This window comes from Schistocerca serialis, chromosome 6, assembly GCF_023864345.2.
Source record: "Schistocerca serialis cubense isolate TAMUIC-IGC-003099 chromosome 6, iqSchSeri2.2, whole genome shotgun sequence".
Lineage (NCBI taxonomy): Eukaryota > Metazoa > Arthropoda > Insecta > Orthoptera > Acrididae > Schistocerca > Schistocerca serialis.
The window spans coordinates 720,170,242-720,314,420 of NC_064643.1; positions in this window are offsets into that span (position 1 = coordinate 720,170,242).

Below are 144,179 nucleotides of genomic sequence, written 5' to 3' on the forward strand. Positions count from 1 at the left end.
AGCCTCCCTACCCCTCCTTCCCTGGCCCAACGCCCCACACACCGTGATGCTTGGGATAGCATCTGCGTCGTGGGTGAATGCGCTCAGGAATAGGCAGCTCACCAGCTCTATGCTGTAGATGTGTACGTCCATCAACTGCATAAAGGCAAAAACCTATTCTCAACACTGAAGACAATAGAGACCATCTACTCTCCAGTCAAGTCTTTCACGACACCACGCATAGTATCATTGGTAGCCTGGTCGGAGGCACACATGAACTTATTCCTGTTGCAACCAGATTGTTCTCAGTGATCCCTGATAAAACAGCAGGTGTAACGTGGGCCAGATCTCGTCTCTGGATGATGATCGATCGATCATTGCTGCTCGCACGATACGTCTATCTTGACACGCTTCTGTATTACGTGGACGTCCAGAATCAGGTCTACAGGTGCGGATATACTTCAGAGACCATGTTGAAAACAGCAACACACCATTGAAACATTGTGTGCAGCATGTGCAGCAATCCATCGATACGTCTATCCAACCCCATACAGGTCCACGATTCGGTCCCTTCAGATGCTTGAAGATATTCGACAAGTCATGTACTTGTCGGTGGGGCATGTCACTGCCCTAGAACGAATGTTGCAAACCGTTTTCACCTCTCAACTCTGCATAGTTACAGCCTCCAGAGCCGAAACAGAGGTGGTATGGAGAGGCCTCTGGAGTACCATCTCGTCTCCATTGACCGTCACAAATGAATCATCAGCAATACAGACCCCCAGTATGCATATATCATACTTTGTTGTTACTGGACACAGCCCTCTATGGTGTATTTTGTTTCCAGCAGTGTGTTTAACGAGAGTGCTACAAGTACTTGATTGACAACATCAGATGGACTTTCTAGTGTCGACCCCGTTGGAGGGTGGTGACGTCAGAAGTAGACTTGTGACGGTGGTCATTAGGACTCTCCTTCCACAAAGGTGTGGGTTGTTTGGTGGGAGCAAATCCGTCATTTTGAACCAGCTGATTTATTTCTTAAGTTCAGCATATTGTCCAATCCTCACGTCCAGCAGGCAGGATGGGGTCCTCAGTGCTAATGCATTGTCTTATCCTCATTTAACATCTGTGTGGTTTAGAATGACCCAAGTGGGGAACAACCTAGGAAGGTAGCCATTCACAGCTGGAAGTGGAGCTGCTTCAGTTGCTGGCGCTGCAGACCGTCAGGACTGCGCCACGTGCAAGTTAAGTTGAAGAGTTGTCCCAGCAGCAGCTGGTGATGGAAGCGATGGCATCTAGGAAGCATGCTTCTACTTCTGGCTTTCTGCATCTAGTGATGGTAAATGCTACATGGGTCGGTGGCGCATCAGAGCTGATGCTGCACTTTGTGGTAGATGATACTGAAGAATGATGGGTGATGATGACTGCACCAGTGGACAGCAGCATCAAATGATGCTTCTCCAGGCTACACAGCAGTAGCTCCACCTTTTGCTGGCTTGGAGGCCAGTACTTACATGCAGCACAGTCAGGAATGTTGACATGCTGATGCCTCGGATATCAAGTAGTTCCCCTGTCGCAATGCTGCAGGAGTGTCTTGGTTTTCGGTAGCATCACTGGTTTGTGATTGGTTGGAGGTGCCAACGTACCAATTTAGCAAGGTCGATCGTGATGACGAAATGCAGCACCAGCCGATTACTGCAATCGGCGAGGATATGGCACCGATTGCTTGCGCTGGACAGTGCCTCTGCACTTGATTTGTATTAAGTACCATAAAACCAAGAACCGGTTGTCTAGGAAATTACAGTTACCGCTGGCAAAATAGTTTTTGTATGTCCATCCTTTTAGCAGGAGTCCTCTGGGACGACGGTTGTTTACTATTGTGACAAAATAAAACACCTACAGCCGTCCTTATGATTTTGTTTTACTTTGTTGCAACCAGTTTCAAAGCTTCACTGCGTCATCTTCAGGCTGTTGTTGATAAGATCCCTATATATGTATAACATCAGTTGCCAGCATTACTGGATACGCAGATGATCTGAAACTTAGGCGTCAGTACTTCAACCATCAACTGCAAGCCTGAAGATGACGCAGTGAAGCGTTGGATCTGGTTGCAACAAAGTAAAATAAAATCATAAAGATGGCTGTAGATGTTGTTTTTTGTCACAAATGGCGAAATAGTGTCGATACTTCGTCCGAACACAAAGGGATGTTCTCCATGTAGTCACGTATTTAACAGTTAAAATGGATTTGAAAGATAAATGATCTCTTTACACATCGTTTATGTTCATTGACTTGTTTCCTTCGTGGAATGGAAGTATGGTGTGGATGTACTTTACATGTATTTGTCTTCAGTACTGAGTTAATTAACAACGCAATGAGACATCTATTTGAGGCAGGCGCTACAAACATGTTATTCTTCTAAATCGCGATTTGGTACATTATTTGCATATACGTTGTAGATCAAGTTAGTGATTTTATATCTGCTTTTGTAATAATAAACCAGTATACAGTAAAACAGCATTAATCCGACAGTCAAGCACAAATCATACAGAATAAATTTTGGCAAAAGCAATCTAAGCAACAAGTTAGCGTTTCTGCAATGTTCAGAGGGCTCAGAAGAAAACTTCAGCTAACCATCAGCAGATACATATCTGTTCGAAATATATCATGCTCTCGACGACTTCAGACGTCTGTACTGTTCCTAAAGAGAATGACTCTAATTATACTGCACGAAATTCTTGGTAACAATTTTTTTTTATTAATTACGTTGTTCTTGATCTTTCCAAGTCAATGGTGCTTATTTTATTTCGTAACTGTTGTACCAAATATTATTTATGTACACAGAATTTTTCCGAACTTTAGACTCTTAAACTGATTATATACAGCATTACGGTATTCGGCTTCTAATTCAATTTTCTTTTTACAGTGAAGTAACACACACTTATGATATTTTACATTGTAATCTTTCTTGTTATTTTTAATAATAAACAGTTACTTGTTTTTATACGTTAGAACCATAGGTTTTGAATATACAACATTTTTAAACCAGGTTTTTAAAAATGACCTTGATAATCCGGAATATTCGATAATACGGCACTGACAGGTCTCCAAGCATGCTGCATTATGGAAGCCCCACTATATATTGCATACTGGTAACATAATCATAAGTAAAAACGACGTAATTGAAAGCAGTAGGTATTGTTAATCAAACTAATTAAGGCGCTCCAAAAACTCAGAAACAGAATAGAATCAGTAGTGAAGCAAGTACTGATTCAGTTTCACTTATATATAAGTCTCGTATCTGAAAGAGGATGCTTGTGGTATTGACACGTAAGAAATAATTCAACATCACCAGATTGTAAATCAGTTACATTTTATGATATTTACTTTATGATATTGTCTTTTGTAATTATTAGTGTTTTTTGGATATATGAACAGACCAAGGGTAGTATGTTCAGATTTTTAAATTTTGGTCTACAGAAGTCTCCGTATATAACTAATTTCATTACTCTGACAATCTTTTTCTGTAGTGTAATAGTTTTGCTGCAAAATATGTAGTTCCTCCAACAGATAATTCCATACGTCAATAATGTTTGGACACTGCCAAGGTTCATTACCATCACTCTCTAAAGACGTCTCGTTATCATCATAGATTTCGTCTTAAATATTTAACTGTTACATCAGTATTCGGTCAGAGAGGTGATCGTCTGTGGCAGGTGATACAGACCACAAGCAAACAACTGTATCAGATGCCACTGACCATGAGCGCTATGACTGAATACCGGTCTATCAAGTAAACATTTTTACATGCAGCAAATGCTGTACAACGAGGTGTTTTTTAATAGACACTTACAAGCTGTGGAGCACCAAGCATACTAGATTTTCACGTAATTGGTAGCAGAGATGCACGGCTTGAATTTCGTAAGTGGATGGTTGCATTGTGTGTGAGTACATTTAGCTTTTTATTTAGATTATTGAGGTGCATATCCAGTTTCACAGTTAGTTAATATCTTAAAATTTTGTGTCACTTTTTGTCCACACAGTTTTCCCATCAAAGCTAAAACTCGATATTGTAGGTTTCAGTTTCAGTGTTGTGTGGAAAGTGACTGCCACGGTTTTTTCAGAAATTATAATACACATGTGAGTGCTGAACCACTGTGTTAAAACCCGCGCTTTGCGCTGGCTTGCGATGGTGGCCTCTGCTCTACCCAGTTGCCCGGCAGTCGGGTTCACAACACACGACTAGTTGCGGCTGATGATGGGCAGCTGATATCCCGAAATTGGTCATGACATCAAAAAATAAGTCCTACGACTGAAGCGGCGATTTTCATGTCTGTTAGATGATCAATTTCGGATGTTTCCCAGGAGAATTGTTTGTTGTTCCTGTGTAATTTACTAAAAAAAAGTGGAATGTGATGTGTTTCTATATCTTCTAATTTTATTTGAGTGATTTGTTAATGATCATGTAGATGAGAACTGATCCACCTGTTTCATCGGTCTCGAATTCCATAATTATTTAGTATCTGTAGCAAAATATCGTCATAAATTACATAAAAAGTTCTGCGGGGATCGTGAAATCAGAAAATAAGACAAAAAAGTATTTTTTTCAGATTAAGGAACCCATAGTAGAAGCGAATTAAAGCAGCTGTATGGCGGCCTTAGACTAGGAGCTGAGTGTTCACCTTATATGTATATTTTCCTGTTTTATAAAAAGTGTAAAATGTAACAGACAATGTAAATTCCAAAAACACCGATACAGTTCCATGTACATTTTTTCACAGTGCCTGATAGCACGAGTACAACAACTGCATTTTATGCTAGTGGACAGAATAAATACAAACATCCAAGTTCGGCTGTCTATTCTTATTACATCGTTTTTAATCATTATAATGAAGAATGATGAATATATGAATACATAAGGAAGGCCATAGTTTGGAGGCACCTACAGCGGAGTCACACATTTATGTGACGTATTCAGATGTCTGCTTAGATAAAGGTAAACATTATCATAAATGAAGGAAAACGGCGCTATTAATTTTACAATGTAGTTACTTGAAATGTAAGGCAGTGGTTTGAATTAAAGCAGTCACATGACCGAGCAGATGGCTTAAACGGGCGGTGAAAACTGTCTGAACATCGATATCGGGGCCAAAAGCAGATGCGGAGGAAACCACAAGACGTTAACACCATAGAATCCAAGAAGAAAGCCAAACCAAAGCCTCCACCAATAATGTCAGTAGTTTTTTTTAACGTCTAAAAACCTCTTTGTTCAATGAGCAATAAGTGTGACTTTGTCTATATTCTAAACAAAAATTTTCGACAAAAGTGATCCCCGAGCAGACCAACGTACTGCCCGTTCATGGTAACTGGATGCACTCAGAGGGACTGTTGATGATATTCCCTCTCTAGGAAAAGTCTCATGTATTGTAACTGAAGTTTGCATCACTATATCACACAATTGGTTCCTGTTAAATAGGAACTGTCTGAAGCCAATAACAAGAAAAAATTATACCAGGAAATAAAATTTTAACTCTGAAAAGAAGATTATGGAGGACATACTAGTAGTAGTACTGGGGATGAAGGGACTGACACAAGAATGAAACAATAATGAAGGACACCATCAAAGCATCAGAAAGCCTGATGGCAGAAACCGTATGAGTGAATGAAAGGAAGTAATTCACTAACTGCATACACGTTAAGCCCCTATCAACTAAAATAACTCTTTGGTACTTGTCTGCGCTCAATTTCGTACAACGTGTAACACATGGAGCGCTCCTGTGTTCGGTTCTGTGTAATTCACGGCTACACACAGCAAATAGGCGATGTACGCTTTTGGGTGATCCCGATTGTCATTCTGCTGAGCTGATGGAAGCGGGGCTTGGAGGTGGGGTGTTGCGTTGTGGTCCGCAGCGTTGCATTGTTCGCCAGGACAAGCTGGTGCGCTGTTCGCAGTCAGAACATACAATAGCAGTGTGTGTGTGTGTGTGTGTGTGTGTGTGTGTGTGTGTGTGTTTTGCCTCGCCACACAAAACTCTGTGAGCTCACTAGTGGGGCGCCCACACAGCGGAATGGGCTCGCCCGAGATGCTATGCTATATCGCTACGGGCCGTGCCGCGTAGTGACAGACTACAAGCTGCCTTAGCCGCTGACAATCGTACTGGTGCCCGTTTCACTTTAACACCCCTTATCAAACGAAGGATATCCTCTGAGAACATGAACTGTGGTAAGACAAATTTGGCCGAAAGCCAGCAGGATTCCGTGAATTTAGAGATTCTTGTGGGTAATGAAGGGCGTTTTCTGTTTTGATTGCAGTATCTATGGACTGGAATTTCTTATGTTCTACATCTACATCTACATGATTACTCTGCAATTCACATTTAAGTGCTTGGCAGAGGGTTCATCGAACCACAATCATACCATATCTCTACCATTCCACTCCCGAACAGCGCGCGGGAAAAACGAACACCTAAACGTTTCTGTTCGGTTTTGATTTCTCTTATTTTACTTTGATGATCATTCCTACCTATGTAGGTTGGGCTCCGCAAAATATTTTGGCATTCGGAAGAGAAAGTTGGTGACTGAAATTTCGTAAATAGATCTCGCCGCGACGAAAAACTTCTTTGGTTTAATGACTTCCGTCACAACTCGCGTATCTTATCTGCCACACTCTCTCCCCTATTACGTGATAATACAAAACGAGCTGCCCTTTTTTGCACCCTTTCGATGTCCTCCGTCAATCCCACCTGGTAAGGATCCCACACCGCGCAGCAATATTGTAACAGAGGACGAACGAGTGTAGTGTAAGCTGTCTCTTTAGTGAACTTGTTGCATCTTCTAAGTGTCCTGACAATGAAACGCAACCTTTGGCTTGCCTTCCCCACAATATTATCTATGTGGTCTTTCCAACTGAAGTTGTTCGTAATTTTAACACCCAGGTACTTAGTTGAATTGACAGCCTTGCGAATTGTACTATTTATCAAGTAATCGAATTCCAACGGATTTATTTTGAAACTCGTGTGGATCACCTGACACTTTTCGTTATTTAGCGTCAACTGCCACCTGCCACACCATACAGCAATCTTTTCTAAATCGCTTTGCAACTGATACTGGTCTTCGGATGACCTTACTAGACGGTAAATTACAGCTTCATGTGCGAACAACCTAAGAGAACTGCTCAAATTGCCACCCAGGTCATTTATATAGATCAGGAACAGCAGAGGTCCCAGGACGGTTCCCTGGGGAACACCTGATATCACTTCAGTTTTACTATTTCTTCTATTGCCTTTTCCAACATAATTTTATTTCTTTCAGTTGCGTAAGTGTTTGTTCCTGTAGAAATTGGCCTTTCCCAAAGTTCTGAACTCCAGTAAAAGGACCGAGTGAAGTGGTGGAGTGATTAGCACAATCGACTCGCATTCGGGAGGACGGTTGTTCAAACCTGCGTCCGGCCATCTTGACTTAAGTTTTCCGTGATTTCCCCAAATCACTTCAGGCAAATACCGGGGTGGTTCCTGCGAAAGGTCACCTCCAGTAAAGTGCTTAACGAGATAGTTATGCTCTGAGGACTTGTTTCACCAGAAACTGTCTAGTTCTGGAGCCCTGAAAAGAAAAGGTAGCGCAACGGGAGTTCTCTCCGTTTTGCTCTTCGAACTCTTCGTCTCTTACTGTGGTGAAGTTGCCCGGCAGCGCATCGCTATTACTGAATATGTATGGGAACTGGATGTACTATCTGATATTGGATGCCCCAGGGAACTGTGTCAGAACGCAAAGCTCGGCTTCTCGTTGCCATATTTGAAGGTGTAGAACTCGAAATTACTATAAAAAATATAGAATAAGATTGAAAAAAAGGACTCCTCTATTTTCGTTTTCGCTTTTCATTATTTTTAAGGTTTTTCTGTTGTTGTACACAATAAAATCACTAAACTTCAGAAAATACTCTTTTTTCCTAATACTATGTGGTAATAGTACGAACAGGTTTCCTGAACTGGCAGCTCGTGAAAGAGCAACATACACCTGACCGAGCGAAAAACGCTTTGATCGTAACTCAATCCTAAAGTACGAGGAGCATTTGGAAAGGAACGTCCGATTGGTCGCGAAATGGAAACCCCAGCGAAAATCAAAAAAGTTTTATTTGCAACAGTCGGCTACACCTTCCAGCTACTTCTCTGCATAATCGCGGCTCTGACTTAAACATTTGTCTTAGTGTGGTACGAAATTTACAATAGCCGGGTCATAGAAGACAGCCGCCTGTGCTTTCCGCCAGTTCTCTACGGTGGTCTACAGCTCGTTGTCTGCGCCAAAATGTTCTCCTCATAGTTAGTGGTTCATGTAAGACTCTCAGGGTGTCATTTACGGGCTGAATTGTGGGTGTTCAAACACTCCCCATCGAATACGCTGCAGGAGCATCTTCATTACTGCTGCAGAGTGTGTCTGAGAATTGTCATGACGAAGGGAATGCATGACAATTACGTTACACAGGTTGCATGCCCCTCCTCAGGACTTCAAACTTGGCGGGAGACATTATTTTCAATACATCTGTACGTGCTCACTGTACGCTTACAACGGAAAAGAAAAACGTGACGCTATCGAAAGCCGTACTACAGACACTGCTCAACACATTTGTGCAAAGCTTCGGCGAATTTTCACTGATGACTGGGTGTTGTGTGCTGTCCTTAGGTTAGTTAGGTTCAAGTAGTTCTAAGTTCTAGAGCACTGATGACCATAGATGTTAAGTCCCATAGTGCTCAGAGCCATTTTCACTGTGATTTTTCGTGCCCGATCGGACCTTACTTTCCAAATAGCCCAGTTTGAGTGTTTGACCTTGAGACTTGCTTATAGTTGTTAAAAATGACATGAGAAATCGTTTAAAAAGAGTCGGTAAATCCTTTTGGATCACTGGTATACGTCATATGAGAGCGTCCTCTCCAGTTGCTGAACCTGTGTGGATGGTTTCTTCAGAGAGATTAGGTCTCAGGGGATTAATTGTCAAATTCGTACGACTATAAAATATGGAAGGGCTAAGATTACGTATTATTTCCACAGGAATGCCAGTTTTATGCCTCAAACTGGATGCCGTGAAGCCAGCTGGATTCAGTAATTTTAGAGATTGATATGGATACCGAACGGAATTTTCAGTGGTGACTGCAGCATCGATTGATTTTCCTGTTGTCTGTTCCAAAGTAATATTTGTTTGTTTCAGTTGCATAAGTGTTTCATGGTGTAATAATGGGTCTTTCATAAAACCAATAGTATGGTTTCTGTAAAGGATCATTGACATTAGGATACAATTTAGAAATTTAAGATCAGTTGTTGGCATAATGTTATCAAGTTTCTCTTCGATAGATATATAACCAAGCTCATGTGGTACTGTTCCATTTCCAACACTGAGCAGTGTTAGCTGGAATTGAATATCACCACCTTCAAGGTGCACACTCATGTAAGTTCTTAAACTCAAATTAATGACAGACATCCTTATAGGTGATGATTCAAGACAGGCTATGATCATGTCAGTCGTTCTTCCTTTAAGTATGATTGTCAAAGTTTGCCTAAAATCACCAGCAACACACAAATGTTAAGCCACCCGTCAATTTACCAGACGATGAAGATCTCTGAGAGTACGATCGATAGATACATGAGCTCGATATGACATTTTTACAAGTGCCTCCAGAAGCATCTAAAAATATTTTGTCTTAGACTGTGTGCATTTCATGTGATAGAGATGATAGTCCTATGCTCTTCACTGATCTTGGACTAACTTCATAAGGTTGGTCCTGATGTATTCTTGAAGCTCATCAGTGCTTTATTAATTTCTGAACATGATTCATAGGGGTTTCGATTAGATTATGTTGGTCATCACGTAGTGGCGCTTGTATTCCGGAACCACATAAATACATTTCCCTGAGCCTTATAAATTTTTCTTCAGTTTAAATAAGGTCGTTATTAAAAATATCTTGTAAATAATTAATACTGTCATCATTATTGTGACTTATAGCGTCATAAATGAAAGCCTCACTGAAATACGAGTATGTTTTAAATTCTCATAGCGCAGTCGGTCGAGGTGGACGACAAAAGACTAAAATGAGGGCGAATAAATCTCTCTAATTTGACAGAGTCTGCGAAGTTTCCGCATCTGCTAGAGTATCATTCTCCACAATATTTAATATACTGCAATCTGTTTGGAACGCTGGATAAACAACCCCATCAACAGTCTTCAGATTATTAGAAGATGTGGATCCGCGAACATGATACGCACAAGTAGATGCGTAAATGGAAACATTCACTTTGATATTGATGAACTGTATAAATTCTATGGAGAGCTGCATCTTTCTTAATTCCAGGAAAACCTTCATCATCTAAGATTTGTTTTCTCCAACAAGAGATCTGATTATTGCTCTAAGAATGACAGTTAGGAACCCCAGAACGCAATGGATTCTTATTAAAATCGTCTCTTTAACAGATATCAGGAAAAGGCATAATAGTAGTTTGTCGTTGATTTTGCACAACACCAAGAATGTCTTCCTCAGTAAAATAGTTACTTTCCAGATAAATGTCTAAGCATACTAAGCGTACCACAGTAGGAAATCGTTCATGAAATTTAAAGTCAAACAAAGGCTAATTGCTTCAGAGGTACACATATAACGAACATTTACACAATTGGTTATCCCATCTATACCATTTGGAACAGAAAACTTTGTTCATTCAGGATCCTTATTAATACTTTTGCAATTATATTTAACAGATTGGATGGAATTGCAGAATTCCACATTTATACATGCATTAGGACTTCACAGTAAATATAAACTGTACGGAACAATCGACATGTTATCAACATCCATTTTAACCCCACGTACATTTGATGTAGCAGTATGCCCTCCATCTTCCTCCGAGGGGTGCTGTAGATCATGATGAACCATGATGCTCTGTTCCTCGTCTCACCTGATTATCTCGACGTTGCGGAATAATATATTTGGATCTTTATCTTCGGCTACCAATAATACAGCAACTTTCTTTACAACTGGAGCATTACAACGACCTTTTCCTTGAATTACGTGTATCCACAGGATATGTGGTGTGTAATTGAAAAAATGTCGTGATGATCTCTCCATTGTCAGAAGCTTGTGGGATAATCCTCCATTCAAGTCCTCGGGAGGGGACTGCCAAGGGGGTGGGACCATGAGAAAAAGATGGAATAACCAACGTCTCCGGGCGTGGAATACCAGAAGTTTGAACGTGGCATTAAAACCAGAAAACCTGAAAAGGGAGATACCATGGCTTAATCTAGATGTAACTGGAGTCAGTGAAAAATGGAAAGGAGATAATGATTTCTGATCAGTGGAATATAGGGTAATATCAACATCAGTGGAAAATGGTGTAGCGAGAGTAGGATTAGTTATGAATAGGTATGTAGGGCATAGAGTGAGCTGCTTCGAACAGTTTAGTGATGGCGTTGTCATCAACAGAATCGACAGCAAACCAATTCCGAAGACAATAGTTCTGTTATACATGCGAACCTCTAAAGCAGAACATGAACAGGTAAGGTATTTGAGGATGTAAGAGATAAAGTATTTGAGAATACTGAGCTGGTACCTGAGTATGTAAAGGGAACTGAAAATGTAATCATCATGGGGGCTTGAAACGCTGTTCTAGAGAAAGGAATATGGGCAAGGGTTATGGTAGCAGAAATGAGCGAGGAAAAAAACTAATGGAGTTCTGCAATAAATTTCGCCTAGCAACAGTGAATGCCCTGTTAGAGAACCACAAAAGTAGAAGGTACACTTGTTATTGCCGGCAAACGCGGGAAGATCCCAGTTTGACTACATCATGGACTGCCAGATATTGCGAAACGAGATATTTTGGTGTAAGGCATACTCAGATGCCACTTCAGTAACGATGAGGAGTAGAGCGAAGTTCAGGGAATCGTACGGAAGAATCAGTGTGGAAGGAAGTGCGATAGTGAAGATCTGAGCAATAATGAGGCTCTTTTGAATTTCGCTAAAGATGTGGATACTCTGGTAAGAAATAACATACTAGCCAATTCAGTTGAAGAGGAGTGAACATCTGTAAGAAGAGCAAACAAACATGTTGGAAAGACAAACATAGGTACTAGGACGGAATTGCAAAGAAACCTTAAGTAAAAGAAGAAACACTTAAATTGATCGACGAAAGATGAATGTACAAAAATGTCCTGGGAAAGACAGGAATACAGCAATATAAATTATTTAGCAAGGAAATAAATTGGAAGTGCAGGAAAGCTAAGGTGAAATGGATGCAGGAAAGACGAGAAGAAATAGAAGAAGAAATGAATGGCGGGAGAATTACTCTTCAATTTCGAATATCGAAAAGTCAAAACAACCTTCTGTGAAACTGAAAACGCAAGGGGGCAACATTAAAAGCGCAGTGGGATCTCCGCTATTAAACGCAGAGTGGACAGCGGATCGGTGAAAAGAGCACACTGGAGACCTCAGCGAGGTTGAGGAACTTCCTGATGGAATGAGAGAAGAAGAAACTGGAATCGACTTGGAAGAGACAGGCGATCCGGTATTAAGGTTCGAATTGATCATTGGGGATAGTGGCAAACATATGTTGATGTGTGGAAAGTATGAGACTAGTGATGCAGTACAAGACTTTTGGAAAAATATCTTTCACACAATTCCGAAGGCAGCAAGGGCGGATAATTTCGAGAACTATCGCCCAAGTTGCTAACGGGAACAGTATACAGAAGACTGGCAAATAAAATTTAGGCTCCGTTATTCACGATTTCTTTACAGTTACCTTCGTTGTACTTGTGTTTGCTTGTCGAACTTCTATTATTTCCCTTTTTATAGTTGCCCATTCCTCTTCATTTGAATTGCCTACTGTGCTAATCATTATTACAGTGTCTACAGCCTTAGAGAGGCTTAGTTCTACAAAATCCTAATTCTTTCAATACAGATTCTTGTGAAAAATTCTCTTAAATTTCAGTCTACTAAATTATGGTCCGAGCCTTTATTTGCTCGTGAATAAGCCGTGCAGTCCAACAGTGTATTGAATATTACTAATTTGTGGCAAAACTCAGTCTTTCTCTTTTCTCATTCCTGCTACCGAACCCATATTCTCCCATAACTCTGTCTTCTATTCCTTCTCCGACCACGCGTTCCAGTTCCACGTGATTATTACATTACCATCTCCATTTGCATATTTCATTTCGTATTCGTCATCGTTGTATACCTTCTCAATCGCTGCATATTTTTGCTTGTGACGTCGGGATGTAGACATACTATTGTTATTGGTTTGCTGTCGATTGTGATTAGAACAATCCTATCACTGAACTGTTCACAGAAATTTGCTTCCTTACCTTCCTATTAGTAACGAATCCTACTCTCGTTGTTCCAGTTTATGCTTCTGTTTATGTTTCCCTACATTCATGCTACTAGAAATCCTTAAATTCTTTCCATTTCACTTCACTGATAGCCACTGTATCAAGAGAGAGCCTTAGCATTTCCCTTTGCAGGATTTCTAGCTTCCTTACAACATTCAGACTTCGCCATGCCACGCTCCGTCTCGTAGTATGTTGCCCTTTCGTTGGTCATTTAATCAATTTTTCATGGTTGCTTCCCTCTTTGAAGTTCCCTGCCTGAGATCCGAATGGAGGACTAATCCGGAATCTTTCGCAGATGGAGAGATCATCATGAATGTTTTCAATTCCTGAGCATATTTACTGTGGATACACTCCGTGTGTCCACAATATAGTGGTTTCCTTTGCTTTCCTCATCCTCATACTCTTGATTATTGCCAAGTCTTCCTCCTTTAGTGGCAGTTTCTCACACTAAGGGCAACAGTTTACCGTGGAAGACTGTGTGCTCCTCCACAACATTAACAAGGCCGGTTGTAACACGAGGTTAACTCCTTATCCCCGATCTTTGGCGACAGTGCCTGATTATTTTTATAAAAAATTTAGGAAGAGGCGGCGTTCTAACTCGGGACCCATGACGTTTTGATTAGTAATCAAACATGCTAACACTTCACTGCTTGTCCGAATTCGTTGCATCTTCTTAGTGTCTTTTGCTTTATCCACACACTGTTCATTTGCACGTTCAGACGAAATATATCTTCTGCATATTTGACCGGACTTCCACAGTTTATGGATTATGCCAGTAGACGCTACTAAATCTGGTACTCTGCAGTTAAGAAACCGTGTACTGTGTTCTCTACCAGCAACAGCAGCTGCAGTGTTTCTCCATTGGAGAATCAGTAGACAAATACCTCATCGGCACACTCAGCACTTTTCAGAACATGCGCCAAGCTTAAACGACGGAGTAGAATTCGCCAACGAATCAAGATCACAATCACAGTTATTACGTAAACTGAAGCACTACGTTACGGCTTCAATGACAACAAATGACAGTCGGTAAACAAGCCCACAGCAAATGGAATGCCAACACGTGAAACAAAAACATACCTCTGTAATAAGCTTTATACCCGCAACTAACAAAAACTGCGTATAAGCTATACTAGCGATCGTGGAAACGGCCGAGAACTTTTAGAAATATTTGTAAACCATATTGCCCCTTTTTGTATTACATATATTTCAAAAATATGCAGCCTGTTCGTATCTGAACGTTTATGAGACCATCGTCTGAAAATGTATACCACATATATTAAAAATTGTGTACCCCATATCTGCTGATCGTTTATTAGAGCGTCGTTTGAAAATGTAAAGTAAGTAGTCCAGAAATTTTCGAGAACTTTTGTGACAATATTTCCCTTTAGTATATAAACATAACCTATGTCTTTCCAAACGTTTATTATACCATAAAATAAAAATTTGAAATATATCGATCAAGAACTTTTCGAGATCTTTGGGAACAAGTTCAACCAAGCACTTCTCTTTGTATATTAGTATAAATTTATGTGCCATACATATATCTGCTGTACAGATCAAGAGTTTTACAATAAAAACTCACTTTGCTCATGTGAAATGCTTGTCTTCTTGTAGTGCGTTCAGTTCTATGGCTGCTTGGATCTTGTCAACCACTTTTCATAAAACTGCCACGGACTATGAAAACATGACAGGACAATGAACTACACGGTGCCGTAGAAACAAGAAGGGATTCAAGGAAATCTTGGGATTTAACTATCAATGCGTCTGCAGGGTCACCATAGCACGAGCCAAGACAAAGCCCAACAACTTTAACATCTACGTCTGCATTTTCTCGTGGGAGCAAGACGGACTATTGTTCGATGAATAGTCAATATTGCGTTAAGTCAATATAAAATTCCTCCTGCATTGTATTTCACATATTTTAGTCCTAATTCGTTAGAGCAGAGTGGGTTGGTGCAGAACTTCTATCTATTCAGCTGCCTATCGCAACAGAATGGGAAATTTATGGGAGAACGTTTCCATCGCCTGATGACCGAGGGAAGCTTCCCGAAAACTTTGATCGGAACCGGGAAATTATGTGCTGCGCACAGGTACGTATAAACATCAAAGAAGAGGGCGGAAAAAGAGACTATGTAGGTGAACGACAATAGGAGCAGAGCGAGCAGCGGTCACAACGTGCTCTTCCCCTCAACCAGTCACAAGTATTTTAATAACGGCACGTGTCGAGGCACAGAGCGTGTGCGCTGACCTTCTGTGCGTCACCTAGAGCAGGCAGCCGCGCCTGCGTTAGCAAAATGCCACCGGCCGTAGGCCCACGGCACGCCGGCTGCCACCCCCGGCCCGTTGCTCCTCCTCCCCCACGTGCCACCGCCGCCGCCACCGCCACCCCCGCCGCCATCTGCGGAGCACCAATTTTCCAGTTGAGGTGGAATGTGGGTCGCACTCCTCCCGCGCGCGATCGATGCACGTGGCCGCTCCGCCGGTATGCCGCGGCACGCCGCGCTACACTCTGCCGACGACCCCCAGGCGCCGGCGATTAGGCCACACGCTCCACAGCCAGGTGTCGCGGGCTGCCGGCACGTGCCGTTGCAGGCGCGTGCTCATAGCTGCGCATCCGGCAGATGGGCGCAACTTACAACCGCTCAGCTATTCGTACTGGTGGGTTCAAATGGTTCAAATGGCTCTAAGCACTATGGGACTTAACATCTCAGGTCATCAGTCCCCTAGAACTTAGAACTACTTAAACCTAACTAACCTAAGGACATCACACACATCCATGCCCGAAGCAGGATTCGAACCTGCGACCGTAGCAGTCGCGCTGTTCCAGACTGACGCGCCTAGAACCGCTCGGCCACACCGGCCGGGCGTACTGGTGGGCAATAAACTTAATGACAAAAGTACCTTTGGCATGATGTCTCAGTGCAAAATAACATAGCTCAGCGAAACCTGCACGGTAATGGAAAGAACTGCTACAGCATATTACAGAAGGTAGGTGAAAGAAGTGGGAAATTAGACGAATATAAATGACAATTTTATTCAGAGACAATACATGGGATAGGTAAAATAATATCAACAGTTGTAGTAATTGGACGGTTGTGTTTCATGGTTAACAACGCAGGTAAGGTACGTGTCGCGCTGGATTGTGCGTGTTCAGTATGGACTAGGCATCATTGCAGATTGTTTACGAGTAGTGCACACTTCGTATTTGCATTCAGAGGCCGATATAGACGAGCATTATAAGACCTGACAGAGTTCGAAAGAGGGCAGACTGCGGGTGCCCGATTAGCTGGAGCATCAGTAATCAAGACAGCCAACTTATTTAATGTTTCAATAGTAACTGTTTCAACAGTCATGACAGCCTACAGAAAATATGGAAAGACTTCATCGTGTAAACGTAATAGTGGGTGCAAATCAAAACTAAATGATAGTGATCGTTGTACGCTAACACGAAACTGTGGCGGATAAACTGACTGCATAAATCAACAGCAATCTTTGAGACTGCGTATCTATCGGCACTGTCCCCCGAGAACTCCATAAAGTGAATATTCATGTACGAGCTGCTGTACCGAAACCATTAGCGACGACATCCAATGCAAAGAAGCGTAAAAAATGTCAGGAGCATTAATCTTAGATGGCTAATCTTGGGAAACACGTCATATGGTCCGACGAGTCAACGTTTTCGTTATTTCCAATATCGGACCGGGTTTCCGTCTGGAGAACGCCAAAGGAAGCCTAAGTCCTGATTGCTTGATTCCTGCTGTTAAGCATGGAGGTGCAAGTGTGATGGTGTGGGCAGCCATATCATAATATTGTGCTGGTCCCATGACTACTCGCAAAAGCCGTGTTACATCCAACGATTATGTGAACATTTTAGGTGATCATGTGCACCCCATGCTTCAAATATTCATCCCCAACAATGATACCATATTTCAGGACGATAACGCACCCATTCACAAAGCCAGGTCCGCGCAATCGTGATATGAGAAGCATGCAACTGAAATGCAGCGTCTTCCGTGGGCGGCACAGTCTCAGATCTTGAACGTTACCGAGCCGTTGTGGGCGGTATTGGAGCCCAGTCTCCGGACCAGATTTCCGCCTCGTTCGTCACTACACAAGTTAGAGGATGTTCTGATAGAAGAGAGGCATAACAGTCCACTGGAGACTGTACAATCACTATATGACAGCATTCCAAGAAGAATCGCAGCTGTATTATGGCAAATCGGGGTCCAACACCTTATTAATAAACCATTCCCAAGCAAGTACAGGTGTTCATATTACAATCCTGGAAATTGAAATAAGAACACCGTGAATTCATTGTCCCAGGAAGGGGAAACTTTATTGACACATTCCTGGGGTCAGATACATCACATGATCACACTGACAGAACCACAGGCACATAGACACAGGCAACAGAGCATGCACAATGTCGGCACTAGTACAGTGTATATCCACCTTTCGCAGCAATGCAGGCTGCTATTCTCCCATGGAGACGATCGTAGAGATGCTGGATGTAGTCCTGTGGAACGGCTTGCCATGCCATTTCCACCTGGCGCCTCAGTTGGACGAGCGTTCGTGCTGGACGTGCAGACCGCGTGAGACGACGCTTCATCCAGTCCCAAACACGCTCAATGGGGGACAGATCCGGAGATCTTGCTGGCCAGGGTAGTTGACTTACACCTTCTAGAGCACGTTGGGTGGCACGGGATACATGCGGACGTGCATTGTCCTGTTGGAACAGCAAGTTCCCTTGCCGGTCTAGGAATGGTAGAACGATGGGTTCGATGACGGTTTGGATGTACCGTGCACTATTCAGTGTCCCCTCGACGATCACCAGTGGTGTACGGCCAGTGTAGGAGATCGCTCCCCACACCACGATGCCGGGTGTTGGCCCTGTGTGCCTCTGTCGTATGCAGTCCTGATTGTGGCGCTCACCTGCACGGCGCCAAACACGCATACGACCATCATTGGCACCAAGGCAGAAGCGACTCTCATCGCTGAAGACGACACGTCTCCATTCGTCCCTCCATTCACGCCTGTCGCGACACCACTGGAGGCGGGCTGCACGATGTTGGGGCGTGAGCGGAAGACGGCCTAACGGTGTGCGGGACCGTAGCCCAGCTTCATGGAGACGGTTGCGAATGGTCCTCGCCGATACCCCAGGAGCAACAGTGCCCCTAATTTGCTGGGAAGTTGCGGTGCGGTCCCCTACGGCACTGCGTAGGATCCTACGGTCTTGGCGTGCATCCGTGCGTCGCTGCGGTCCGGTCCCAGGTCGACGGGCACGTGCACCTTCCGCCGACGACTGGCGACAACATCGATGTACTGTGGAGACCTCACGCCCCACGTGTTGAGCAATTCGGCGGTACGTCCACCCGGCCTCCCGCATGCCCTCTATACGCCCTCGCTCGAAGTCCGTCAACTGCACATACGGTTCACGTCCATGCTGTCGCGGCATGCTACCAGTGTTATAGACTGCGATGGAGCTCCGTATGCCACGGCAAACTGGCTGACACTGACGGCGGCGGTGCACAAATGCTGCGCAGCTAGCGCCATTCGACGGCCAACACCGCGGTTCCTGGTGTGTCCGCTGTGCCGTGCGTGTGATCATTGCTTGTACAGCCCTCTCGCAGTGTCCGGAGCAAGTATGGTGGGTCTGACACACCGGTGTCAATGTGTTCTTTTTTCCATTTCCAGGAGTGTATTTTGCCTATCCCCTGTAGTTACACTGCTGCCACGGTGATTATAATATTCCCCTGGATGTTACAAAAGGCGGGAGTGGGTGTGCGATCACCAGGTACGGCAACGCACGTTCTGCAGCGTTCTCTCAGGCTGGCCACGAGGTTCTTCTGGCAGGGCATTCCAGTCTTCCACCTTTGCGGTTGACAACTGCTGGATGGCCGTTGGTGCATGTGGAGCTGCTGCGGTACGTCTCCCAAACGCATCCCATACTTACTGGATTAAGTCGGAGCAGCAGGGAAGCCAGTATTTTCGCCGTTCGGCAATGTTACTGGGTACAGTGCGTGATCCCGTCTCTCGACATACGAGAGTACCTGCAGCACTGTCAGACATGACCGTTTTAGTGGCTCAGGTGTTTTAGTGTGGGGAGGCCAAAAGTGGAAGGGTGTACCAACTTGAAAATGTTTCAACACCGTACAGCCGCTCAGCATTATCGTGACACTCCTTCCTCGTGTGCGTCTTTCAATCAGAATTACCACTGAGGATATGCGTAATTACTTCTTCGCATATAATTACTACATTATATGTTACAAAGAAAAAGAGTTCCAATGGCGAATTTTGTAGTAACTAAATTTCTAAAAATGAACGAAGCCATCTTCACCAAGATTTACATTCACTGCTCAGGATACGCCTCAAATCGAGAAGAAGGAGTCCAAATGCTTTTCACGTCATTCAATCGCAATACTGCATGTAAACGTGAGTGTGAAGCTAGGAAATAGCGGAACCAAAAACTTACTAACAACTTATGTGTTATGTTTCAAACTTTCATCTTCCTAGAGAAGTCTGGGTACAGCTCAATAGAGTCCATTCTAGGGATAGAATGTGGAAATGCAACATGCATAACTGGGGCTTTTGCACTGACAGTACGTCTGACTGGTGATATTCAGACAATGAGCCACAATGTAAATGATGTTCCTAAAGCTCGTTTTCCTGGTGCTATCAGGGATCCACAGGTACCATCCGACAAGCGCACTCAAATGGATTGAGTGTTGCGACATTCGTGTGGGCCGTTCATGGTGTATATAATGCAAATGGTTTGTATGAAAACAATTTTGTTGTTGTAACTGATGCGTACGATAATACGTGTTAGCGTTAATGAACTCTTAGTTTCTTTTTAGTCCTACTCATGCAGTTGCACTTACAAACTAATTTTTTGTTTTAGAGGCTACGAGTTCTTGTACAAAATTTCTTCCATGGAACACAAGACCTTGTCCATGGGAAATTACTTTAAATTATTTTGCTAACTGTCAGCTATCATACAGTGTACGCTTTCACGGCCGATATTGTCTTCAGTTAAAACTTCCTGGCTGATAGGCCGTGGTCGATGTATAAAACTCTCCCCTGACGTTTCATCTCCGACTGCAGGAGACTTCCTCGTAGAATGTCTCCCGCAGCCGGAGACGAAACGTCAGGATCTTGTTTTATACACTGACCACGGCCTATCAGCCTGGAAGTTTTAAGTGTCAGATATTTTATCAAAAATTTTCTTGCCACGTATTGGACTCTTGTCTCGGCCACTGACAACTATAACAGTGGTCAATGAAGCTCATTTGTTCCCCTAGAGTTTTACCTACGAACATCACTATTCTTCTTGAATTGAGATGGATTATAGATCATGAATTTGGGTAGTGAATAGGTATTGTGACGATGCATTGGTATTGTGATGATTCAAGAAGTACCTACGTGACAAACGCTGGTAATCACCGCATATTATTCTTAATGTTCGTTTCTGTGCAATCAGTACACTATTTCTAAGTAATGAGTTACCCCAGAAAATTACTGACTGTAAGCATTCAAAATATGTCAAAAGGTAGATTCGCTTGTTTTCAAAGCTAGTGACTATACGTAGAACATAAGTAGTTAGCTTAATTGTTTGAGCAACTCAGTATTGTACTTTTTCCAATTCAAGTTCCCATCAATATGTATACCCAAAAGTTTGGAGCATTCTGTCCTGTTTACTGCCTCTTCTTCATGTGCTCCACCAGTTACTGGCATGACTCCACTGAATGCAGAGGATATTCTCAATATTTAGGGAGAGTCCATTTTCAGAGAACGCTTAAGAAAGCGTAACCTATACTGCTGCTTTTTCCCTAATGGAATTTCTTACAACTGAAACAGTGTGATCTCGAATATATGGTGCTGTTGTTTTTGAGTCTTGAGTTCGAATAAAGTTTGCTGCGGCTTTCGACACAAGTCAGTTTCGGTGTAAGGTTCTTCATCTCTACATAGGTACTGCAACCTACAGCAATATTAGAATCTGCTTATTTTATTCATCACTTGGTCTTTCCTTACACTCCCCATCTCCCTCAACGCCCACACATTCACTCTTCCCTCCATGACAAAATCGACGGTCCCTCGTTGCCTCCAGGATGTGTCGTAACAACCGATTACATTCTTCAGTCGAGTTGTGCCATAAATGTCTTCCTATCTCGATTCAGTACTACATCATCAGTTATCCTATCTACCTACCTGATAGTCAGCATTGTTCTGCAACAAGACATTTCAGAAGCTTCTGTTCTTGTCTCATCCGTCAATCGTCCAGATTTCATTTCCGTCCAAGGCTACACTCTAATCAAATACTAACAGGAAATACGTCCTAACATACAAATTGCTATTCCATGGTAAGAGATTTATATTACTCAGAAACGCTTTTCCAGCTATTTACAGTCTACATTTTATGTTCGCTCTACTTCTCTCATCGTCAGCTCGTTTGCTAGTCAAGCAGGTAATAATCGTGTCTCATTGCTTAACCTAATTCCCTTAGAATTCAAATGGTTCAAATGGCTCTGAGCACTATGGGACTTAACATCTGTGGTCATCAGTCCCCTAGAACTTAGAACTACTTAAACCTAACTAACCTAAGGACATCACACACATCCATGCCCAAGGCAAGATTCGAACCTGCGACCGTAGCGGTCACGCGGTTCCAGACTGAAGCGCCTAGAACCGCACGGCCACACCGACCGGCCCTCATAATTGCCTGATTTCATTTGACTCCATTCCAATTCCACAGCGTACCAGTAACAACCCAGGCAAAATGTGGGCGGACGTTGTGTTGGCGGGTTGTTTGAACTGCGCTGCCGAAGTTTCGCTGGGAAGCCCTTACACATGCTCCATTTCCCCACTCTATTTCCATATTTTGGAGTTCTGGAGAAAGACATTCGTGGCCGTCAACTTGTTTCGGAAAAACAGGTTTACTCCTAGGTACAATCGTGTCTCCACAGGCCACAAACGTACTTCTGTGAAGGTTTTGACGGTCTTGTCTCACAAATATATATTTTTTACTAGTGAATATCCCCCTTGGAGAACGGTAAACAGGTGAATATCAATCTTTCTTAGAGTTCTTATTTTCCCAATATTTTTTCGTTTTCTCCCTGAAGGCCTTCTTTCTTCATTCAGTCCACTTTGGTCGGTATGCTCTTGGTTCCATCTCTGGAATAAACTTACACTTATCAATTTTGTTTCTGAGTATCCATGTCTGACGCGTTTGTCACGTCAATTTTTGCTTTTGTCAATTCCTTCTTAACTTCATTTACCCAAGGTATTGTAAGGGATGTAAGTTAGCCTGTTTACAGGTAATCGATCTAGGTGTCCATAGAACTTCATTCGTCTCTTTCCGATGTCATTTTCGATGTTTGATTATTTTTCTGTTGTCTCGATGGTTTGCATCCATTTGTGTGTATCGTGGTCCCAGAATTTTTCTAATAATCTTTCTACCTAATTCCTTAATTTCTTGTAAATCTATATTTTGATTCAATGAGAGTGTTTCACTTGCATATCTGACTGTCGGTGTGATTACTGTGTTGTAGTGTCTGATTTTAGTGCCTTTGACATTCATTTTTTGTTATACAAATTTAAAACAAGTCCGGACGCTCTCTTGATTTTCTGCAGTCTGTTTTTTGTGCTATTTTTTGAACCCCTGTTGGTTCAATAATTTCACCGAGGTACTTAAAGTGATTGATTGTGTTGATTTCACCATAATTTGTTTTAAGTTTCGGAATATCTAGCTTGCAGCATATGAATTCAGTCTTCTCAAAGGAGATTTCCAGGCCAACCTTCTCTGCACATTCTTTGAGGGTCTCAGTTTGTTTCACTGCTGTTTCTTCACTGTCGGTTAGAATCGCCAAATCATCTGCAAACGCTAATTATGGAACGTTCAATTTTCCTTGACCTCTTCCTAGTTCGATAGGCTTCCAAAAGTCTTATTTCCTTAGTTCCATTCCCCATTCTTTCATTACTTTGTCTAAAGCTGTGTTGAATAATAGTGGCGAGATCTCATCTCCTTGCCTTAACCCTCTTTTAACTAAGAATGGTTCCGAAATTTCATCTATGAATTTAATTTTTGATATGATTTCTGACAGTATTTGTTGAATCAGTTTTCGAGTTTTGATGTCTAGTCCGCGTTCTTCTAGAATATTGCATAGGGATTGTCTGTCTATAGAATCGTACGCTTTTTTAAAGTCAACAAATGTTCAGACTATTGGTTTCGATCTGACTGCTTTAATTTTTGAAATAGTTTTAAGATTAAAGATCTGTTCCGGGCACAGTCTATTAGGTCGAAAGCCTTCTTGGTAATCTGAAATTGTATGTTCTAGCTGTTCTTGTGGTCTCTTCAGAAGAGCTCTCACAACTATATTAAGTTTATTTTTGTTCCATCTGCCTCGTTTTCATTTGACTGCGTCTTACTTTTATATCATTCATTTTGTATTCCTGTTTACCTGGCATATCGCAAGAACATCTACCACCCACACGAATTGTTGAATCACGCAGAAGAGCTTGAAGAGTTTGGCTGGTAGCACAGAGACGCACAGCAGTTCGTCGCGACGTCGCAGTCCAGAGGTTACTTCGGCAGCGGGCAGAGTTGGCCCGCCACTTCGGTGACTGCGACGTCACTCCTGGGCGACCCCAGAGCCCCCTCTCTCGGCGAGCGGCCGTTTTTGCCTGTCGCGCCGCCCGATAATTTCCCCAGCGGCCGAATCACGGCCCACTGGAGCCGACCGCAGTAATTATTGTTCGGCCGGCATCCCGTCTCGTCTGGCCCCCGGCAGCGTAATCCCGGCTTACTGTCCGTATCCCGTAAGCCTCACATTCCATTAAAATTAAAGCGTTCTGCCGAGATGGACCAATTTTGCTCTGTGCCGGCGCATTCGAGCTACATTCACAGTTCTGTCAATTTCACGTAATGGCAGATGTAAAAAGGGAACAGGGATCGCTCTCTCGGAGATGTAGTACCTACCACTTTCTTTATCGTTGGTTTTGTGATAATCTGGACATTGCCTTCATTTTACAAGGAGCAGACTGGTTTTTTATTTATTTCATTTATTTACTTACCGTGATATGAGAAGGGCCGTCAGACCCTCTATTATACCTGACGAGAGTTTCTCACATACAGTATGTGTCACATAAAAGTTACCAAAAAAGAAAATTGTGTAATATGACAACTGGTATTAAAATGGCTCGAGTGTCAGAAGTGGTGGTGTGACGAAATTGCACTGACTATAAAGTAACAAAGTTAATACCGGTATCAGGCCCTGCTTGTACTTCTGCAGTTGCAGCCACTAATATATATGTGTGTGAAATCTTATTGGACTTAACTGCTAAGATCATCAGTCCCTAAGCATACACACTACTTAACCTAAATTATCCTAAAGACGAACACACACACCCGTGCCCAAGGGAGGACTCGAACCTGCGCCGGGACCAGCCGCACAGTCCATGATTGCAGCGCCTCAGACCGCTCGGCTAATCCCGCGCCTGCCACTAATAGTGGTAGTAATAATAATAATAGTAATAATAATTCATTTTTCGAACACAACCTACGACCAACTTAGAGACAGAAGAGATGACACTTTCTGCAGGACCTGACCATCATTTTGCAGGACAGTGTTCAAGAACGTATAGTGCAAGCCGTTACTGATTTGTTTGACTGATGGTGATACTAAGTGCTGTACCACCTACTGCACTCCCATGATTTAAGCCCTCGTGAGTTCAACTCGATTTCTAAAGTGAACGAAGCACTTCACGGCATTCGCTTCAGAACTGCTACAAATTCGTCGGGCAATAGACCGCGCCGCTCGATCTGTCAAACCAACTGGCAGTGCTAAGAGTATCCTACGACTTCCACACCGCTGGCAACGGGCTATGCACAATGCTGGTGACTACTTTGAAGGTCAGTAAAACTTTGAAACACGTATCTATTTTGTACGACCTGTAAATAAATAGTTGCCACTATTAAAGTTCCAACCCTCGCAGTTCGCCTTCGATACTTTCTAAGTGCCACTCTATCAACCCAACTACTCACCAGTAAACGTGTTAGCGATGTCTAATGTCAAATGCAATTTTTTTCTAAATAGCTCGACTTACGTATTTGTATTTTGGTTGGAGTTTGTGCATGTGTTGCTGGTTTATACTTACATGTTATTACGTTTCATCTCTCACTCCTCAAGTAAAGGTGCTCGGGGAATTGTTTCCCTAAGTAATCGCCACCTGTTGCCAGTTCATTTGTGTTTCCTTTTTTTAGTATTTTGATATAGTATAGGGCATCGCTTTATAGTTGTTTTATTACAGGGATTTTTCGGTATTTGGAAACTTTGTATAGTCGATCTACGGAAACAGAGAAGAGGTGTGTGTGTGTGTGTGTGTGTGTGTGTGTGTGTGTGCGTTTGTGTTATTTTCCAAAGCGATGTTCTCGTAAGCTACCGGAGGAACCGAGGTTTCTAGCAAGGCTGGCGCGGAAAGCTGTTTGCCAGTGGCAAGCCGGGAACAGGCTCGGAGCATAAACTGCAATTGCCCGCCGTAGCAACGACAAGGCAGCCACTCAGCTCGGGCTCTGGGAAAGCCCTCCCGTGCTTGGCATTCTTCCACCGCTCGGCGCCTCCGCTAAAAACTGCCGGCTGCGACTCAACGACTGAGAAGGCGGCACAGAATTCTGAGCAGACACCGGCCTCAGCTCATGTAATTCCACTTCCAGAGCCAGTGATTTCATTTTTCTATTTAATTTCTGTCGTCGTTAAGCGTATTGCGCCCAAAGACCGTACGAGAGAAGAAAGCGACACCTCATCTTGAAGGCTCTCTCTCTCTCTCTCTCTCTCTCTCTCTCTCTCTCTCTCTCCCCAAGCAGCCTCCAATGTAGCACACTTGAAGATAAGAGGGTGGCCGGAGGGGGTGGGGGGTGCCTCCGTATCTTACCGAAAACATATGTTATATACTGCAGCGATTGAAAGAAACTGTAGTAAACGTTTATCAAAGTGGTTACATAAGCACCGGATCGACCCTGACTACGTTTTTGTACTCCCATGGTTCACTTTCGGGGTGCAGTTTGTAAAGTTGGACAACCTATTACCTATATTTCAATAAATTTTAGCGGTCACAAATATAATCAAAGGCAATAGAGAATTACTTATATTGGTGAGAGGTGGGGGGGAGCAAGAAAGGATGGTGCCTAGTAATGTCCCATTTCGATATTAACATGTTGTTGTTGTTGCTGTTGTTGTTGTTGTTGTGGTCTTCAGTCATGAGACTGGTTTCATGCAGCTCTCCATGCTACTCGATCCTGTGCAAGCTTCTTCGTCTCCCAGTACTTACTGCAACCTACATCCTTCAGAATCTGCATAATGTATTCATCTCTTGGTCCCCCTCTACGATTTTTACCCTCCACGCTGCCCTCCAATGCTAAATTTGTGATCCATTGATGCCTCAGAACATGTCCTACCAACCGGTCCCTTCTTCTTGTCAAGTTGAGCCGCAAACTCCTCTTCTCCCCAATTCTATTCAATACCTCCTCATTACTTACGTGATCTACACATCTGATCTTCAGCATTCTTCTGTAGCACCACATTTCGAAAGCTTCTTTTCTCTTCCTGTGTAAACTACTGATCGTCCATGTTTCACTTCCATACAAATACTTTCAGAAACGACTTCCTGACACTTAAGTCTATACTCGACGTTAACAAATTTCTCTTCTTCAGAAACGCCTTCCTTGCCATTGCCAGTCTACATTTCATATCCTCTCTACTTCGACCATCATCAGTTATTTTGCTCCCCAAATAGCAAAACTCATTTACTACTTTAAGTGTCTCATTTCCTAATCTAAATCCCTCCGCATCACTCGACTTAATTCGACTACATTACATTATCCTCGTTTTGCTTTTGTTGATGTTCATCTCATATCATCCTTTCAAGACACTGTCTACTCTGTTCAACTGCTCTTCCAAGTCCTTTGCTGTCTCTGACAGAATTACAATGTCATCGGCGAACCTCAAAGTTTTTATTTCTTCTCCATGGATTTTAATACCTACTGCGAATATTTCTTTTGTCTCCTTTACTGCTTGCTCAATATACAGTTTGAATAATATCGGGGAGATGCTACAACCCTGTCTCACTCCCTTCCCAACCACTGCTTACCTTTCATGTCCCTCGACTCTTATAACTGCCATCTGGTTTCTGTACAAATTGTAAATATCCTTGTATTTTACCCCTGCCACCTTCAGAATTTGAAAGAGAGTATTCCACTCATCATTGTCAAAAGCTTTCTCTATGTCTACAAATGCTAGAAACGTAAGTTTGCCTTCCTTAATCTTTCTTCTGAGATAAGTCGTAGGGTCAGTATTGACTCACGTGTTCCAACATTTCTACGGAATCCAAATTGATCTTCCCCGAGGTCGGCTTCTACCAGTTTTTCCATTCGTCTGTAAAGAATTCGCCTTAGTATTTTGCAGCTTTGGCTTATTGAACTGATAGTTCGGTAATTTTCACATCTGTCCAACGCCTGCTTTCTTTGGGATTGGAATTATTATATTCTTCTTGAAGTCTGAGTCTATTTCGCCTGTCTCATACTACTTGCTCACTAGATGGTAGAGTTTTGTTTGGCCTGGCTCCCCAAGGCTGTCATTAGTTCTAATGGGATGTTGTCTACGCCCAGGGCCTTATTTCGACTTAGGTCTTTCAGTGCTGCAAATAAATCTACTAATGCAAATAACATTAGTAGACTTATTTCAATAAAACAGATCGACAATGCTTAACTCTGTATTTAGAACAAGTGTGGCAAGCGATGGGCGACATACAAACAGTAAAGTTCTTCGCTATAGACAAAGTCCAAACAGACAACGAATATGGATGACTAATGACTGTTCTCGTAGCACTCTCTGCTAGGCCGTGCTAGTACTCTGCGAATTCTGTCCACTAACGTGAGCCGAGTCTGGCAGTAGCAGCGCTTATATTCACTTCGGCTAGATGCCGCTCCTATCGTGGTGACGTCCTGGTCAGCGCGCTATTGGCCAAAGCCGTCTCACCACCTTCTCTGGTTTCCCTCTTCGTTCCGGCGCTTGTGGTTACGCAGAACACATATTTTGCGAAGCTTGTTTGTCACTCCAATAGTCTCACAAAATAATTTTTTTAAAACTTTATGTCCATGTTTAAATTATCTAAAAAATATGAAACCTTTTTTTCGGATCCGTCACTTTTCACTGTTCCCAAAATTTTGCATGGTTTTCCTCTCGAGTATCCTGATGGTGTCTTCTTCATTGCCAAAGTTTTTCATTGACATGTAATAATTGGTTGTACAAGTGAAATAGATACAAGTTTTGGCTTTGCTAGAGGTATGCATGATCTTTCATAGGGCATAACATGTTTTACTTGCTTGATAAGCTCTAATTTTAATTTCATATTTGAGATTATTTGCTTTACTGAAGATCGTTCGCAGATATTTGAATTCATTTGCCCATTCAAATATTGCAGCTGCGACGTTCATTTTGTAATTCCCTTTATGAGTACGAACAAATACAAAATATTTAGTGTGTTGGTATTTAATTGCAAACCAGTGCCTCTGAGGCTTTCGATTGACTGCTGAGAGAGACCTGTGATGCTTTTTTATCTCCAGAAAGAGTTATTTCATTAGCGTAAGCCAATATTGGAATTTTATTTTTTATCATTGCCGTCTCGCTTATTTGCTTGATGTGTAGAGAACTATTGATAACCTACTTGTTTAAACGGGAGTGTGCACTGCCACGAAAAAAAGATCCCGCGATCAGACACTGAAGACAACGCCCTAGTCGACCGACCGCCGGATCATCCTCAGGTTTTGATCATCGGATCCGTATACAGGAGTATGGGGTCAGCACACCGCACTCCCGGCACTAAGAACCTTGGTAATGAAAATTTTGACTTCGATGCAGAAAGTGCTATTTTCTGAACGTATTAGATTTATAAGTGTTGCAGGAATTTGAATATCCTCATCGCCCGTCACAAATAGCTTCTGTTAAGAGAGACAAAAGATTTTTCTGAATTGAGCAAACATTGCATGTACTTCTCGATAATATTCATACCAGTGGAAAAATGATCCTATAAGAGTACAAAAAATCGGAATATGCTCCTGTTTAAAAGAATCTGACCGAAAAGTGGAGGGTACATGCTGCCTCATTCTGCCGACCTCAGGACATTAAAAAGATTTCCAAAAAGTTTTAGCATGCGGTCATGTTCTCGTCTCTCATCCTCACAATCAGCCCTAACTGCACCTCTAGTCTAGTAAATGACTCACTCACTCATTCAGTTCAGCTCACTGTCATTATCCCTTTGCGTCTCTCTGACTGTCACTGTTGCCCGTCTCACCTCCACAGTCTCCATCGTTCTGTCCTACTACTACTGCCTCTCCTCCGTGTCACTGTCTCCCTCTTCCTCTCTCTGACTGCTTCTATCTCATTCATTCCTTTCCACTCTTTATGCCTCTTCTCATTGTAACTATCTCTGTCTTCTACGTTCTCATTGTCATAGACTCTCTCTCGTTATCAATGGCTCACCCCCCACTTCCTTTTTCTCTTTATTCTTCTCCCATTGGCACTGTCTCTCGTTTCCTAGCACTGTCAACAATGTTTCACTGTCACTCTTACTATCATACTGCTAATATATCCGCCGTCCGCGGATAGGAAAATCTCAGAGTGTGAGTTATAGCGTTTTAATTTAAACTAAAGTCTTTCTTCAAAATTTACAAAACAATATTCGTGAGGAAGGACTGATCCTCCAAGCCTACCAATAACTAAATCAGAGATTCTTCCAACATAAAACTGTGTGTAGTAACCATACAACTTCACCAAACAAGCCCTGGGCGTCTCGTGAAGAGCGGCGCGGAGTCCACGTTGCCGTCACCTGAGTCAGAGGACGAGTAGAGGCCCTGCGAGGATGGCTCCGGTATGCTGGTGGCGGTGGATGATGACGCGGTGGCTACGATGACACCAGTGGGCTCGCTCGGCGGGAACTGCCTCTCCAGGCTCCTGCGCCAACCTAAACACTGCTTGGCACATGGATATGTCTGGCTCTATTTGCAGTCACGTGTCGTGCGGAAGGAAAGAGGTCCGCGGCTGTAGCGACCTCTTGCGGCGCCGTAGTCTCTGGGAAGCGTCCGTGCTTCCGGGACGACCGGCCCGGGTGACCCCTACTCGGTCCGGGGCCCGCTGTACCGGTCTGCTTCGCGGGAAGCGAGAGTTGCAGGCGCTTAGTCTGGACACAGTAACTGCCATTGCCTCCTTTGGTTTTTCCATACCAAGACTGGGGTCTACTATCTTCCAGTATTTATAATTTTTCTTCTCTTTTCCACAGTGACTGTCACCTTCTCTCTCAGCACAAAAAGAAGCTCCATTACGCACACTTGCTAAAATTTTTGAAAAATTTTTGAAAGGAGAAAGGTAGAATGGGGCAGAAGCTACCCCATTTCTCAGCTGGAGTCTTTTAAATGGGAGCATACTCGCCTTTTTTTCCCACTGGTTCCCTTCTTTTCTTTGCTACAGAGGATATGTCACTGATATGGAAAGAACTTTATGGGTCATTAAAATTTTGGTAATTTTCTTAAGTGAAATCGAAATGACACAACTAATTTTCTATCTCAGACTGAACATAATGTACACAAAAATTTTGCATGTCTTACAGTTCTACACTTTTGATGATAACGGACGCACTTAACTGTGTATTTCTCCGCGCTACGTCACTAATAAGCTACCTTTTTGCCTATTTTACTCACGTACTTTTGTGTGCAGGTAGGGTAATTTTGAACCTGTGTATCTGGGAAGTGGATAAATGTAGCGAGCCAGTTTTGAAAGTTGAGATTACAATGAATTCCAGACCATTATCTGCTTACAGACGTTGATAGATATCAACGGATACAGTAGAAAATGTGTACCCCGAGCGGGTTCTCCTGCTTACATGGCAGATGCTCTATCCGACTGAACCACCGAGGACACAGAACATAGTTTGAATGCAGGGACTTATCTCTGGCACGTTCCCCGTGAGACCCACACTTCCAACTTACCGTCCACAAACTACATTTTAGTGCCCCTGCCCGCTGTACTCATTACTCGCGGTAGTCAATCTACCGATTCGCGTAAGAGTTTGAGCAATGTGAGTGCACCCGCACTGAAGAAGATCATTGGACAGTAAGCCTTATATATATATGAAGATGGTATCCGTTCTTTTGGACATGTGACGTACAGTAAGTTGTGCGAGCTAACATCCCATAGATGAGATTTTCACTCTGCAGCGGAGTGTGCGCTGATATGAAACTGTGTGCTGGATCGAGACTCGAACTCGGGACCATTGCCTTTCGCGGCCAATTCCTCTACAAACTGAGTTTGGAAGGTAGGAGACGAAATACTGGCAGAAGTGAAGCTGTGAGGACGGGGCGTGAGTCGTGCTTGGGTAGCTCAGTTGGTAGAGCAATTGCCCGCGAAAGGAAAAGGTCCCGAGTTCCAGTCTCGGTCCAGCACACAGTTTTAATCTGCCAGGAAGTTTCATCCCATAGAAGTTTGTGGTCACAAGCGGTTCCTCTTCGCTGAAGTGCCTTGGCTCAAACTCGCCTAGGGGCTGAACCGCACGTGTCGCATTACACGCCCTAAATTAAACACTTGTGACCTTTTGGTTAAATTGTCTGGCTGATGGCAGGTTGGCTAAATTGAATGAAACAAAGTTAATATAGTAACAGTAATAAAAACATCGGTAACTAAATTAATGGCCCATAAATGATGTAGGTCACGCAGTTGTGATTTGTTTAGAATAATGTTTATTCAGAAAGCAAACAAATAGCGAAAGAGGTCGTATTTAGAATTACTATTACACTCCAGCGCATATCCATTTCAAACAGTTCGATCATTCACAAACTCATCGCGAATCACAAGTTCAATACTTCACCTCGTTAGCTACGCGAAAAGTTAGGATTCACACCAGCCGCGCAGCTGCAAACCGTTCAGAGACTAACTTCTGAGATCCCACACAGCGCAAAATTTTCTAAGTCGTTTCATTTCCTAGCTACCTAAAGACCGACCGTCCGCTTTCGCCTCTCCACCAGCACTGCACCCTTTGGTGTCTAGACCAGGACTGTCCCTCTGTACGTCTCCGGCTCGTCCCCCGCGTGCCGAACATCGTCGCTCGACTGACGAGGCCAGTTCCCTTTCCTGCAGCCGCCCGTCTGGCTACAGCTTAGTCTACATTATTTTACATTTTAACGTATTTCAATAAACAAAGCTTGACCACTTTCACGTTCTAAATAAAGTAACAATAATATTCATTACATAATAAACGTTAATTTCTTCTACATAAAACCAGTACAGTTTCCTTCTTAACTTTGAATGTCACAGCCAGTTGCCTTGCACCAATGTGCTTTCTGATAAATAAAAAAAGAACAAAAGTAACTATTATGCACTAAACTTCACAACAAGTATTCTACTACCTAATGATTCAATAATGGGTCATGCTGTTATCGTTCAATAAGTTTTAGGAGGAGGAAATGATGATCTGATGCTTAACTGAAAATACTGATCATTTAAATTTACTATATATTTTAAACAAATAAAGTTACACAGTTGATATTTACATCATTCATCATTTTGATGATGCGCTTCTATATGTTATTTCTATCAAATGGCTCTGAGCACTATGGGACTTAACAGCTGTGGTCATCAGTCCCCTAGAACTTAGAAGTACTTAAACCTAACTAACCTAAGGACATCACACACATCCATGCCCGTGGCAGGATTCGAACCTGCGACCGTAGCAGTCGCGCGGTTCCGGACTGCGCGCCTAGAACCGCGAGACCACCGCGGCTGGCGTAATTTCTATCGTTGAGATAGACCAAAGCGTTCAGATTTTAGCATTCGGGCCTTTGTTACAATACTTGTTTATTTCACTTTTACAGTAAATCCTAAAGTATTATAGATATGATCAAAATTATAGTTTTATTGGGATCACCATGAAAGTTTATGAAATATGGTAGATTAAAATTACTGTGGCTTCATTCCCTGACTTACTACAGAATTAGATAGTTTTCATACATGTTTCCCTTTATGGCTGATCTTAAGTCCGCCATATTTAACACTGCTGCGTCTCCCTGGCCAGAAATGGCTTCTATGGGGTTTCCGTATGAGGTAGGTTCTCGTCTGTCTCACTTGCACACCACAGTGCCTAAGTCTCATTCAGCACAATAGACGCCTGTGAATTTCCCCATCTCGTGGCGAATCTACGCTCTTTGTGGCACACGGTCCTGGATCACAGGGTTTGGTTCACAATTCCTGAAGGCTGACTCTTTCGGCCATATACTTAAATGAGAACGCAATGCTCGTTAACTCACAGTTGGAAGTGTGGGTCTCACGGGGAGCGTGCCAGCGGTAAGTCCCTGCTGTCGCACTATTCCCTGTATATTTGGTGGCTCAGTCGAAGTGACTGCTATGTAAGCAGGCGATCCCCGGTTCGGGTCCCGGTCGGGTCACACTATTTCGAGTGTCCCCGTTGATATTTATCAACGCCCGTAAACAGCTAATGGTCTAAAATGCTTTATAATTTCATTCTTCGAGAGCTGCAAGATCACTAATGGTATCTGTTCTTTCGAACATGTCGCACGTGTACCGATTTTTTCTAAAACAGAATTCTTTGTGCAAGCATGTGATTTTCAATACATCTGTTTCTTCACAAACCTGCTTGAGCATGTGACTATCAGAGGCCTTCACGGTCTTGTAAGTCACTAAATGAAGGGTTAGGTATGTTGGGAAATCAATCATGGTAGTAGCAGCGTTTCAGCAATGCTATAATATGTGTCGAACGACAACAATGAGATGTTTAAAACAAATACCTAACTACAGAACTGCTTATTTTTTCGGTCACAGAAGTATGGGTAATCAGGAACTTCGTGAAGATATCAGCATGTGCGAGTGTTCTTTTGTCACGATATCTCCTTTATTTGCTAACTAATATTTTGTGTCCACAACTAGGCATATAACAGAGTGACCTGAGGTGAGTGGATAGAGTTTTGGCCCGAGATGCTTTAGTTGGCAGTTGTGTGTGCGTGAGGTTTGCTTGCTTGTGTGTGTGTGTGTGTGTGTGTGTGTGTGTGTGTGTGTGTGTGTGTGTGCGCGCGCGCCTCTCTCTTTACCGAAGAAGGCTGTGACCGAAAGCTATATGTGAGTGTTTTCAAATCGTGTCTGCCTACAACTTGACCTGTCTTCTTTACTATAAGTAGCAACTGATCTTTTCCTACATTCGGCATAAAAGTTTTCAGTTTTCTGGGTATGGTACTGCGTCATATTGTATAAAACCATTGCCGGAGAAAACTAACGTTTCGTCCATGGTTGCAGCGGCCTTCTTATGGGTATAATAGTTGGTTTTCTCCAGCGGTAGTTTTAAACAATATGACATAGTATCTTACCCATAAAAATTTTACGTCGACTGACTCTGGAAGAAACGACATTTTGTCAATAGTGTGAGTGACTGATTATTTTGTAAAATGACATTCTTATGACAGTCATAAGAATGTGCCATAAGAATGTGATTGCGTTTATAAATAAACAAAAACGTTTCGACTGACTCTGTCGGCGGAAGCCTACGCAATTATATTTTCCTACATTGTTGATATTCTTACCTAGAGTTTCAATTGTTTGATTTTTGCCAAACGGCTTTGTTCCATCCTACAACCCTGTAATGTTTTCCTTTTTTACTCTTCTTTATAGCATTACTTCTCTCGGTGTCCGTTCTTTCTCTTCTTTGCTGTGTTTAATCACCGCCTTCCAAACTGCATCTACTTCCGAGCCACACTGTATAAACGACCTTACGCTCAAAACACAGACTTCATGACCGCGCAGATTGTTGATTCTGCATCTAATGCCCCTGATTCTTTCCTCCGATAGTTAATAACTTTTATTCTTATTGATCCCACTTCACCCCTCTCTCTTCGCTTATCGCAAAACACATACACACACACACACACACACACACACACAAACACACAAACACAACCATAGCCCATCGTTCCTATTCACCCAGGATTCTGTGCGTTTTTAACACCTTTTTTGTGCGTTGTTTTACGTGTTTTCACGTGTGTTTCCGTATCTGTGCTTATTTTTACGTATTTGTGCGTAGTTTTTCCTAACTGTGCATGTTTCTGCGTGTTTTTACGTGTTTGTGGCGCTCTCTACGGTTCTTTTCAGTTACCAATTTTCTCCCACAACACTTACTTTGCCCATTTCTGCGTCATTCCCGTTTCCGTTGCACCATTCCTACTACAATGGACCCCTGCTCAATACTTCTGCACCAGTTCAGAATAGTATCCCTTTCCTCGCTAAAACCCAGTGCCACGTACTGATTCTCAAATGCTCCCTAAACCATGGAATACCCCCAAACGCCCTAACCGTAAAGATTACATTCTCTGGATCCCACACCTCCTGTCACAATGATCTGCACCTTTTCTCATTCCGCCGGCCGTGGTGGCCGAGCAGTTCTAGGCGCTTCAATCTGGAACCGCGCGACTGCTACGGTCGCAGGTTCGAATCCTGCCTCGGGCATGGATGTGTGTGATGTCCTTAGGTTAGTTAGGTTTAAGTTCTAGGGGACTGATGACCTCAGATGTTAAGTCCAATAGTGCTCAGAGCCATTTGAGCCATTTTCTCATTCCGCCAATCCCTGGCCCTCACAAACGTAGTACATCCCCATGACACAGACATCCCAGAACCATCTCTGCTCCCTCCGCAAGATACTACTATTCTACAATCCCTACTCCATACATTCCCTCTCGGAATCCCTTATTCTCCAGCAGCTGGAGGAGGAGATTATTGACACCACCTCCATAAATTATTAGGGCTAGCTAGGAAAACTCCACTGCATGATACAATATCTTTCATTTTGTCTTGAGCTACAGTATTGAAGTCCGAGCGCTGTAACGCACGGCTTTCCGGAGTGGGAAGGAGTGCCTTGTCCCCGGCACGAATCCTTCCGGCGGACTTGTGTCGAGGTTCGGCGAGCCGGCCAGTCTGTGGATGGTTTTTAGGAGGTTTTCCATGTACCTCGCCGAATGCGGGCTGGTTCCCCTTATTCCGCCTCAGCTACACTATGTCGGTGACTGCTGTGCCAACAAGTTCTCCACATACGCGTACACCACCATTACTCTACCACGCAAACGTAGGGGCTACACTTGTCTGGTGTGAGACGTTCCCTGCGCGGGAGGGGGGGGGGGGGGGTCCGAACCTCACAATAACCCTGGGTTCGGTGTGGGGGGCGGCGGAGGGGTGAAGTGGACTGTGGTAGTAGTCGTAGGGTTGTGGACCACTACGGCTGCGGCGGGGACGGAGACCCTCCGTCGTTTCTACGTCCCCGGTTAATATACAACATACACTACTGAAGTGATGGAACGCCCGTGGATACGGCCTCCACAGGTGCTAGGCCTACAGGCAGTTCTGCTGACGCAAGAAGGTCGTGGCGGCGGGATGGCAGTTTGACGTCCGCCTCCTGCTATGCTGACGCTGTTTACCCTACTCAGCAATGCGTGCACGAGTTAGCACTCTGTGTAGCTGAGTAAGTATTGCCAGCGATGCGAATATCCGCTGAATTCTAGTAGGCGTCCAAAGCCACCGGGTTAGAAGCTCCCCTGGCATACAGGGATGGTGGCAGTACCAGCCTGGCTGTGAATCGGTCACCTCCGAGGCACTAGTTTGGTTTTTACCGTGGAGCATGGGTACGAGTCATCTGTCGTGTCGTTCTAAGAGCACAGGTGCGGACTTAGAACCGTGAACTGGTCTGTTGGAGGTGGCTGCCCAGACAGGCGTCATCTGCTGGCTGGCCCGTAACGTGATGGAGACCTGTGTGTACCCGATATTGCAGAAGGTGCCGCCAGACTGCACTCAACTATGCTAGAACGAGAGGGTGTTTATAGTCATTAATAGCATGCTTGTTGTGCTGGTGCACACCAGGCACGTACAGATTGATGCCTTCGTGCCTCAGTGGTGTGGAAATATTCCGTAGGTTGTTTCGTAGTTGCAACGTCACCACCACTGTGCGAGTCGGCCCGGGCACCTTTTGGTGTACAAACAGGCTCGCTTGTGAAATTACTAATCAGCACCTCTGCGTCTGGTCCATCATATTTCGGGCTTGCAGCCGGTTCGCGTTGACATCTTGGCCCGATATTTCGGCTAACAAACATGCAGCCATCTTCAGGTGAGTACTAGACTGAAGATTACTGGTGCGCGTCGTTCTATATATACCGAAAATTGGCGCGGCGGCGCCTGCGCAGTGGAGAAGGCTAATACCGCGCTTCCTATCTAATTTGGCGCGCTCTGCAGCAGAAGCGGGCCGCGCATGCGTAGTGGTGTACCTACATTTGACGTAGGTTACGTGGATGACACATTTGTAGTTTGGAGAAGAAAAACTGGCAGGATTCTTAAAACATCTGAATTCCATTCAGAAGAATATTCAGTTTACCATGGAGGTCGAAAAAGATAGATGTCTGCCGTTTCTGGATGTCCTTGTCAATCGTAGAATCGATGGATCTTTGGGGCACTCCGTGTACCGGAAGCCCACACACACAGATCTGTATTTGCAGGCGACAAGCTGCCACCACCCTGCACAAACCATGTGTTTGTTGCGTACTCTGGTGCACCGGGCACATGTGGTATCTGATAAGGACAGCCTTCCTAAAGAATTAGAACATTTGCAATCCGTCTTCAGGGAGAATGGGTATTCTACACGCCAAATCCGCACAACTGTAACAAAGAAGAAATGTAAAGGGAAACAAGATGAAGAAGACAAAAAGGTGGTCAGCTCCAGGGCGTTCCTTCCGTATGTGGGTAACCTCTCCTCTAAAATAGGAAGGATTTTAAAGAAGCATTGTGTTAAAGTGATCTTCCGACCACCTACGAAAATATCGGCTTTGCTTGGCTCTGTGATGGACGATCTGGGTCTGAGGAAGGCGGCTATTTATAAGATCCCCTGTCAATGTGGCAAATCCTTCATTGGCCAAACTACTCGCACAGTACGGGAAAGATGCGTGGAGCATGAGCGCCACACACGTCTACTACAGCCCAACAAATCAGCCATAGCAGAACACTGTATTTCGACGGGACACTCCATGGATTATTGTGGAACAAAAATTTTAGCAACAACTAGATCTTTTTGGGAATCCATTATCGAGGAGTCCGTGGAGATACGATTGGCTGAAGATCTTATTAATCGAGACGGCGGCTTTCAGATGGATAAAGCATGGGATCCTGTAATTTCTTTAATCGCTTCATAGAGACATTGGTCTGCATCTAGTGCGACGGCTGACGAAAACTGATTTTATACTTTCGACTTCCGCGCCTCAGCTGCGCGAAGGCGCTTTACGACAGATAGCGAAAATGTAGGTACACCAGTACGCATGCGCGGCCCGCTTCTGCTGCAGAGCGCGCCAAATTAGATAGGAGGCACGGTATTAGCCTTCTCTACTGCGCAGGCGCCCCCGCACCAATTTTTGGTATATATAGAACGACGGGCACCAGTAATCTTCAGTCTAGTACTCACCTGAAGATGGCTGCATGTTTGTTAGCCGAAATATCGTGCCTAGATGTCAACGTGATCCGGCTGCAAGCCCGAAATATGATGGACCAATCAATACGCCGGGAAAACTTCAAGACACACCTCTGCGTCTGCTTGTTCGCCTTACCTGAGGGTGCAATGGAATTGCTTCTCACCCAGTAAGGCCCAAAAATAGTGACTGCTATCCACTATGGAATCTAATAGTACGTCTAAAACATCATAGTTCCGTATAGTTTAAAATGCCTCTTATAGCAGAACGATATATTGTTGTACTTTTTTTTCTGTACTGCTTTTTGGTAAATGAACATACAGCCATCCAGAAATTGCTATCGTTCAGTAATCACCCACATTTATACATAATGAATAAAAAACACTATTGACACAGTGGGAATGTAAAACATAAATATCATGCCTAGCCTTCTTCTTTTTTTAAATAGTGTGGGACTTACGTCAGCATTTTTGTTGATATTATACAGTTTCTTAAAGTAGTCTCCCGCAGCCAATCAAATCTTCTGGTTTACCGACGATCTCCTATAGAGATTAACTTTCAAACTGAACTTCGGTATATTACATATAGCCGGCCGCTGCGCCCGAGTGGTTCTAGGCTCTTCAGTCCGAAACCGCGGTGATGCTACGGTCGGAGGTTCGAATCCTGCCTCGGGCATGGATGTGTGTGATATCCTTAGTTAGGTTTAAGTAGTTCTAAGTCTAGGGGACTGATGACCTCAGATGTTAAGTCCCATAGTGCTTAGAGCCATTTAACCATTTCTATTTTACAAATACTCGAAATTATACTGGTGTTTCCATGTTTTACAGTAACGTAGTTTTTCATTTCACCGCGCCAAAACACCCTGAGCGCTTAAGTCAAATTCTATCCAGTGTTGATAAGGAAGTCAAGTTTCCTGACTCACAGCCGATGCATACATACTTGAAGCATGGCCATACGAGTGCTTTCAAGATACTGAAGTAATCCGCGTAGCTCAGGGGTCTGCACAGGGATCTGCACGCAAGCCATATGATAGATACCGGCCCCGCTCACACCATTCGTTCTCGTTAATTTGGGTTTTTACTCATCTTTCGATCCTTTCCAGAAAGGAGAACGTAGTTCTTTTGAGAATCCATCTTGTAATTATATCTGTCAAATAAAGCGGATATTTGTGAAGCAGATGACGTAATCTGTTAAGTGTGAACTCTTTTTGCGCCCCTTACGTAGCCATAATGAGGGGTTGGAGGCCCGTCGTACCACCAAGTTTGAACACCCCTGTCGTAGCTGATTCAGAGGTATTTGTCGTTCTTCAGCATGTAGTACCTGCTCTTCTGATACGTTTGCTGAACTTCAGTTTTTAGCATATTGCCAATGGTAAACATTTATTTTTCGTATTAGGGTCCGTTTTCATTTTATTCATGACAGCCCATTTAACCTTCTCAGTCTTGAGCATAACTCTTGTGAACGAAACGTTCATGTTGGTGGACAATGCGTTCTTCAGGGACAAAGAAATACTAAAAAAATTTAAAATATTGTTGTCTTTCACCACAATCTTAAGTCATGTAGCATATATGCTACATCATGACTCAAATATGCCTTTATCCTAGTAATGATATTTCATCAGCTACTGCTTTGATGAATTTTATTTATAATCTCACACTTTTATTATTATGTCAGAAAAAAATCAAAACATTAATCTTAAAAAGGTATGCACACCGAATGTTCTGAGAAGTTACATTTATTTGGTCACGAACCGACTTTGGGCTTATCAGGTCATCTTCAGGTGACAACTGAACGTCGCAAGCACGCATACACTTGCACAGAAGTTATTTTTACGGAAGATATACGAATTACAATGTTTTCGTAGTAAAAAATTACTTTCTCCCACATAGAAATAATTTCATTAATTAATAAAGGGAGTATTTCATTTAGAGATACACTTAACAAGTGATGAGAAATAAGATGAATTTAGAGTCTGTATATATTATTTGTTACAAAAATTTGGTTTAACAGAGGGAAAGTGGAAACTGAATCTGATCATTTGATACTAAGCTGTCAAGTGTTTGTTGATTTCCATGTTTCGAGCAGGGTCATCTTTCTGCTTTTCTTGACAGGATGTAAAACTCCACATCCTATATCATAGGAATGATCTTCTATTAAAAGGTGATCAGCAAAGGTCGAAATATTCTTCCTTAATCGCCAGCTTCTCTCATCTTCAAGTAGCCTAACTGCCACAGCTATGCCTGACTGACCAGTATCCACTTTCTCACAGCGCTTGCAAGTCGGTACTTGTGAATCTTTTGCAAGGTTGTCAGAAATGTTGCCAGTATCATGGATTTTGCACCAGGCTTTTTAAATACTGAGTGATTGCTGTTGACCACAGAAGTGGCGTAATTTCATGCGTTTCCTTTTTTTCGTAGTATGTTATCAATCACGGCAGAGCTATAGCCATATCTGGAAACGATATGCTTGATGGTCTATAGTTCTATTTGGAAGGCTGATTAAGATAATGGAACAGAGATGAGGCGATGGATCCATTATCTGAATCAGCCTTTCAGACAGAACTACGCACCATAGATCATATTGCTCCCAGTAATGACTGTAGCTCTGCGCTGATTGATAATAGGGGCTATACTATTAACAAAATTTTGCAGAACATTAGGAAGTGTATTCCTTTTTAGTATTGTTACCTACGGCCACAACCCGACGGAAGGTATAGTTAATGAGAAATTCATTCATACTAGGATACTTAAGTTCCTTGTTGACCAGTCTGGTGTGGCAGTTGAAGATAGCAAAACGAAAGGAGAAGTTTTAAACATCACGTTCAAAAAATCTTCCACGCAGGGGAACCGTACAAACATACCATCATTTGACTGTCCGACAGACTCCAGTACGGACGACATAGAAATAAGCGTAAGTGGCTAGAGAAGCAACTTAAGGATTTGAAAACAAAACCAGGTCAAGATGGAATCCAAATCAAATTTTGTAGAGTGCTTTATGGCATTGGCCCCTTACCTAATTTACATTTATCATGAATCTCTCGCCCATCACAAAGTCCCAAGCGACTGTAAAAAAGCGCAGGTGACTCCAGCATATAAGAAGGGTAAAAGAACGGATCAGCAAAATTACAGACCAATATCCCTAACTTTCGTTTGCTGCACGATCCTTGAACACATTCTCAGTTCGACTATAATAAACTTCCTGACACTAAGCAGCTTATGTCCACGAATCAGCATGGCTTTAGAAAGCATCATTCGTGCGAAACTCAGCTTGCCCTTTTCTCACATGATATACTGAAAACTATGGATGAAGGGCAACAGGCAGATTCCATATTTCTAGATTTCCGGAAAGCATTTGACACGGTGCCCCATTTCAGGGTGTTAACAAAGGTGCGAGTATATGGAATAAGTTCACAGACATGTGAGTGAGTCAAAGACTCTTTTAGTACTAGAACCCAGTATGCTGTCCTCGATGGCCAGTGTTCATCAGAGACAAGGGTATCGTCAGGAGTGCCCCAGGGAAGTGTGATACGACCGCTGTTGTTCTCTACATACATAAATGATTTGGCGGACAAGGTGAACAGCGGTCTGCGGTTATTCGATGATGACGTCGTGGTGTACGGTACGGTGTCGAAGACGGATGACAGATGGGTGAAGATACAAGACGACTTAGACAAAATTTCCAGTTGGTGTGATGAATGGCAGCTAACTCAAAATGTGGTAAAATGTAAGTTCATGTGGATGAGCAGGAAGAACAAACCTGTAATATTCGGATACAGTATTACTAGTTTCCAGCTTGACACAGCCAAGTCGTTTAAATATCTCGGCGTAACGTTGCAAAGCGATATGAAAACAGTGATGAGGAAGGATCTTAGGAAAGAATGTTTCACCTCGGTTTTACCTATTCTTGAATACTGCTCGAGTGTTTGGGATCCATACCAGATTGGACTGAAGGAAGACGTCGAAGCAATTCAGAGTAGGGCTGCTACATTTGTTACCGGTAGGTTCGAACAATACGTAAGTGTTACGGATATGCTATGGGATTTCAAATGGGAATCCCTGGAGGGAAAGCTGCGTTCTTTTCTGGAAACACTATTGAGAAAATTTAGAGAACCGGCATTTGAAGTTGACTGCCAAACGATTCTACTGCCGCCAACATACATTGCGCTTAAGGACTACGAAGGTATGATACGAGAAATTAGGGCTCACGCGGAGGCGTACAGTCATTTCTCAAGAAAATGGTTCAAATGGCTCTGAGCACTATGGGACTCAACATCTTAGGTCATAAGTCCCCTAGAACGTAGAACTACTTAAACCTAACTAACCTAAGGACATCACACACACCCATGCCCGAGGCAGGATTCGAACCTGCGACCGTAGCAGTCCGGCGGTTCCGGACTGCAGCGCCAGAACCGCTAGACCACTGCGGCCGGCACAGTCATTTCTCCCTCGCTCTACATGCGAGTGGTAGAGCACCGGAAATGACAAGTAGTGGTACAGGGTAACCTCCGCCACGCACCGTACGGTAGCTTGCGGAGTATCTATGTAGATGCAGATGTAGAAAGAGTACGCTAAACAATACTATGGGAGGCCATATAACTGTTATTGAATGTTGTGCTCCACTTCAAAGTAACACAGATACGAGACGCTAGTTATCAACATAGTCGCAAAGTGTGAAGTCTCTCGTTAAATTCCTCGACGACAGAAATCCAATCATTCGAGAAACATTGTGTGGATCTCCTCATCGTTGGAAGATCTCTTTCTTCCAGTTGTTCTTCCTCGATTCCCCGGACAATGTCCGTTCCATTCAGCGTCAGCCCCACCTGATGGGCCTAGGTCAAATTGTTGCCTTCATGTCACTACGGCAGGATGCGCCTCTGCGTATACCGCAAAATTTCACGGTTAATCTGTGTGCTGTTTGGGCGTTTTGCCCACAACAATCTTACTGTACGGCATGCTTCAGCTTTAGAGTAAGTTGCCATTTCACTCATGGGCAGTGATGCACTTGTTATCCGTATCGCAGCAGAACTGTGTCTACAAGACAAACTGGGTCGTCCATGCGTAAGATAGGCAATATTAAGGGCAATGTGAGGCGAGGAGCGCCGTGGTCCCGTGGTTAGCGTGAACAGCTGCGGAACGAGAGGTCTTTAGTTCAAATCTGCCCTCGACTGAAAATTTGGCTTTCTTTATTTTCGCAAAGTTATCATCTGTCCGTTCGTTCATTGACGCCTCTGTTCACTGTAATAAGTTTAGTGTCTGTGTTTTGCGACCGCACCGCAAAACCGTGCGATTAGTTGACGAAAGGAAGTGCCTCTCCAATGGGAACCGAAAACATTTGATCGCAAGGTCATAGGTCAACCGATTCCTCCACGGGAAGACACGTCTGATATATTCTATACGACACTGGTGACAGCATGTGCGTCACATGACAGGAATATGTTGTCGACCCACCTAACTAGTACACTTGGCGAATGGGTAAAAAGATTCTTCTACCTTGCCCGATTTAGGTTTTCTTGTGGATGTAATAATCACTCCAAAAAAAGTGATGAAAACATAAGAGTTTGTCACATAAACCGAAAATAAAAAGTTAAAATTTTCGGTCAAGGGAATATTCGAACCAAAGACCTCTCGTCCCGCAGCTGTTCACGCTAACCACTGGACCACGGCGCTCCTCGTCTCACATTCCCCATAATATTGCTTATATTACACATGGACGACCCAGTTTGTATATTTTGTTATTTTTTCATAGTTCCACACAACTTCTTCCTGTTTTCTCGATCGATCTGTGTTCAGTTTTTCAAGGCCTATCCACTGTGCCAACTTATAACTAAATCTGAGGGGGGTGCGATGGGGAGGTTCCCTTGTTAGTGCGGGACTACTGCGTAACTTATTTTTTAAAGTTTGTAATTCTGTTATGTTGTTTTTGGAACTGCAAAAAAAGTTCCTTTTTTCTGTGAAATAAAGATATATTTTGTATCTACTGCACTGCAAAAAGACAATCCACATCTGAAACAATCGATGCATGGAGTGGACCATCCTTGCTGTTAGCGATAGCATGAACCTTGGTGTTCTGGGGAATTTGCTAATTGGAAACGTATCGTCTTATTCATCACATTCCTTCGCCTTCTTTTTTCGCTTTACCTTTCTTCTGGAATGTGAAGGCATAGGTCGTTGCCGATTGTGGACCCAGTGCCTCGTCGGAAAAAGAAAATCGCCGTATTGTTATAAGGAAGTACTTGTTGGATAGCGTCGGGTATATTAGGATACTATAGCATATTCTAAATGGAATCTAGTTACATTACTAAAAGCAAGCAGAAATTACCTTTATTTTTTGAAGCCATGCTAACCATGTGATCAAAATCTTTCTTCATACAAAATTCTGAAATCTCGTAGGAGCTTGCTAAAACGAAAGCAAATGATGTACAAAAGGTCAGTGGCGTCACAATTAGGCACAGCAAACTTAGTTAGTTAGTTGGTTGAACTACAAAAAAGGAAAACCTGGAGGTAGGACATACGCTTCATGAGATATGAAGAGGGTAAGGAATGTAGTTTACTTGGCGTAAGAGAAAATTTTCTACCGCTTGCCCTAAAGACTGACTCATTGGTTCAGTGTCTTTAACCACATGAAAGACTAAACTGTAAGAAAATTCAAAAACTTCTGCGTTCTTCTTCGCAAGGTAAAGTGTATCTTCGCCGTACCAGTATCTCATATGTAATTCGCGTTATGGACTTGGTCTGTAGCTCATATTACTCTACGTACAGTACTTGTGGATTAATGAAATAGGTTATTCGATACACTCCATAAATTTACCGTGCGATACAGGCAAGTCCAAAACTGTTGTTTCGCATTTTATATAGTTTTGATGACACCAATGAAATAGTTCTATAGAGTTATAAACAGAGTGTGTGTTTCAACGTTGACACTTAATTTTCAAATCCTCTTTCAAGTTTATGAATGCAGTTTTTCGGGATATTACAGCGTCGTTTGTGGTCGTTGCATTATTAAACATAAACTGATTTGGCACTAAAACGGCCATGTTTTCAACCCACCAACCGAGTCTGTACATTTATGAATGTTTTGTGTATTTATGTTACAGCCTAAAACACGCCGTTTTCTTTCTTGAGTGATTTTGTGTTAGTACTCGACTATCATTCATCGCCTGCTATCAATTAATTACGTGTGGCACCGGCTAGGCCTGTATGGCAGGCTTAAATGACTGCATAAAGTACAGTCGCCATATTAATGTAACTCTACGAGTTCCCTGAAAGAGCAACCGCACACGTTAATGGAAATACATGCTCTCTGTCAGAGGGCATCAGATCAATTCTACTTGCAGTGTTAACAGTGATATTGTGACAGCCGACGGATTCCAAAGCATCAAACTTAGTGACGGTAACAACAGACACTATATTATTTGACCTAGTCATGTGAAATAACTGCGCATGTTCTTAATGCATTTCAGTGCACAACTATGATGGCAAAAACACATGCCGGCCGAAGTGGCCGAGCGGATCTAGGCGCTTCAATCTGGAACCGCACGACCGCTACGGTCGCAGGTTCGAATCCTGCCTCGGGCATGGATGTGTGTGATGTCCTTAGGTTAGTTAGGTTTAAGTAGTTCTAAGTTCTAGGGGACTGATGACCTAAGATGTTAAGTCCCATAGTACTCAGAGCCATTTTGAAACAAAAACACATAGAAACACCTTAGGAAAAATCACGCCAGGGTTTTTCTACGCATGGAGGGTTCCCTTGTATGCTGCGACGTGACTTCTAGTGGCCACGGTGACTTCAACGCACCTTGCGTTCGCAACAGAGGCTCATCCATCACGGCCGCTCTACACACCTACGAGTGGGTTCCTGTACTTGCTCTCCGCCAAACCCGTTGACCTTTCTTTCACTGTTAACTTCAGAAAAACCGGTGCGCTGGCTTCTCCCTCCCAACCCAGCTGGTGCTGTAGGCATGTCCCCCCCCCCCCCCCCCCCCCCCCACACGGGAGCAATAGAAAAATTTAACTCTATTGAGTTTGCTGGTAACCGCGATTCTGCACTGGTCCTGAGACTGAAAAAATCTCTGTCTTCTTCGCCGCGTTTAAATTTAACGGCCTCAATCTAACATCTACATCTACATCGATACTCTGCATATCACATTTAAATGCCTGGCAGAGGGTTCATCGAACCACCTTCACAATTAGCTGTTATTCCAATCTCGTACAGCGTGTGGAAAGAACGAACACCTATACCTTTCCGTACGAGCTCTGATTTCCCTTATTTTATCATGCTGATCGTTTCTCCCTATGTAAGTTGGTGTCAACAAAATATTTTCGCATTCGGAGGAGAAAGTTGGTGATTAGAACTCTGTGAGGAGTTTCCGCCACAGCGAAAACCGCCTTTGTTTTAATGATGACCGCCCCAAATCCTGTATCATTTCAATGACACACTCTTCCCTACTTTGCGATAACATAAAACTTGCCAGCGTTCTTTGATCATTTCCGATGTACTCTGTCAATCCCATCTGGTAAGGATCCCACACCGCGCAGCAGTATTCTAAAAGAGGACGGACAAGTGTAGTGTAGGCAGTCTCCTTAGTAGATCTGTTACATTTTCTAAGTGTCCAGCCAATAAAACGCAATCTTTGGTTAGCGTTCCCCAAAACATTTTCTGTGTGTTCCTTCCAATTTAAGTTGCCGTAAATGTAATTCCTAGATATTTAGTTGAATTTACGCCCTTTAGATTTGACTGATTTATCGAGTAACTGAAGTTTAACGGAATCATTCTAGCACTCATGTGGATGACATTGCATTTTTCGTTATTTAGGGTCAGCTGCCAATTTTCGCACCATGCAGATATCTTTTCCAAATCGTTTTCCAATTTGTTTTGATCGTCTGACGGCTTTATTTAGTTGATAAACGACAGCATCATCTGCGAACAACCTAAGACGACTGCTCAGATTTTCTCTCAAATAGTTTATATACAGGGTAAGTCAATTATTATCCGCAATTTAGTTATATTTTTGTTTATTTTGGTAGTACTGTCGTTTTACGTTGATGACGCATACTTTGTTTATTTTTGTTATATCTTTTCAATTTTCAAGCTGCTAGGTTAGTTTCGATATCGCTTCTGTGCTGTTAATCATGGCTGCTACGCTGTCTATTTGCACCAAAGAAGAGCAACGTTCAGTGATCTGCTTTTTGTGGTCGGAAGGCGTATCAGGGGCCGAAATTCGTCGAAGATTTTCGGTACAGTACGGGAACAATGTTTTGCCACAACGGAGTGTCTACGAATGGATTGAGAAATTCCGAAACGGTCGCACAAGTGAACGCACGATGAAGGAACCGGGCGATCGTTAGCGGCACAAACGAAGAAACCATTGAGCGTTCACGTGAAATGATTCTCTTAGACAGGCGAATAACTTTTGACGAAGTGGCACATCGTCTGAAAATTAGTCATGGTTCTGCCTACGAAATCAACCTCAACAGACTTGGGTTTCATAATGTTTGTGCAAAATTGGTCTCAAAAAAACTCACACAGTTGCATAAACATACCCGCTTGGACATCTGTAAAAAAGAAAAACATTTGGATCGCTATGGTAGCGAAGAGGACAACTTCTTAAATAGGATCATTACTGGTGACGAAAGCTGGATCCATCATTACGAACCGGAGAGTAAATGGCAGAGTACGGAAAGGAAACGTCCAAATTCGCCTTGCAAGAAAAAGTTCAAGACCCAACCGTCCGCAGGAAAACTGATGCTTACGGTTTTTTGGGACTCACAAGGTCCAGTACTGGAACATTATGGGGAAAGGGGCACAACATTAAACAGTGCACGTTACAGTGAGATGCTTACTGCCAGGCTGAAGCCTGCAATTCGAAGCAAACGCCGAGGATTGCGGTCAAAAGGTGTTGTTTTGTTTCACGACAATGCCCGTCCGCTTACTGCTGCCCACACTGCTGAAACGCTCCAGAAACTCAAATCTGAAGTACTGTATCATCCTCAATGTAGTCCCGATCTTGCCCCTTCTTACTATCACTTGTTTGGTCCACTTTAACAGGCAATAAGGGGCCGTCGATTTGCCTCGGACGAAGCAGTGAAAGAAGCGGTGCATTCCTGGCTCGCAGCTCAACCGAGAACCTTCCTTTATAAGGGCATCAGGACGCTTGTACAACGATGGACCAATTGCGTTGAAACGCAAGGAGACTATGTCGAAAAATGATGTTCATGTAAGTTTCTTATTTGATTACTATAAAATTTTAAAACTGTTTTGCGAATAATAACTGACTTACCGCTGTAGATAAGGAATAGCAAAGGGCCAATAACACTACCCTGGGGAGCGCCAGAAATCATTTCTGTTTTAATCGACGACTTGCCGTTAATTACTACGGACTGTGACTTCTCTGAAAGGAAATCACGAATCCAGTCACATAACTGAGACGATATTCCTGTTCGAGGAAGCGGTCTTTGTACAAAATCCCTCCAAAAGCGAGGACAAGAACCACGTGCTGTCAAGCTAGCGCAATGCCGTTCCGCTACCAGTTCCCTCGTTCCCGTCATTGACAGTTTTCAAACATGTCTATAAGCATCTAACATTACATCAATATCACACATCCATCTTCGTGGCGACGAATCAAAATATTAGTATCACTACAGTTTCTTAATCGATAGCGTCCTCGCCATCTTCATAAATAGAACAGCGGTACTTGACCTCCATTTCTTACTCGCTGTTTGCAGCATTTGGTGCTATTCCCACTCGTAGCATGTTGTTGTTGTAGCCTTCAGTCCTGAGACTGGTTTGATGCAACTCTCCATGCTATTCTACCCTGTGCAAGCTTCTTCATCTCCCAGTACCTACTGCAGCCTACATCCGTCTGAATCTGCTTAGTGTATTCATCTCTTGGTCTCCCTCTACGATTTTTAGCCTCCACGTTGCCCTCCAGTACTAAATTGGTGATCCCTTGATGCCTCAGAATATGTCCTACCAACCGATCCCTTCTTCTAGTCAAGTTGTGCCACAAAATCCTCTTCTCCCCAATTCTATTCAATACCTCCTCATTAGTTATGTGATCTACCCATCTAATCTTCAGCATTCTTCTGCAGCACCACATTTCGAAAGCTTCTATTCTCTTCTTGTGTAAACTATTTATCGTCCATGTTTCACTTCCATACATGGCTACACTCCATACAAATACTTTCAGAAATGATTTCCTGACACTTAAATCTATATTCGATGTTAACAAATTTCTCTTCTTCAGAAACGCTTTCCTTGCCATTGCCAGTCTACATTTTATATCCTCTCTACTTCGACCATCATCAGTTATTTTGCTCCCCAAATACCAAAACTCCTTTACTACTTTAAGTGTCCCATTTCCTAATCTAATTCCCTCAGCATCACCCGACTTAATTCGACTACGTTCCATTATCCTCCTTTTGATTTTGTTGATGTTCATCTTCTACCCTCCCCTCAAGGCACTGTCCATTCCGTTCAACTGCTCTTCCAAGTCCTTTGCTGTCTCTGACAGAATTACAATGTCAACGGGAAACTTTAAAGTTTTTATTTCTTCTCCATGGATTTTAATACCTACTCCGAACTTTTCTTTTGTTTTCTTTACTGCTTGCTCAATATACAGATTGAACAACATCGGGGAGAGGCTACAACCCTGTCTTACTCCCTTCCCAACCACTGCTTCCCTTTCATGTCCCTCGACTCTTATAACTGCCATCTGGTTTCTGTACAAATTGTAAATAGCCTTTCACTCCCTGTTTTTTACCCCTACCACTTTCAGAATTTGAAAGAGAGTATTCCAGTCAACATTGTCAAAAGCTTTCTCTATGTCTACAAATGCTAGAAACGTAGGTTTGCCTTTCCTTAATATTTCTTCTAAGATAAGTAGTAGGGTCAGTATTGCCTCACGTGTTCCAACATTTCTACCGAATCCAAACTGATCTTCCCCGAGGTCGGCTTCTACCAGTTTTTCCATTCGTCTGTAAAGAATTTTGCGTTAGTATTTTGCAGCCGTGACTTATTAAACCGACAATTCGGTAATTTTCACATCTGTCAACACCTGCTTTCTTTGGAATTGCAACTATTACCTTCTTTTTGAAGTCTGAGCGAATTTCGCCTGTCTCATACAACTTGCTCACCAGGTGGTAGAGTTTTGTCAGGACTGGCTCTCCCAAGGCTGTCAGTAGTTCTAATGGAATGTTGTCTACTCCCGGGGCCTTGTTTCGACTTAGGTCTTTCAGTGCTCTGTCAAACCCTTCACGCAGAATCATACCTCCCATTTCATCTTCATCTACGTCCTCTTCCATTTCCATAACATCGTCCTCAAGAACATCGCCCCTGTATAGACCCTCTATATACTCCTTCCACCTTTCTGCTTTCCCTTCTTTGCTTAGAACTGGGTTTCGATCTGAGCTCTTGATATTCATGCAAGCGGTTCTCTTTTCTCCAGAGGTCTCTTTAATTTTCCTGCAGGCAGTATCTATTTTACCCCTTGTGAGATAAGAAGTGTTCTTCACTCCCCTTTGGCTTCAGAAGTCGCAGAAGTAGCATTGCGTAACGTATTGTTACGCCTTAGTGCTGCGGTTTTCGCACAGAATAGCGCTCCGTCCTGCTGCCTGTCAGTCTATGCAACTGCGCAGCTGCCTCTCGCCTTTGCTGCGTCAGAGGCGGCGGTTGCTGCAGTGTTTCCGCTAATCCTTTCTCCGATGCAGCAGCCTTCCACTGAGTAGTCCTAAACCTGTCAGTAAAGCCCTTAATTTCCAGCCATATATCTCTGCCTGTTGTTTGTTTCGCGGAAGTCTAACAGAAGTCTTCTTCATTTCCCTTTGGTTTCAGAAGACACTCGGTTCTCTCTGCCCCATATTTAAAATAGAATCTATGATTTAATGTAGATTTAATGCAGTGTGTTAATTATATAGACCTATTGGCTCTAAGAGCATTGTGCTCAGGAAGGGCCTTGAAGCCGTCTTTGCTTATAACTCCGTCGGTTTTGTGGCGTTGACCTTCTAGCTTCAAATCCGATGGCTTGTGCAGGAAACATATTTGCTGCTGTCAAGTGTTTCGTTTCATCAGCCACTGCAAGTTGCGTTCTGCGTACCACTTCCAGACATGAGAATCAAATTTCCTTCTGTTCCATGTACAGATATTACAGTAAACTTCAGAGGACAATGCTGTCCACATGAAACAGTATATGATCCGATCTTAACAGCTCTTGTTGTAAGACCGGAACCACAGCCAGTTCGACTGATGTAAATTATGTCGGCTGCTGACTCTGCTCCATTACGCTCACCGATGCGAGCTACTGATCTACATCATCATCATCATCATCATCAATTTTCTGTTGTATTAGCAGGTCCTTTGCCTCTCCATTTTTTGCGATCCACTGCTTCCTTCTTAAGGCTGCCGTATGTTGTAGCGTCCATCACGCCATCCAGTATCTGAAATCTCATCCTCCCTCGCTTCCTTTTCCCTCCTAAATAACCTTCTAAAACTGTCTCTATCTGTCCGTCATTCTTTCTTAATATATACCCAATCCAATTTCTTTTTCTTCTTTTTATCACATCTAGTAAGAGTCTTTTCTCCCCCACTCTTCTCAGTACCACTTCATTTTTTTACTCTGTCAATCCAACTTATTCTTTCCATCCTCCGCCATGTCCACATCTCAAAAACCTCCATCATTTCTGTCTTTCGTCCTCAAAGTCCATGTTTCAGCCCCATACAGAGAAATACTCCATAAAAAAAGATTTTATCAGTGTTTTCCTCAGTTCTCTGCCCAAACTGCTGCTTTTCTTATAAAATGCCTCTTTTGCCATTTCGGTCCTTGTTTCAATTTTTGTGCTGTACTTCCAGTCGGTGTCTATCCTACTTCCAAAATACTTAAAATTTTGCATCTTTTCTAATATTTCTCCATTCAGCACAATTTTTTTCTTTATTACCTCCTAGTGCCAATACATTTGTTTTCTTTGTGTTAATTTTCATTCCATAATTTTTTTACGTTTGCTTCAATGGTGTCCACTAAATCCTGTAATTATTTTTCCCCTGTGGTGATTAGGACCATGTGATCAGCAAACTTCAAACACCCTACTCCTCTTCCTTCAGTTTCTATTCCTTTATCACCTAATGAGGATTGGTCAGTCATCTACACTGTCTACTAAATTTCCGTTATCTCAGTATTTTTCAATGGTCTTGGTTTGGGAGATCTACTACTTGACAAAAGCTTCAACTTGCGATCTCCAGAGGTATTTCAGCAAGCAACTATCGTTATTCTATCTTGATTTCTTATAACCTGGAGTGGAAGCTCTGTTTATAGCTGCTACCGAGCATTTTGTAACTGAGTCGTGAGAAACATGTTGCTTTCTCCATCTGCCGCTGTTTTAATGTCTCGTGACGACTATCGTGTTAACATTGTTAAGACCTCTTGCAGAAAAACGTGATCATAAAATACTCACTTCTGCAGATTTCTTTGGCAAACTGGAATAACAGAAATGGAACAGTTCTGATTTATTTGTCAGGTTAGATGTGGTTTCCTTATTTACATGGGTTCCCCTTTCAGAACCATGTCTCTTATTGGGAAAAGTTTTGATAAAGACGCTTTAGCTTTATTCAGACATGCTAAGGCCTCGCCATAATTTTCGTTTAGTGACGAATCTTTCGATTAGACTGACGATGTCGATACGGTTAGTCCATTTTCGCTCTTAGTGGCCAATCTCACTGTTGAGAACTTCGAGGAAAAGCCGCTATAATCTGCTAGTTTGAAGACCACCGAACTTTGGAGGTACGTTAACGACTCGTATCAGCTGCGGGTGGCCCCTTGTTGAAGATAAAGTACAAGAATATTCAAATCTTCTAAATTCTATCGACGAACAAATCCAGTTTACAATGGAAATCGAAAAGAAGGGATGCCTTCCGTTTTTGGGCGTTTTCTTTGGTCACAAAGGCGATGGCACGTTGCAATATGCCGTATATCGGAAGCCAACGCATACGTATCCATTTTTGCGAGCAAAAAGCGGCCGCGATCCTTCCCAGACGACAAGTGTCCGCAGTACTTTGATTTACAGAGCACTTGCTGTGGTTAAGGAATACTGATCAGATACCACATGTCTACACTCCTGGAAATGGAAAAAAGAACACATTGACACCGGTGTGTCAGACCCACCATACTTGCTCCGGACACTGCGAGAGGGCTGTACAAGCAATGATCACACGCACGGCACAGCGGACACACCAGGAACCGCGGTGTTGGCCGTCGAATGGCGCTAGCTGCGCAGCATTTGTGCACCGCCGCCGTCAGTGTCAGCCAGTTTGCCGTGGCATACGGAGCTCCATCGCAGTCTTTAACACTGGTAGCATGCCGCGACAGCGTGGACGTGAACCGTATGTGCAGTTGACGGACTTTGAGCGAGGGCGTATAGTGGGCATGCGGGAGGCCGGGTGGACGTACCGCCGAATTGCTCAACACCTGAGGCGTGAGGTCTCCACAGTACATCGATGTTGTCGCCAGTCGTCGGCGGAAGGTGCACGTGCCCGTCGACCTGGGACCGGACCGCAGCGACGCACGGATGCACGCCAAGACCGTAGGATCCTACGCAGTGCCGTAGGGGACCGCACCGCCACTTCCCAGCAAATTAGGGACACTGTTGCTCCTGGGGTATCGGCGAGGACCATTCGCAACCGTCTCCATGAAGCTGGGCTACGGTCCCACACATCGTTAGGCCGTCTTCCGCTCACGCCCCAACATCGTGCAGCTCGCCTCCAGTCGTGTCGCGACAGGCGTGAATGGAGGGACGAATGGAGACGTGTCGTCTTCAGCGATGAGAGTCGCATCTGCCTTGGTGCCAATGATGGTCGTATGCGTGTTTGGCGCCGTGCAGGTGAGCGCCACAATCAGGACTGCATACGACCGAGGCACACAGGGCCAACACCCGGCATCATGGTGTGGGGAGCGATCACCTACACTGGCCATACACCGCTGGTGATCGTCGAGGGGACACTGAATAGTGCACGGTACATCCAAACCGTGATCGAACCCATCGTTCTACCATTCCTAGACCGGCAAGGGAACTTGCTGTTCCAACAGGACAATGCACGTCCGCATGTATCCCGTGCCACCCAACGTGCTCTAGAAGGTGTAAGTCAACTACCCTGGCCAGCGAGATCTCCGGATCTGTCCCCCATTGAGCATGTTTGGGACTGGATGAAGCGTCGTCTCACGCGGTCTGCACGTCCAGCACGAACGCTGGTCCAACTGAGGCGCCAGGTGGAAATGCCATGACAAGCCGTTCCACAGGACTACATCCAGCTGCTCTACGATCGTCTCCATGGAAGAATAGCAGCCTGCATTGCTGCGAAAGGTGGATATACACTGTACTAGTGCCGACATTGTGCATGCTCTGTTGCCTGTGTGTATGTGCCTGTGGTTCTGTCAGTGTGATCATGTGATGTATCTGACCCCAGGAATGTGTCAATAAAGTTTCCCCTTCCTGGGACAATGAATTCACGGTGTTCTTATTTCAATTTCCAGGAGTGTATTTGGACAGTTTCTACTGACACATAGTAATAACATTAAGTATTTGCCTTTGATGATGAAGTAAGTAGAAACGCGTAAAGCATACTGAAATTATAAAATCATCGTCAAGACTTCTTAGCGTGTTTAAGCGCATCCAATCCCCGCTTTGTCTCACAGTGTCAAAGATGTAGTTGCGGCCGAAGGTGGTTATGTGATATATTTGAGAGAATTTTATCTAATTATGATCCATGATGTTTGTTTTAATGTTCTGCGTGAATAAGTCTACCTTTTCTCCTGTATGTTCATGATATATATTTTGGTGTGCTGCCTTGTGATTGGTTTGATGCAGCCTGCCATGAATTCTCTTCCTCTACTATTCTCTTCAACGCGGAGTAGCACTTGCACCGAGTGAGGTGGCGCAGTGGTTAGCCCACTGGACTCGCATTCGGGAGGACGATGGTTCAATCCCGCGTCCGGCCATCCTGATTTAGGTTTTCCGTGATTTCCCTAAATCGTTCCAGGCAAATGCTGGGATGGTTCCTCTGAAAGGACACGGCCGACTTCCTTCCCTGTCCTTCCCTAATCCGATGAGACCGATGACCTCGCTGTTTGGTCTCTTCCCCCAAAAAACCAACCAACCAGCACTTGCAGCATGCATTCTGAACTGCTTGGTGGAAGTATTCAAATCTCTGTCTTCCTCTGAAGCTTTTATCCTCTGCAGCTCCCTCTAGTACGATGGAAGCTATTCCGTTATGTCTTAACAGATGTCCTACTATCGTGTCCTTTCTTCTTGTCATTATTTTCCGTATATTCCTACTCTCTCTAATTGTCTGGAGAAATTGCTCATTCATTACTAATCAGTTCACCTTATTTTCAACATTCTTCTGTAGCAACACATCTCAAATGGTTCGATTCTCTTCTTTTCCGGTTTCTCCACAGTCCAGCCTCGCTTTCACACAAAGCTGTCATCCAAATGTACAATCTCAGAAATTTCTTCATCAAATTGAGGTCTATGTTTCATACTGCTTGACTACTCTTGGCCAAGAACGATCTTATTCCCAGTGGTAGTCTGCTTTTGATGTCCGCCTCGCTCCGTCCGTCATGGGTTATTTTGCTGCCTAGGAAGCAGAGTTCCTTAACTTTGTCTATTCCGTGGTCACCAACTCTAATGTTAAATTTAACGCTGTCCTCATTTCTGCTACTTCTCATCACTTTCGTCTTCGGTTTACTCACAGTCCATATTCTGTACTCATTATATTGTACATGCCATTCAGCAGATCCTGTAACTCTTCTTCACTTTCAATGAGGATAGCAATGTCATCAACGAATATTATCATTGGTATTCTTTCATCATGACTTTTAATTCCATTCCCGAACCTTTTTTTGTATTTCTGTTATTGCTTCTTCGATGTTCAGATTGAACAGTAGGGCCGAAAGGTTACATCCTTGTCTTATACCCTTTTTAAGCCGAGCACATCCTATTTGGTATTCCACTCTTATTGTTCCCTCTTGGCTCTTATACATATTGTATATTACGTGTCTCTTCCTATGGCTTATTTTTCTCAGAATTTGGAATATCTTGCATCATTTGGCACCGTCGAAAGTATTTTCCAGGTCTACAAATACTCTGAATGTGTCTTCATTTTCCTTGAATCTTGCTTGCACTGGTGCCTTTACCTTTCCTAAAGCCAAACTGATCGTCATCTAACACATCCTTAGTGTCCTTTTCCAGTCATTTGTGTATTTTTCTTGACAGCAACCTCATTGGGTAAACTGTTATGATGACTGTGCGATAGTTCTCGCACTTGTCAGCTATTGCAATCTACGAAATTGTGTGGATGATGTTTCTCCGAAAGTCAGATGGTATGTCGGCAGTGTCATACAGCCTAACAAAAACTTGAATAATCATTTTGTTGCCACCCCCTTCAATGTTTTTAGAAATTCTGATGGAATTTTATCTATCCCTTGTGCCTTATTCGATCTAAAGTCTCACACAGAACTTTTTAACTCTTATTCTAAAATTGGATTCCCTAAGTCTTCTATTCGATTCCTGTTTCTTCTTCTATCACACCATCAGGTAAGTCTTTCGCTCATACAGATCTTCAGTGTACTCTTTTAACTTACCCGCTCTCTTCCCTGCATTTAACAGAGCAATATCCTTGCACTCTTAGTGTTACTACCCTTTCTTTTAATTTAACCAAATGTTGTCTTCATTTTCCTGTAAGTTGAGTCAGTCCTTCCGACAGTAATTTCATTTCCGATTTCTTTATAAATTTTCATGCAGCGATTTTATCTTAGCTTCCATGCACTTCTTGTTTATTTCATTCTTTAGTGACTTGTATTTCTGTGTTCCTGAAATTTCCTGAACATTTTTTACTTCCTTCTTTCGTCGAGCAACTGAAGTATTTCTTCTGTCGTCCATGGTTTCTTCGCAGTTACCTTCCCTATACCTATGTTTTTCTTTCCAACTTCTGTGATTGCCATTTTGAGAGGTGTCCATTGCTGGTCAAATGTACTGCCCACTGAGCTATTCCTTATCGTAGTGTCTATAGTCTCAGAGAACTTCAAACGTACGTCTTCATTCCTTAGTACTTCAGTATTCCACTTCATTGCGCAATTCTTCTTCCTGACTAGTCTCTTAAATTGTGATCGAGTCTTCATCTGCTCCTGGGTAAGAATTCTATTTCAATACCTGATTTCGGTATCTCTGCCTGACCGTGATGTAATGTAGTTGAAAACTTCCTGTAACTCCCGTCCTTTTCCAAGTATACCTCCCTCCTCTTGTGATTCTTGGACAGGGTATTCGGTATTACTAGCTGAAATTTATTGCAGAACACAGTCTTCCTCCTATCTCATTCCAAGCACCGAGCCCATCTTCTCCATTTACTTCTACTCCTTCCCCTAAAACCACATTCCAGTCCTCCATGATTATTAGATTTTCATCTCCCTTTACGTACTGAATCACTTTCAATATCCTCCTATATTTTCACTATCTCTTCTTCAGCTTGCGACGTCGGCATGTATACTTGAACTGTCGTTGACGGTGTTAGTTTTCTGTCAATTCTGTTGAGAACAACCCGATTACTGAATTGTTGACAGTAACTCACCTCTGCCCTACCTTCCTATTGGTTAGGAATCCTACTCCCGTTATACCATCTTCAGCAAGCTCTTGATATTACCCTACACCGATTTGACCAGAAATTCTCGTCTTATTTCCGTTTCACTTCACTGACCCCAATTATATCTTTATTGAACCTTACCGTTTTCCTTTTCAGATTTTCTAGTTTCACTACCATTTTCAAACTTCTGGCATTTTACCCCCCGACTCCTAGAATATTATCCTTTCGTTGGTTATTCAATCATTTTACCTTGGTCACCTCTCCCTTGTCAGTTCCCTCCGCCTCTTTGACAAGGCTGCTGGCTGAATGACTGTGACTTCTCATGCCAAAAGTCTTCGGCCACCGTTGCTGATGATTTGTAATCAAAATTGAAATGCTGGGACTCGAACCTGGTATCGAGGTCATTTCGATTACTAATCAAAGACGCTACCACTAGACCCTAGATTAATCTGTGGAAATTCTCCTATCCCAAGATGACAAAAGTCTTGCTCTCTCGGCTGTAAGCATATGTTCCTAGTTCGATGACCGCTTGGGCACCCTTTTACCTTTCGACTAGCTTGCGAAGTCACCGACCTTAACGTTACAGGATATGTCTGGGACTGTTTCAAACTCAGCAATAAACGTCCCATGAATCTGGTACCTCCGCGGAGTCTAATCACGGACGAGAGGCTCGTACTGCATACGGCATACCGGAAGAAACACGTCGACTCTCTCCCTCGCCGAACTGAGGACGTGGCCAATGTTGGAGGGTCGTTACATGGTCTTAGCCTCATGTCCGCAGTGATAACGAAATAATAGTCTGGTGAGTTTGTAAAGTTGCGGTTTTTTTTGTTTTGTTTTTTTTTGCTTATTCTTGAATTGAGACCAACTGTGTGTACAGCTTTTCACACAGTTTTCAACTCGCCAACATAAAAACAGTGCAATGGATAACGCATCTTGCCAACATCAAAAAGTGAAATAAGTTTATACACAACAATGTTAAATATTAACTCTCTGAAAGAACATTAATCTTAAGCACAATATTATGAAAGTTTGATTGGAAGTTTCTTTACATTAATCCTAAGCACAATAATATGAATGTTTAATTGGACGTTTCTTTACAAAATTGCTCCTACACATACGTTATGATGTTGGTCAGTACTACGAAAATCGTCCGATTACGGTTCAAAGTTCGGTACTATTTAGGATGACAATCAAGCCGACGGTGGATGGTCAGTCAAGTGAAAAATTTGAGCACAAGATTACCCAAGGCCATTTGAGTTTACAGTGGACGCAAGCTGGTGAACCAATAAAGTTGACGCCTCTGCACGCGGTATTTACCTTAAGCTGCGACGTGCTGCTGTCTGCAAGGCCGCTCTCCCCCACTGAAATTCCTACTAAGCTAATCTGGCCTTTGCAGAACTTCCCAGAAGAAACTTTCCATATGTTTCTCGTTATGCGAGAAAACATGTTCTCAGCCCTAGTCTTATTATCTCATTATGTGGCGATATACACGCGCATGGTTGGAGCAGCGTGCATATTATAGTGCCCTCTCAGTTCTCGCAAGAACAGTTAACTAATTTCGCTGGTTCGTTTCTCCACAGTTGGAGCTAAACGTTGCTACAGCTAATTTTAGCTGGAACGCAGCCGCTGTGCGCGCAGTGTCCACACCAGATTCTTCTCTGCGTCGTACGGAGCGTTAAGCGCTTCGTTCTGCACTCGACGCCAGTTCAGAGAAGAGTCTCCTACCAAAATTTCTCTCTTGTCCTCTCATGGCAGAACGGCCTCCCTCCACTTGGGTTCCATTTTCATGTCACGGCTTTTTCGACCAATATGAGCGTTCCTCTCATTTTGTAGAAACACCCTCTACCAATCGCAACGTCCCTTCTATCAAACTGCGTCGAAACTTCAGTAGTTTTCTCCTTCCTAGTGAGTTACTGCCAATCGGTCGTTTTGTGCTCGTTCTAGACGCCTAAAGTACATTAATCTTTCCGTGTGTTGCACCCGCTGTACGAAAATGCGTCACTTGCTTTTGTTCGTATCCCGTTGGAATTTCGAAACGCATTTTTCTAAATCTTCTTCTCTGCTCTTTTACCAATGGCCTCGCTACAGGTGGCCATCCAGCTAGAATCACCTGGCCCGGGGTCGCTGTCCTCCTCTCTTGCACCCCTTTTAAGTGGTGGCCGGCTTAACTCCCACAGCGTGGTTTTGCTACGCCGTTGTGGAGCTGGCTTTTCAAAGCTAAAAGAAACTCGACTCGCGTCCCCTTTCTACGAGTGCGGTTCAGAAAGTAACCTCCGATTGGTCACAGTGCGGGTTGTGGGGGGAGTAGCGACGCCATCTATGCGTTCACGCACTCAACAGGTCAGTCGGCATCAAGCCGTGGTCGAGTGAACGTCGTACCTGCGCTAGTTTAGTTTTTGTGGCAGTTTGAAATGTGTGCTGCAATAGAAAACCCCGCCAAATGTGAAGTGCCTGCTGTCATAAGGTTTTTTACAGCCAAAGGATATTCTGCAGTAGCTATTCATCGTGAGCTTTGTGCCGTGTACGGACCAAGAGTTATGAGTGAAGGAGTTGTCCGTGAATGGGTACGTTTATTTAAAAGTGGACGAGAAAACGTTCATGAGGAAGAGAGGAGTGGTAGACCATCATTGGTGACTGACGAACTCGTTCAGACAGTTGATGCAAAAGTTCGTGAAAATCGACATTTCTCAATGTCGGACTTGTCTACTGGTTTTCCACAGATTTCTAAGACTCTCTTGTACGAGATAGTGACAGCAAGATTGGGTTACCGTAAGTTCTGTGCACGATGGGTGCCCAAAATTCTTACCGACCACCACAAAACTCAAAGAATGGCCTCTGCATTAGACTTTCTCTCACGTTATGAGGACGAAGGAGAACCATTGTTAAACAGAATCGTGACCGGTGACGAAACCTGGATTAAGTACGTGAACCCTGAGACAAAAGAACAATCAAAGATGTGGGCACATTCAAATTCGCCTACCAAACCAAGAAAAGCCTCGCAAGATTTTTATGCCAGAAAACTGATGGCAACGGTGTTTTTGGGATGACAAAGGGGTGTTGTTGGTTGAATTCATGGAACGTGGTACGACCATTAATCAAGACGTGTACTGTGAAACAATAAAAAAGTTACGACGGGCTATACAGAACAAACGCCGTGGTATGCTGACTTCCGGTATCGTTTTTTTGCACGATAACGCCCGTCCTCACTCTGCTCGCAGAACAAAGTCCCTTCTTGAGTCCTTCAAGTGGGACGTTATCAACCATCCACCTTACAGCCCAGACCTGGCGCCAAGTGATTATCACCATTTGAAGAAATGGCTCGGGTCACAGCGGTTTGATGACGACGAAGAGCTCAAAGATGCGGTCACAGGTTGGCTCCAGGCACAAGCGGGTGATTTTTATGCAGAAGGAATTTCAAAGCTTGTGAAGAGATACGATAAGTGCCTCAATCGCTATGGAGACTATGTACAAAAATAGTGCAAAGATGTAGTTGTAATATGTATATATTAAAATATTTTTATTTAACTTGGTGTATTTTTTTAAATCAACCGGAGGTTACTTTCTGAACGGCCCTCGTACCTTCCGCTCAAAGATATGCATTGTATAGTAATGGTGTGTTAATTACCGTCGATTGACTGTAATCCCTTTTTGGATTACATATTGATAGGCAAATATTCTCATAACTGTCGATTTACGTTAGGTGTCATCTTCACCTTCTCGTTGCTATTCCTAAAGGTCTCACGTAAGGTGTGAATCTGACCATTTATTCTGCCACCTTACAGGTTTAGTTTGAAACGCAGAGTAACTACCACTTGCTAGCTGTCGATGCTGTTTGTTTGTCAAGTAGCTTCAGAGTCTTCGACGTAGAGTAACGAAATTACTTGAGAAATTTAATCCACTGATGTGAAAAACTTAAGGACGAAAGTAATTTTCGTACGGTATGCCGCTGCCAGGTATCAGAGTTTGATGAAATTTCGACCGTACATAGGAAGAACTGCTATAGTACCGGAGGCGATGGAAAGAATGATAGGAGCTGAGGATGGGTTGGTAAGGAGGTCCCGTGTTACAGCGGTCCGCTCCCGCACCGGCGCCACTGACAAGTGCTGGATGGCCGTTGGTACATGTGAACGTGCTGCAACACGTCCCTCCAACGCGTCCAGCACGTGTACGATGTGATTTATGTCAGGGGCTACGGGCAGGCCTTTCCATTCGCCAAATATCTTGTCAATCCAAGAACTGCTCCAACTGCGCTCCGATATCCATTACGTGTTGCTACTTCTCGCAACGTGAGGACACGTCCAGAATTGTCGAACATCATCGATTTGGTGGTCGACGCGTTATGCTGTGGCAACGCAAAATGTTGCTTGGGCGGAAGGTCTTGCTAATCTTCGGACACAGTTAGCACAAATCAAGGCCATTGTGGCACTGTGCTCCTTCCCCACATCCGACTGTCCAGGGGTGCATTCGCACTAGGCGTCATTTTTTTGGCTAACAAGGCGCGACCGCGTCGAAGTGTGTAGTTGAAGGAACTCTTGAAACGAGAGGATATTCGGTGGACGGACTGGCCTTCCCGTTCCCCCGACTTAAATCTCATCGAGCACCTGTGGAATGCGTCGTGGGGACTTACTGCAGCATGTTCACTTCCATCAATTACCATCCAGCACTTGTCAAAGGCGCCGGTAGAGGAACGGAATGCTCTACAGCAGGAGCTCCTTACCAACCTTGTAGCCAGCTTGGGAGGGCGTTGCAGGGATACAGCATGTGATCAAAAGTATGACACCACCAAAAACATACGTTATTCATACGTGGTTTCTTCAGTGTCGTCACATGTGCATCAGAATTTATGGTGCTGTAACGCCGGAAATGCATATCCTCCTATTTCCATCTATTGTACTATTATTTTTTTCCTTGTTTTGTTACCTCAAGATATGACATTTCTGTCTCTTTATATATTGTAATTGTTTTACTGTTTGTATATATATATTTATGCACTTATGTCGATGTGTAATTGGTTTGTTTCGTAAATATTATTTGAATTTTTACGCTGGGTCTTGCCTAGGGAAAACTGCTATCGAACGATTACATCGATAGGTCGTGTGAAGAATCAAAGTGTGTAGGATCTTTGGTAGTGTTAACTCTGCCGCGTGGGGCGCGGGCAGAGCAAGGGGGAGTCTGGCTGGGGTAGCGAGTGGAGCAGGTGTGTTGTGTGACGTTTCCGCGAGTTGCCGGCTTTCGGGGTTTGGCAGCATGTAATTGCGCTCGACTTGCGATGATAGTTTCTGACATGGTGTCGCGGACGGGACGCATTAGCTGGCGCACATCAAGAGCCCGTTTCGTCTGGTGACCGTGTCGAGAAGAAGGCGCGCCAACATCCAGCTTCTGCAACAGCGACGGCCGACAATGAGTGACTGTCGCCACCTCCTCGATCGACGACTTCAAACCTTCAATCAACCAACAAAAAAGACTAAAAGCACGTAAAGTTTCAGAACTGTATGGCAGACCTCAGCTTTGCAAACTGTTCCATTTGCCTCGCAAAATTACAGCAACTTAGCATGAACTTTTGTTGCTCATTGTCCCAATTGCATTACCATGCAGGGTCCCTTCCTTTTCCAAAATCAACCCGAGTGTCGTTGAAATTCAGATGCCAGCATTAAAGTACAATCATTCCATTTCACTGCTTTAATTTCAAAGTTCAGTTAAAGGATTCATAGCTGGCTACAATATTTAGATTACGCAAGCACAAATTAAGAGTGCGAGTTTTGTTACCGTATTTTAGCTTACCTGGGACTGCAGCTCAGCTTGGTACGTACTAAATCTTACTATTGTTAATTGTTCAGAATCATTTAATTCAAGTTCAAAGCTAAATCTCTTATTTCTAAATTGCGTAGATTCAAGTAGTTTTTGAAATGATTGTTGAGGTAGACCAAGACTAACCGAATTTTACTGAATTTCGATGTGCTTAAGAAAGAAAGCTTCTTATTAATTTCAGTCACTAAATTAACTTTCAGTTTTCCGGTTTTATTAATTCTTTTGCTAAATTAAGTCAGAGTGCAGCGAAAGTTATTACTTCTGACAAACTTTCAGTTTTCACACTAAACGTGTCAACCTTCAGTTTCCACGCTTCTAGCGCTAATTATATGTGTAATTACCCTTCTTTTTCAGTTACTATAGTAATTGTCCTTAGGACTGGCGACCGTAAATCTCAAATATCTAATTACCGCTAGTTAATTGTTAACGTAACGGCCGCACATTTACTTTCTTCATTAACTTTACCCCTTTTCAAAATTAATTTCCACCAGTTTCATTTGCATTTTTCCTTTCATTTAGATGTAACCCTTTCCTCCCTCTTTACCGACAGATTAACTTCGGTGACGATTGCTTTTCCCAAATTTCCATTAGGTACACGCGGTTTAATTTTTCACTGTCATTAAGGTTCGAGCACCTGTGGAATGCGTCGTGGGGACTTACTGCAGCATGTTCACTTCCATCAATTACCATCCAGCACTTGTCAAAGGCGCCGGTAGAGGAACGGAATGCTCTACAGCAGGAGCTCCTTACCAACCTTGTAGCCAGCTTGGGAGGGCGTTGCAGGGATACAGCATGTGATCAAAAGTATGACACCACCAAAAATATACGTTATTCATACGTGGTTTCTTCAGTGTCGTCACATGTGCATCAGAATTTATGGTGCTTCCACTTGGCATGATGTCCACAAGCAAGAGTCCTTCGGAATCGAAAGCACCGTAGCCATAACTTTCCAGCAGAAGGTGTGGTTTTGAATTTTTTTCTATTGGGTGAATTTGCATGATGACACTCCATTGATTGCCTCTTCATTTGATGAAAAATGATGGAGCCATGTTTCATCACCTGTCACAGTTCTTCCAAGAAATTCATCTCCACCATTCTCGTACTGTTCCAAAAGTTCGCTGCATACGTTTTTCTTGTTTTTTTCTGTCAACATCCTGAAAACCCATCTGTCACAAACCTTTTTCAACGACAACACTTTCAGTATTCTGTAAACACTTCCTTCCCCTATCCCAACGTAGCGTGACAGTTCGTTCAATTTGATGCGTCTGTCAGTGGTCAACAATTCGTTGACTCACAGCACATTGTCTGGACTGTGTGTGAAGTACGAGGCCTGCCGCTGCGGGGACAATCCTCAATATTGCCGTGCCCGCTTGCCCACCGACTAACTGTACTGCGATCGACAACAGCATCTCCATACACCTTTTTCAACCTCTTGTGGATGTTTCCCACTGTCTCGTTTTCACAGCACAGTAATTCTATGACAGCACGTTGCTTCTGACGAACGTCAAGTGTAGCGGCCGTCTTGAAGACATGCTGTGACGGCGCCACTCACGGGAACAGGTTGAACTAAGTTTGAAAACAAGCGGGAAGGATGTATCTAGGCACTGTAAAACTTTCACACATGCAGAATGAAAACTGTATTTTTGCAAAAATAGTGTGCATTTCTTTTGGAGTGGCCCTTGTATTAGGTGCATTGTGCTGCCACCTACTGTCAGGTACTCCATATCAGTGACCTCAGTAGTCATTAGACGCCGTGAGAGAACAGAATGGGACTCATACGTCTGAACACGAGATTTCCACACTCCTAAGCATCCCTACGTCCACTGTTTTCTATGTGATAATAAAGTGGAAACGCGAAGAGACGCGTACAGCATAGAGGCGTGCAGGCCGACCTTTTCTGTTGGCTGACAGAGACCGCCGACAGTTGAATATGGTCGTAATGTGTAACAACGACAGTTACGCGGGAGATGACAAAACTGGGATTTGATGGTCGAGCGGCTCCTCATAAGCCACCCATCACGCAGGTAAATGCCAAACGACGCCTCGCTTGGTGTAAGGAGCGTAAACATTGGACGTTTGAACAGTGGAAAAACGTTGTGTGGAGTGACGAATTACTGCGGCGATCCGATGGCGGGGTGTGGGTATGGCGAATTCCCGGTGAACGTCATCTGCCAGATTGTGTAGTTGCCAACAATAAAATTCGGAGACGGAGGTGTTACAGAGTGTCGTTGTGTTTTTCATGGAGGGGCTTGTACCCCTTGTTGTTTAGCGTGGCACTATCAGAGCGCAGGCCTACAATGATGTTTTAAGCACCTTATTGCTTCCCACCGTCGAAGAGCAATTCGGGGCTCGCTACTGCATCTTTCTTATCACGATCGAGCACCTGTTCATAGTGCATGGTTCGTCGCGGAGTGTAGTATCCCTGTAATGGACTGGCCTGCACAGAGTCCCGACAGGAATCCTATAGAACACGTTTGAGATATTGTGGAACGCCGACTTCGTGCCAGGGCGAGATCGATACCACTCCTCATTGCAGCACTCCGTGAAGAATTGGCTGTCATTCGCCAAGAAACCTTCCAGCACCTGCCTGAACGTATGCCTGCGAGTGTGGAAGCTGTCATGAAATGTATTGGTGGGCCAACACCGTACTGTATTCCAGCATTGCCAGTGGAGGGCGCCACGAACTTGTAAGTCATTTTCAGGCACGTGTCCGGATACTTTTGATCACGTAGTGCAGTTTGCCGTCACTGTCGACCACAAATCCTATTAAAAACCATGGCTCTGCCTTCGCAATGTCAACGCGACCGACATACATCACGGTGACTTCATTGTAGTTATTGTCTTCGAATAAAAGTGCCGTCTCTGTTCGTATCTTTTAATTACTTTCGGTTACTATAGCAGTTCTATCTATGTATGGTACAAGTTTCGAGCTATGTTACTATACGAATGTTACTTTCGTCTTTATGTTTAGGAGACCAGTGTACTTCCCACAAGCGCTGAAGGAGGTTCTTTTTTGAGGTAGCGCTTCGTTCTCTTCGACATTAAAAGTCCGCCTTTCATAAATGTTTTCTATTCCTATATCGTACAGTAACACTTCAGCTGCAGTGTGACTTCTTGAGTAGCAACTTCGTCAGTGAGTTTTAATTTGAAACGAAAAGTATGTTAGTAACACACTGAAAACGAGACCCAATTGTGAATGCAGAGCGAGTGTGCCGCCTTCGGCTTATACGGTAACACAGCTGCCAGAACGAAATCCCCGCGCGTCCATCAGCGGCGTGCTGTTGCGAACTTTCTGCTCACGCCCGCGAAAAGCGGCGCGGGCGTAGAGTGGCGGCGTGTGCGTGAGCACGCAGCCAACGTCAGAGGCGCGTGCCGCGAATTCATTACGGTGCCACGCGTACTCACACTTAGTGGTAGCCGGCGGTGTTTAATTAAAGACGGGGCCGGCCCGACGCGTGCGTAACACGGTCTGCTTCAGTTCGCCGGCCCACTATACCTGCGGCTGTTGTGGATAGCGTCACGCGATACGAGAGAAGTAGTCAAGTTTTAACTATCACCACGAAAGTAATCAAGCTGCCATCCTGAAACATGTGCATCGTGTTAGTCCTTCTCTACGTACACAATCTTCAACATGACTCACCTTTCGCTACGAAGGGTGACTCGTCGGGGAACTGGCTACTACTAGTGTCTGTTTTGGCTATTCAGGGTAAGTTCCACCACGAAAATCACCTCGTTGTCGTTGTGGAAATGACTACAATGCAGTGATTTCTTCATATGGAGAAAGAAGAAGAAGAATTCGGTGGGTGCCGTGCCAGAATACGAGGAGTGAAGCCCAAACAAGCAGCATGGTGACAGTCGCCGTGTTGCTCCTTTCTTCTGTCAGGTTCTGACAGTATGGAATGAGCTCTGGCTCATCTTCCTGCGATGCTTCGTATTGACAAGCTTCTGTAGTCTCGGCAGAAGATTTCACTAGTACCCTCCCGTGACGATCTGCACACATACAAGCATAGCCTGTTAGCACCAGACCACATTAGCCTAGAAAAACTCGACATCACCTCACTCTCTGAGGGTCACATCTTCGCCTGTTTCGGTGGTGGTGAAACCAATTAATTTTGCTTCAAGTTTTGCTCCTTGACCCTGTGTCATAATGGTACACCCATCTGTCGTCCAGTGTGATTGGGCGGCTAAAGATGTCATCTGTGGTTTGGCCTGGCGCAGATGCAACATTTCAGCTCAATAGGTCTGAGCAGTATCGGAACCTAGCGATCTGGGAGTCTGGTAGTACTCCTGAAATGTTTACGTCTGTCATCGTTCTTGTTGTACTATGTGCGAGTCGACCAGGTTTCTTTCTTTTTTTTAAAAAAAAATATTCGTTTTTGGGAGTGTCCATAAAGCCATCTCAATAGGGTAACGTCAGTTATGACGATTAGAACGTACGGACAATACAGAGAAATGGCCGAGTATCGAATCTGGGACCCTTCGGTTACCAAACCGCGCAGCTGTTCAGGACTGTCAGGAGCAAGATAGGCGAGGTTGGGGCGTCCCTTCGTTTTCAAGCAAAATTTCGAGTTGGATCATAATGACAAGTTATTCAGGTTCAGCAGGAGGACGCAGCCAATTCAGAGCTGTTGAACAAGGGCGGTTGCGAGGAAGCCATCATGGAGAGAAGAATTCTTGCGCCTGTTCGGCTAGGGAGACAGCAGAGAAGAGAACGTCGCCTTCGTGGCTACGTTTCTTCGCTGATCGACCGAGGGCCTCGCGTCATACACCCCTCGCACACTACTGGTTCGCTCTTAGCGGATCGCGGGAGTAGCGGCGTCATGCACTCGGCATTTTTACTCGTGGGTGGCTGAGTGGCACCCAAGTAAACAGCTCGTGCCGTGGCCATGGTGGTTATCCAGTCCAAGTCAGCTCCTAGCAAGGCTTCTACGTTAAGTGGGGTTGAAAGGCAGATAACAAAAATTGTTATCATTTCTATCCTGCCGTAATTCCTTCGGAACTAGCGCTACCGAGACGGACAGTTTATCATGGTTCAGCAGTCGTCTGCACTCGCGGAGTCAACACACAAATGAGCCCGCATCTCGTGGTCGTGCGGTAGCGTTCTCGCATCCCACACCCGGGTTCCATTCCCGGCGGGGTCAGGGATTTTCTCTTCCTCGTAATGGCTGGGTGTTGTGTGATGTCCTTAGGTTAGTTAGGTTTAAGTAGTTCCAAGTTCTAGGGGACTGATGACCTAAGATGTTAAGTCCCATAGTGCTCAGAGCCATTTGAACCATTTTTGAACACACAAATGACCACAAAATTGATTGTATGCCCAGATGGAATCCAATACAATTTAACATCTTCTAAATTGATAATTATTCAAATGGTTCAAATGGCTCTGAGCACTATGGGACTTAACTGCTGTGGTCATCAGTCCCCTAGAACTTAGAACTACTTAAACCTAACTAACCTAAGGACATCACACACACCCATTCCCGAGGCAGGATTCGAACCTGCGACCGTAGCAGCAGCGCGGCTCCGGACTGGAGCGCCTAGAACCGCACGGCCACCGCGGCCGGCGATAATTATTCACACTGGTAAGTGCTAATGCAGCTGAAGTTTCATTAGCCACAAAATAAAATTTAATTCGATTCATATAATAAGAAATGACCCAGCTCACTTTCCAGAGTAAATGATAAGAATACGTTTCTCGTACTGAGACCTGTATTTCATTGGAAAGATCTTCACAATGGGACTGCAATTCAGTGAGCTATAATCCTCTGACGATATTTATTTGTAATGGAAAGGGTCACCTCATCAGAACGTTGAGGGAGGAAATCAAGGAGTGAGAGTAAGTTTTCTTACAAATACTAATTTATTTGTTATAAACTTTGGCTTAAGCGGATATTGTCACATTCAATAAAATTTTTCTAGGTTTGTAACCGCATTGTTGATATGTAAAACTACCGAAGTTTGGGTCCCTGTTGCAAGTGACATTCCTCAGGGTGTTTTTGTTTACTGCTGAATGAGAAAACCTTAGTTGTTACGTACCTGTAGATATGACTGCTATCTAAATAACTCTGAGCACTATGGGACTTAACTTCTGAGGTCATCAGTCCCCTAGAACTTAGAACTACTTAAACCTAACTAACCTAAGGACATCATACATATCCATGCCCGTGGCAGGACTCGAACCTGCGACGGTAGCGGTCGAGCGGTTCCAGACTGTAGCGCCTAGAACCGCTCGGCCACTCCGGCCGACTGCTATCTAAATCTGATAGGCTGTTAAGGATAAAGGGGAGGAGGGATGTTAGAAGTCTTTATTGGTGTTTTTATTGTTTCTTTTCATTGGTAGAGGCCCGACGTTTTCATTGGTGGTTTCTTTACTACTTGTGATTGGTGGAAATCGGCGATTGGAAAACCAGGCGACAGTTATGGCATGCCGTTGTTTTCCAGCTTTCTAGCGGCGACAGGTACATAGAGTACTGGCGCGCCTCAGCCGGCGCTAGAAAGCAGGAAAACAACGGCACGACACAACTGCCGCCTTGTTTTCGAATCGCCGACTTCCACCAATCACAAGTAGCAATGCAAACACCAATGAAAACGTCGGGCTGCAACCAATGAAAATAAAAAATAAAAACACGAATAAAGATTTCTAACATCCCTCCCCTTCATTCTTAACAGCCTATCAGAATTAGATAACAGCCATATCTGCAGGTATATAAGGAACAAGGTTTGATCATTCAGCAGCAAACAAAATCACCCTGAAGAAGGTCACTTGCAACAGGGACCGAAATGTCGGTAGTTTTACATATTGACAATGTGGTCACAGACCCAGAAATTTTGTTTTGAATAATTTATTTGTTCTCAGTCAGTATTGTTCCAGTTGGAGTTAAACTTATTTATAATTACTTTCATCAAAAAATATAAGCAGCAGCATGTGTACAATGTTAAGATTTTGCTGAATGATCAGCGTGATAATGTTCAGATTTATAAACATCGTATCAGTGCATAAGGTACCCTAACGCTCTCTGGAAGACTCTAAATTGAGATGCAAATCACTTTCCAAAACATGGGCAACGCACAAAACGGACGTATACTCGATAGCATTGACCTTTGAGCCCAATAGGATAGAAAACCAACGACCAAAAGCAATCACAAGTTGCAAAGCACTCAAATTGTGCACTCTATAGTGCAAAGACAATGCAGACGCTAAACATTTCACTCAGTCGTAAACCGCTAAAGGAGCGCCAAAATGAAGCAGGGTCCCGAATAACGACTCTCCAACGACGAGACACGGAACGCCGCTGTGTTCTTGCCGCAAAGTTACAACCACTGCCTGTTCTCACCGCTGTGTTCTTGCCACAAAATCTACTACCACTACCTATTCTCATACACTTCTCAGAATTACCGTAGGAGGGGAAGATATCCCAAGGTCTGCAAAAGTGACAACTTAAGATCTCAGTTTCTCTTCTTACATGCAGAGAAAATTTGCAAACTTGTCTCCTCCAACACTTGTTGTAATCTCTGTCAACAACTTAAAATTTGGCGGTGTATTAGCTCTCGAGTTATGATCTGTGGAACGATGTCTGGGTGTGTAAATGCAGCTCGTTTCACACGCTGTTTACAGAAAAATAGAGGCGGCTCTGTTCTCTGCTTCCACTTTCAGGACGACCAGTGGCGTTTCGTTGAAATCTCTGGGGAGCTCACGTGGTTTACACCGCTTTTGAGGTGTCCTATCCTAAGAGATACTCAGGGCAGATCACGCGTGTGACCATTGCCTGTGTGCCTGTGGGAGGTCCTTGTGGGAATCCTCCCGGATTCCCGCCGTTGTCTGCTCTCTAACACAAACTTGGTTATGACACGCCGCGCCACATTCCGACAGTTGGGACAAACACGAGCTACACTGCCATAATTTTCCGGCCCTGCTCTACTATTCAGAAAGTTTACGAGAATACAACATAAAATAATTGTACACAATTGTACACACTTCGTGAGTGTAATGTATGGACTAAAATAAAAGTAAAATGATAAATAAAGCTTTGGTTTAAACTGCCTTATTTCCAAGTTAGGTTGCATAAGCCCGCCTGGTTAGCCGTGCGGTCTAACTTGCTGCTTCCCGAGCGAGAAGGCGTGCCGGTCCCCGGCACGAATCCGCCCGTCGGATAAGTGTCGAGGTCCGGTGTGCCAGCCAGCCTGTGGATGGTTTTTAAGGCGGTTTTCCAGCTGCCTCGGCGAATGCGGGCTGCTTCCCCTTATTCCGCCTCAATTACACTATGTCACCGATTGCTGCGCAAATACTGTCTCCACATACGCGTACACCATAACTACCCTACCGCGCGAACATTGGGGCCATAATCGTCTGTAATGATACGTCCCCTGGGATGTCCACTGGGGGCCGAACCGCACAATAACCCTCGGTTCGACGTAGGGTGGCGGTGGCGTGAGTGGACTACTATAGCCTGTTGTGGGGTTGTGTTCCCCTGAGGGCTACGGCGGGGACGAAGCCTCTCCGTCGTTTCTAGGTCCCCAGTTCAATACATAGATACATACGTTGCATAATGTCATTTGTGGTAGATATTACATCATGGGCCACTACAGGCTTTTGACGTGTCATGTTCGCCTGCATATCGACTGTTTCGTTGGCGGTGGTCCTTCACGTTTCAGTCTGAATGCCAGATTCTGTCATACATATCCCGCTAAGTGGACTGGTCGCGCATGACCAGTTGCTTGGCTTGTAGATCTCCAGATCTTAGCACTTGGCCTTCTACTTTTAGGACCGTCTCAAGGAGTTCGTGTGTGGTGTTGGAGCTGAGAATGTAGCACTATTACACCAGCTAATTGAAAATACAGTAGCTGTGCAACTGTGCTGAATGACATGAATAAGGCTTGCAACATTCCAGAGCGGTAAGAAGTCGAGCACGTCACTGCCTTCGTCTATACTGACATCATTTTGAACATGCCCTGGTGTGAATGTACAGCACATACTTGAACTTAGGGTCCCCATCATGTCATTGTTTTCTGAGAAGAATTAATTTTGTGGTTTTTATGTTGCACTTGTGATGGCTAATCTGCTGCATAACTCTGAAATAAAACAATTTCAGACAAAACTTTGTTTAAAGTTTTACTCTTATTTTGATTCGTATATTACACCCTCGAAGTGTGTACAGTTACTTTTGAATCACGCTGCATATTGTCCACCCAGTATCGTTACACTCCAAAATGTGAAGCAAGACGCTGAAAACTAGACCACCACTGATTTTCCCTCTTTCCGCTACGGCCTCGATTGTGATATGGCGGTCTTCGGACGTCAAGCGCCGCACCTTTCTCGTGACTCGTTGACCTACGCTGAATGATGATCTTCTACTTTGTTCCTAGTCTTTAAGACTTGTTTGACACTCTGGAATTCTTTGAACCACTGTGTGTCTTATGCTGGTATGTTGTAACTCTTATTGACATCTACAGAATTATCTTATCCTACAGATACTTTAACCCTGTTCGTTCCTGCTGTTTTTTAAAAGCATTCATAATGTGTCAGATTAACAATAATTGTAAAATACAATAACAAGAAATCTTTTTAACAGATACTTCTCGCTCTACTAACTTACACATCGACTAGTATCATAGCCTTAAATGTTCTGCTTCATTATAGGACATCAGTGAGTTACGAATGATTGTTGGTGTTGGCAAACTACGCTAGAACATTCGTAGCATAGACACTTAAAATTTCCATAGTACGTCCATGTTACACAGGAAATGATGAGTGAGTGTTGCTTAAATAATGTAAACCCTTTCTTATCACTTAGTGTGTTGTTCACAGTTTATAGCGTATTGAGGTTGTCATATTAGTTGCCACTAGCGTAGGATTTAGCAGACGAGTCACAAATCACAGAAATTTATTTTAAAATCAGTGAATATTTAGGCATTGTAGCTCCAGATTTTACCGTGACCCTAGGCATCCCTGTAAAACAGTTTAAACAAAAGTGCACTAAGAAAACAGTGTTTCCTCCAGTTGTTTACCGGGTAGAATTACTGTACTCAGTTACCGCTAGGTGTCAAAGAAAGCTTCTTTCTTCATATTTGGTAGCACTGAAATCATTCACCCCAGAAACAGCGGTGTTGATGTCGAAAAAAAGAACAGCGTTTCTATCCGTCATCGCAGAACGCTCTAACTGGAAGAGCCGGGAGGAAAGCGGTGTTTGTAACAAAGGAGGTATAAAACCTGGTGCAGTAGTTAACACGTCGGGCTATGGTTTGGGGTGCGTGGGATCCCAAACTCTGTCTGGACACTCTGAAATAAGCTTTACATGGTTTACCTACATGACACGGAGCAAATGCTAATTCGGTCGCTTCTATCACATCATTAAGACATGGTACTAATATTCGGCGGTCAGTTTCTGTACATCTCTATTTAAGTTTGCCGCAGTTTCCAAGTCTTATGAGGTGAATACCGGTATGGGATGTCGTTTCCCATTCATTCCCTATCTCAGTTTGTCATTCGCCTCTTTAAGGACTCATCGACAACGGAACGACAAAACCCAATCTTCTGCTATTCCTTCACGAAAACGACTGTAGATTGTCTTCATCTTGTCTGACGGGCCTAGTACTCTGGCTCCAGTGATATCGACATTGTCGAGACCTTCCATTCTAATCTTTATGTTTCAGCAGCTGAATCTGATCTGATCTTATACCGTGTACGGCGAGACGGGTCGGTCGATCAGTATCCTTTAAACAATTTTCCCCTTACCTGGATACGTTTCAGATCGTCTGCCCCTTCACTCTGCGATGGTACATACCGTTTCAGCCGATAAAAGCAGCGGTGATGAAAATTCAACTAAATACCTACCACGCAAAGGCCGCATAATTCCAGTCCATGGGTAGTATCTGAAAGTTAGTTAAGCTATCGAACGTTCGGGATTCTTGTATGAGTCGTTGAAAAAACGTCTAAAATTTCCTTTGAGTTTTTATCGTCTTTAAAACAAGGAAAATGGCTATCAAGTCCGTATTTAATTTCCGAACATCGATTATGCAATTTTACTGTCTGTCTCTGTAATAAGTTCACATATGAAAGCAGCCAGAAGATATTTAGTCTGATCCGATATTCTTAACGTCCTAAACAGTCACTGACCCACACTACTTGTGAGTTAACACAGTCAGTCGTGCGGTAGGCTTCCTCTAAAGAAATGCCCGCCATAATGTCTCGTAATCTGCACGAAACACGCCACGCTGAGTTTATGTACGTTTTGAAATGTTCACACGTAAATATCTCCTAAATGAAACCACTCAACACTGTAGTTGCTTTTCGGTACCGATACGAAAACCGATCAAACACGCGAATTTCTTCATTTTAGTACAAATTTGACCAGCGCGATTTATCATATGTGCTTACCAGATGAGGGCTCCTGAGTGACTATCTCAACTCATAGCCCCGAGGCACAAAGTCCTATTCAGACGTGGGGAAAATGCTCAATTATTATTGGTTAGTATGTTAAGTAACCAATCAGATCATCTCGATCCTTCTATACTAGCGGTATTTCTAATGTCACCCAGTTATAGTACCACAAGTAATTCAGACTAGAAATCTCGTAATTCCGGAACTAAATATAATTTAATGAAAACAAAATACGATTCCTTTCCACAGGATAAATTACTAACAAAATTTAATACTCAGCTCTCCTCCTGGCTGCCTTTTACAAAATCAAGCTCACTAAGACATACGTCACAAATTCTCCTACTGCACATGCTGCACCACAATTTCTAACACATACATCTACATAGTTTTAACGCAATATCACATTCTCACTTTACGTATGTCCTTCATCCAGCCTCTCTTATTCATCTATTTCGACGATCTCCTGACAAATGACCAGGGTAGCTAGTATTACATTAATATGTTTTATGTTATACTCTCTGACATGTTCGACACCCAGTAGAATCGTCTCATCTTTGGGTCTATGAAACGAAAACTAATTTAATATCCAAAACACTAACATCACAACCAAACCACGATGAAACAATAATTTTCCAAAGTATCTTTAATTACTTCAGAAATCTGTAGTAATAAATGTCATGAAAATTCAAGAAAATTAGATCATGGGAACTTGTCCTCTTGGTTTTTGTTTCAATTTATACTATGGATGAACTAACTCTATAGATGAATTAACTCGAAATTTACAATGCCGGCACGGTTATCATGTGTTTTAGGTAAAAAATTATGTCTCCGAAAGCTTTGAAGTTATCGATTTGAAGTTTTAACAGTATGGTCCGCTGCTCATGGTCTCGCGGTAGCTTTCTCGCCGCCCGAGCACTGGGTCCCGGGTTCGATTCCTGGCGAGGTCTTGGATTTTTCTTGCCTCGAGATGATTGGGTGATGTGTCGTGTTCATCATCAGCATTCATCCCCAATACGGTCGGAGGAAGGCAATGGCAAATTACCTCCACTAGGATCTTGCCTAGTACGGTATAAGCGCACAGCTGATAACGAAAGGCTCGACGAATAACTATTGTATCTCGGAGCACCGTAAAAATTTGATTTTCTGTCAATTCGTGATAGCGAATTTATATAAAAATACATAACTACTCGAATAATTTTTTCTAGGTTTTGCAGACGAACGTCATGAGAAGACTCCTTTAACACGCTAGGAAAGGCTCCAATACAAATAATTATATGGCCTAATTGTAAGTTACGATTGTGTGTAGTCAGTTCGTACTTTTCAACAATCACCGCAATGTCTAATTTTTCTTTGAAAACATAAATCCAGCCAGGCGTATGCACTCGAAACATTTACAGTTTCTTTATAATTATTTTTTTCTCAGAGGATAAAAGACTGTCATTTAGAAACGCGCAATGTGAAAACACGTCAGACGTCTTTGATAATGGTCTGAACTCGCGACACAATTAGTTCCAGTACAAAGCAGTTTCGAGGAAATGGATTCTTTGTTACAGTTTGTCATCTACAATCAGGATCGACCATGAACCAACTTTAACGTCATTTGAAACAGAGAAAAAAGTCAGGTAATTACAGTTTGATAACGAACTTAGCAGCGATTCTGTCTGAACGTAATCAGTACTAGACCACAGTAACTAACCAATTAATGCTACAGGAACGTATGAAATCGAAATAATTAGTTTTTAAACGCTATTATGGTACAGTGATGGACAGGTATGGGAAGATACGTTTACGTTTTCAATTACCGACCAGCCTCTCGGCAACGCTGCAGCCGCTGCGAAATCGATGTGGAACACAGTTCGCACTGCACTGTGCTGCGCGGTAAATGGAAACTGCGCGCCGTTGTTGATGAAACCGGCTGCAATGTGATCTCTCGTAATTCGGCGTGTCCGAACCATCTGGAATATGAGCCTCTCCGGCCACTCGCAGCGAGGTCTCGTGGCCGTGTTAAACCAGTCCATTGTTGCTGGCGTCGGACCGCGTTAGCGAGTTACGAGCTGCACGGCCGGAAATCACTGCGCGCACTTTGCTCTGTCACGGTAATCATCGAGAGCGCACAGAACGAATGATAAAGTGACCGTTAATTTAAAAATTCATGTGTACCACCTGCGTTAACTTTTCGGAAAGGCATTCGGGTTATCGACTAGCGTTTTCTCACATGTATAGTACAGCAAAACACGAGTCTCACCAATCATATTGTAACGTCCCCTTAGAAAAATTATGAATGACAATGCTGGTAAACCTCTTGCGTTATTGGATTTTCAAACAGCTGAGCAAAACTTAACGTACTCAGACATTTCTCTCTTTACCTATTCTGATCAACACTAAACTGACACACAATATTTTTAGCGCAACGCAATCTGACTTTCAATAATCCCTACAAAAGAATGGCCCTGACTAACAATAAGCTATACCTTTCATGAATCACTTACCTCACAGAAATCTTCGTTACTCGAACAACTGCAATACAGCGAGCGCCAATACTGCCAGCTAAATAAAAGATTCAAACTACTGAAGGCACTAACTACTGATAGGTATAGTTAGCAAATGAAAGATTTTGGTAGAGTACAAACAATGTATTTACCTTAATATTGTTCAAAAGTCATCATGACATCTAGTCTTACAAATTTCCTTTTTCTGACGGACACACGTCCAGATCGTCTGCTCCCAAAACTCTGCCATCTCTCTCCCCACATCCACCACTGCTGGCGGCTCACTTCCAACTGCGCAACGCTATGCGCTCTTCACATCCAACTGTTCAACACTACAACAGCGAATATTCCAACAATGCAAACCAGCCACAGACTTCCCACAGCACAGTCAGTGATCTTCATACAGAGCGCTACGTGGCGTTACCAACATAAAAACCTAAACAGCCTACTTACAATATAAAGGACTCGAAGACGATAGAGGGAGATCCCTACGTTTGAGCCCCTTATGCAGTACATCTGATTCAATACCTATCGTTGCCTTAATACTTTAGTGACGCTGAACGTGAAGGCCCTTCGATTCAGACAAGGTTCATCAGGAAATTTTAGCTAACAACATAGCAACATGGCCATCGCCAAGAAGATCTACGCAAATGGGTCCAAACGAAAAGATGGGGCAGCAAGTGCATTCATAGATGGCAATGCTAATCGAGGAGGCAAATTCAACTTCCAAAGTCGCTTCCATAGTCACCGCAGAACTCGATGGAAGTGTAAGAAGAATCAATCGTAATTTTATAAAATTAGTGCTTACCACTGATCCTGTTGAAATGCTGTGGCGTCAGCAATACCAAAACGTATCTAATATATTATTATAGAAGCAGTGCAAGAACTTTCCCGCTTGAATAAAATGAGTAGAAGGACCATAATCAGTGGCCGACGGAACGAAAATCTCCAACAGTCTTTCGAAATTAAAGTGATTCACTATGCTGCAGCGGCACCTGTTTCCCAAATTGTACATACAATAGAAACTTTACAGTGACAATGGGCCAACTTTGCTTCTATAACGGGAGATTTCGGCAGCATCTTTACCACCCCAACATGGTCACATCATCTTCATGTCAATGTGGCAGCGAGGAAGATGTAAATCACATTTTCTTCGGCTGCCAGAGGAGATATCAAGAAACTAAGAAACTATTGCAGCATCTGATGACCTCTGGAAATGCCTTGCCTACGAACATTAAGACCCTTTTAGCAACAGACAACACAAAAGCGTACAAGCTCTTATATGATTTTATAACGGAGGGTCAATTGAGAGTATAGGAACAGAGAAAGTTTTTACATTATAATAAATTAAATATGTTAATTTACTTAGATCATTTACATAAGTTCGGTTGAAATGGATGGACAAGATAATTGTTGTTTTCTATGGTCTGAGGCTGGCTGTACGGGTGATGACCAAAAGCCAGTAATACATTAAAAAGCTCGAATTGTTGATAAATACAGTTTTGCAAATGATTTTTTGGAGTTGACCCCTCTGGATGGTCAACAGGTACAAATACTGGAGGTCGTATTGTATCTCACAGACCTTTCCCCTTCCCATACCGGTAGCGAAGAAACTACGGCAATTAGCTTGTCGATTTATTCGCAAAGGAAATAAATGTAAATTACTGTACGACAATCTGACGAATCCGCGCCCGGAAGGACACTTATCTCTCGCAGACATCACACGCAAGGCATCTGCATTTTATGTCCGACATACAACACTGAATGTTTCCCGTAAATAGCACCCTCTTACGTCTCGGCTCTTTACCCTCATGCAGCCAATGAGTCTTGCTTCACCTGTTGACTACAGGTTGCATTCATTTCAAATTGCATCTCGTTGGAGAATTTTACATTACGGTGAGCTATCTCCGGGACGGCACCTTGAGGTGGCAAGTGGCCATGACACAATTCCTACTTGATCACGTGGATGCTGTGCCCCAATTCGGTTGAACTGTTATCACCACGTGTTCGTTGGGAGGATGTATGGGTCCGATTCAAACGACGGAAATGGCTTCCTCTTTGCAGAGAGTCGTACATAACCCATTACCTACTAATAAACGTCTACACCAAGTTTGTTTTAGTGACACGGCTGCATGTTCTCAATGTGGTTCCTTGGACGCGCTTCCGCATAGATGTACCTGCAGTAGTCACCTATAGAACTGACTCTGGCTGAAGAATCAACCTGCTTTCCTCTCCATGATTTGTGTCACTGCTTACAGCATCTGCGGCCGTATTCGTCCTTTCCGAAATCAAATTCCATGGCGGGACTAACTGCTCGTTTTTTACATTTTGTTGTTGCTGGCGTGGGGAGGTGCGGGTTGACACTTTGACATTTTAGCAGTTTATGCTTACTGTATATGCAACGCCTCGCAATTTCCCCGAAATCAGGTCAAATTGGCTAATACGCTGAATCTCACGTTTTCTAGACAGGATGCTGGTTAATGTTGTCGGTGGGTGTGTCCCTTATCCGATGGAGATGTCTGGGCGCCCTATCATGGTTTATGGTCCTTATCATTTTTCGTTTTTGCCTATGGAAACCTGTTTCGTTAATTGTGTTCTGTTATAAACAGTGAAAAAATTCAAAAAAATAAAAAAAAATTGGTTATTGATGACACTGTGGTCGCTGGAAAGCTGGGTCGATTCCTGCTCTTTCTTTTATTATCCGTCAAAAAGGAACTGGATTCTTTTAATTTTGGGGGCTTTTTTATCTTGTTGCTACACATGTTCCTGATGAACGTTTTCAGTTTCAGCTGTTTTAAATATTTAGTTTACTGTTTACATTGGAAAGGTTTATACGCGTTTTCGACCTTTCGATGGATTTTTACTTTCGAAAATATGGAACAAACAATATGCATTAAATTTTGCTTGAAAAATAGTGTAGCTTGCAGCACCGCATCTAAATGTCGATTGTGGCTTTTGGCGAATCTACTGTGAGTAAGACAAGAGTTTACGGCGCCTATGAATGTTTCAAAGAGGATCGAGAGCACGAAGACAATGACCACCCTGGGCCGCGAAGCACATCAATTACTGACGACGGTGTGGGAGAAGTAAAGAAAATGGTTCTGGAAAATCACCGAATTACCACTGGCATATTCTTTGACTCATTCCAAACAATTTTTACGGATATTTTTTGGCGTAAAACTTGTAGCAGCAACCTTTGTTTCGAATTGTTGAATTTCGACCAAAACCGACGTCGTATAGACATTGCTCAGGAATTTCTGAATGAAATCGACAACGGTCCTGAACTTCTAATGAAGGTTACAGATGGTGATGATACGGGGCTGACGTCGTCCCAATGGAAACTGCCTGAAGAGCCAAGACCGAAAAAAATTCGACCAGTTCAATCACGCATGCAGGTTGTTCTAACTGTTTTCTCCGATTACAATTGGATAGTGCATACAAGTCCCTGCCTTATGGTCGTATTGTCAATAAGGAATACTACATGGAAGTTATGCGGCGTTTGCGTGAAGTTATCCGAACAACACGACCAGAAGTGTGGCAGAACCACTCGTGGAAATTGCAACACGATAATGCTCCCGCTCACACCTCAAAGGACGTTCGTGATTTTTTAGCAAAAAAAATAAATAAATAAAAATAAATAAAACCTTTATGTTTCCTCAGCCACTATAGTCACCGGACTTGACCCTCTGCTACTTCTTTCTACATCCAAGACTGAGTAGAACCGTGGAAGGACGTCGTGTTGCCAGAAATCGATGAGATAAAAACGTATGAGGCATTTAAGGGGGCTCGTGATGAAGGAACATGTGTGCCTGCATGTGCTTTTGTTGAAGTTCTGAAGCTGGAGAAAAAAGTGAGAATCAGAAATCTTGAGGATGGATACACAAGGAAAAAAATACATCCACACTCGTTATCACGTCGCTTCCGCGATTCAGTAAGGTTTACGGCTTCGGATCGCATACCCCCGGCCTGTGTGTCGGGCCTGTGTGCCGGGCAGGCCGCATGTGGTTTCCCACCTCCAACAGGGTGTACATCCCACTTGCACCCACATCCCGCCTCAGTTCCTCGACACGCTATCATTTAGAAAACATTGTCACATTTTTACATAGGTTAACAGTAGAACCTTTCAGATGGGGTGCACAAATTACTTGCTAGGGGGCCCGGGGGAGAGGTCGGATGGGGTGGCAGCAGGAAGGTTATGCGGCCACCCTCAAATGGTTTAAATGGCTCTGAGCACTATGGGACTTAACATCTGAGGTCGTCAGTCCCCTAGAACTTAGAACTACTTAAACCTAACTAACCTAAGGACATCACACACATCCATGCGCGAGGCAGGATTCGAACCTGCGACCGTAGGAGTCGCGCGGTTCCGGACTGAAGCGCCTAGAACCGCTCGGCACCGCGGCCGGCTTTCTCTAAACATAAAATAGAGAGTAGTTATTACAGAAACACAGTTTAGGCTGTAATAGTTTGAAGCCCTACAACAGTCAATTGCTATAACTGGTTTGTAAATAGTATATGTATGTCTATTTCTTTTTTGTTGTATCTGTTCTGATTAATTGATGCTGAGTGGTCAAGAATTGTGTTGGTAGACATAACAGTTCCTGTTTCGCCAGTATTGTAGTGTTGGCAGAAGAGCCAACACTGTGTTTCTTGAGGAGGCCGAAATGCACGCGTTTAATTACACGCTGACTGGCGTGAGGTCTGGAACAGGACAATATCTTGAGAATGGCAAATAAAGTACGTAGATGATGTAATACTTAACTTTAATCCACAATTGTAGAAAATCTCTCGTTACGGTACATGCTTATTAATGATCAACTGCTGTGGCGCCTTGCTAGGTCGTAGCAAATGACGTAGCTGAAGGCTATGCTAACTATCGTCTCGGCAAATGAGAGCGTATTGGTCAGTGTAGCGTCGCTAGCAAAGTCGGCTGTACAACTGGGGCGAGTGCCAGGACGTCTCTCTAGACCTGCCGTGTGGTGGTGCTCGGTCTGCAATTACTGACAGTGGCGACACGCGGGTCCGACGTATACTACCGGACCGCGGCCGATTTAAAGGCTACCACCTAACAAGTGTGGTGTCTGGCGGTGACACCACAGTTATGATAGAAATTATATAGTGAAAGACTGTGTAATAATTAATTTTGAAATGTTTACGCACTAAAAAATATCATTTGTAATAAATGAATTGAGCTATAACAGATTCACGGCTCAAAAGTGTTACTGTTGTGTACATAGTTCCGCGTAGTCAGCGCGTACACAACTTCCCCACTAGAGAGCGCCCCGCTAAGCACAACAGCGCAGGCGCAGCGCTCGTCCGTCTCCGCACTACGAGATGGCGCTGTCATACAGACGGACCAAATTCTTCTTCCGCCGATCCGCGTATTAATATGTAACGCAGCCAATGAGATTGCTGCTAACGTAGAACCATTTCTCCTCGCGGATCACACTCGCGCAGTGATACATGAACGCGTGACGTATTATAACGAGTGTACAGACCTCCGACTAGTCAGTCTGTATTTGTTTGCACCAGTCTGTACCAGTCTGCATTAGTTTGTACCAGTCTGTACGAGTTCTACATTTGTCTGTACCAGTCTATAGTCAAGTTTCAGTCTGCGCCTAATAAGATTACCATATTCCAGTACATAGCCAATGAAGATAAATGTATAGACATTTTTGTCAAGTATCAGAGATATATGTGAGAATAATATTAACGTACCAATACCAAAGGAACTTCAGATTGTCAACTGTAAATAGCACCCAGAACCAAGTTAAGTAAGTATTATGCTTGTTATTATTTTAATAAATGTGTGTGAAAATTAATCAAGTTCTGTTTAAAGTTGGTCACCGTCAATCTGCTACTCTAAGCGTGCAAATGGCATTTCTATCGTCTGACCTAACGGCAGAAGATAAACACGCCACGATAAGACCACGAGACATATTGCTGACACTCGCCTACTTCGTTAGAGCGACAAGTCAAATAATCTGATGCTGTGTGTACTGAAGGTCTTATCGTACGCACACCACAGTAACTAATGTCCTACGCAGTGAAAAAGCTTATACAGATTCCATGAAATAGATACTGTTCATTTTAGAAGTAGAGCTTGTAACAGTATCAAAATTATTGTCCTTCAGCAACGACCTTTCAGAACCGTTACCGCTGTCAAGTGTTACGCCTAGAAACGCTCGGCCACACCGGCCGGCCGGCCACCTTCAACCACTAACATTGGCAAAGCCATGCTGACACCGAAGATACAGCATGAAGCTAGGTAAATGATGAGGAAACTTTTTCGAGCTAGTATGGATTGTTGGCAATAGTTACGCAACACACAGTTCCTGTTCACGGGGCGTGCGCTACAGTCGCCTCACAGATGAATGTGTTCTCCACGACATGTTGCTAAAGCAAATGCTCAGCCACTTGTGAAATATTCTTATCTAATTGTATGTATAGTCAAGCTGCGAGTGAAAATTTGTGCCAAGACCGGGAATCGAACGCAGGTCTCTTGCTTACTAGGCACGTGCGTTAGGCGTTAGCCGCTAAGTCACCCTGGCGCAGCATTTTAGACAACTGGATGGATTAATCCGGCACACATGCAGTTGAGTGAACAGCCGCACCAAGGTGGCTTAGTGGCTAACGCACCTGCCCAGTAAGCAGGAGACCCGTATTCGATTCCTGGCCTTGGTACAAATGCTCACTCGCCACTTCAGTAAGCAAGATCAATGTGTAGTATCCCCCCCCACTACCCACCAAATGTTAGCGCAAAGGCAGTGCTGACAAAAAATCAGTTGTGTACGAGACCAGCAAAAAGTCTCTGAAATTGTGTCATTTCATTCCTACTCTTGTCTAGCAGTCCGTTTATTTTGAATTGATCTTTCGCACTAAAGCAACTTCCGGCGTGCATACGAGTCCCGACAAACGTCCCGAGGTGGACAGTTATTAATCTCCACAACGTGAGATACGTATTCGAAAGTCAATAACAATTATACAGGATGTTTATAAACAGTCTGGAAAGCTTGTAAGGGTGTCTCAGGGTTGATTGTGCTCAGAACTAGTTTTTCTGAATATATATATATATATATATATATATATATATATATATATATATATATATATATATATATATATGTGTGTGTGTGTGTGTGTGTGTGTGTGTTACGTTGCGCCGTTTCCGAGTTAAATTGCGTTGAAGTTAGCCAATCAGTCCGTTGCGGGTGGAAATTCAAGCGCCGGTTTTATAAAACGTAACAAGACAGTGATACAACAATTGGATGTGGGACAGAAGCGAACCCGAGCCTAAGGCTGAGCAATTTGATGCGCTACCATCTCTGCTAGGCATCAGGAACCTTTCCATCACACGGGTGCGTGATACACGTACTTACATAGGGTAGCCGGCCTCGTCGTCACATAACGCGATAGTAGAGCCTGCGACCGAACCGCCGAATCTTTCCATCAGTAAATGGGGTATGTTCTCAACTGACTCAGTTGTTTTAACCCCCCCCCCCCCCCCCCCACTGACGGAATGACCCGCTTCCTACTTCCGTATGTATAAAGCCAATACGGACTTGTAGCTGTCACGCCTTTGCGCTTACTGCTACGTATTTTAACCGTAAATAGCTCAGCCCTAATGGTAAGAGGTAGTAGTGAATTCACGTTATTAATCTTTGAAGACAGCACAGCTGCCACAAGCTCAGCTCACTTTTACTCCACTCCTACCCTCGCCATTACACCACATTAACTAGGTGCTACATGGGCCTTGCTATATTCACTTGCGTATACATTTTTGACCGTTACTCGCCAGTATTTACCTATTGGATTAGTACACTCCTAACCGGACTATTTCCCAAAGAGCTGTGATGATTGAACGGGTTCGATCCACGGCCTACAGTGCCCTACAGTTCACACGGTAACACTGCCTACCTGACCCACTTAACTTGGTAGTGAGCTTATGTATCCAATCACCACTGCTAGCAGCAGTGGATAATCCTATCAGCACGACGAGAGCAGCAGACTTACCGTCGAATCCTCCTGAAAATACTTATAACTACGGTCGCCAGCTCTGAAGGAGCAAAAGAATAAATCAATTTTTTGGCTCGTTTCAAAGTGAAACGGCTTGAGCTGAATTTTACTCTTAATTCTGAATATTACTATTTCTGATCATTCTAGGTGATTCTACAAAGCAAATACTCTCTCAATTTCTGTGAGTTGGTTTGGTAATTACCACCAAGACAACTTATGCAACTTAGGTTAACAAAATTCTATCCTTCAACTTATTTAATGATTTTGGATATTAGGTTAAGTGACTTTACTTGAAAGGTTACTCAGAAAAATTTAAGTAACTAAAAATAGGCGACTCATTCTGGTGTGACCATTGCTCTTTTCAACATTCTTATACGCTAAATTATTCTACAACCAAAGAATTGTAAATGAACGAGGCGATGGTGGCCTCAGTCTGATTTCACTACACTATGTTTCAGGTTACTACACTTTACAAGGAACAACATGCGTCGTAATTTTGCTCATTACTATATTCTGTCTTCTGCGCTTGCACAAAAGAAAACTGGTATTCTCCCTTTTACATGTATACAAAGTTCGACTTAACAATTTCAAGCAGTCTTGCCTTGGGTAGACGTGTCGGTGCTGGTGGTGAGATGCATGTGGCTAACGCAGCTCTTCCTCTTCACGCCTTGTGCCCTTAATGGCGGCTGGAACTACGAGCTGTAGCACTCGTATAAGCTACTGCGCGTCCGCCATAAAATCTGGGCGCAGGAACTCTTACACTCAGCCCCAGTGGCATAGAGACGGCTTCGACAACCATTCGTCGCGTTCCACTACACAAACGGCGACGATATTCGCCTCTTCGCTGTTGCACAATCACTTTTGCGTGAGCACAGTTACGCACGTCCGCTCACGTCAACACTCCCCAGGCCATTCCATTGTTCAGTCCCTGTGTCTCCAGCTACCTCTAGCTACGCTCGTATCACCCAGAGTGGGGGCGTTCCCCTACCACCTTTTCACCGAAATCATTTAGTATTTAAGAATATTTATATTTATTACCCTGGAGTTCATACCAGTCATAATAATTTACTACTAGCGCTTTATAACATTAAATCATACAGTAATAGCTTATAAATACCAAGAAAAAGAATACATTTGACTCCGATATCTTATTGCATTGTCTGAGACAGCGCTAATTCCCAGTTTCGCCAATAGATGGCATCAGGGTGCACTCCCTGGCAGTCTCACACCAGCGCGCCCGTTTCCGACGCGCGGGCTCCAAATTACTGTCAGCCCACCATCATTTCAGTTCCGTTACACATGCCCCACTTCTTATTGAAGTATCTAACAGTGATAATTCAATAAGAAGTCTCTCCTATAATGAATCTGAAATTTTCGTTAAGCTTTTTACCAAGGGTTTTCCCTTTCTTACTGATACACCTCGGTACTTATATTACTTATTTAAAATTAAACACCAATTCTTTCTATCTTTCCTGCTAAACATTACATAAATGATTTACATATATTCTTTACAATTTTCTTACATCTAAACACAGTACACTTTAAACATCTTTTTTACAAAAATTTTAAATACACTTCTTTTATCTCAGGCAAGTAAAACACACGTTAAGCGCCTATTACTTTATAGCCCGTCCTTTTCACTTTACCTCCTCACTTTTCTACCTCTTCCACAACACTTATTTACACATCTATTAAGGCTTTCTTAGAAGCTCAGTCTTTCCCAATCTGTTTAGTCTCTACTTAAACTAGAAGTTTCATTAGAATACTGCAACATATTTTAGTGAACATTTACCTTTCACATAGAACAAAAGAAACAAAACTATTTACATATTGGTTTACTTTAATATTTATTTATATATTTATTTTCAATCTGGTAGAATTCGTGGCTCATACCTTTTGAGATCCACTATGTTTCTTACTCCCAGGCTTTTGCCTGTTAATGGGTACTCTAAATAATAAGCATTCACATTGGGTATGGACACTATTTTAAATGGTCCATTATATATATATTTAAATTTGCTGATCTCATTATTAATTTCACTTGACTTTTCATGTGTTTTTACATGAACGAGATCACCTATTTTGAATTTAGGATTCCTTACTTTTTCGTCATGACGACGAATTCTCGCATCTGCTTGTTTTCTCATCTTGTCTTTTACTAAGTTCTTTTTACTATCATAATCTAATTCAACTCTATCTGGAAATTCTAGTAGGTCTTCTACTAGACTTTTACTTCTCGTCTTTTTCAGGATTTCTTCTGGAGTAAATCCAGTGTTCTCGTTTGTTAATGAATTCATGATTTCTTCGAATTCACTCACATACATGCCCCACTTCTTGTGGTTACTATGGCAGTACGTCCTAAATAACCGACCTATCTCACGCATATATCTTTCTGCCGGATTGCTTGATGGGTGATAAGCTGAGATATGGACCACTTCTATCTGTTTCTCAGTTATCCCATCCTTCCACATTTTTGAGCAAAACTGAACACCATTATCTGATAGTATTCTCTTTGGCTTCCCTACTTTCACAAAATAATCACACACCATTTTATCATACACAGCTCTGGCAGTAGCTTTTCTCAAGGGATATAGCTTTATATACTTTGAGAAAAGTTCAACTGCTACAAATATGTACACAAAACCCCCCATGGTTTTCGGTAATGGTCCAAAGATATCTACTGCTACTATTTCTAATACTTCATCAGGTTTTATTGATTGCATGGGCCCTTGATTAGTTGCATTTGTTACTTTCGCCTTTTGGCATAGATCACAAGATCTTATCCTCTGTGCTACCCTTCGTGCCATGTTGTTAAAGGTAATGCATTCATCTAACTTATCGGTACACTTCCGTGCACCACAATGGCCATATGCCAAGTGAACATAATCTATCAGCACTTCAGTGTGTTGTTCCGGCCAACATACTCTCCACTTCCCTGGATTATTTAATCTTTGAAGATACAGTACACCTTTATGTATTTTATATGAAGCCCTTATGTTAGTTGCATCCGGATTGTCAAACTTGACCTTTACCGACTTGAGTGCATCATCATCACTTTGATATCTTCGCATATTCCGACATATTTCCCTAATTTTTTCTCTCCCTTCCGCTTTTTTGAAGTAATTCACCTCAAAAACATCTTCCCTATTCTTTACACTTTCTAGTGTCTCACATCCTTCCGGTAATCTCGACAAAGCATCCGGTACTGCATGTTCTTTCCCTTTAACATACTTGATCTCTATATCAAATTGTTGTAAAAACAGCGCCCATCTGGTCAACCTGTTATGTAACAATCTGCAGTCCTTCAAAAATATTAAAGCTTTGTGGTCTGTATGGACCACAGTCTTATGTCCCCATAAGAAAAGTTGAAATTTCCTAAAACCCCATACTATAGCTAAAGCCTCCTTCCCTGAAACCGTATAGTTTCTTTCGTACTTAGACATGGTTCTACTCGCAAATGCTATTTGTCTATGAGTTTTTTTCCCATCTATCATTACCTCCTGAAATATGGATACTCCCAATCCATAATCTGAACTATCTGTTGCCATGTGGAATGGTTCACACAGGTCAGGGTGCCATAACTTTATGTTTTTAGCCAAATTGTCTTTTAGCCGGTTGAATGCTGTTTCACATTCCTCAGTCCACATATACACACTATTCTTCTTAAGTAGGTTGTTCAGATGTGGGCTAATGAACACCTGATCATCCACATACTTACGATAAAAGGAACAAAGTCCTATAAATGACTTTAGTTGTTTTTTATTCTTGGGAGCCGGACAATTTCTTATTGCTTTGACTTTATCGGGATCCTTTTCAATTCCCTCTGGTGTTACTATGTGACCTAAAACCTTTATTTCTTTCTTCACAAACTCGCATTTTTTCAGGTTCAGGGTCATTCCTCCTTTAATTAAAGCTTTGAACACCCTGTCACATAACTCTATGTGCTCTTCCCATGTCCTTGTAGCAATTAACAGATCATCTACATAAACCGTGATTAGCGAACTAAGTTCACTCCCTAAAATCTTGTCTAAAGCCCGAATGAACACTGAAACGGAAGTATTTAGGCCAAATGGTACCACTGTGAAATGGTAGCATTTGCCATTGAATAAAAATGCCGTGTACTTCCTAGACTCCTCACTTAATGGGATTTGCCAGTATCCTGCAGTTAGGTCTAAACTAGTCATGTACTTTACACCATTAAACTTCTGCAATAAATTATCTATGTTCTCTGGACGATCCAACTCCCTCTTCACTACTTTATTCAGAGTACGAGCATCTATCACTATTCGTACACTTCCATCCTTCTTACCTACTATCACCAGTGGGTTATTATATGGGCTAGAACTCCGTTCAATGACCCCACATGAAACCATTTTATCTATTTCTTTTTGAACTGCTTCTTTCTTAGACAAGGGTACATTATATGGTGGTTTAAAGAAAGGTTCATGCTCCTCTACCTCCATGCAGTACTCATAATTTATCACTCGTCCCGGTTTGTCTGAAAATACCTCCTGATTTTCTTTCAGAATTTGCCATAGATCCTCCCTTTGGGCATCAGATAGTCCTTCCGTTTTATCCACTACATTTCGAAGGAGTGTCTCCGTATTTCCATCTTCAACTATCTGCCTCACCAGACACCAATCGAATTTTTGACCTATTCCTGAATCATGATCATCTCTAAATTCTACCCATCTCAGCTGGTTCTCTTCCATTACTCTAGATGATTCAAATGGTATTTCTAATACCGCACTATCAACTTTACAAACTATTATCCCTTTGTCACAATCTATAATTACTTTCTGTTTTATTAACCAGTCAATGCCTAAAATGATCTCGGCACTGAGCTCTGGAACTACTAAAAATGCATTCGAAAATAGCTTGTTTTTTATCTTAAATTCCATCATCACTTGATGTTTAACAGGTTTACTACATTTCCCTGTCGCCCCTATCACTTTAACACCTGTTACTGGCATCGTGACTACTCCTCGTTGCTCTTTGATCATCTCAAAAAATGCGTGCGAAATAGCACTTATTTGAGCACCCGTATCCAACAATACATATAAATCGTATCCACATATATTAATGGGCAGGATTGTTTGCATCCTATTGTCCTCTTTCATACTTTCTTTATCTTCCCATAATAAATCCTTTTCCACCGCCAAGTCTTGCCATATTATTTTTCCGGTTTTTATACTGACCATTCCATCTGGAGGTTTCTTTCTCCTTTTCATCCTAAATTTTTTCACCACTTTTTCCAATAGTCCTTCGTCTAGGCTCTTTAATGCCATCTCGTTCTCATTCGAATCTGTCATGCCTGAACTCTTGGTTGCGGAATCGGAAACTTCCTCTACTTCTTTTTCTCCCTGGATGCTTTCTGATGATTCTGACGATAATTCCTCCTCCTTAGAAATATGACCTTCTTCGGATTCAAATAATTCTCGCAAATTATAATCCATTTCTCTACTTTCCCTTTGTTGGATAGTACATTCGCCACTCTTACTTTCATTATTTTCCCCTACTAATGGAATTCCAATCTCACTCAACTTATTTGCTTCAGTACTACAGGGATCACAACACTCTTTCTCTTGGTTAGATACACTTTCTCTAATTTCTTTAAAAGAATCTTCATCACAGTCATGTACTCTTGCTGTCACTAGGTACACATCATAATCGGTATGGCTCTCTAACACTGTCATATTCGGGTCCAAATTAATCACTTGAGTGGAAGATCTTTCTAATTGTGCTGGCTGGCTTTTGAGCTGATGTACATATTCTGCATACGAGGTAATTTCTGAATCGGCATGCGTCTCTGCACTATGCCCCTTTTTCTTATCCACCCTCTCCTCTTTAATTACTTCTCGATGCGATTCGTCGACTATTCGTACGAACCTTTTACCATAAATCACATCACTCCTACCTTGCCCCTGCCTCTCTGCACAGTTGCCATCCCTACCGACAAACAACGCCTTCTCTGACTCTTCCATCATCAATTCGTCACTCTGACCTCGAATTGTACTTATTTCATTCACGTGAGCCTTCACATCCGACCGATATTCTTTTCCTACTTCATTTCCCTTAATAATTCCTCCCTGCTCTCTCTCCTCTGTTTGTATCCCTGCATTATACTTCGCAAAGTTTCGTTTATGTAACTGCTCTTCAGGCGAACGACGCACTATCCTACTATAGTACTGAATACTCCGATCTTCCCTATATTTGGGCCATTTCTTTCTTTCCGCGCGCGTTAGGCCCTTGACCTGCGCGGTATTTAGTTTTCCTGCTTTTGATAATGCATCCCGTTTCCCTGATAGTGTCCTCTCCCTCGCTGAGAGTTACCTCCTCGACCTCTTCCTCTCATCATGTTAATTTGCGGTTCATTCCTACCACCTTTTACTATTCCATTCTGATTTCTGAAACCTCGAAACTCTCTAGTTTCACGCCACCTATCTTCATTCTCGATTTTTTCTAAAAATTCATCGAATGTTCGATGAGTGCCTCCTACATAACGCTTTGAATCGTCAGGTAGCTTTTTCCACAACTCCCACACTATCTCCGATTCTGATCTACGATCTTTAAGATACTCCAAACGCTTGAACCATCCTTCACAGTATTCTTTCATGAGCCCACGCCCATGTTCTGGCATTCTGGCGAAAACGAATTCTCGCCACAACCTATCCCTCTGTTGTGTGCCCCAGAATTCCTCAAGGAACTTTTCTTTGAAGTCTGTAAACTTCAAATTGTCGATATCCAAATTCAATCCCCAACGTTTAGCATGACCTGCTAAAGCGTCTATTACTAAATTAATTTTTTCTTTATCCGACATGTCTGTTGGTAAGACACGTTCACAATTTTTTATAAAATCCATTGGATGCCATCCACCTTGTTTCTTTTGAGGATCGTATTTTTCCTCCCTACTCAGTATTTCCGATTTTTGCATTACCAATGGGATACCACTACAGTTAAGAATCGTCTGATTCTGAACTTGCTGACTTAACAATTTTATCTCATTACGCAGTGTATTTTCCTGCTCCTGCACACATGCATCAAAACTCAACATGGTATTGCGCAGTGTTTCAATATCAGCTGCCGTTTCTTTAACAATCTCTTTCTTTACAACTGGTACTATCACCTGTAATTTACTTTCAATTATCGGTTCTAATTTTTCACTAACCAAAGGTTCCACTGATCTCTCTATTCTCTGCATTTCGGTATCAAATCTTTTCTCTATTTCTGTGACTTTTCTCTGAACATTTGTTATTTCAGCCCTAATGCTATTTACCGATTTGTTTACCTCTGTGATACGTTGGCTTTGCGTATTCAAAATATCTAAATTGGCTTTTATTTTACCAGATAGGTTTTCATCCAGTTGGGATATATGACTAGCCATTTCTGCTTTCAAACTAGCATTCCCTTCTCGAATTTGCGCCATCATACTATTTAACAAACTTGTTAATTCCATATCCTCTCCCTTGTGACTTGCATCCACCGATACAATGGGTTCACTTTTCACTACCTTTGGTTTCACTTCCCATTCCTCCTGTCTTATGGGTGTGGATTCATCTATAGGATTTTCCAGCCCTACAACAGTATCTATGGTCCCTAATTCTGGGTCTGACCTTGTAATGTTCTCGTCTTGCTTGTTACTATTCGACTCCATCTTAAGCTGCTGTATTTCGTGCCTAATAGAAATGTTTATTAAACCAAGTATTACTTGTTTAACTTCTACTATTGGACTTTCTGTTGCTGCTTTGCAGGTTGTCGTCTTGAACTGACCAATTGTGGTATATTTGTCTACAACAGAATTTTGAATTTAAAATTTTCTTGAAACTACAAGTTTATATAAAACACTTTTATTGCAGCCATTATTCTACAAACTTGGTAAGTCCTGTCACGGTCGCCACATGCGACCGAACCGCTGAATGTTTCCATCAGTAAATGGGGTATGTTCTCAACTGACTCAGTTGTTTTAACCCCCCCCCCCCCCCCCCCCCACTGACGGAATGACCCGCTTCCTACTTCCGTATGTATAAAGCCAATACGGACTTGTAGCTGTCACGCCTTTGCGCTTACTGCTACGTATTTTAACCGTAAATAGCTCAGCCCTAATGGTAAGAGGTAGTAGTGAATTCACGTTATTAATCTTTGAAGACAGCACAGCTGCCACAAGCTCAGCTCACTTTTACTCCACTCCTACCCTCGCCATTACACCACATTAACTAGGTGCTACATGGGCCTTGCTATATTCACTTGCGTATACATTTTTGACCGTTACTCGCCAGTATTTACCTATTGGATTAGTACACTCCTAACCGGACTATTTCCCAAAGAGCTGTGATGATTGAACGGGTTCGATCCACGGCCTACAGTGCCCTACAGTTCACACGGTAACACTGCCTACCTGACCCACTTAACTTGGTAGTGAGCTTATGTATCCAATCACCACTGCTAGCAGCAGTGGATAATCCTATCAGCACGACGAGAGCAGCAGACTTACCGTCGAATCCTCCTGAAAATACTTATAACTACGGTCGCCAGCTCTGAAGGAGCAAAAGAATAAATCAATTTTTTGGCTCGTTTCAAAGTGAAACGGCTTGAGCTGAATTTTACTCTTAATTCTGAATATTACTATTTCTGATCATTCTAGGTGATTCTACAAAGCAAATACTCTCTCAATTTCTGTGAGTTGGTTTGGTAATTACCACCAAGACAACTTATGCAACTTAGGTTAACAAAATTCTATCCTTCAACTTATTTAATGATTTTGGATATTAGGTTAAGTGACTTTACTTGAAAGGTTACTCAGAAAAATTTAAGTAACTAAAAATAGGCGACTCATTCTGGTGTGACCATTGCTCTTTTCAACATTCTTATACGCTAAATTATTCTACAACCAAAGAATTGTAAATGAACGAGGCGATGGTGGCCTCAGTCTGATTTCACTACACTATGTTTCAGGTTACTACACTTTACAAGGAACAACATGCGTCGTAATTTTGCTCATTACTATATTCTGTCTTCTGCGCTTGCACAAAAGAAAACTGGTATTCTCCCTTTTACATGTATACAAAGTTCGACTTAACAATTTCAAGCAGCCTTGCCTTGGGTAGACGTGTCGGTGCTGGTGGTGAGATGCATGTGGCTAACGCAGCTCTTCCTCTTCACGCCTCGTGCCCTTAATGGCGGCTGGAACTACGAGCTGTAGCACTCGTATAAGCTACTGCGCGTCCGCCATAAAATCTGGGCGCAGGAACTCTTACACTCAGCCCCAGTGGCATAGAGACAGCTTCGACAACCATTCGTCGCGTTCCACTACACAAACGGCGACGATATTCGCCTCTTCGCTGTTGCACAATCACTTTTGCGTGAGCACAGTTACGCACGTCCGCTCACGTCAACACTCCCCAGGCCATTCCATTGTTCAGTCCCTGTGTCTCCAGCTACCTCTAGCTACGCTCGTATCACCCAGAGTGGGGGCGTTCCCCTACCACCTTTTCACCGAAATCATTTAGTATTTAAGAATATTTATATTTATTACCCTGGAGTTCATACCAGTCATAATAATTTACTACTAGCGCTTTATAACATTAAATCATACAGTAATAGCTTATAAATACCAAGAAAAAGAATACATTTGACTCCGATATCTTATTGCAGTGTCTGAGACAGCGCTAATTCCCAGTTTCGCCAATAGATGGCATCAGGGCGCACTCCCTGGCAGTCTCACACCAGCGCGCCCGTTTCCGACGCGCGGGCTCCAAATTACTGTCAGCCCACCATCATTTCAGTTCCGTTACAAGCCCCTAGCGTATAATGCAAAAACTACAGTACCCGCGACGTTAATATCTGCGGGGCAGTAACGCCCTGTCCACAATACGAATAGGAACCATTTACCGACACGTCACGCCAACAAATTAAGCCTCCCAATAAGCACTTAAGCGAAGACATTCATTTCAGATTCACGTCTTCTTCAGATGTTTACATTTATTTGCGGGCAGAGAACGCGGGGTCTTCACTTGCAACGTTTTCCTATAACTGTCTTAAAAACTTCCGTTGCAATATTCTGCAATACCGTTTGTACAGCGAAAATATTCACGACACGTAAATGAATACAAACATCTAATGATGGCATGCCACACGTCTTAAAATGTGAACATGGAGAATTAAATGCTTATAATAGCAACTGATTGCAGTTAATCCATAATAAATTACTTTATTCCAACAGTACCAGTGCTCTAAAACATTCACAAGGAACAAATTATTTACTCATGTTAATACGAGAATGAATAGGAAAACAAAATACGGCAGTCAGTAACGCAATTCCAGTTGACAAGCAAATAGGAGTAACATTGTGATTTTTGTCCATAAGCAGGTCATCACGTGTTTCAAATTTAGTTTGTAAACCTCCTCGAACAGTATTAGCAAGCATTTTTAAAATATTTGTCCAAAAATACTTCTGATTACTGATCGCATAGTCATGAGTCGTTTCTGTAATGCCAAATAAATTATGTGCTCAGACTAGGACACGTTTCTGTTTGTTCTTCAGATCCAGGGCGGCGAAATAGCACGCACAGAGTAAGAAAACTTTCACTGGCCTGCGACGTGAGCTGCAAACCGGAGAGGAGCCGAGTGAGGGCGGAAACACCCGAAAAGGCATCCCGAACAGAGTACAATGCGAACGCCTCGCTCGCTCTCCACAATGGAAAAAGTCGCGAGCTACATCAGACCCAATGGACGCTGGTTGTCCACTCGTCGTATGCGCTATGAGAACCACTGTCACCAATTGAATCAGGCGGGCCAGTTCAATTCGCGCTCGCAAAGGCCTGATTGGCTAACTTCAATGCTAATTAGCTCGGATACGGTGCAACATATTGTATTTTTTCGTAACAATTATTTCCAAGCACAACCTATCCTACTATACACTTACAGGCCTTCTAGAGTCTTTCAGACCACCCTGTATAACTCTTTAGCACATACGTCCAATACCTCGATATGACGCACTTTAGCATAATTGCCGCCTTCTGGACGTGGTGTTAGTGTTCAAGACGTAGAGTTCGTTAATGCAGACAGCAGGGAACGTCTCACCCTCACAATGAGGCTATTCGTAAGTACCTCCAGGGATCAGAAGATAACTGTAAGAAAACTAAAAGAGAACAGAGAAGTGACACAGAACAGAGGATAGAGCATATGTAAATTTCCAGTCGTAACAAGCGTCTTGAAGTAGGCGCAGTTGTGTTCCATACAATAGCATTGAATTCGTCTGCGCCTGCAGTTAAGCAACCCAATCAACACATCTTCAAAGCGGGTTTCCGTCTTCACTTTCAGGCGATACCTTTAAGGCGACTTACGAAGTGCATTCAAGTTCTAAGGCCTCCGATTTTTTTTCTAATTAACTACTCACCCGAAATCGATGAAACTGGCGTTACTTATCGACGTAATCGCCCTGAAGACGTACACGTTTTTCACAACGCTGACGCCATGATTCCATGGCAGCGGCGAAGGCTTGTTTAGCAGTCTGTTTTGACCACTGGAAAATCGCTGAGGCAATAGCAGCACGGCTGGTGAATGTGCGGCCACGGAGAGTGTCTTTCATTGTTGGAAAAAGCCAAAAGTCACTAGGAGCCAGGTCAGGTGAGTAGGGAGCATGAGGAATCACTTCAAAGTTGTTATCACGAAGAAACTGTTGCGTAACGTTAGCTCGATGTGCGGGTGCGTTGCCTTGGTGAAACAGCACACGCGCAGCCCTTCCCGGACGTTTTTTTTGCAGTGCAGGAAGGAATTTGTTCTTCAAAACATTTTCGTAGGATGCACCTGTTACCGTAGTGCCCTTTGGAACGCAATGGGTAAGGATTACGCCCTCGCTGTCCCAGAACATGGACACCATTTTTCCAGCACTGGCGGTTACCCAAAATTTTTTTGGTGGCGGTGAATCTGTGTGCTTCCATTGAGCTGACTAGCGCTTTGTTTCTGGATTGAAAAATGGCATCCACGTCTCATCGATTGTCACAACAGACGAAAAGAAATTCCCATTCATGCTGTCGTTGCGCGTCAACATTGTTTGGCAACATGCCACACGGGCAGCCATGTGGTCGTCCATCAGTTTTCGTGGCACCCACCTGGATGACACTTTTCGCATTTTCAGGTCGTCATGCAGGATTGTGTGCACAGAACCTACAGAAATGCCAACTCTGGAGGCGATCTATTCAACAGTCACTCGGCGATCCCCCAAAACAATTCTCTCCACTTTCTCGATCATGTCGTCAGACCGGCTTGTTCGAGCCCGAGGTTATTTCGGTTTGTTGTCACACGATGTTCTGCCTTCATTAAACTGTCGCACCCACGAACGCACTTTCGACACATCCATAACTCCATCACCACATGTCTCCTTCAACTGTCAATGAATTTCAATTGGTTTCACACCACGCAAATTCAGAAAACGAATGATTGCACGCTGTTCAAGTAAGGAAAACGTCGCCATTTTAAGTATTTAAAACAGTTTTCATTCTCGCCGCTGGCGGTAAAATTCCATCTGCCGTACGGTGCCGCCGTCTCTGGGACGTATTGAAAATGAAAGCGGCCTCATTTTAAAACAATGCGCATGTTTCCATCTCTTTCCAGTCCGGAGACAAAAATCGGAGGTCTTAGAACTTGAATGCACCTCGTACAATACACCGTGCACGCGTACCGGGCTTACTTCATCATAAACGACGGCCATATTGATCACCTGCATTTGGTTTAAAATCATAGGGAGGTGCTGTGTCCACTATGTCTATTTTCTGTATGACAAGTAGTTGACTGCTGAAACCCTAGAGGTGACAAAGAGCATGGCGTACCTCCTAACATCCTCCGGTGTAGCGCACCGACTCGACGTGTCATGGACTCAACACGTCGTTGGAAGTATCCTGCAGAAATATTGGACCATGCTGTTGCCATAGCCGTCAATAACTGCAAAAGAGTTGCCGGCGCAGGATTTTGCGCACAAACTGACTTCTTTATTATCTTCCATAAATGTTCTGTGGGATTCATGTCAGCCGAGTTCGGTGGCCAAATCAATCGCTCGAAGTATCCAGAATATTATTCAGACAAATCACAAACAAATGTGGCCCCATGATAATTCCATCATTCGGCAATATGAAGTTCGCGACTGGCTGCATGTGGTCTCCACGTAGCAAAACACAACCATTTATACTCAACGATTGGTTCAGTTGGAGCAAAGTACCCAGCCCATGTCTTGTACACAGCCCACACCATTACAGAGGCACCATCAGCTCGCACAGTACCTTGTTGAGAACTTGGGTCCGTGGCTCCGTGAGGTTTGCTTCACACTCGAACCCTGTCATTGGCTCTTATCAACTGAAATTGTGGCTCATCATATCGGGCCACGGTTTCACAATCGTCGGTGGTCAAACGATATTGCCACGAGCCCAGAAGAAGTGCTGCAGGCAACGTCGTGCTGTTAGCAAAGGCATTCGCGTCGGTCGTTTGGTACGGGCTCAGTAGCTTCAGACTTCGTCGCACTGCTCTAACGGATGCGTTCGTCGTACGTTCCACATTTATTTCTGCGGTTATTTTACGCAGTGTTGCTTGTGTGTTAGCACTGACAACTCTACACATATGCTGCTGCTCTCGGCGGTTAAGTGGAGTCCGTGGGCCACTACATTGTGCGTGGTGAGAGTTAATACCTCAAATCTGTTATTCTTGGTGCACTCCTGAGACTGTGAATCTCGGAATATCAAATCCCCTAACGATTTCCGAAACGCAATATCCCGTGTCTAGCTCCATACACCATTTCACGTTCAAAGTCTAATTCCCTTCACTCGAACGTGATCACGTCGGAAACTTTTTCCACTGAATCAGCTGAGTACAAACGACAGCTGCAGCAATGCACTGCCTATTTATACCTTGTGTAAGCGATACAGTAGGCGCCCCGGTGATAAAGGTCGCCTACGGTGGACTGGATGGCCGAGCGGTGACATCTCCAGTTGTCAGGATGCTAGGAAATGACTGTGGACGTGTCAGAAACGCCAAAGAAACATTATTAATTCACAACACCTTTATTCCGGCAGAGTACAATGTGGCTTTGTGATATCAACGATCTTCCCGAGTCCTCGCTGACTCGCAGCGATGACACCAGCTCTGGGCCGCACAGTCTTGCTAGCGCAGCGCCGCGTGCTGTGACGTAGCGGAGGAATGTCCTTACTTCGTACTTCGGCCGCGCGTGGCTGCTGGCGCCCTTCTGGCCGGTCAGCTCGGTTGCGGACAGCAAGCTGCTGCGCTTGGAGGCTCCGGGTCGGGATCTACATCTACATCTACATTTATACTCCGCAAGCCACCCAACGGTGTGTGGCGGAGGGGACTTTACGTGCCACTGTCATTACCTCCCTTTCCTGTTCCAGTCGCGTATGATTCGCGGGAAGAACGACTGTCTGAAAGCCTCCGTGCGCGCTCTAATCTCTCTAATTTTACATTCGTGATCTCCTCGGGAGGTATAAGTAGGGGGAAGCAATATACTCGATACCTCATCCAGAAACGCACACTCTCGAAACCTGGCGAGCAAGCTACACCGCGATGCAGAGCGCCTCTCTTGCAGAGTCTGCCACTTGAGTTTGCTAAACATCTCCGTAACGCTATCACGGTTACCAAATAACCCTGTGACGAAACGCGCCGCTCTTCTTTGGATCTTCTCTATCTCCTCCGTCAAACCGATCTGGTACGGATCCCACACTGATGAGCAATACTCAAGTATAGGTCGAACGAGTGTTTTGTAAGCCACCTCCTTTGTTGATGGACTAAATTTTCTAAGGACTCTCCCAATGAATCTCAACCTGGTACCCGCCTTACCAACAATTAATTTTATATGATCATTCCACTTCAAATCGTTCCGCACGCATACTCCCAGATATTTTACAGAAGTCACTGCTACCAATGTTTGTTCCGCTATCATATAAACATACAATAGAGGATCCTTCTTTCTATGTATTCGCAATACATTACATATGTCTATGTTAAGGGACAGTTGCCACTCCCTGCACCAAGTGCCTATCCGCTGCAGATCTTCCTGCATTTCTCTACAATTTTCTAATGCTGCAACTTCTCTGTATACTACAGCATCATCCGCGAAAAGCCGCATGGAACTTCCGACACTATCTACTAGGTCATTTATATATATTGTGAAAAGCAATGGTCCCATAACACTCCCCTGTGGCACGCCAGAGGTTACTTTAACGTCTGTAGACGTCTCTCTATTGATAACAACATGGTGTCTTCTGTTTGCCAAAAACTCTTCAATCCAGCCACACAGCTGGTCTGATATTCCGTAGGCTCTTACTTTGTTTATCAGGCGACAGTGCGGAACTGTATCGAACGCCTTCCGGAAGTCAAGAAAAATAGCATCTACCTGGGAGCCTGTATCTAATATTTTCTGGGTCTCATGAACAAATAAAGCGAGTTGGGTCTCACACGATCGCTGTTTCCGGAATCCATGTTGATTCCTACATAGTAGATTCTGGTGCCGGCGCTGTCAGTACGAGAGGCGTTCTCGTAGTGCGGAGTGTACTCTATCCCACCCCGTCTTCTTCTCTGCCCCTCCTGGTGTCTCGTCCGCAGTGGACGCGCGGAACGGGCTGCAGTCCCCCTGTGTCGTCGGCTCACCCGGTTGTGACGGCGGATGCACAGGGCCTAGGACCCGCACGATCTCGACGATGGCTCACTGATGTGGTCAGCATTGGCGGTGAGCGAGTCTGCCGCGATGTCTGCTAAGCCTGGGTTGATGACTGACAGCGGCAGCAGAGAGGCCCAGAGCTGGTACTGTCCCCTCACGTCTGCTGCTGGATGGGCCGCCCTTACTGCAACATCTCCTCAATAAAGATTAACATGTCGATCACCGAGCTGAGCGCTATGCAGAGACACAGTACACATCCAACTGCAAGTCTAACTGCGAGTGCCTTGTTGCTGGCGTATTTAAAGGAGGCACGAGCGACGTCCTGACGTCATGCTCGTTTGTAATGACCGCATTCGTTCCACTTATACTGCTGATTCATCTGTCGTACTCGCCCCTTAGGTGTTCTTGCGACAGAGTTACGTGTTGTAACGCCAGACTTACGCGAAGTTGTGAAATGCAGTGCAGCTGACGCTATACCTCTGCCTTGCACTCTACGAAAGTCTCCGTCTAACGCAAACCCGCGTGCTAAGCAATTCTCTCTCGCCTGTTGTGTGTAACCAGGCCATTGCCCCTGCGTGACGACACATTCCGATATATGTGCAATCCTCCTGGCTAACCTACTGCCTCTGGCTCTCGCCATAGGCAACGAAACTTTGACAATATTCCACGTTTCCAAATCTTTACTATTCCTCGACACTACAATACTACCACCTTCTTCAACAATCACGTACTACCAGGGGTAGTACGATAATGATATGGACACCAGGTAGCGATATGACTAAACGCATGCACACTGTACGATACAACGTACATCATCTGGTTTAATTCGTATTTCATTTAATGTTATAAAATCCTGAAAAATTAATGGCTTCATATATTTTGTAGACTTTATTTACTTAGTTTTTTTTTTCAAATGGAGAGCAGTCGAGACTGCAGTCTCCCCACCCCCGCCCACCCCCTCAGCCCTCTTCACTCTACTGGCAATCACAATAATTAGAAGAAATGGAAAAGAAAGTCGGCGAGTAAGGCGGGAGGTTGTGCCCGCCTTACGAACGGCGCCGTTTCTCAGACCGGCCGGCGCGCGCTCCCCTGCTGTATCGCAGCGCTACGTGCGCCGCATGCACGCCGCCGCGGGCTGCCTGGTTTGTTTCTCCCACCTTCCCCCCAGCCCGCCGCTGCACTGTTCTGCTCTCGTCCCTCCAGCCGGCTCCAGGCTCTAATTAAGGGACGGCCACACCGCACCGCAGAGCGCCGAGCCGCACCGCTCTTGTTACGGCAGCGGTGGCCGGCCCACACTTCCCAGCGCCTCGGCACAACAAACGAATACCCGCCTCGTATTTCATATTGTCGCGGCCGGTATCCGCTGTGGCTGCGGTTTCGCGTTTGGCAAATATAGGACAGATCAAATTAGCCACCACAGGCTGTTCCTCATAACTAGAGGAAGTCCTCGGACCTACATCTACATTTATACTCCGCAAGCCACCCAACGGTGTGTGGCAGAGGTCACTTTACGTCCCACTGTCATTACCTCCGTTTCCTTTTCCAGCCGCATATGGTTCGCGGGAAGAACGACTGCCGGAAAGCCTCCGTGCACGCTCAAATCTCTCTAATTTTACATTTGTGATCTCATTGGGAGGTATAAGTAGGGGGAAGCAACATATTCGATACCTCATCCAGAAACGCACCCTCTTGAAACCTGGACAGCAAGCTACACCGCGATGCAGAGCACCTCTCTTGCAGAGTCTGCCACTTGAGTTTGCTAAACATCTCCGTAACGCTATCACGCTTACCAAATAACCCTGTGACGAAACGCGCCACTCTTCTTTGGATCTTCTCTGTCTCATCTGTCAACCCGACCTGGTACGGATCCCACACTGATGAGCAATACTCAAGTATAGGTCGAACGAGTGTTTTGTAAGCCACCTCCTTTGTTGATGGACTACATTTTAATGAATCTCAACCTGGCACCCGCCTTACCAACAATAAATTTTATATGATCATTCCACTTCAAATCGTTCCGCACGCATACTCCCAGATATTTTACAGAAGCAACTGCTACCAGTGTTTGTCCCGCCATCATATAATCATACAATAAAGGATCCTTCTTTCTATGTATTCGCAATACATTATATTTGTCTATGTTAAGGGTCAGTTGCCACTCCCTGCACCAAGTGCCTATCCGCTGCAGATATTCCTGCATTTCGCTGCAATTTTCTAATGCTGCAACTTCGATCAATAGATTCAGTTAATGTTTGTCAAATCTCTTGTATATCAACCAGTAGGGAGCACTCGAGTATTCTTCTCATCATGTGGGGTGTCAGCAAACATTAGCTAAGAAATAGAGAAAAGGACCTTCTCAGACTGCTGCTTATGTAGTACCCACAAGGTTACAGCTGAAACACAGGTAATAGGTTCAGGATAGGAGAAGATCAAACATCAACACCTGGAAGGGAGACCCATCAGATTGTTCGTCTTTTTCACCAGATTAACATTTATTTAAGAAAAATATTCTGATCAGCTAAATTCCACAGTAATAAGAACATGAAAACCATCAGAATTATAGTGACATATAAAGTGACGAACTACTGAAATTTACCAATATAAGCAACAGGAGACAGTATTCAATAAACACAAAGCATCCGAGTTTATGATCAGTAATGAATGAAATTTGAATCGGTCAGTAATTTACAGAAGTTTATGAGTTAGTTCTGCTAAACTCCACAGCCTACAACCCTGGCGGCAGTCCCTCAGCACAGGTGTAGCTCCAAGGAACAAGACAACTACTCAACTTTTGCTAGGTATGACAGACGACGCGGCAAAGCACTCCCGCGGCAATAACTTAGACCTGTGGCGTTGGGCAGGATGCCGCCGAGGTAGCGGCCCAGAAGCCACAGCTGCAAACACCAAGGTAGACTCACGTGTTTTGCAGTCAACTGTCAACATTAATCATACACGTGGCAGCATCCTCAAACAATAACAGAATATACATTCACAAATGATGAGACTCGCTTTATCAACATAAATACAACTCGTAATCTTAGATAAAACAAACAAGGCCAAACTTAAATAAATGAACTAATATATACGCCTTCACAAGGCTTTTAATCAGATCAGGGGCAACTCGCTAAGATTGACAGAGATAATTAGAATGGATTTTGTCGTACACAACAAATACATACGCCTCTGTCTAGGTAAGATGGTAAGCGGGTACTTGTAACTGACAAGGTGCAGGTATAAACAGAGCAGTTGCAGTTAAGCTCCCCGTGAGGCATGAAGAAGTAGCCTATTGCTAAAGCGTTAAGAAACACTAGTTAAGGTGATCTTTAGCAAAGCAGAAAATTTCACTCAGTAGTAGCCCTACGTAATTAAATTATGACTTAAACACATCAATGTGGTTTACAATTAATACACTTTACTAAATCACAGTTGGATTTCAAATTCATACCTAGTACCCGATACAGTACCATGACATTGCCATCGGGTACAGTGCCACTCACCGGTGTTACCACTCCAATTCATAACATAGCACCCCAAGCGGCTTACCAATCAACAGAATCACGTGGCTTCAAAGAAGACGCACTAACAACCATTAGTCACTCTCAAGCCAAGGCACAATGCAGAACAAACAAATACATATTTTTCACTGAACAAGACACAATAATATTGCGCCAATTTTCTTTTAAACAATAAAACCGCAGTGTTAGAATATCAATAGGCACTATATTACGGTGTACTGTTCCCACCGTCAATTATTCTTTTAACTCTTGTTTCAAATAACAGGAGGAGGCCCCCGTCACCAGAGTTCCAGAGCACGACGTTCGTCACTTTCGTTAGAGGCTGCCCAGCATTCGTCAAGTCACTCGGCGATCCAGCTGGGTACATGCGTTGTCCATTCCAAATCGGCCCAACCAAGCTGCAGTGGTTGACAACCAGACGACGACCACTGCAGTCCATTTCACCCCTCCGCCGCCCCACACCGAACCTATCTTTCAGGGTTATTGTGCGGTTCGGACCCGGGTGGACCCCCCCCCCCCCCTTTCAGGGAAACTCATAACAGACGATTGTAACACCTATGTTTGCGTGGTAAAGTAATAGTGGTGTACGCGTAAGCGAAGAACTTGTTTGCGCAGCAATCGCCGACATAGTGTAGCTGAACCGGAATAAGGGAAACCAGCACGAACTCGCCGAGGCAGATGGAAAACCGTCTAAAAACCATCCACAGACTGGCCGGCTCACCGAACATCGACACAAGTCGACGGGCGGATTCGTGCCGGGGACCAGGCGCTCCATCCCGCCTGGAAAGCCGTCCGTTAGAGCGCACGGCTAAACGAGCGGGCTAATTAACAGTTGTTGGTGGAAAATTTGGAAGAAAGGTTTTCAGAGAATGTCATTAATGAAATAATCAACGGTCGCCAGATCGCAACCTAAACCAGAACAATTAAATTGCAACTGAAATGTATACTCGTAAGCATTCTTATGTAAGAACAGTTACTGCCGTCAGGACGTAGGAACAGAACATAATGCACACTTTCAACTACAGCACATCACACATGTCGCAGTAGTCAAATAATAATCACATAGCAAACACATACAACGTTTGTTATTGCTGCCGGCCGCGGGGGTCTAGCGGTTCTAGGCGCGCAGTCCGGAACCGCGCGACTGCTACGGGCGCAGGTTCGAATCCTGCCTCGGGCATGGATGTGTGTGATGTCCTTAGGTTAGTTAGGTTTAAGTAGTTCTAAGTTCTAGGGGACTGATGACCAAAGTAGTTAAGTCCCATAGTGCTCAGAGCCATTTGAACCATTTTGTTATTGCTGTGGTCTTCAGTCCTGAGACTGGTGTGATGCAGCTCTCCATGCTACTCTATCCTGTGCAAGCTTCTTCCTGTCCCAGTACCTACTACAACCTACATCCTTCTGAATCTGTTTAGTGTATTCATCTCTTGGTCCCCCTCTACGACTTTTACCCTCCACGCTGCCCTCCAATACTAAATTGGTGATCCCTTGATGCCTCAGAATATGCCCCACCAACCGATCCCTTCTCCTAGTCAAGCGCCGCCACAAATTTCTCTTCTCTCCAATTCTATTTAATACATCCTCATGAGTTACGTGATCTACCCATCTAATCTTCAGCATTCTTCTGTAGCACCACATTTCTGAAGCTTCTATTCTCTTCTTGTCTAAACTACACTCCTGGAAATGGAAAGAAGAACACATTGACACCGGTGTGTCAGACCCACCATACTTGCTCCGGACACTGCGAGAGGGCTGTACAAGCAATGATCACACGCACGGCACAGCGGACACACCAGGAACCGCGGTGTTGGCCGTCGAATGGCGCTAGCTGCGCAGCATTTGTGCACCGCCGCCGTCAGTGTCAGCCAGTTTGCCGTGGCATACAGCGTTCGTGCTGGACGTGCAGATCGCGTGAGACGACGCTTCATCCAGTCCCAAACATGCTCAATGGGGGACAGATCCGGAGATCTTGCTGGCCAGGGTAGTTGACTTACACCTTCTAGAGCACGGTGGGTGGCACGAGATACATGCGGACATGCATTGTCCTGTTGGAACAGCAAGTTCCCTTGCCGGTCTAGGAATGGTAGAACGATGGGTTCGATGACGGTTTGGATGTACCGTGCACTATTCAGTGTCCCCTCGACGATCACCAGTGGTGTACGGCCAGTGTAGGAGATCGCTCCCCACACCATGATGCCGGGTGTTGGCCCTGTGTGCCTCGGTCGTATGCAGTCCTGATTGTGGCGCTCACCTGCACGGCGCCAAACACGCATACGACCATCATTGGCACCAAGGCAGAAGCGACTCTCATCGCTGAAGACGACACGTCTCCATTCGTCCCTCCATTCACGCCTGTCGCGACACCACTGGAGGCGGGCTGCACGATGTTGGGGCGTGAGCGGAGACGGCCTAACGGTGTGCGGGACCGTAGCCCAGCTTCATGGAGACGGTTGCGAATGGTCCTCGCCGATACCCCAGGTGCAACAGTGTCCCTAATTTGCTGGAAAGTTGCGGTGCGGTCCCCTACGGCACTGCGTAGGATCCTACGTATTGGCGTGCATCCGTGCGTCGCTGCGGTCCGGTCCCAGGTCGACGGGTACGTGCACCTTCCGCCGACCACTGGCGACAACATCGATGTGCTGTGGAGACCTCACGCCCCACGTGTTGAGCAATTCGGCGGTACGTCCACCCGGCCTCCCGCATGCCCACTATACGCCCTCGCTCAAAGTCCGTCAACTGCACATACGGTTCACGTCCACGCTGTCGCGGCATGCTACCAGTGTTAAGACTGCGATGGAGCTCCGTATGCCACGGCAAACTGGCTGACACTGACGGCGGCGGTGCACAAATGCTGCGCAGCTAGCGCCATTCGACGGCCAACACCGCGGTTCCTGGTGTGTCCGCTGTGCCGTGCGTGTGATCATTGCTTGTACAGCCCTCTCGCAGTGTCCGGAGCAAATATGATGGGTCTGACACACCGGTGTCAATGTGTTCTTTTTTCCATTTCCAGGAGTGTATATACCGTAATAGTTTACTTTTCTTTTATGTATTGCTCAGAGTTATTCATCATAAAAATTTACATTAGTTAGTTTCTAAAGCAAAACTTCTCTCTTTTCCAGGTACGAAATAGAGGGTTTCCTGCCTGCTCCTACCACTAAGATGTAAGTTGAGAGCTTTTGTGCATATTGCCTAGCTACGACACTGAGGTGTTAACACGAGACTGCCCTCAATTATTTTTGGAGAACTCGTTGGAGCTCATGTTGCTAAAAGATTCGATTGTACTAATGAAAACCCAGTGGCGAGAATAACTTACTGCAAGGTTTAAATGTAATGTAGTAAGCTATACATATGCACTTACAAAATCTCCAGGAAACGTACAAGACGTCATGAATTTGAAGAAGGCAGTTCAGAAGAGTGTTACATATCGAGGTGACAAAAGTCATGCGAATCCTCTTAAGAACGTATCGGACCTCGTTTTTCTCGAAGAAGTGCAGTAACTTGGGGCTGTGAGCACTATGGTACTTAACAGCTGAGGTCATCAGTCGCCTATACCTTAGAACTACTCAAACCTAACCAACCTAAGGACATCAGACACATCCATGCCCGAGGCAGGATTCGAACCTGCGACCTTAGCGGTAGCGCGGTTCCAGACTGAAGCGCCTAGAACCGCTTGGCCACCTCAGCCGCCATGGACTCAACAAATCGTCGGAAGCCCTCCAGCAGAGATACTGAACCATATTTCGTATACAGCCGTCCGTAATTACCAAAATGTTGCCGGTCAGGCTTTTGTGCACGAGCTGGCCACTTGATTATGTCCCATTAAAAGTTCGACGAGATTCATGTCGGGCCGTCTGGGCGGCCAGATCATTCGCTCGATTCGTCCTGAAGTTCTTCAAACAAATCATGAACAGTGAAGATCGATGACATGTCGCATTGTGATCCAGTTTTATTTGGGATGATGAAGTCCACGAATGGCTACAAATGGTCTCCAAGTAGCCTAACGTAACCATTTCCACTCAGTTACCGGTTCAGTTGGACCAGATGACCCGTTCATTCCATGTAAACACAACCCGCACCATTATGGGCCCACCACCAGGTTGCGCAGAGCGTTGTTGACAACTTGAGTCCAAGAGTTTGTGGGGTCTGCGCCACACTCAAACCCTACCATCAGTTCTTACGGACGGAAATCTGGACTCATCCGACCATGCCACGGTTTTCCAATCATTTATGGTCACGAGGCCAGAAGAGGTGTACACGCGAAGTCGTGCTGTTAGAAAAGGCATTCGTGTTTGTCGTCTGCTTCCATAGCCCCAGTACCGCCAAATTTCGCCGGACCGTCCTAACAGACATGTTCATGGTACGCCTCACACTGATTTCTGTGGTTATTTCATGCACTGTTGCTTGTCTGTCAGCAGTGACGCTCTACGCAAATGGCGCTACACTCGGTCGTTAAGGGAAGGCTGTCGGCCACTGCATCGTCCGTGGTGAGGGATAATGCCTGAAATCCGGTATTCTCGGCACTCTCTTGGTACTGTAGGTCTTCGGATACTGAATTTCCTAACGATTTCCGAAATGAAAGGTCCCATGCGTCTAGCTGTAAGTAGGCTGTTTATGTTTTCTTATTGGCAACGTTACGTAGCGCTCAATATGAAAATCACTGGCTGTGCTGTGTGCAGTCTGTCGCTAGTTTGCATTGTTGTCTGCCATTGTAGTGTTGGGCAGCGGCAGCTGGATGTGAACAGCGCGTAGCGTTGCGCAGTTGGAGGTGAGCCGCCAGCAGTGGTGGATGTGGGGAGAGAGATGGCGGAGTTTTGTAATTTTTCATGAACTGATATATTTATATTTGATGATATCAAGGTAAATACATTGTTTGTTCTCTATTAATATCTTTCATTTGCTAACTATCCCTATCAGTAGTTAGTGCCTTTAGTAGTTAGAATCTTTTATTTAGCTGGGAGTAGTGGCGCTTGCTGTATTGCAGTAGTGGGAGAAACGAAGATTATTGTGAGGTAAGTGATTTAGTGATTTGTGAAAGGTATAGTTTAATGTTAGTCAGGGCCATTCTTTTGTAGGGATCTTTGATAGTCAGATTGCGTTGCGCTAACAAAATATTGTGTGTCAGGTTAAGGACAGTCGTGTATAATTGTTCAAAGGGGACGTTTCATAGCTGCAGCTATCATTCCGCGTTCTGTGTCTGCTAATTTCCGCGGTGCCGTGATAATCACATCGGAAACATCTTCACATGAAGCACTTAAGAACAAATGACAGTTCTGCCAATGCACTGCCCTTTTATACGCGATACGCGATATTACCGCCATCTGTATGTGTGTGCATCGCTATCCCAGGAGTTCGGTCTCCTCAGTGTATGTGCAGCACGTACTTTAGCGTAGGATTTGGGTGGAGTGAGGTTCGCATTAGGAGTTGTTGTTCAGGTGTGGGCTCAATTTAAGTATTTATTTATTAAACACAAAATCTTCTTGGCAAAATAACTGTAACAATTAACCAGAGATCAAATTACAGCCAAATACAGAAAGCTTGATTCGAACAAGAGAACAACAAATAAAATTTCTTCAGCTCTATGAAACAAAATTTGATGAAAAGAATTGAAATCAACTTTGCCCCAGCACGTCGAATCGGGCAGCAACAGCAATAAGAATTACAATGTATTTTTCTTCTCCACAGCCAGGAAAATGCTATACATATAACCTCTGCGAGAAAAAAAGCCCACTAAGACTTCTAACATTCAGACTCTATCAAGATCATCCACATAGCACGCCGCTAAAAACTGGTCTAAGTCTACTCCTATCACTACCTAGTCATTACGAAAAGCTCCTACTAAGAGTGCACAGGACTACTTATGAATATACAGTGTGTTTCAAAAAGAATATACGTATTACAAAGTATTATTTTGTCCAAACTATCGCTGCGCCTCAGCTCGGCTATTGGCGAAACGAATACATGGTCTAGTTTATATTAATACGCGCTAAATGTCAGTTATCTAACGTATTGCTTGGTAACCGTCATATGTTTAACGCGGCTACTCCGCAGCAGAAATCATTTTATGTTCTCGAGTTTGTGAAGTTCAATTCCGTGATTACAGTGCAGAGACATTTCAGGTTGAGGTACCAAATTGATCCCCCGAATGGTTGGAACATTCGTAGATGATATCGACAGTCCCTAGATACAGGATGTGTATGTAAAGGAAAGACTCTTGGCCACCCTCATGTCCCTGAAGAAAATGTTGCTCGAATTCAAACTGCTTTCCAACGTTGTCCTTTAAAATCAACTCGTCGTGCCAGTCGGGAGTTAAAACTGCCTACAACAACAGTTTGGCGTGTTTTGAGGTATCGGTTGGTAATGAAGCCGTACAACTTACAGCTGCTACAAGCTCTGCGTCCTGATGACAAACGCAAATGTGTGGCACTTTGTAACGAGATTCTTGATGCTATTGACAGTGATAATACTTTCGCACAACGCACCGTGTTTAGTGATGAAGCGACTTTTCATGTTAGTAGTAAGGTAAACAAAAACAATATTCGAATTTGGGGCCTACAGAACCCACATGCAGCCATTGAACATGTTCGAGATTCACCCAATGTCAGTGTGTTTTGTGCGATATTCCGATCATCTGTTTACTGCCCATTCTTCTTTGAGTGAAACACGGTTAAAAATTCAAATGGCTCCAAGCACTATGGGCTTAACATCTGAGGTCGTCCCCTAGAGTTAGAACTACTTAAACCTAACTAACCTAAGGACATCGCACACATCCACGCCCGAGGCAGGATTCGAACCTGCGACCGTAGCAACAGCGCGGTTCCGGACTGAAGCACCTGGAACCGCTCGGCCACAGCGGCCAGCGAAACACGGTTAACGGTCAGCAGTATCTCGCTATGTTACAAAACTGGTTGTTTCCGAGACTGCGCGAAACAACTTCATTTTTCAACAAGACGGGTCACCTGCACACTGAAGTCGCCAAGTGCGTGAATATCTGACTGAAACTCTACCGAAACGCTGGACTGGTCGTCAAGGGGCTGGCGACTTAGCATGTCTCAGCTGGGTTCCGCGAAGTGACACCCTCTGACTTCTTCCTGTAGGGTTTCGTTACAAACAACCTTTGTGTACCACCACTCCAGCAGAACCTGAAAAAAAAGACCGCTACGGTCGCAGGTTTGAATCCTGCCTCGGGCATGGATGTGGGTGATGTCCTTAGGTTGGTTAGGTTTAAGTAGTTCTAAGTTCTAGGGGACTGATGACATTAGCTGTTAAGTAAGTCCCATAGTGCTCAGAGTCAGAACCTGGAAAAGTTGAAGAAACGGTTCCGTACTGCCATCACATCAGTGACGAAGGTCATGCTTGCCCGAGTATGGGAGGAATTTGAGTATCGATGTGATATTGTTCGTGTCGCTTATGGAGGACATATTGAACATCTGTAATCTGTACTCGAGAGGTTAGTAAATATTTGTGTAAAATTTCATATCTGTATGTCTTAAAGTTGAATAAATACACTCCTGGAAATGGAAAAAAAGAACACATTGACACCGGTGTGTCAGACCCACCATACTTGCTCCGGACACTGCGAGAGGGCTGTACAAGCAATGATCACACGCACGGCACAGCGGACACACCAGGAACCGCGGTGTTGGCCGTCGAATGGCGCTAGCTGCGCAGCATTTGTGCACCGCCGCCGTCAGTGTCAGCCAGTTTGCCGTGGCATACGGAGCTCCATCGCAGTCTTTAACACTGGTAGCATGCCGCGACAGCGTGGACGTGAACCGTATGTGCAGTTGACGGACTTTGAGCGAGGGCGTATAGTGGGCATGCGGGAGGCCGGGTGGACGTACCGCCGAATTGCTCAACACGTGGGGCGTGAGGTCTCCACAGTACATCGATGTTGTCGCCAGTGGTCGGCGGAAAGTGCACGTGCCTGTCGACCTGGGACCGGACCGCAGCGACGCACGGATGCACGCCAAGACCGTAGGATCCTACGCAGTGCCGTAGGCGACTGCACCGCCACTTCCCAGCAAATTAGGGACACTGTTGCTCCTGGGGTATCGGCGAGGACCATTCGCAAACGTCTTCATGAAGCTGGGCTACAGTCCTGCTCACCGTTAGGCCGTCTTCCGCTCACGCACCAACATCGTGCAGCCCGCCTCCAGTGGTGTCGCGACAGGCGTGAATGGAGGGACGAATGGAGACGTGTCGTCTTCAGCGATGAGAGTCGCTTCTGCCTTGGTGGCAATGATGGTCGTATGCGTGTTTGGCGCCGTGCAGGTGATCGCCTCAATCAGGACTGCATACGACCGAGGCACACAGGGCCAACACCCGGCATCGTGGTGTGGGGAGCGATCTCCTACACTGGCCGTACACCACTGGTGATCGTCGAGGGGACACTGAATAGTGCACGGTACATCCAAACCGTCATCGAACCCATCGTTCTACCATTCCTAGACCGGCAAGGGAACTTGCTGTTCCAACAGGACAATGCACATCCGCATGTATCCCGTGCCACCCAACGTGCTCTAGAAGGTGTAAGTCAACTACCCTGGCCAGCAAGATCTCCGGATCTGTCCCCCATTGAGCATGTTTGCGACTGGATGAAGCGTCGTCTCACGCAGTCTGCACGTCCAGCACGAACGCTGGTCCAACTGAGGCGCCAGGTGGAAATGGCATGGCAAGCCGTTCCACAGGACTACATCCAGCATCTCTACGATCGTCTCCATGGGAGAATAGCAGCCTGCGTTGCTGCGAAAGGTCCATATACACTGTACTAGTGCCGACATTGTGCATGCTCTGTTGCCTGTGTCTATGTGCCTGTGGTTCTGTCAGTGTGATCATGTGATGTATCTGACCACAGGAATATGTCAATAAAGTTTCCCCTTCCTGGGACAATGAATTCACGGTGTTCTTATTTCAATTTCCAGGAGTGTATATGCATTCGAAATAAGTATATTCCTTTTGAAACAACCTGTGTCTCAATACAGACTTATGCAGAATAAAACATATAAATTAATCGCTCCCACGTAGTCAAATAACAAGGTAACTCAGTATATACAGGTGGCATATACCAAATCATCCACGTTGATAGCGTAGTGAAAACAAGAGCACATTCATTGCAATAAAACATACAAATCAAGTCACGCTCGCAACGTGTAATTAACAAAATCAGAATAGCCTTCAAAGAACATATTATAACAGGCAGCAAGCCATCATACAACAGCCATAACATAGCGCACAATGACTATGGATTTTCAGTGCTTAATATTACTTGTTAACCAGTGCACTCAATGCATCGCTTGTACTCTGCACTATACACCATATTGGATCACATGACCACACAGATGCAGCCGTCAGCTACTCATGCACGTAGGCAGTGCTGTTCTTGAAATGTAGAAGTCCTTTTCTTCACCTCTATTGGAATCCCCGTCCTCTGCCGCGGGAAAAACGCACCAGCCGCACCACCGCGTTTTTTCTGTCCACACGGCAACCACGTCGGGTAGACCGTTAGTCCCGTAGACAGTTCCTTGGCGTACCAGTTGGCAGAAGCTATCGTATCCTTAACCGTGCACCAACTGACTTCCACTCCATCAGGCACTGCTAGACCTCAGACCCATCCGTCATCGCGGCAACCACGTGCACGTGTGACCCAACCTGTCATGCCGCCAGCGCGACACGCCGCCAAACAGGACTCTCTGGTCGTTGAGTATGGCAAAGGTGCCGTTCGACGCGTCACAATACAAAGAAAACACTCATTATAAACTTAAAACACTCTCACGTACACGTTAGTATCACTGATTAGTTCAGTTAAGATTAATTACAGAGAAGTTCTCTAGAACCGTAAATGGAGGATTTATTCTCACTCATTTGAGTATGCGTTCTTGCTTCCCGGCTTCGATTCCAGGCGGGGTCAGGGATTTTCTCTGCCTCGTGATGACTGGGTGTTGTGTGCTGTCCTTAGGTTACTTAGGTTTAAGTAGTTCTAAGTTCTAGGGGACTGATGACCATAGATGTTAAGTCCCATAGTGCAAGAGCCATTTGAACCATTTGAGCCATTTGAGTATGATCTTACAAACAGTATCCAATGTTCGTGACACTAAGGAAGCAATCCAACTACTCTTTGTGGACTTACGGGCGCATTTGGTTCCTTTGCTACAGCGGATTATAAGAATCTAGATATCGATTATAGAATCGATATCTAGATTCTTATAATCCGCTGTAGCAAAGGAACCAAATGCGCCCGTAAGTCCACAAAGAGTAGTTGGATTGCTTCCTAGCCCGCATCTCGTGGTCGTGCGGTAGCGTTCTCGCTTCCCACGCCCGGGTTCCCGGGTTCGATTCCCGGCGGTGTCAGGGATTTTCTCTGCCTCGTCATGGCTGGGTGTTGTGTGCTGTCCTTAGGTTAGTTAGGTTTAAGTAGTTCTAAGTTCTAGGGGACTTATGACCACAGCAGTTGAGTCCCATAGTGCTCAGAGCCATTTGAACCATTTGCTTCCTAGACTCCCACAATGCGTGTGTAATGAATCTTAACATCAACAGCTGAAACTTATATTCAGGCGACATAACAGGCATCTATAGGGTATTACAAAAAGGTACGGCCAAACTTTCAAAAAAATGGTTCAAATGGCTCTGAGCACTATGCGACTTAACTTCTGAGGTCATCAGTCGCCTAGAACTTAGAACTAATTAAACCTAACTAACCTAAGGACATCACACATATCCATGCCCGAGGCGGGATTCGAACCTGCGACCGTAGCGGTCGCTCGGTTCCAGACTGTAGCGCCTAGAACCGCACGGCCACTCTGGACGGCGTGCCAAACTTTCAGGAAACATTCCTCATACACAAATAAAGAAAAGATGTTATGTGGACACGTGCCCGGAAACGCTTAATTTCCATGTTAGAGCTCATTTTAGTTTCGTCACTATCTACTGTACTTCCTCGATTCACCGCCAGTTGGCCCAATTGAAGGAAGGTAATGTTGACTTCGGTGCTTGTGTTGACATGCGACTCATTGCTCTACAGTCCTAGCATCAAACATCAGCGCATCAGGGATTCCATGCGACGGAGGGTGGATGCATGTATCCTCGCAAACGGAGGACATTTTGAACATACGTAGCATCAACAGGCTAGTGTTCATCACGAACGTGGTTTTGCAGTCAGTGCAATGTTTACAAATGCGGAGTTGGCAGATGCCCATTTGATGTATGGATTAGCACTGGGAAATAGCGGTACGTTTGTAACGAGACAGATTCCCAGAACGAAGGTATCCCGACAGGAAGACGTTCGAAGCAATTGATCGGCGTCTTAGGGAGCACGGAACATTCCAGCCCAAGACTCGCGACTGGGGAAGACCTAGAACGACGAGGACACCTGCAATGGACGAAGCAATTCTTCGTGAAGTTGACGATAACCCTAATGTCAGCGTCAGAGAAGTTACTGCTGTACAAGGTAACGTTGACCACGTCACGGTATGGAGAGTGCTACGGGAGAACCAGTTGTTTCCGTACCATGTACAGCGTGTGCAGGCACTATCAGCAGCTGATTGGCCTCCATGGGTACACTTCTGCGAATGGTTCATCCAACAATGTACCAATCCTCATTTCAGTGAAAATGTTCTCTTTAAGGATGAGGCTTCATTCCAACGTGATAAAATTGTAAATTTTCACAATCAACATGTGCGGGCTGACGAAAATCCGCACGCAATTGTGCAATCACGTCATCAACACAGATTTTCTGTGAACGTTTCGGCGGGCATTGTTGGTGATGTCTTGATTGGGCCCCATGTTCTTCCACCTACGCTCAATGGAGCACGTTATCATGATTTCATACGGGATACTCTACCTGTGCTGCTAGAACATGTGCCTTTACAAGTACGACACAACATGTGGTTCATGCACGACGGAGCTCCTGCACAGTTCAGTCGAAGTGTTCGTACGCTTCTCAACAACAGATTCGGTGACCGATGGATTGGTAGAGGCGGACCAATTCCATGGCCTCCACGCTCTCCTGACTTCAACCCTCTTGACTTTCATTTATGGGGGCATTTGAAAGCTCCTGTCTACGCAACCCCGGTACCAAATGCAGAGACTCTTTGTGCTCGTATTGTGCACGGCTGTGATACAATACGCCATTCTCCAGGACTGCATCAGCGCATCAGGGATTCCATGCGACGCAGGGGGGATGCGTGTATCCTCGCAAACGGAGGACATTTTGAACATATCCTGTAACAAAGTGTTTGAAACGCTGGTACGTTCTGTTGCTGTGTGTTTCCATTCCATGATTAATGTGATTTGAAGAGAAGTAATAAAATGAGCTCTAACCAGGAAAGTAAGCGTTTCCGGACACATGTCCACATAACATTCACTCCTGGAAATGGAAAAAAGAACACATTGACACCGGTGTGTCAGACCCACCATACTTGCTCCGGACACTGCGAGAGGGCTGTACAAGCAATGATCACACGCACGGCACAGCGGACACACCAGGAACCGCGGTGTTGGCCGTCGAATGGCGCTAGCTGCGCAGCATTTGTGCACCGCCGCCGTCAGTGTCAGCCAGTTTGCCGTGGCATACGGAGCTCCATCGCAGTCTTTAACACTGGTAGCATGCCGCGACAGCGTGGACGTGAACCGTATGTGCAGTTGACGGACTTTGAGCGAGGGCGTATAGTGGGCATGCGGGAGGCCGGGTGGACGTACCGCCGAATTGCTCAACACGTGGGGCGTGAGGTCTCCACAGCACATCGATGTTGTCGCCAGTGGTCGGCGGAAGGTGCACGTGCCCGTCGACCTGGGACCGGACCGCAGCGACGCACGGATGCACGCCAAGACCGTAGGATCCTACGCAGTGCCGTAGGGGACCGCACCGCCACTTCCCAGCAAATTAGGGACACTGTTGCTCCTGGGGTATCGGCGAGGACCATTCGCAACCGTCTCCATGAAGCTGGGCTACGGTCCCGCACACCGTTAGGCCGTCTTCCGCTCACACCCCAACATCGTGCAGCCCGCCTCCAGTGGTGTCGCGACAGGCGTGAATGGAGGGACGAATGGAGACGTGTCGTCTTCAGCGATGAGAGTCGCTTCTGCCTTGGTGCCAATGATGGTCGTGTGCGTGTTTGGCGCCGTGCACGTGAGCGCCACAATCAGGACTGCATACGACCGAGGCACACAGGGCCAACACCCGGCATCATGGTGTGGGGAGCGATCTCCTACACTGGCCGTACACCACTGGTGATCGTCGAGGGGACACTGAATAGTGCACGGTACATCCAAACCGTCATCGAACCCATCGTTCTACCATTCCTAGACCGGCAAGGGAACTTGCTGTTCCAACAGGACAATGCACGTCCGCATGTATCCCGTGCCACCCAACGTGCTCTAGAAGTGTAAGTCAACTACCCTGGCCAGCAAGATCTCCGGATCTGTCCCCCATTGAGCATGTTTGGGACTGGATGAAGCGTCGTCTCACGCGGTCTGCACGTCCAGCACGAACGCTGGTCCAACTGAGGGGCCAGGTGGAAATGGCATGGCAAGCCGTTCCACAGGACTACATCCAGCATCTCTACGATCGTCTCCATGGGAGAATAGCAGCCTGCATTGCTGCGAAAGGTGGATATACACTGTACTAGTGCCGACATTGTGCATGCTCTGTTGCCTGTGTCTATGTGCCTGTGGTTCTGTCAGTGTGATCATGTGATGCATCTGACCCCAGGAATGTGTCAATAAAGTTTCCCCTTCCCGGGACAATGAATTCACGATGTTCTTATTTCAATTTCCAGGAGTGTATTTTCTTTCTTTGTGTGTGAGGAATGTTTCCTGAAAGTTTGGCCGTACCTTTTTGTAACAACCTGTATACAGTGGACTAGGCTCAGAGATATCTCGAGTTCAATGGACTTACACGGTTCCGTCATTTCAAGCAGTGAGGAGAGAATTAACGATTAATGACACTGCCGTTAACAAAAGCCAATCATGTTCCAATCCTGTATTTTTAATTGTTTATTGTACAAGTCTGCAGTCTCGTTGAAGCCCTACTGCCAACTTACCATAAATGGCAGCGAATCGTCTTTACTTGTAGGAAGCCAGTAATAGTGTGTTGTTGGAAACAGAGAATATCACGTAGTTTAAAATCTGTTGCAAAACGCTATAAACCCCTGCAGACGGTCAGCATTTCGTTGAAAGACTGGTAACTGACATAATAACGAAATGTAATGTTATCTGCATAAACAGATGATTCGAACCGGTATTTTTTTATTACACATTTGCCTATATGTGTTATCTGCCAATTGACAACTGCACTAAAGTAATACAGAGTGAGGTGGCGAAGTGGTTAGCATACTGGACTCGGCCGGCCGCAGTGGTCTCGCGGTTCTAGGCGCGCAGTCCGGAACCGCGCGACTGCTACGGTCGCAGGTTCGAATCCTGCCTCGGGCATGGATGTGTGTGATGTCCTTAGGTTAGTTAGGTTTAAGCAGTTCTAAGTTCTAGGGGACTGATGACCACAGCTGTTAAGTCCCATAGTGCTCAGAGCCATTTGAACCATTTGAACACTGGACTCGCATTCGATAGGACGCCGGTTCTATCCCGCGCACGGCTATTCTGATATAGGTTTTCCGTGATTTCCCTCAATTGCTTCAGGCAAATGCCGGGATGACTCCTTTGACAGGGCACGGCCGACTTTCTTTTCCATCTTTTCCGATGAGACCGATGACCTCGCTGTTAGGTCTCTCCCCCAAATCAACCAACAACCAACCACCCAACTAAAGTAATGCCAAATATAAAAAATGGTAATGTACCAACATCAAATTTACTTACTTACACAAATACATGTACATATATTAATATACGTTCATACAACTAACGTAAATATTATTTCAAAACAATTACATTAATTTTAATGATATAATTAAGATTAATTAATACAAGTATGTGTTATCTTGTACGGTAATTTAATTCTGTATTATTACATATAATAATAAAGTGTGGATCATACTAATTTAAATAGTTTTTATTGCTTAGTTTATACTATGAATTATACATCATGCACTTTCTGAAATATTTAACTGCTGCTGGCAGTCAGCATCAGAAATATTTAATAGTTTAATTGTTGCTGTATTTTATGGTGAGAAATCATTAACATTTTATTATGTCAGTGTATGTACATACACAAATAATGTTAATATATTATGATGTATTGTTACTGCTAAAGTTTCCCGTAATTTTGTTGTCTATATTTACATTCGAATATATTATTATATTTTTATATATTTACATTTTTGTTTCTCAAATGTTATTTTATCTTTTTGTTTATACTTTCGCGCAATTAACATGTACTTGTATACCATTTATACCTGAAATATGAAAAAAGTTAAATAAATATGACATATCTCCTCTTCCGTAAAGTAAGTGATTTCTGTTTGTATACAGAATTACGTAAGACATTATTTTAACAAATCTAGATCTAGATGATAAATCTCTTTGGTAACTCGTACCTAATTTTTCAATACCTTCTAAAACAGAATGTATATAGCTGAACTAAGTAATCTCTATTGACATGTTTTGTCTTTGCACTGGGTCTGTTCTGATATTCTCTGGCCTGTTTACAATTTATAGGAAGACCAATTGTAACCGTTGTCTCACATCTAATACACTGCTATTGTACTTTTTCTTCTATAGGGATTGCCTGCCAGATATCTCCTTTTAATGATTAGATCAGATGATCTACAATAAGGTGTAGACATCTTATAATCACTTTGACGAACCTCGTTATTAGGTGTTCTTTTACGCTGAGCATTACCGATGACATACAGTTTTGCGTTAAGAACTTTACCATGTCGAAGACTGACATTTTAGATGTTGGTATCATTGTCGTTGCTGTTGTGGTCTTCAGTCCTGAGACTGGTTTGATGCAGCTCTCCATGCTACTCTATCCTGTGCAAGCTTCTTCATCTCCCAGTGCCCACTGCAACCTACATCCTTCTGAATCTGCTTAGTGTATTCATCTCTTGCTCTCCCTCTACGATTTTTACCCTCCACGCTGCCCTCCAAAGCTGAGTTGGTGATCCTTTGATGCCTCAGAACATGTCCTACCAACGGATCCCTTCTTCTGGTCCAGTTGTGCCACAAACTTCTCTTCTCCCCAGTCCTATTCAATACTTCCTCATTAGTTATGTGATCTACCCATCTAGTCTTCAGCATTCTTCTGTAGCACCACATTTCGAAAGCTTCTATTCTCTTCTTGTCCAAACTATTTATCGTCCATGTTTCACTTCCATACATGGCTACACTGCATACAGATACTTTCAGAAACGACTTCCTGAGACTTAAATCTATACTCGATGTTAACAAATTCTTCTTCTTCAGGAACGCTTTCCTTGCTATTGCCGGTCTACATTTTATATTTTCTCTACTTCGATCATCATCAGTTATTTTGCTCCCCAAATAGCAAACGTATTTACTACTTTAAGCATCTCATTTCCTAATCGAATTCCCTCAGCATCACCCAACTTAATTCGACTACATTCCATTATCCTCGTTTTGCTTTTGTTAATGTTCATCTTACATCTTCCTTTCAAGACACTGTCCATTCCGTTCAACTGCTCTTCCAAGTCCTTTGCTGTCTCTGACAGAATTACAATGTCATTGGTGAACCTCAAAGTTTTTATTTCTTCTCCATGGATTTTAATTCCTACTCCGAATTTTTCTTTTGTTTCCTTTATTGCTTGCTCAATATACAGATTGAATAACACTGGAGAGAGGCTACAACCCTATCTCACTCCCTTCCCAACCACTGCTTCCCTTTCATGCCCCTCGTCTCCTATAACTGCCATCCGGTGCCTGTACAAATTGTAAATAGCCTTTCGCTCCCTGTATCTTACCCCTGCCACCTTTAGAATTTGAAAGAGACAATTCCAGTCGACATTGGCAAAAGCTTTCTCTAAGTCTACAAATGCTAGAAGAGTAGGTTTGTCTTTGCCTTTCCTTAATCTTTATTCTAAGATAAGGCGTAAGGTCAGTATTGCCTCATATGTTCCAACATTTCTACGGAATCCTAACGGAGATAATGATTTCATTCTTAATTTTTGTATCGGTGACATATTCGTAGATTATGGGAGACTGTGCAGGCTATAAGCGGTTTTCGCGACCGCGGATAGTTGTCAGACGCGGCTAGGAGCTCACTTCCGCAGAAGCAGCCCCGGTCCGCGCCTGCGCAGCGCAGTCCTGGCTAACGGCTGCCCACAGGATTTATCGCCGCCCCCGCGGGACGCATCCGCTGCTGGCCAGCACACAGCGAGTGGCGCTGGGGCCCACTCAGCACAAACTGGTCCCCCCCCCCCCCCTCACCCCTTCCCAACACTCCAGCAGTCGCCTCCACTTCGTTCGCAGTTTTTTAATTTGAATTTATACATCTGCAAAGGCGCGCATCAGTTACTGCCGTGCCGGCCTCCAGGACTGCGCAAGAAGCCTGCCTTCCAGGGTCTGAAGCAAAACGAAGCAGCGGATTTGTGGTGAGTGGAAGATTCTTGGCCGGCGTCTCCGAGCACTGGCGTGCTCCCAGACGCGGCGCGGACATTCCTTTATTTTTGGTTGCAGGGTACTCAGAATGTATTTCCTTCCGAGAGCACTCGGGAGAAATATTTACTGCTGCAATTGCGGTAGAGCACTAAATTAATTATTTGGATTACTTCCGTATGTGTTACTGTGTATGTGAGCGCACGCGCGCGTGTGTGTGTGTGTGTGTGTGTGTGTGTGTGTGTATGTGTGTGTGTGTGTGTGTGTGTGTGTGTGTGGACAGAGAGAGATCAAAAGTATCCGACACCACCGAAAACATACACTCCTGGAAATTGAAATATGAAAACACCGTGAATTCATTGTCCCAGGAAGGGGAAACTTTATTGACACATTCCTGGGGTCAGATGCATCACATGATCACACTGACAGAACCACAGGCACATAGACACAGGCAACAGAGCATGCACAATGTCGGCACTAGTACAGTGTATATCCACCTTTCGCAGCAATGCAGGCTGCTATTCTCCCATGGAGACGATCGTAGAGATGCTGGATGTAGTCCTGTGGAACGGCTTGCCATGCCATTTCCACCTGGCCCCTCAGTTGGACCAGCGTTCGTGCTGGACGTGCAGACCGCGTGAGACGACGCTTCATCCAGTCCCAAACATGCTCAATGGGGGACAGATCCGGAGATCTTGCTGGCCAGGGTAGTTGACTTACACCTTCTAGAGCACGTTGGGTGGCACGGGATACATGCGGACGTGCATTGTCCTGTTGGAACAGCAAGTTCCCTTGCCGGTCTAGGAATGGTAGAACGATGGGTTCGATGACGGTTTGGATGTACCGTGCACTATTCAGTGTCCCCTCGACGATTACCATGGTGTACGGCCAGTGTAGGAGATCACTCCCCACACCATGATGCCGGGTGTTGGCCCTGTGTGCCTCGGTCGTATGCAGTCCTGATTGTGGCGCTCACCTGCACGGCGCCAAACACGCATACGACCATCATTGGCACCAAGGCAGAAGCGACTCTCATCGCTGAAGACGACACGTCTCCATTCGTCCCTCCATTCACGCCTGTCGCGACACCACTGGAGGCGGGCTGCACGATGTTGGGGTGTGAGCGGAAGACGGCCTAACGGTGTGCGGGACCGTAGCCCAGCTTCATGGAGACGGTTGCGAATGGTCCTCGCCGATACCCCAGGAGCAACAGTGTCCCTAATTTGCTGGGAAGTGGCGGTGCGGTCCCCTACGGCACTGCGTAGGATCCTATGGTCTTGGCGTGCATCCGTGCGTCGCTGCGGTCCGGTCCCAGGTCGACGGGCACGTGCACCTTCCGCCGACCACTGGCGACAACATCGATGTACTGTGGAGACCTCACGCCCCACGTGTTGAGCAATTCGGCGGTACGTCCACCCGGCCTCCCGCATGCCCACTATACGCCCTCGCTCAAAGTCCGTCAACTGCACATACGGTCCACGTCCACGCTGTCGCGGCATGCTACCAGTGTTAAAGACTGCGATGGAGCTCCTATGCCACGGCAAACTGGCTGACACTGACGGCGGCGGTGCACAAATGCTGCGCAGCTAGCGCCATTCGACGGCCAACACCGCGGTCCCTGGTGTGTCCGCTGTGCCGTGCGTGTGATCATTGCTTGTACAGCCCTCTCGCAGTGTCCGTAGAAAGTATGGTGGGTCTGACACACCGGTATCAATGTGTTCTTCTTGCCATTTCCAGGAGTGTATATTTTCATATTACGGTGCATTGTGCTGCGACCTACTGCCTGGTACCCCATATGAGCGACCTCAGTGATCATTAGACATCGTGAGAGCAGAAAGGGGCGCTCCGCAGTACTCACGGACTTCGAACGTGCTCAGGTGAATAGGTGTCACTTGCGTCATACGTCTGTACGCGAGATTTCCACACTCCTAAACATCCCTAGATCCACTGTTTCCGATGTGATAGTGAAGTGGAAACATGAAGGGACACGTACAGCACAAAAGCGTGGAGGCCGACCTTGTCTGTTGAGAGACAGACACCACCGACGGAAGAAAATGGTTCAAATGGCTCTGAGCACTATGGGACTTAACATCTGACGTCATCAGTCCCCTAGAACTTAGGACTACTTAAACCTAACTAACCTAAGGACATCACATACATCCATGCCCGAGGCAGGATTCGAACCTGCGACAGTAGCGGTCGCGCGCTTCCAGACTGAAGCGCCTAGAACCGCTCGGCCACATCGGCCGGCGGAAGAAGAGAGTCGTAATGTGTAATAGGCAGAGATGTATCCAGACCATCACACAGGAATTTCAAACTGGATCAAGATCTACTGCAAGTACTATGACAGGCAGAAAGCGAGAAAACTAAGATTTCATGATCGAGCGGCTGCTCATAAGCCACACATCACGTTGGTAAATGTCAAACGACACCTCGCTTGGTGTAAGCAGCATAAACACTGGACGATTGAACAGTGGAGAAACATTGTGTGGAACGACAAATTACGGTACACAATGTGGCTATCCGATGGCAGGGTGTGGGTATGGCGAATGCCCGATGAATGTCATCTACCAGCGTATGTAGTGCTAACAGTAAAATTCGGAGTCGGTGATGTTATGGCTTGGTCGTGTTTATCATGGAGTGGGCTTGCACCCCTTGTTGTTTTCCGTGGCACTATCACAGCACCGGCCTACATTTACGTTTTAAGCACCTTCTTGCTTGCCACTGTCGAAGAGCAATTCGGGGACGGCGATTGCATCTTTCAACAGGATCGAGCACCTGTTCATAATACGCGACAATAACATCCCTGTAATAGACTGGCCTGCACAGAGTCCTGGCCTGAATCCTATAGAACACCTTTGGGATGTTTAGCAACGTCGATTTCGTGCCAGGCCTCACCGACCGACATCGATACCTCTCCTCAGTCCAGCACTCCGTGAAGAATGGGCTGCCATTCCCCAAGAGACCTTCCAGCATCTGATTGAACTTATGCCTGTGAGAGTGGAAGCTGTCATCGAGACTAAGGGTGGGCGAACACTATAATGAATTCCAGCATTACCAATGGATGGCGCCACGAATTTGCAAGTCATTTTGAGCCAGGTGTCCGGATACGTTTGATCACATGTGTTTCGCCACGACTGTGCCACGTGATTTCGCACTGCGGGCCCAGACAGAGATGGCCAGAAATCAGAAATTAAATGATCTGAGTAGTGTCTGCAGAAAAGAGGATGGCTTACACTACCATTGGTTGGTCCACATATGTCAGTCATCTATCAATAACGCCACAGTGATCACTGAACAGCAGTTAATAACTTCACGAGGGGAATACATGACGTGTAGCCTGAAGTCGTAACCCGAATATTAAGAATCTTAGTACTGTATTTCTTTCTATCTTCGTTGAATAGGTAATATTTTTACTGCATCGTTAGTCATTAAACAGTTTGTGGAAGGAGCTATTAAAATATATTTCTGAGATACAGTGGTATTTTTCAACTCTTTGCAGCTTTTACTTTATTGCGCTTGCAGTAGTAAAATTGAAAAAAAAACAGGCCGTTAAATTTTAAATTTTTATGGCACGGTATATAAAGTACACTCATTCAGGAATCAAAGTGCCCAATCTTCGGTGTAGTTCAAATGGCTCTGAGCACTATGGGACTTAACATCTGACGTCATCAGTCCCCTAGAACTTAGAACGACTTAAACCTAACTAACCTAAGGACACCACACACATCCATGCCCGAGGCAGAATTCGAACCTGCGACCGCAGTGGTCGCGCGGTTCCAGACTGAACAGATGTGATGAACAAATATTTTTTAACATCGGAACGTAGGAGATCGTACATAGAAAGATCTAACCTACATTGTCTGACTGATAGTTGTCACAGGTGAACATAGGTGTAGCTATTAGTATCACATTTTAAGACATATTGATGAATACTATTCGCAGATAAGAAAACGCACTCAAGAAAAGTTCGTCTAAGCGAAGTCATATACGTCCTTCAAATAGTTCCCACAGAATTCTTGACGAGATTAATTCGTGACTGTTGCTTCTTTGCATTGTTGAATGTCTGCAAACCAAAGGCTAACGCTCCTATCTCAATTGACAGTCATATATTTTGACTTATAGTGTATTTTATTGCTCCAAGTAGCCCTGACTAGGGTCGTATATCATGCCAGTCTATTTTAATGGCGGAAACAACACACTTAAGTTTTAGCACTCCTAGGTTTGAGTTGCCGTTACTCATGGAAACTGTTTAAGCTTCATTTTAGCTTACTTCGTCTCACGCAGGAAACTGGACTATTCGCTGCGAGATAGAAGTTACCTCACCACTCCTAAGAAATAGATGTTAGATGAGGATTGAACATATGGATGGCAGAACACATCTTTGCTAGTCTATGAGAGGTATGTTCCACTCTGTTTCAGACCCCTGCATTAACGAAGCGCGCATCACCTGTCGCACTGGGAAGTACTCGTGGAACACATTTTGCAAGCCGTTCTACTCCAACAAGTAGCTGGGACCTGTCGCTAATGTCGGAAACAGTACTGGAGCAGGCTCTCCGGGGAATGCGAGATTAAAACGGAACTTGGCCCAACTTGGCAGTGAATATTGCATTCTGGAGACCCAGGCGCGCGTAGTTAAAGTTGCACGGGCGGTCCCGCAGCCGAAATGGGCTTAACACGCTGTCATAATGGCGGCCGGAAGTTGGAGGCGGGTTGCAGCCCCGGGGACACGGCGCCGGGGTTCCCCATTAAAAACTGCTCTAATGCGGTCTGGGGCAACCTGCAGAAATTTCATTTCAAACGATTTCCCAGCACCAACTTAGCAGACGCGCACGGTCTCCACACGTGCACGCGGCACTCATCAGGCTGTGAAACTCGCGACCCGCTGACATCAAGTCGAGTAGGGGAACATCCGGCTGTGAGCTGGCCAAGTAGCACGCGGTTACGAATCTCCATATGCTGGGGCCAGCTACCGAGCACCGGACAAAAGGGAACCTTTCGTCCGTGAAAAACTGTCGAACAGTGAACGACTGTCTTGTCAAGGCTGGTAGCAACAACACTGCCGCAAGTGATACACAGGCGCTTAAAGGAAAATCATTTAAATCGAATGCCTGTGAGTTTTGGATCCAAATTTGATTTGATATCTATCATTATCTAGTGCCGGACAAAAAAATACGACTGAGACGTTCGCTTGCAAACTATAGTGCGTCCTAGCAAGCCTACATTTATTTCTAGAGGACGTCGAGCAGATATTATAACACACACAAAATATTAGAGCACTTTAATAGAAGTCTGAACAGCCTGAATTACTTAACTTGGAAATAACCACGTCCACAGGAATGTGACTTATGTATTCTTCGCTGTCGCTGTACTCTATAACTTATCGCTTCACTCAATACCGAAGGATACTCTCATCTCAGTGTGCAATAGACTATAAAGTTCGATACTGTTCAGACTTCAAATAAAAAACGCTGTTGGATCTACATCTACATCTACATCTACATGATTACTCTACAGTTCACATTTAAGTGCTTGGCAGAGGGTTCATCGAGCCACAATCATACTATCTCTCTACCATTCCACTCCTGAACAGCGCGCGGGAAAAACGAGCACCTAAACCTTTCTGTTCGAGCTGTGATTTCTCTTATTTTATTTTGATAATCATTCATACCTATGGGCGCAACAAAATATTTTCGCATTCGGAAGAGAAAGTTGGTGACTGATATTTCGTAAATAGATCACGCCGCGACGAAAAACGTCTTTACTTTAATGACTTCCATCCCATCTCGCGTATCATATCTGCCACACTCTCTCCTCTATTACGTGATAATACAAAACGAGCTGCCCTTTTTTGCACCCTTTCGATGTCCTCCGTCAATCCCACCTGGTAAGGATCCCACACCGCGCAGCAATATTCTAACAGAGGACGAACGAGTGTAGTGTAAGCTCTCTCTTTAGTGGACTTGTTGCATCTTGTAAGTGTCCTGCCAATGAAACGTAACCTTTGGCTCGCCTTCCCCACAATATTATCTATGTGGTCTTTCCAGCTGAAGTTGTTCGTAATTTTAACACTCAGGTACTTAGTTGAATTGACAACCTTGAGAATTGTACTATTTATCGTGTAATCGAATTTCAAAGGATTTCTTTTGGAATTCATGTGGATCACTTCACACTTTTCGTTATTAAGCGTCAACTGCCACCTGCAACACCATACAGCAATCTTTTCTAAATCGCTTTGCAACTGATACTGGTCTTCGGATGACCTTAGTAGACAGTAAATTACAGCATCATCTGCGAACAACCGAAGAGAAATGCTGAGATTGTCACCCAGGTCATTTGCATAGATCAGGAACAGCAGAGGCTCCAGGACGCTTCCCTGGGGAACACTTGATATCACTTCAGTTTTACTCGATGATTTGCCGTCTATTACTACGAACTGCGACCTTCCTGACAGGAAATCACGAATCCAGTCGCACAACTGAGACGATACCCCATAGGCCCGCAGCTTGATTAGAACTCGCTTATGAAGAACGGTGTCAAAAGCTTTCCGGAAATCTAGAAATACGGAATCAACTCGAGATCCCCTGTCGATGGTGGCCATAAATTCGTGCGAATAAAGAGCTGGCTGCGTTGCACAAGAACGATGATGTCGCTGTAAGCGGTGAGTACAGAGTGGGGCCCCACTGCACTGTACTCTGACTTACTTAACCTCCCAGCACCGGCGGCGTATGGAACCTGTTGACGGTGTGTTACCCCGACATATCTGATTCGCTGCTGCCTCAGGCAGTGACTGTCTTTATCTGTGGTCCCGTCACGAGGTACTAACTTAACGACATGGGACCTTTTTTCCGAATGACCCCGTACATAGCACGTATTCAAACTTACAGTAAATTTACTGACACAATTACACCGTCGAAGTCTGTGTTGGTGGAACTGTAAATACGCCAAGCGGAGAGAGTCATTGTGTTCAACATCTTGTAGACTCGTACAGCGACGAACTACAGTAATGCGCTCCAAGAAATCATGTAAACGTACCCTTATTTGTAATGTACACAGCTCAGTCTGGTACAAAGAGGTGGGTTCGTGTCAACAGGAAACACAGCTTGAAGATAACGGAACATTATGCAAAACGATGTGTAACATCAGTAACAACAATCACGGATAAATCTATATTGCACAAGAACCGCTATAACAATGGTGGTTTCAATCACAAATGTTAACCAAGGGCCCGCATCTCGTGGTCGTGCGGTAGCGTTCTCGCTTCCCATGCCCGGGTTCCCGGGTTCGATTTCCGGCGGGGTCAGGGATTTTCTCTGCCTCGTGATGGCTGGGTGTTGTGTGCCGTCCTTAAGTTACTTAGGTTTAAGTAGTTCTAAGTTCTAGGGGACTGATGACTATAGATGTTAAGTCCCATAGTGCTCAGAGCCAGTTGAACCAGTTGTTAACCAAGGAGTCATGTCCAATAGCTGAAGGTACACAGTACATCATCATCTGTAACTGAAGGTACAACCTTCGTAAATTCATAAATCAATTTTAAATGAGAAAGGTACTTACAAAGTACAATGAAGGAAAGTGTAAGATGCTATGTCCATGTGGGCCATAACACGCGTCGTGTTACCGATCGATCGGACTGCATGATAAGGTTCAAGTGCGGGACCTGTGAAAACCAGCCAGTCGAAATTCCACGAATATAATAAGGCCAAACTGTGGCTTCTAACATAGATAATAGCATTGATTAGGGAAAATACGCAGTATGAGGACATGCCGAACAGTAATGCTGCGAATGTTACATGTGAATACTCTTAAGGCTTCTGAGGCGGTAAAAGTCATGAGATACATTCGCACACTGTATCGGACCTACATTTTCCCTGCATAGTGCAGCAACTCATCGCGGCACGGACTGAAGAAGTTGTTGGACGTGACCTGCAGAAATACTGAACCCCTCCGCCACGTACCGTCAGGTGGCTTGCGGAGTATGGATGTAGATATAGATGTAGATGTAGATGTAGACATGCTAGCTCTATAGCCATCCATAACTGTGAAAGCGCTGTCCGTGCAGGATTTTGTATGCGAACTGACCTCTCAATTACGTCCCATAAATTGAGTGAAGTTTATCTGTAGTGGATGCTGTTGAACTGGGTGACTGTTCCTTTATAGGGTGTAGAAACATTTCCACTACCAGTCACGATATAAGATTATTTATTCGTCACACGACCGTCTTCGGATTTTTGTCCATCCTCAAGTGTTTATACATTCATGTACATGTTTGTATTGCTGGAGATCACTGTATAAATACAAAGAAAATTATTTGCTGGTGACTAAACATATACAAGTGGAACATTTGTAAGTGGCAAGTCAGAATTTGTCAAAAATATATCTGTACTTACATAAAGATGTAGCATCATTATTATAATTACGCTGTGGTGACAGTCTTTCCACTTAGTGGCATATTTGTTATCATTTTCATGTCCATGTTTCAGTGTTATAAAATTTAGCTGCATATTTCACTATAGCGTCGTCCACTCGTGATATACACTGCGTGCACGTACAAACATGTCGGCTTTGGTCAAAGAACTTAGACGTAGGATGTGTAAGGATGTTGCTCATACAGAAACATGTAGGCTATGGTCAAAGAACTTCGCCACATAAAGTGCAAGGATTTTGCACAAATAGAAACTTAATAAGCTATTATAAATTGCGAAGGTTTTTGATCCACATTATGAATTTTTTGATCCACATTTTTGCCAGGGAACTTAGATATAGGAACTTAATGATGTTATATGTATGAAATTACTAAAAGCCATTACCAATTAACAAATGACAGAACTGTTTCGAACCACAGTTCTGTCATAGAATCTAGAACAGTGTCGGAAGATCTTAGAGGGCACTGGAGGAACATTTCCATCCCCCAAGTAAAAAACGCCACTTTATGGTGTCTGCACGAGCCATCTACCAATACTTAGGTTTAAATCAACAGTCGAGATCACGATAGCATTTGTTTATTGACCGGTTTCGGTTTATGTTAAAGTCATCCTCAGAATTATAGTGTACGAACGTGGTATCACGGAGAAACCTTCGCCAAAAAATTCTAGGATGGTTGTAACATAAGCCGGTCAATAAAAAAATGTTATTGCGATCTCGACTGTTGATTTTAACCTAAGTATAGCACCAGATCGCTCCGTTCCACAGGCAATGTTGTCTAAATTTATGTATCCACCAATACAACAGGCAATCTTAGACGCTAGCGAAGTGTCCGACTAATGATGCGAAATCCAGCATAGCGGACTCATTTGCTGTCTTTTCTGTTAATAATAATGATAATAATAATAATAATAATAATAATAATTATTATTATTATTATTATACATCAACGCAATACAGCTACATCAAAACGTATATACACAACTACAGAAATCTGTAATTATTGATACATGTTCAGTTTCCCGAAAGTTCCTAAATGCAATGTAACATATACCGTGCAGTTAAAAGGAAGTCACGCTTGATCAAGGTCCGCGTTACATTTCCATTTTTAACCAGGCATAATGTCTGAGAAAGGAAAGAAATAATAATAATTATAGTAATAGTTAACGAGCCAGGGATTGCTTCGCAGTTGCTAAATATGCATGGGAACTGGATAAACTTCCTAATTGGGGTATCACTGGGAATTGTGTTACGACGGAGATTTCGGATATTCGCTGCGAGTTCACCTAATTTGAAGATATTGAACTCAGAGTTACAATAAATCATATCGAATATGAAAGAATAAGATCCTTTTGCTTTCGTTTTTCACTTTAAGTTTTTTTCTAATTTTTATACATAATACAATTAAAAACTTCAGAACATAAGACAGTTCGGGTTTTCTTTTCTTGATTCAGTGCGGTAAGAGTTTGAACTGGCTTTCTGAACTACCAGTTCCAGAAAATGCAGCGTACACAACATAGAAGTGATCGTTCGCCAAATACACTGATCGTAAATCAGTTTCGGCGTATCTGAAAGACCGGCCTGCAGCCTTCTTTACTGATACTACAAATTAAACCTTGATTCGCTTAAACTGAATGGGTAAATCGGTTGGGATCGTTAGTGTGTGGACTAAGCAGAAACCTCTCCAGTCGCTGAATCTGTGGGGATAGTAGCTTCAATGACATTATTTTGTATATTTTTAATTTGCGAATGGGTAGCATTACAATGTTTCGGACGATTCGGGTTGCATAGCAGTACTCTAACCATAAGCCGATAAGCCGTACAGGTCTAATGTTAAAACCAACGACGAGGAAGAAAACGGAAACAAAACGGCACAGTATTATGCACACAATTCTTGTTTGAAATTATACATAAGGAGAAAAATGACGTTTTTTGGAAAATGAGTATCTCCTCTATAAAAATCAACATGGATATCGTAAACAGAGATCCTGCGAAACTCAGCTCGCTCTGTTCCTCCATGAGATCCACAGCACAGTGGACAACGGCGCTCAGGTTGATGCCGGGTTCCTTGACTTCAGTCAGGCATTTGACACCGTCCCGGATTGCCGTTTAATGAAATAAATACGACCTTACGGAGTATCAGAACAGACCTGCGATTGGATTCAAGACTTTCATGCAGATACAACTCAACACCTCGCTTTTAACGGAACTAAATCGCCAGATGTAAAGGTAATATCCGGAGTATCACAGGGAAGTGTGATAGGACCGTTGGCGTTTAAAATGTATATATATTATCTAGTAGAAAGCGTCGGGTGCTCTTTAAGGCTATTCGCAGATGATGCAGTTGCCCATAACAAAGTAGCAACCCCAGAAGATACTAAGAATTTGCAGAACGACCTGCAGAGAATTGATGAATGGTGCGGTTGATCCGGAACTGAAATAAATGTAACACATTACCCATACATAGGAAAAGAAATCCACTACTGTACAGCTACACTATTCATGACAAACAGCTAGAGAAAGCGTCTGCCGTAAAATATCTAGGCGTAACAATCCAGAGCGACCTTAAGTGGAATAACCACATAAAACAGATAGTGGGAAAAGAAGATACCAGACTCAGATTCATCAGAAGAATGTTAAGGAAATGTAACTCATCCACGAAAGTAGTGGCTTAGAAGGCACTTGTTCGCCCGATTCTTGAGTATTGTTCATCTGTCTGTGATCCGTATCGGGTAGGACTGATAGAGGAGGTAGAGAAGATCCAACGAAGAGTGGAGCGTTTCGTCACGGGATCGTTTAGCTGGCGAGAGAGCGTTACGGAGATGCTAAACAAACTCCACTGGCAGACGTTGGAAGAGGGGCATTGTGCATCACGGAGAGATTTAAAATTGAAATTTCGGGACAGCACTTTTCAGGAGGAGTAGGGCAACATATTACTTCCCCCCACATACATCTCGCGTATTGACCACGAGGCGAAAATTCGAGAAATTACAGCCAATACAGAGGCTTATCGACAATCATTCTTCCCTCTCACTATTCGCGAGTGGAACAGGGTTGGAGGGATCTGATAGTTGTATCGAAAGTACCCTCCACCACACACCATTAGGTGGCTTGCAGAATATTGTGTAGATATAGATGAAAAATTTGCGGGGTGATTCAGCTGCCCCCCTACCACTAGGTTTTATGCTGCCCGCATCACCTTCAAATACCACATGTACGATTTTCATGTTCTCTCTCTCTCTCTCACTACGTGCAAACTGCTAGTTCTACAGAAAAAATGAACAGGACCTTTTCGTAGAAGATGTAGTTAAATTTTGTACCAAGATACGTTTTCGCTCAAGACAGCAGTTTCCGAGCTACTCAAGGAAAACGCGATTGAAGGTCACTTTTCTACGCTTCTCTTGAATAATTCGAAAACTACAGCCTCTAACGAAAACGCGTCTCAGTAAAAAATTTAACGGAAGTGTAATGTTAAGACTAATATTTTGCACGTAGTGAGCGAAGGAATATGAAAATCTTGCAGGTGGTATTTGAAGGTGTTTTGCGTTGCACAAAACCCAGCGGTATGGGTAACTGAACCCACCTGTATATGGGAGAATCAGTTTGTCTAATGCTTTACATGCCCTGTTATTCCAGTGGGAACGGACTGTGTGAATGAAAACGAATCTGAACACTGCAACAGGGCAACTCCTCCTTCCTCCCAGATCGTTTTAACAGAAAACGTATACACTGTTGTTTAAAAGCAAATATGTAGCCTTCGTCCATCGTGATGTTTACCACGGTATCGCGTAAAAACATAAATTAAATTGGTCAAGAACTATTCGAGAATTTATCAGATAACATGTCCCACTGATCGTGACCAGGCCAAATATCTCACGAAATAAGCGTCAAACGAAAAAACTACAAACAAAGAAACTTGTCTAGCTTCAAGGGGGAAACCAGATGGCGCTATGGTTGGCCCGCTTGATGGCGATGCCATAGGTCAAACGGATATCAACTGCGTTTTTTTAAGTAGAAACCCCCATTTTTGTTACTTATTCGTGTAGTATGTAACGAAATATGAATGTTTTAGTAGGACCACATTTTTCGCTTTCTGATCGATGGCGCTGTAATAGTCGCAACATATGGCTCACAATTTTAGACGAACAGTTGGTACCAGGTAGGTTTTTAAATTAAAATACAGAACGTAGGTACGTTTGAACAATTTATTTCTGTTGTTCCAATGTGATACATGTACTTTTGTGAACTTATCTGAGAACGCATGCTGTTACAGCGTGATTACCTGTAAATACCACATTAATGCAATAAATGTTCAAATGATGACCGTCAACCTCGATGCATTTGGCAATACGTGTAATGACATTGTTCTCAACAGCGAGTAGTTCGCCTTCCGTAATATTCGCACATGCATTGACAATGCGCTGACGCATGTTGTCAGGCGTTGCCGGTGATCACGATAGAAAATATCCTTCAACTTTCCCCACAGCAAGAAATCCGGGGACGTCAGATCGGGTGAACCTGCGGGCCATGGTATGCTGCCTTGACGGCCAATCCACCTGTCATGAAATATGCTATTCAATGCCGCTTCAACCGCACGCGAGCTATGTGCCGGGCATCCATCACGTTAGAAGTACATCTTCATTCTGTCATGCAGCGAAACATCTTGCAGTAACATCGGTAGAACATTTTGTAGCAAATCATCATGCATTGCACCATTTAGATTGCCCTCGATAAAATGAAGGCCGATTATCATTCCTCCGCCGGCCAGAGTGGCCGAGCGGTTCTAGGCGCTTTAGTCTGAAACCGCGCAACCGCTACGGTCGCAGGTTCGAATCCTGCCTCGGACATGGATGGGTGTTTTGTACTTAGGTTAGTTAGGTTTAAGTAGTTCTAAGTTCTAGGGGACTGATGACCTCAGATGTTAAGTCCCATAGTGCTCAGAACCATTTATACAGTTTTATCTTTCCTCCCATAATGCCGCACCATACATTAACCCGCCAAGATCGTTGATGTTCCACTTGTCGCAGCCATTGTGGATTTTCCGTTGCTCAGTAGTGAATATTATGCCGGTTTACGTTACCGCTGTTGGTGAATGATGCTTCGTCGCTAAATAGAACGCGTGCAAATAATCTGTCATCGTCCCGAAATTTCTCTTGTGTTCACTGGCAGAACTATACACGACGTTCAAAGTCATCGCCATGCAATTCCTGGTGCATAGAAATATGGTAAGGGTGCAATCGATGTTAATGTAACATTCCCAACACCGACGTTTTTGAGATTCCCGATTCTCGCGCAATTTGCCTACTACTGATGTGCGTATTGGCCGCGACAACAGCTCAAACACCTATTTGGGCATCATCATTTGTTGCAGGTCGTGGTTGACGTTTCACATGTGGCCGAACACTTCCTGTTTCCTTAAATAACGTAACTATCCGCATAACAGTCCGGACACTGGGATGACGTCGTCCAGGATACCGAGCACCATACATATCACACGCCCATTGGGCATTTTGATCACAATAGCCATACCTCAAAACGATATCCACCTTTTCCGCAATTGGTAAACGGTCCATTTTAACACGGGTAATGTATCAAGAAGCAAATACCGTCCGCACTGGCGGAATGTTACGTGATACCACGTACTTACACGTTTGTGACTGTTAGAGCGCCATCCATCACAAAGCGAAGAAAGTGGTCCAACTAAAACATTGATATTTCTTTACGTGCTACACGAATATGTAATAAAAAATGGGGGTTCCTATTTAAAGAAACGCAGTTGATATCCGTTTGACCTATGGCAGTGCCATCTAGCGGGCCAACCACAGCGCCATCTGGTTTCCCCCTTCAAACTTGACAAGTTTCGTTGTTTGTAGTTTTTTCGTTTGACGCTTATTTCGTGAGATATTTGGACCCTGTACATACCGGATGATCAAAAAGTGAGTATAAATTTGAAAACTTAACAGACACGGAATAATGTAAATAGAGAGGAAAAAATCGACACACATGCTTGGAATGACATGGGGTTTTATTAGAACAAAAAAAAAAAAAATCAAAGTTCATAAAATGTCCGACAGATGGTGCTGGATAGCAAAACTGCTATCCTGAGGGGTGAGAGGTACGCCGATATGTACAGAATCGCATCATCCCCAGCCTGGCTGATAAACACCTGCCGGAACGTACGATGTTTATGCAGGATGGCGCTCCACCCCATATTGCCAAATGCGTGAAAGATCTCGTGCGCTCATCGATTGGTGATGATCGTGTGCTCAGCCGCCACTTTCGTCATGCTTGGCCTCCCAGGTCCCCAGACCTCAGTCCGTGTGATTATCGGCTTTGGGGTTACCTGAAGTCGCAAGTGTATCGTGATCGACCGACATCTCTAGGGATGCTGAAAGGCAACATCCGACGCCAATGCCTCACCATAACTCCTGACATGCTTCACAGTGCTGTTCACATTATTCCTCGACTACAGCTATTGTTGAGGAATGATGGTGGACATATTGAGCATTTCCTGTAAAGAACATCATCTTTGCTTTGTCTTACTTTGTTATGCTAATTATTGCTATTCTGATTGGATGAAGCGCCATCTGTCGGACATATTTTGAACTTTTGAATTTTTTTGGTTCTAATAAAACCCCATGTCATTCCAAGCTTGTGTGTCAATTTGTACCTCTGTATCTACATTATTCCGTGATTTATTCAGTTTTCAAATTTATACGGACTTTTTGATTACCCAGTATATAATGGCTAGGGAAAGCCATGTTCGTTGAGGCAGTGTAAGAAACTCTACAGCGCACACTTATGCCCAGTTTCAATTTAGTGCTCATTGGTAATGCATGTTCCTAAATTTTGTAAGTCTACCTAGTTTAAGAGGTGTAGCCTCCCATGTGTCGAAATATTTATCTTCAACTTATTCGCGTCCACGCTTTCCACAAAGTGCCACAGACGCGCGGTAAGAAAGGAATACGAATTTCCTTGCACAGTTCACTTTTTCTCCGTGAAACACAACGAACAGGTACGTGCTCGGCATCTCAGGCAGCGGAGCGCGGGGTTTGCAGGTGGCCGGCAACGCGGCAGCACGGCCCGTGCTCCTTCGCCGTGTTATTGCTTTGCCGCCTCGGCCGGCGCTGTGTATTTTTTCGTCCCGCTGACTCGCGGTGTGCTCCTTGGCGTCGCCGCGTGTTTGCTTTATGTAATTAGAAGGAATGTCCGCCGCTCTGCGAGCCCGCGCTCTTGCCTCATTTTGTTTGATCTGCTCTGTGGCGCTGCGCACACCAATTGGAAGCCCAGTTTGGCATTTAATGTTTAGTTTCCGCTCGGCGCTCCCGTATTTTCCGAGGCATGGTCCAGCGCGTCACATTTTCCACCGTTAACATCGCGAGAATAGTAATTGAAGCGGTTGCGTTTGGTGGAGGAGGGGTTGGCGTAGATAGCGAAAGAAGGGCAGAAGAGGAAGAGAACAAAATAGAGTCAAAAGCGACTGATTTAAAACCCGCATATCTTATAAATACTGGGCGCAGTGCCGCCCGCACCCAATTTGAATTCCCCAATTACTCCCCCGGGAGCAGCACATTCGTTATTTTTAATTAACTTGTTATTCTGAAGTGAGGTCGAAGCAATTACGTTTTTTTAAAACGCTGGACCAGATGGCGCGGGATAGCAAGCACGTCCGAACCCCTCTCTCGTATCTCAGCAGAGACGATTCCGCTTAATCGCTGCTGGCGAGACTAAGGAACACTGCGAATGCAGCTTTCATGCGTGGCGTTTATTAAGGCCGTTACTTGATTACATTTCTTTCTCCAGGTGTTCTTATGCGAGATAATAAAAGAAAATTTACTTTGTTAGATATTTTGATATTCAAACTATTTTTCTGCTTATTCGCCGCTCCGAAATTACAAAACTGTCGTAGTACTTCACAAGCCTTCCAATGCTTTCTGCATATTTTGCTGCAAAGTTGTTGGATCAAATGGTTCAAATGGCGCTGAGCACTATGGGACTTAACATCTGAGGTCATGAGTCCCCTAGAACTTAGAACTACTTAAACCTAACTAACCTAAGAACATCACACACATCCATGCCCGAGGCAGAATTCGAACCTGCGACTATAGTGGTCACGCGGTTCCAGACTGCAGCGCCTAGAACCGCTCGGCCACTCTGGCCGGCTTGTTGGATCAACCACTAACACTCATTTCAGTTCGTTGTTATTTCCAACGTACCTTCAGCCAAAAAGAAAGGTCACTCAATTTGGAAAAAAATATGGTAATATATCTAAGATGTGTCCGGGATACTGGATGTATTAAAACGTCCCCTATAAACTGTTATAAGAAATCCTTCATCAAAGCAGCACCCGCGCGGGGTAGCTGCGAGGTCTGATGAAGCGCCTTGTCGCTCCCGTGCGGCTCCCCACGTCGGAGGTTCGAGTCCTCCCTCGGGCACGTGGGTGTGTGTTGTCCACAGCCTAGCTTATCTTAAGTCAGATTACGTAGTGTGTTGGCTTAGGGACCGACGACCTCAGCAGTTTGGTTCCATAAGACCTTACCAGAAATTTCCAAATTTCAAAGCAGCAGAACAAAGAGGAGCGAGCATTAAGATGAGGAAATGCAATGCCATTCTACGGCACATCACGATCTTCCGGTGAAGGATATGACCGTAGGGCACTGCATTTATGATCTTTCCTGTAGGCATAAAATCGATCAGTAGGATACCCTTTCGATCTCGAAACACTGTGGCCCTAAACGTTTTGGTGTTCAGAATTTCTGTTTGTTGGGGAACATGAATGACGCCATTGCAATTGTAACGTCCCCTTAGAAAAATTATAAATGACTGTGTTGATAAACCTCTTACGTTATATGATTTTCTAACAGCTGAGCAAAACTGAACGTACTCAAACATTTCTCTCTTTACTTTTTCTGATCATTACTAAACTGACACACAATTTTTTTTAAATTTTTTATTTAGCGCAACGCAATCTGACTTTCAATAATCCCTACAAAAGAATGCCCTGACTAACAATAACCTATACATTTCATGAACCACTTACTTCACAAAAACCTTCGTTACTCGAACTACTCAAATACAGTGAGCGCCAATACTGCCAGCTAAATGGAAGATTCTAACTAATGAAGGCAGTAACTACTGATAGGCATTGTTAGCAAATGAACGATTTTAATAGAGAACAGACAATGTATTTACCTTAAGAGAGTTCAAACGTGCCCGCATCTCGTGGTCGTGCGGTAGCATTCTCGCTTCCCACGCCCGGGTTCCCGGGTTCGATTCCCGGCGGGGTCAGGGATTTTCTCTGCCTCGTGATGGCTGGGTGTTGTGTGCTGTCCTTAGGTTAGTTAGGTTTAAGTAGTTCTAAGTTCTAGGGGACTTATGACCACAGCAGTTGAGTCCCATAGTGCTCAGAGCCATTTGAACCATTTTGAAGTTCAAAAGTCATTATATGTATATATATATATATATACTCCTGGAAATTGAAATACGAACACCGTGAATTCATTGTCCCAGGAAGGGGAAACTTTATTGACACATTACTGGGGTCAGATACATCACATGATCACACTGACAGAACCACAGGCACATAGACACAGGCAACAGAGCATGCACAATCTCGGCACTAGTACAGTGTATATCCACCTTTCGCAGCAATGCAGGCTGCTATTCTCCCATGGAGACGATCGTAGAGATGCTGGATGTAGTCCTGTGGAACGGCTTGCCATGCCATTTCCACCTGGCGCCTCAGCTGGACCAGCGTTCGTGCTGGACGTGCAGACCGCGTGAGACGACGCTTCATCCAGTCCCAAACATGCTCAATGGGGGACAGATCCGGAGATCTTGCTGGCCAGGGTAGTTGACTTACACCTTCTAGAGCACGTTGGGTGGCACGGGATACATGCGGACGTGCATTGTCCTGTTGGAACAGCAAGTTCCCTTGCCGGTCTAGGAATGGTAGAACGATGGGTTCGATGACGGCTTGGATGTACCGTGCACTATTCAGTGTCCCCTCGACGATCACCAATGGTGTACGGCCAGTGTAGGAGATCGCTCCCCACACCATGATGCCGGGTGTTGGCCCTGTGTGCCTCGGTCGTATGCAGTCCTGATTGTGGCGCTCACCTGCACGGCGCCAAACACGCATACCACCATCATTGGCACCAAGGCAGAAGCGACTCTCATCGCTGAAGACGACACGTCTCCATTCGTCCCTCCACTCACGCCTGTCGCGACACCACTGGAGGCGGGCTGCACAATGTTGGGGCGTGAGCGGAAGACGGCCTAACGGTGTGCGGGACCGTAGCCCAGCTTCATGGAGACGGTTGCGAATGGTCCTCGCCGATACCCCGGGAGCAACAGTGTCCCTAATTTGCTGGGAAGTGGCGGTGCGGTCCCCTACGGCACTGCGTAGGATCCTACGGTCTTGGCGTGCATCCGTGCGTCGCTGCGGTCCGGTCCCAGGTCGACGGGCACGTGCACCTTCCGCCGACCACTGGCGACAACATCGATGTACTGTGGAGACCTCACGCCCCACGTGTTGAGCAATTCGGCGGTACGTCCACCCGGCCTCCCGCATGCCCACTATACGCCCTCGCTCAAAGTCCGTCAACTGCACATACGGTTCACGTCCACGCTGTCGCGGCATGCTACCAGTGTTAAAGACTGCGATGGAGCTCCGTATGCCACGGCAAACTGGCTGACACTGACGGCGGCGGTGCACAAATGCTGCGCAGCTAGCGCCATTCGACGGCCAACACCGCGGTTCCTGGTGTGTCCGCTGTGCCGTGCGTGTGATCATTGCTTGTACAGCCCTCTCGCAGTGTCCGGAGCAAGTATGGTGGGTCTGACACACCGGTGTCAATGTGTTCTTTTTTCCATTTCCAGGAGTGTATATATATATATAAGTTCATGACACTCAGTCTTACAAATTTCCCTTTTCTGACGGACACACGTCCAGATCGTCCGCTCTCAAAACTCTGCCATCGCTCTCCCCACATCCACCACGGCTGGCGGCTCACCTCCAACTGCCCAACGCTACGCGCTGTTCACATCCAACTGCCCAACACTACAATAGCGAATATTCCAACAATGAGTCCAACCAGCCACAGACTGCACACAGCACAGTCAGTGAATTTCATACAGAGCGCTACGTGGCGTTACCAACATAAAAACCTAAACAGCCTACTTACACAGTGACTGCCGTTTCATTTATGATTTTTCATGCGAAACATGATCTCGACACCAGTAAGTTTCTTGGCCAAAAACACCTCGCTACCGTTGTCGTACTGAGTGATAAACGCCAGTGCTGTACACGCTCGTAGTTTTTGTATTCATCTGTCGAAAGTCGAGGAACCCAACAACCACGCACTTTTCTGTATCCTAACTCATCATTAACAGTTAGAAAAGGTACAAATCGAGAAATTTCAAGAAAGCACAAACTCATTCCGTTAATAATAAGAGATCTGTTAAAAAGGAATGTTTAGTTCGCTGTCACTACTGAATTTCAACCTCATCGTTCATGATGAACACTCGTTCACACGACATTTAACACCATGCGCCATTGCCCAACTGAAGCTTCGTTCAAAACATTTCCACAAACATAGGTTATCTGTAAACTTCCACAGGGCACCCTTCTGTTGCATTTGGTAACTATATTACACTATGAACTTCACGCTTGGCAGAAGCGTTGATTTTGTCACACGTTTTATAATCACACAAACAATAAGCTACTAAACCTGCTCTCTGTTAGCATCTTACTGGCGCCAACGATTATCAAAGTGTGTTCCTCCGAGGGGAGGAGGGGGTAGGCGAAGGGACTTGCACAACTCATCAGATCAAAACGACATTAATAGCACCACTCTCAGAGCTTAGTGTGTCATTTGTAAGCTTTCAGTATTAACATAAACGAGTGGGAAAGATAGAGAGACTGGAGTTGACAGACCTCCCATATCGGAGAATAGCATCTGAAGATGGCTGTTTTATAGACTCCCTCTGTTTGGTGCTGTTCTTTAGAGATTCAACGATTTACTTAACGGACCTCTGGTTCGTGCTCAGGAAGGAACAGCGTATCGCCTTTGCTGTTCAATTCGTATTTTGACGATATCGAGGAGAGCGTAAAAAAAAACAGAGAAGTGAAAGTGCAGCCGGCACATTATATATCGCAAGATTCGTTGATGTCGCAGTGCATATGATAGAAAATAACATAACTTACGGATTGTACGAGCTGCTTAGCACGGGATATATGTTTCAGTCAAAGAAAGTAATGACGAAATTGATGATCAGTGGCAGTAACATCAATAATAGGGAACATACGACGACAGGAGCGAAAGAATTCTGCAGCCTATGAGGAAGGTAACACAACGTGGCCGGACGAATGCAGATATCAGAAAACTAACTGTGTTGCCATGGGTAGCACTTTCTCTCCCACAACAGCTAACCTTTCTATGGAAGACTTCGAGGACAAAGCACTTGGGTCGGTGGTTCCTGGAGGTATGTTGGCGATATCTTTGTGGTGTGCCCACACAGGACAGCAACGATTTCTTCATTTCTGCAACACCGTAACTCTCTCCAACCGGACATTTGCCTCACCATGGGACTGGAGAAAAATGGAGACTTCTGATTTTTAAATGTCTTCGTCCGTAGAGAAGAAGTCGGTTCCTTGGTTACAGTGCGTCCCGTAAGCGAACTCACGCTGACATACAACTGCGAGCTATGAGTTGCCATAACCCCTCCCAATGCAGTGGTGCATTAAGGATTCTCGTTCATGGGGATGGAGCTATGTTAGACCCGGAGACTTTATAGAAAGAGTTTACGCAACTTTGCTCTATGTTTATCTAAGACGGGTACTCTCATCAGATTCGAAGTGCATATCTGTCAGCATGCACTTAGTCTCAGGAGCAGCCATAAAAAACC